Below are 144,179 nucleotides of genomic sequence, written 5' to 3'. Positions count from 1 at the left end.
AGTTCCCTTTGGGCCTCTGGATTCAAAAGGAGCCATGGAGCATGTTGAAAGGATAATGGATCTCTTACAATTGGAACCTTGGGGGCAATGATAAAGTGCTAAATACAGCAAACATGAAAAAACTGGGTTTAGCATTATGACCTCTAGAAACCCATAGAAACTACTCAATATCTAGCCAAGTTTGTACTCTATGATTAGATATGGTTACTACCTACAAAATACACACAATTGGCCTAAGAAACTAGCAATATTGAGAAAGTTATACTTGCTACTCTAAAATGAATCGTATTCTTCAGCAATCAAAAAACTCAACCATCATCATATACTATGCTATATAGCATATTAGGTCCCCCAAAACTCAAGGAAGATTAGATTTATGTTATACATTACACTTACACAATTAAAATTGAATTTGGATATCAAGAAAGCCACCAAAAAAATCATAAAAGTGCTAATTTTGGCCAAAAAACAGGATTATGCAATTCTTCTAAATTGGTCATAGCTTTCAATTTAACACTTAGCTCTCCCTACAAGCATCAAAACATGTTGAGAACTATGAAGGCCTAGCCTCTAGCCATCTAAACCTCACAAACATGAAGTTTAGAGTGGTATAGTTGCCAAAAATTGAAAAAAAAAAAGCCAAAAACAGGACCTGTTTTTTCACACAGTTTAGGTTCAAAAATGTTGTGCAAGAGTAAGGTTAATGGTGAGATCGATACTCAAAAAAAAATGCTAAGTTTTTTTCAGCTCATAAGACAACTTTGTGGATATATAGCACCTAGAAATTCATTTTCATACTCTTCAAATAATTCAAGCAAAATGGTCACTTAACATGACACAAAAGTGTCCAAGGACATAAAAGTGTCCTGTTACCATTCTAGTGTTAAAGAATATGTTCATTGTGCTATGGGCAACCGGACACTGACTATACTATGTTGTAAATATACTTTGGATAATAGTTCAATGAGAAGAAGAAGAGAAGAGCAGCTCGTTGAATGGTTGCTGCAGGGTAACGATTGTGTGTGTGTGTCTCAATGTGTGTTGATGTGTGTGTGTAGTCTTATTTCCTACCTTCTGCATCATCTGCGCACTCTACAATTTCCACCCTCTCAAAATCTTCTTATGCTTCTTCATCCCATTCAAAACCATGAACTTGTTGAGCCCTCTTTTGAAGAAGATATACATATTGTGATAGCATCCCAAAAAAATGTGACAAGTACTTCAACTTATGCACAAATGAAGCTAAACCTTATGCACAACTTATGTACTTCAACTTATGCACAAATGAAGCTAAACCTTGAATATTTAATGGAAGCTTCATCACACCAAGGATTTCACCTTCTTTAGATCATCTTCTATTCCATTTTTTGACACCACATGACCCAACAATTGCGCTTGAAGTTGTGCTAGATTACACTTTTTAGGATTCAACTCACGACCTCCCTCATCAGGAATCTAGAAATATATTTGCAGCTTTGATAGGTGCTCTGACCTAGAGCTATAGCACCCAATATCATCCATGAAAACCCTAATAAACCTACCCAAGTAGCAACCAAACACCCTGTTCATCCAATCCTGAAAGGTAGCATAGGCATTTACCAATCTGAATGGAATCCTATGGTAGGAAAAACAACCCCATGGAGAAATAAATGTAGTCTTTAGCTTGTCTTCAAGCACGGTTCCTACTTGAAATTACCCTATAAACCCATCTATAATTGATTACCTTTCATGGCCAACTACTTGGTTGAAGATCTCATCCTGAAATGGCAAAGGATACATGCCATGGCTCGTAAATAACACACACTCTCCATTTCCCATTCTTCTTTAGGGTTATAACCAACGATGAAATCTACTTTAACTCTTTCACACTGAGTATATAATGCTTGCATCCAATAGCTTGTTGATCTTTTGTCAAAGGTCTTCCTTTTGAATCTCTCCTAGCCTTCTCAGCTTTTATGCTTTTGGCTTGTAACCCTCCTTGAGTACAATCTTGTGCTCTACCCCTTTTTCTCTTCACAAATATTTGATCTCCATCACAACACATTTGGATAAAAGGCACACAATTGAACATAAATCTCCCTCTGTTGCTTGATCATATCTACACTCGACGTGCTAGCTACCTCTTCTATACCTAAACTATGAACTTGAGGCTACCTACCTTCTTTCTCATGAGAGTCATCTATAATGACTCCAAACAGATCAACATCTATCTTCAACATGTCATCCTTGCTCTCCTCTCCTCTATATCAATGTAGCCTTCATCACATAGGCCATCTTGGTCGTGTACACGTAGCTTGTCTTTGTGTCATCTTCATCTTTTGTCGCCATAGGGAAAAAACTGCTCTATTTAGTCTTCAAATCCAGCACTATCTTTCTTCCTTTCTCTTTGTCAAGCAAGATAAAAACCCTACTCTCCCAATCCTATGTTAGGCACCCAATGCAAGCATTCACGGCCTACCCAAGATAATAGGGCAAGCATTATCACCCACCTTCACTCTCGTATCTTGAGCCATGCCTAGACATTTGACTTGGCTACCGCGTTAATGCATGTCTCCCTCATGGCTGCTTCTGTCATAACACAGACTCTATTCCACCATCTATGTAAGCATTTACCTGCATCCTTTTCTTGATGACAACATCCAGAAGAGGAAGAACATCGGCCCGAACTCCCTACCTTTAAGGCCATGCTCTGCACCGTGTGCACATTGCCTTTAACTCTTTGTAGCTTTGAGATGACACTCGTAGACCAATATCTACTCAGCTTGGGATTCAAATCCATCAGCTGACCAAAAGTGATGTTAGCTTTTTGACTCTACACATCATATTCAGAGTAGCCACATCCCAATTCAAAGTCCATCTATTTGATCTTGTGACGTCTCCTCCTTTTGCTTGTCTCTAGGTGCCCTCTACTCTCGTACACTTTCTCTTTCCCCTTGAAAGCTTTTGCTTCCCGCTCTCTCTCTATTTACCTTTCCACTCTCCTCCTTTTATTGGTCAAAACTTCAACATCCTGCTTATCCACCCCGATGATATTCGCCCTTGCAACTTCACCACCATCCCATGGAGCTGGTTGCACTGGATTCTCAACTTCCTGCTCTCTCTGGTCATTGAGCTGCCCTTGATCTCTACTTCTACAAATTAGTGGATACACGCCACCTCTTTCGCTCAGCGGGTGGGAGAAATCTGGTGCATAATGACCCTCTTCTCCACAATTATAACACCTACCAACCAATGGCCTTGACCTACCTCTAGCTCCTCTTGTTTGTCCTCTATCCATCACACTTAGTTGCAACTCCCGTATCTACTCAAAAAAATCTTGGACAATACGCACCCAATTCTATGGCACAATTGCTACAACTCGGTTCCTATGGTTCTCCTCATGATGAGCCTCTCAAGGACTCTACGGTTGGGGAAGATCCACCACAGGTAGCCCAACATTCCCTACTCAATCTTTTTCTTTATCTTTATCCTCTTTGACCATGTGATTACTACTTTCCGGTTGTAATTCTCCGCACTTTCAAAATCGACTTTTTCCCTCACTTTAGGATGCAGACACGCCCTGAATTTATCTAGCTTGAAATAATCCTCATTAGCCAACTGCATGGCTATCGCTAACTCTGCCCAACATGCTTTGAAACAATCCAAAATCAGATTGAAATCTTTACTTACATCTTGTTTCAGCACCTTTAGCTTCATATCGATCTTGACTGGGGATGACTCCTTGAAAAAATTGTGGCCGTAGAGCCGATCAAGCATGCCTTAGGTCACTGTCGAAAGCCTCATACCATACTTTAGCCTTACCTCACATCATCAAAGGAAAATTTTGCATCTTGCTATCCTCATTTGGCATATGCAGTGATAGCATATACTCCTTGATTGTTCTTGTGGTTTATTTAGTCTATAAGAAACCAAATTACCTTTGACAAGGCCCAAATGGCCCATCATATAGTTCCCATGACTCTCATAAGGGATGGATTAGTGGAAGATGCCCTCTCCATAGCTGGCATGAACTTTAGAGACAAAGTTCTTTTTATTATGAGAAAGCTTCAAGTGTGACACACATTGGAGGATCTCATGCAATTTGTGTTTAAATGATCTCCCCAGCCAGAGAGAGAGAGAGAGAGAGAGAGAGAGAGAGAGAGAGAGAGAGAGAGATTTTAGCCACACATGTAAACCAGATCATACTGGTTTTTTGTGGATAAGCAAAGTTGTATTTTTTGAGCTCCCATGTAGTGTTCAAGAAAATTGTGTCTCAGCTTAATATGATGTTGTTCTGAAATTTAAAAATACCGATTGAGAGCAAGAGGAAAAGGAGAAATTCCACTTTAAAACAAAGAAAAATAGTGTAGAGATCTAGAAATATAACCAAATTTCAAAAAATTCATCTTGGCAAGTTGAAAGAAAGGGATTTTATATGTTTGGGAAAATGTTTTTTTTTTACGTTGCTCCCATGGCCTACACACACACACACAAGTGGCTACACAGGTAAATCTGGGCAGATTTTTTTTTTTTGAATGTATAAATCTGCATAGTTTGACCCCATGGCCTACGCACATGCACACACACTCACACACCGTCAACTCTAGGTTCTTGCAACTACCATGCATGCATGGAGAGTTGAGGTGGTTTTACACAATGATAACGCTCAGGTGCCGAAGTCGTAGGTGAAATGGGAGTGGCTACACTAGAATTGTGTGAGAAGCCACAAGGGATGAATAGGAGGAGGTCGAAGGTGGAGTTAAATCTGCAATGAAGAGAGGAGGATAACAATTGCTCTTAGGCTTAGCTAGGCACACAAAATACCACCATGAGCCACCTACAAATAATCAGGGGATGAGGGGAGACGTTTGTAGGGGGAAACCAAGAGGGAAAAGGGCCTTTGAAGAAGAAGAAATAAGGGCACTCAAGGGGTAGCCCACAAATTTGCGTAAAAACCCGAGTTTATCTGTGTAGCCATAGCAAGGAGGGAGTTGATGGAGGGTGCAAATGAATTCAAAAATGGAGTTCATATTTTTCTCTTCTTCCACCTTAGTTTGCCTCATTAATGGAGCAATGTACTTTAATCCACATGCCCCACATGTATGCATCATCATCAAACGTTCACGATGCCACATTGGCAACCATCAAGGTCTCTCCTTTTGCACGAGTTTACATTTGCTTTAAGCCCAACCACCCATCCACCTACATCGCATGGATGACGATGATTGTCTTGCAATACGTGCCCCAATTTCACGGTATTGATCCCATCACCTAGCTTCATTTAATGCCATGTGTATAGGTAGTCTTGAGGCTCTTGCTCACCCCAGTCTGATTGACATGGGATGGGTGAGATTCTCAAAAGTACTTACACATGGAATTAAATGAAGCCAAATGATAGGATTAAATCATAGCCTAGCTACATCCACATATATATTTCCAATATCACTTGCAATGTGAGTGAGGACAGAATGATCAAAGTCTCCCTTGTGTATTATGAGAGACCATATTATAAGACTCAATCACCAACCTCAATATAGCTGTATCATCTCTCTATCGCGTGATCGTGTGCACACACAGAGGTTCAAATGAGCTCTACAATAGAGAACACTTTTTTTGCTGCTTTCACTTGCATTGTTCACAAGAGACAAAATCCATGGAAACTAAACAAGCACTGCCAACCAATCAGAAACACTACAAGTTTTGGATCTTTGCACAAGTTGAGAAAAAGGCCCTTTTTTCCACCCATTTTCACAGTTCATCGAAGAATTTTGGGTGATGTATTAAAGTTTCATGATAATAAAAATAAGATTCCCACAGAAAAAATGATTTTTTTAACTTTTCCACTCAATTTTGGAACAGTCATGGCGCCGTGACTATTCCAAGAGTGAGAAAAAAAAATTCAATAGAAAACTAGCTTTTCAGCCTTAAATTTTTCACACTTGCGTGTATAAAAAAGTCATTTTCTCACAAGGTGGGTGTGAATCTCAATTTTTCACCTCGTTTTCGCAGCTGTGAAAAGATCCAAAAGTTGTAGTGAAAGAAGAAGCCTAAATATAATGAATCATACGCCTCTGTAAGCTATTGATTGAATCCGAGTTGCACAACCCGCTTTTTGTGCTACAGATCATAGGATAGTTGTTTGTTTCTAGGGCTGTCGCGCAAGTTCAAGGGGGGTCCGGAAGGCTTATTCCTCTCCTTTTTTTTTTCCATTACCATTGCTCTATCTAAACCTATCCTTCAATATAAATGTGGGTGAAGCAAAAGAACAGACCTTCCTAACTCCCCTAGATCTTGGGCAGTCAGCCCGATATTTAACCATAGAGCGAGAACAGCCAGTTTTGGGAGTCCGATTGGGTACCCTCTGCCATCTCTCTCTCAATTTCACCCAAGATCCTAGGGAAACCGTTATTGTGTGATTGTGCACGCACGTACGCGTGTGTGCGTGTAAGTGTGTGTAGCATGGCATCAACTATGTGCTTGATGTACTAGATGAACTACTCAAACTCAAACTCCTAGAACAACATCCTGAGCTGATTTGCAGCACAATAAGGGTTAGTGGAGTTGCATGCTCATGCTCTCTCTCTCTCTCTCTCTCTCTCTCTCTCTCTCTCTCTCTCTCTCTCTCTCTCTCTCTCTCTCTCTCTCTCTCTCTCTCTCTCTCTCTCTCTCTCTCTCTCTCTCTCTCTCTCTCTCTCTCTCTCTCTCTCTCTCTCTCTCTCTCTCTCACACACACACACACACACACACACACACACACACACACACACACACACACAAGCCATGGTTACTCACCAATGCAATATTTTTGTGATAAGGAGGAAGACTTACCTGAGAAGGGGGGGGAGGAAGGGATGAGAGAGACACGTAGAGGTGTGGTCAAGGAGCGATATGCAATGCCATGACGCTCGCAAGGCTATGTTGTATTCAATCCAGGGTGTGGCTATATACACGAGTGTGGGAAGCTTCACAAGGCATTACATGATTCATTTGATTCATGGGAGTGTGGGCCATTGTTCCTATTAGGATGATGACTCAATGTTGATGTGGATTATTATTCCCACACCTTGTAAGACGCATTGTCTATATTACAGAGGCATGCATGTATAAATCTACATGATTTGGATCGTACAATGATCATGCTTATGAAACCTTCCAGAATGAATTGATGACGAAGCTGGAAATCGGATAAGCTGGGGTCGATGGTTGCCTTCATGAGTAGTAATGTCTTTAGCCAGATCTTCACTCTGCACGAGCTAAAGCTTTATCTAGTCCGCGACATGTATGCTTTCAAGAGCTTGAATGCCACATATTCCCCCCCCAAGGAGTCCAGTATGTAAACAATTCATATAACACCTGCGAACAAGAGGTATTTAAATAATCCCTCATCTGTATATTTTCAAGTATTATATGTACCCCTTATGTATGCATTTTTGTAAAAAAACTAGTCCTTATGTATGAAAATTCTCACTTTCTCAATTAAAAAACCCTATATGTAAGTACATTTTTTTGTAAATGTACCTAATTATAGATTTCTTATTTTGTTCGAACGTGCTATCTTACATGTTTCCTATTGGGCACCCCAAGATTTTCCCCCACAAGAGAAATGAAAGCATTACTATATCTAAGAGATTTGGAGTTGATGTGGAGGTTGCATCTTCAAGTGTTGTGAAGAAGTTGGCCACCAAGTGGAGATTGATGTGCATTTGCCGATACAAACATGAGAGGATCGCGATGAGAAAGGTTGAGAGCTGACAAGGATGAGGAATTGGCTCATATGAGGTTGTTTCACATCACAACATCCACCAAGGTCAAAAGAAGTAGAAGGCCATGTTTCTAAGTAATGGTATGGCTGGTTGGATGTTTGGGAGAGTTGGTGCAAGACAAAAAGCATCTCGATGATTTTATCACATTGAGAAGTGTGAGCGGGAAATCCTAATGTCAGGTATCCACAAGAAGGGAGAAAGCAACTCCATGGCACATCCAAAATGGGATTGGAGTAATAGGAGGGATCTCCATTCCAATGATATTGAACTCCAAGGTTATGAGCTGACATTTTCTAGAGGTCCATTGATAAACATAAAAGGAATTGGAGAAAAGGATTATGGTGCAACAGCGTATTACCATACATATGTGGTAGTGATGTGTATGAACACACTTAGGACCGCCGGGGCATTTTTTCCCTCACTAAGAGGTTTTTTCCCTCGTGCATTGTATGTACATCCATCACCTATGGCTAACCTATCTTTCATTGTGCACTAAGCAATACTACTCTTTGTTGCATGCCTTGAGCTTTCCTCGTCTGCTCCAAGCTGTGTGTGTTTTCCTACAACCCTATTTTCAACAATGGGTATCAGAGCACGTTACATCTTCCTGAGCTTAGTCACCAATATCACCAATACATGCCTGATCACTTTCTCAGATTTCGATGAGATTGTGAGTGTCAATAGGTCGACAAATGATTCAGGATAGCTTGTAAAGCTTAGTATGCTCAGAATTTCCATTCGGGATCATTTTGACCTTCATTTTCACTACATGCAATACTGCACAAGTAATTTTGTCATTTTGTGCACAATTTCTATCAGTGCCATTTTTTGCATAACGCTCCCTTACAGTATTCTATGGGTTGTGCTATATAGCACGTGCTATTTTCGCTTTGTTTCTCCTCATTTTGGACAAATTTCATATCAAGTGTGCAGGCACTCACCATGGCTGACAATAACACAAATAAATTGTTCAAGATTTTTGTTGATGAGGATAAATTAGATGGGGACAATTACCCAATGTGGGCTCACATGATGCAAAATTTTCTTGTGCCAAAGGGTATTTGGAATGTTTTCCAAGGCATTGATGTACGTCTTGGTTCTGAGGATACAGGCAATGTTGAGGATGTTGTAGGTTTTGGTGGCAGGGTTACTACTACTAGAGTTGTTGTGCCTATAGCTATTTAGATTTTTTGGGATTTTAGAGATGTGCCTGCTCATGCATTGATTGTGTTATCTCTGAAGCGCACTATTACTCCTCACATTCGCTCAACTAATTTGCAAAACAAGCTTGGGATATTCCAGTCAAGGTCTTTATGCAAGTCGTAATGAGGCTAAAATTGCATTACCTGCGTAAAGAGCTGGAGTCGAAGATTATGCATGAGAAAGATGAAATGGACACTTTCCTTGTTGGTGTCGAGGATATGAATGAGAAACTTATTTTTGCAAGCAAAGTCATTTTTGACAGCTCCCTTGTGTAGACTGTTCTTGATGCTTTGTCAAACTCTTACCAGAATTTTGCACTTATGATCCTTCTGTCCATGATGCATGTATATTAGTTGTTGCAGATTCTCATGTGAGGTACTTTGACAATGGTGCAAAGCAAATTACCTCTCATCATTACTTGTTTACCTCTCTCTCGAGGATTTCCCTCATGGGAATACAGTCACTTGTGTCACAAATGCCTCTTAACCAGTCAAGGAAGTTGGAAAGATTTTGTTGACTACTACGAATGAATCTCTTTCACACTTGTTGATACAATTTATGTACCTGGGATCAAGAAGAATGTGTTGTTTGTATCTGCACTTGCTAGACTTAATCTTGTAGTCAAATTTGTGGATGACAAATATACAATACATAATCTCAATTTTGGTGATGAAATTGTTGCATCTAGCATTTTACGCCATGGGGTTGTAGAAACTCACTTTGCATGGCAAGTGTGGGAAAAATTTTGCAAATGCAGTTGTGTATCCAAAGGCCTTGTCAGATGAAAAAATTTGGCATGCACATTTTGGCTATCTGAATTTTGAAAGTTTGTTGCATTTGCAAAAATCTATTATGGTTGCTTTTGTATCGCCTCTTGAAGCACATGTGAAGCATGTTTGTGAAGGCTATATTTTGGGTAAGATGCAACGTTCAAAGTTACCAAAAGATGGTTCAATTAGGAGTACATGCAAATTGCAACTCATGCAATATAGTGATATTTGTGGGCCCATGCAAACTCCGTTATTGGGCAATTACCTTTACTTTGTGACTTTCATTGATGATTACTCTAGGCATGTATAGGTGTATCCGCTTAAACCTAAGTGTGAAGTGTTTATGTGCTTCAAGAAATTTCTGGCTATGGCTGAAAATGTCTTTAAATGTACCATGGACACCCTCCGTTCCGATCGAGGGAGGGAGGAGTATATGTCCGATGAATTTAATGCATTTCTGGCTAGTCTTGGTATAAAACACCAATGTACAGTGTCGCATACACCTCAACAAAATGATGTTGCTGAAAGAAAAAACAGGTCTCTTATGAAGATGTCATGATGCATGGTCAAGAGTCGAGCTTTGCCATGTTAGTTTTGGCTCATTAGGAAAATTTTGGACTCTCAAATGGGCCCTATAAGGACTTTGACTTTCTCCCACTTGTCCAAAACGGGTGCACGGTAATTTTTTTACAAATGAAATCAAAACTTGTCGGACCTTTTGGTTTCAGAATGTACTCATCGAGATATATCCATTGATATATAGCATGCCATCAGATTCCTTATATTCTAGAAGATTCTGTTTTTTGATGTGGCAACTCCGTCTTATAAATGGAATCTCTCCCCACATTTGAGCTTCAGTGGGGAGGCCATAACTTCTACAAATCAACTCCAAATTTTTTGAAGTTTGAGAATTTAGAACCTACTTTCTAAGATCTTTCCAATGATATGCTGGTTGATAGGGTTTTGACAAAGCGTTTGCGTAATTCACCGGGTTGCCCACTTTGGACAAGAGAGGCAAAGTCAAACCTCCTTATAGGGCCTCTTTAAGAGTCCAAATTTTCTCAATGTGAGGCTATCATGTGTGTTGCTTATGTACTCAACATTGTCCTACAAAAGCTTTGCAATCTATGACTCCATATGAAGCATGTCATGGAAGAAGCCATCTATTGATCATATGCGCGTTTTTGATTGTTTGGCTTATGCTTTGGTGCCACAAACGCAATGCAAAAAATTGGATGATAAGGCTATCAAATGTATTTTTGTTGGTTACAATACAGAAACAAAAGTCTAGAGGTTGCACTATCTAGAAACAAAATATATCTTGGTTTCATGAGATGTTGTGTTTGTGGAAGATCTTGTTTAGCTCTTGTTGTCATGTACTAGAGACATGTATTATGAGCTCACAGGACATTTATGATAGTTTGTTGCCTCTTTTCAGTGGGTGGTGAAAACTTGAATGTAAATTTAAATGAGATAAATGTATAGCCTATGGGGATTGAAAAAAAGTTATGGATCAACCAATTTTTGATGAAGATGTGCATGATATACTTGACGTAGAAAGAGCTGAGAATGAGCCCGGTACATAAAACCATCTCTATTAGTTCAATTCGATATATTCTTTTGAACAGACTTTTAATTAAATATAGAATTTCCACAGTTTTTTGTTAAATATAGAAGACGGCTTTGTACCTCTTAACTATGCACGTCAGCCAGCTCTTTGCACCATTACTATCTCTTTTTCAAATATAGAAGACGGCTCAGTAGCTCTTAACTATGCACGTCAGCCAGCTCTTTATCTTCCCGCTCTCTCGTTAGGATTGTCTCTCTCTAACTCTCTGTGTAGGAGCACAGATTGCTGTTTTACTTTGTAGGCCTATCACACATCTATTGCTGTCATATATTGCTCTTGCTCTCTGTAGGCCTATCACCTCGCTCAATCTCTCCCTCTCTAGCATGGAGCAAGAATCTCACACTGTATGTGATTGCTCTCAGCCTCACTGTGAACTGTGTGTTAGGTATGCTGTTGATGCGGTCAAGGAATATCATGCTAGGAGAAAGAGGGAGCAACGTGCTAAGAACAAGCTTGAGCAGGTAGCACATGAGGAAGATAATGATCAAAATGGTGCTGATGATGCAAAGCATCAAAGACTTTGCAATGACCTTGTTATGCTCTTCAATCGGCGTACAAAGGCCCTTGATGTTGCATCACGCTCAGATATTTTGTGCAAGTTTGTCAATCATCCTTCTCTTGGAGACCTTGAAATGCCCAGGGAACAAACAACCTTCGTTGAAGCCATACGCAACACAATAGATGCAATCAAATTACCCAAGAGCGGACAGGAGCTCTTTCTTAAAAGGTTCATCACCACAATTCTTATGAATGTTGAGTGTACATCTACCTCAAAAGTGAATGTTTCAGCTGCATCTAAGTTGCTAAATTTTCACAAGAGGAGCTTCATAGCTGCAAAGAATTGGTTGAGGGCAGCACGTGATGGCAATTTGCCAATCTCTTTGTGTGCTGGACAGCCCATGGATCGTGGCTTCATAACACCTGATGAGAAAGATTTGATCTTCTCTTTTTGGATGTCTAACACTCGTGTTTCACCCAATAAGAAGGATGTGTGCAAAAAGCGTATTGGAAGAAATTCATATGTCAAACATCCTGTGCATCTTCTTGAACAATCTCAGGTAATAACTTGCTTCACTATATCCATTTTTCTTTTCTAATATTTGCATTCATGACCTATATTCTCTATAAATGGGTTGATAAGAGTAGATATGAAATCAGATATGAAGGAAGTTATAAATGGAAATAAGGGGAATCTGTATTTGGTCCTAGACTAAGAGTAGATAAATATTGGATGTGAAGGAGAATATAAATGAAAACATAGTTTTTATCATACGCATATGTTTGTTGAAACATACGTTTGCAGACGCATACTTTCACACGCGTATGATATGAATAAACTGGTTAGGTAAAAAACTGGTTTACATAACCAGTAAAAATCTTTTAACACCTATTTCTCACTGGTATACATAGTGGTTAAGTGTTCACATGTACTCGTCAAGTGTTCACATGTACTGTTTGTCATGTCAGATAGGTAAAAAAACATATCTTTTTGAAAGGAAAATAGTGGTTTACATATCCAGTAAATTTTTTTGTACACTTATTTCTCACTGGTATACATCGTGATTAAGTCCTCACATGTACTGGTTAGGTAAATAACATACCGATTTTAAATGAAAAGACTGGTTTACATTAGCAGTCAGAACATTTGAACTGGTTGATACTTATATACCACTGGAACGTACCAAGGACATGTGTTCATTTTTTTAAACACATTTTTCTCACTGGTATACATCGTGGTTAAGTGCTTACATGTACTGGTTAGTAAATAACATAGCGGTTTTAAATGAAAAGACTGGTTTACATCAACAGTAAGAATATTTGAACAAGTTGACACTTATATACCACTGGTATGAACCAAGGACATGTGTTAATTTCTTTTAACACTAATTTATCACTGGTATACATTGTGGTTAGGTGCTCACTTGTACTGGTTAGGTAAATAACATACCGGTTTTAAATGAAAAGACTGGTTTACATCAGCACTAAGAACATTTGCACTGGTTGACACTTATATACCGCTGGAACGTACCAAGGACATGTGTTCATTTTTTTAACCCTTATTTTTCACTGGTACACATCATGAGTAAGTGCTCACATGTCCTGGTTAGGTAAATAACATACCAGTTTTAAATGAAAAGACTGGGTTACATCAGCAGTAAGAACATTTGCAATGGTTGACACTTATATACCACTGGTACGTACCAATGACATGTGTTCATTTTCTTTAACACTTATTTCTCACTGGTATACATCATGGTTAAGTGCTCACATGTACTGGTTAGGTAAATAACATACCGGTTATAAATGAAAAGAGTGGTTTACATCAGCAGTAAGAACATTTGCACTGGTTGACACTTTTATACCACTGGTACGTACCAAGGACATGTGTTCATATATACTGGTTTACCTAACCAATTAAGTGAAAAAACATAGTGGTTTAAAAATACAGGTTTATAGTAATGTAACAGTTTTCCTCAAAACCTGCAGTTTTCTTCAATGTTCTTTAACCATATATGTCTTTCATTGTAGGTAGAGCTCTTTCTCAACTTCAAAGAAAAATACCCTGAAATTGTAATAAGGCAGTGGGCGTTTGAGTACATGAAGCCATATTTTGTGCGGAAATTGAGAGACCAATATACTTGCTGCTACATTTCACATGTTCAAATGTCCTTCCTAAAGGATGCCATAAATCACATGCGAAGTTCTGTATTCGGTCTGCATGGAAAAGCTTGCCATTGTCAATGCAACATATGCAAAGACAATGGTGGATGCAAGCCACCAGAAACCCTATCAAGAGTGTAACAGCCTTATTGGACTCTATATTGTGTCCTAAATCAGATACGTCCACCTTCCATGCCCTTGCCTGCTTGAGTGGTCAATGTAAAAGGTGTGGCCCGGATAAGTTAGACTTTTGTGTTGCAGAGGCTGCATTTATTGCTAAAAAGATTGTGGTGAAGATTTTTGAGGACCTAGAAGTAGGAACTGCGCGTGACGGTCTGAAGAAGAAAAGGAAAGTCTTGTCGCATAAGGAAATATCATGCCAGGATCTCTCAGTCATGTTCAAAGACCATCTTAAGAAATACATAATGCATAATTTTGTGTATAGATGGCAAGCAGAACAATATAAGGAATGTATACAAAGCTTTCCAGAAGATGTTGTTGTGTCAGTTGTTGAATTTGCTGAAAATTATGTTTCAAAGAACAAAATGAGATTCAGTCCATGCACTGGTATTCAAATCAAGTAACTATTTTTGTGCACATAACATATTTCCGAATTGCAGGTAACGACATCACCCTAGATCAGATTATTTCTTTTGTATTAAGCCTTCAATAATTTTTGATTTTTATATTATGCAGGTGACATCCACAAGACAATTCACTTCTTCATTTCAGATGACAAGCAACATGACACACATTTTGTTCAACACTGTTTTCTGAAACATGCGGAATGACTAAAGCAATTTGGTCTAAATATAAAACGTCATTGGGTATGGTCTGATGGAGCAGCTTCACAATTCAAAGCAAGAAGACCATTCTATTTCCTTGTCGGGTATACTATGTTCTAACAAACATTATCCGAAGGTGGTTTTAATATAGAGACCTATCATAGTGGCATTAAAGTTGTAATAAAATGCTTGTCTAACATCAATAATATTATAATACGTGTTTTTTTTGGTAATTTTATCATGCCAAGAGTATATTAATCTTCTTCTATCCATTGAATAAATTGCAGATACAATGTTTTTACGGGATGGAAAATGTCTTGGAACTTTTTTGGATCCGGACATGGTAAGGGAGAACATGACGGTGTGGGAGCAATGATAAAAAGGTCTTTAACTCAATACCAATTGCAGCCAAACTGCCCAAAGATAGACTGTGCTACAGATTTTGTGGCATTATTGAGACGGACCTTGTCAGATGGTGCTACAGCCACCTATGCATCCCAGGCTTGTTATGTAAGCAAGATTTTTTGGGTGATTGAATTGGGAGATGTCGAAAGGGGAAAAAATTGGGATGTGAAGGCTGTAAAAAATACCCGCTCAATGCACTCTGTTTTTGCATATTCATAGCATGATACAACTGCTTTGAGAACACGTTCACTGTCTTGTTTCTGTAGTGCATGTAAACAGGAAAAGTGGAGGAGATGTGTGAGCAAGTCACACGTTCCTTTCTGGACATACCTTATTTTGGAGCCTACAGAAGAAGGGGAAGACGATGACGACGAAATAATGAGGATGCAGCATATGAAGGACACTATGACACCCTCAATCAAGCTCTTATTGTTGGTGATAATTTTGTTGTTCCCGCACCAAATGACAATGAAGAAAAAGTGGATTTCTATATAGTGAAATGCACTGCAGCTATTCAAGAGTTTCATTCAGACGCTGAAGATGACTGCGGCAATATCATTGGGCGAGGATCCTATGCTATCAAAGGGTTTTACTATCGTATGATAAATGAGCAGACCTACGAGCTTTTGGACAAAAAGCCAGAGGTGTTCATATATTCACATCTTGTTCGGGCAATCAAAATCCCCATGATACCCCATCCCAGCAACTCAAAACTATATACAATATCACTTGATGTCAGTGAGTCTATCTACAATAGTATGCCTTTTGAGTTGTAACCATCTTAAGAAATGCATAATGCATAATTTTGTGTATATCTGTCTATTACTGTAAACTGAACTGTCTCCCTCTCCCTCTCTCTCTCTCTCTCTCTCTCTCTCTCTCTCTCTCTCTCTCTCTCTCTCTCTCTCTCTCTCTCTCTCTCTCTCTCTCTCTCTCTCTCTCTCTCTCTCTCTCTCTCTCTGTGTCATTTCTAAACATCATACCAGTCATTTCTCAGTATCATACCGGTATGATACTGAGGAGTGACTGGTATGATACCGGTATTATACAAGTCTCTCTCTCTCTCTCTCTCTCTCTCTCTCTCTCTCTCTCTCTCTCTCTCTCTCTCTCTCTCTCTCTCTCTCTCTCTCTCTCTCTCTCTCTCTCATTTCTCAGTATCCTCTCTTTGTCATTTCTCAGTATCATACCGGTATCATACCAGTAACTCCTCGGTATCATACCGGTATCATACCAGTCCCTCTCTCTCTCTCTCTCTCTCTCTCTCTCTCTCTCTCTCTCTCTCTCTCTCTCTCTCTCTCTCTCTCTCTCTCTCTGTGTGTGTGTGTGTGTGTGTGTGTGTGTGTGTGTGTGTGTGTGTGTGTGTGTGTGTGTGTGTGTGTGTGTGTGTGTGTGTGTGTGTGTGTAATGTCTCAGTATCATACCGGTCACTCCACAGTATCATACCGGTATCATACCAGTCCCTCTCCCTCTCTCTGTCACTGCTAAGTATCATACCGGTCACTCCTCAGTATCATACCGGTATCATATTAGTCACTTCACAGTATCATACCGGTATCATACCAGTCACTTCACAATATAAGACTCTCTCTCTCTCTCTCTCTCTCTCTCTCTCTCTCTCTCTCTCTCTCTCTCTCTCTCTCTCTCTCTCTCTCTCTCTCTCTCTCTCTCTCTCTCTCTCTCTCTCTCTCTCTCTCGTGTCACTTCTCAATATCATGCACGTCACTTCTCAGTATCATACATGTATAATACCAGTCACTTGAAATAATCATACCAGTATCATACATGTCACTTCTTTGTATCCGACTCTCTCTCTTTCTCTCTCTCTCTCTCTCTCTCTCTCTCTCTCTCTCTCTCTCTCTCTCTCTCTCTCTCTCTCTCTCACTCACTTCTCAGTATCAGACCAGTCATGCCTAGTATAATACCGTTATCAGACACTCTCTCCTCTTATTTGCAATATACTTCAAATATAGAATACAACGTATTTCCGTGCAACTTGCTTGTAAATGTATTATACATGAATCTGTTACATTGATTGAGCCTTTTGGCTGAGTAATTCTCCATTTACATCCATCGACAAAAAAATACATCAACAAAAGTCGCCCACTTCACAGACTTTATGAAGCTTTCTTTTTATATAAAAAATATGTTCCTTTCTTCTTGAAAAAGTCAATCCGCCATTTCCAATAAAAACGACGCACATAGGTGTCGTCAGGTTGTCTGTCTGGACAAATTACAGTCCTCTTTGTATACTCAATTCTGTCCTTCGAGTACAACCAGTGTGCCAGCCAGTTTATGACAGTGGTTGACAAAAAACAGGGGTGCACTTCTTTAGACTGCTTTTCTAGCTTGGGAAAAACAAGAAATGACCCCAATGGATTAAACATTAGCTTATATCCAGAATCATCAAAGATAAGTGTGTCAGGTGGTAGGTTAGGAAAATTTTTGAGATTCTTGTGGAACACCGGTTTATCTGTCGCGCCCAATTTAAAAGGGGCCCTTGTGCACTGCGCCTGACTTACCACTCTATTGAATCTTTTGTGGTGGTCAGGGAACACTGTCGGTAGCGTGCGTTTGAGCTTCTCAAACTCGCAGCAGCTCCATATCCACACTTCGAACCATCTAAAACAAAAATTCAGAAACAATTCTGCATCGGGCCTTACCCAAAACTGTGTATCCCCTTCAACAACATACCGCATTTCTGGCCAGTGGGGAAATTCTTCACCATATTTTCCATCAAATTTCTTGAGCAGTAATCCATTAAGGTCCAAAATGAGAACCCTACGCTGGACGCTCAACGGAGGTGGTGGCCTTGGCCATATCAGTGGGATTCTTTTAATTAGTCTATACCATAGAGGAAACACGAGCACTGCAGGAGACAACACGCAATTCCATATTGCACGAATGTCAGCCCTGCCATTCTGCTTGTCAGCCCTGAACCTATCTGCAAGGCGCCATTCTTCAACTGAAAACATATCTACAGATGCAAAATTACACAAGACTCAAATTTAAATATGCAATTAGGACATATCTATAGATTGAAATCATACAATAAAAACACACAATGTTCAAAAATTAGGCACAAGATGAAAGAGACGTCGAATGGGAAAGAAAGTTATATTAATTTCAGAAGTGGTTACATAAAAAGAAACATGGGGGGGAAAACTATAATCTTTTGCAGGCTCTGGGTTTAGGGTCAGAACTTGTGCTGGTATTCTGCATCTCCTTAGTGTCTTCTATGTCCATCTCCTCTTCTGGCTGCCCCTGGGTCTCTTCCTCTTCCTTGCTTTTTCTCTCCATTTCAGGCTTCTCATCTCCAGTCTTCTCGATTTTTTTTCTTTTTGCCTTTCTTATATGCTGAGCAAGGGTCTCCTCGGGACTTCCCTCCAGCCTGACATCTACACGACCATCAGCTTTAGAAAGTTGTGCAACAAGAGATCACTTATTAGAGCCATAATCAATGAAAAAACTTACTCTTGCCACATTGGCCTCGTTTTCTTGGGGTCTTTGATCTTGTCACCCGCACGCTGTCTAGCAACACATCGTCTTCCTCATTCTGGGTTTTCTCTTCAGCACCAGTCGTACTCTGCTCCTTTACCTCAAAGTTTTGTTCTTCTTCTGTTGTTTCCGAAACAGGTTTCTCAGCATTACCAGGGACATTTTCATCAAGCAATACCTCCACAGGTGTCTTGTATGCAGGCGTCACTGCATCGTTCCCCGTGTCTTTACCAGCAGTAGTTCTGAAGCAGCTTGACTCTGAAAAAACATCAGAGAAGACAAAAATCAACCACCTGATTACCCATTGAAACAATTTTCTCACCTGTTTTTGGGCATGGTTCAACTGGCTTCTTCTTTAGAAGGGATTGGTCTTCTGCAGAAATAACTCCGAGGCAATCCTTAAGCATGCACTTTCCTTTCTCAGCCAAGTGAGCATAGCAGAATGCATGGTATGCATGTGAACAAGGCAATAGAACAACATGGCTTGAGTGATTGTGATCATGAATTCTTACACCACAAGCATTGCACACATCAATGAGAACAACACTATGTCCAGGAGTTGTTACTCGTGCAGGCAAGACTATGGTTTCAGGTAGCATTGGTTGACTAATCATTCGTGTCACAAATGTGACATAGAGACCAAAGGTTTCCTCACGGTCCAAGCATTTGGATAATTCTTCTTGTAGGCAAGAGACCTCTGTTATCAGACAATGTCAAAGAGGTATAAAATCGGTATGAATGCTTGAAAATCGGTATAATGATGTTATCATACTGATATGATTACATCCTGCTAGTATAATGTTATCCCACCGGTATAATGTTATTATACTGGATAGTATAACATCATACTGGCACGATAACATCCGGTAACATCATACCGGTAGGATAACAGTATATCAGAAGCATAACATCAAACCGGTTGGATTTTATCATACCGGTTGGATCTAACCATACCGGTCGGATGTAACCATACCAGTAGGATGTTATCATACTGGTAGGATTATCTCCTAAATCCTACCGGTAGGATATAATCATACCGGTAGGATGTAATCATACCGGTAGGGTATAATCCTACCGGTATGATAACATCCTACCGGTATTGTCATCTACCCTTACAGAATATGATATAATCCTACCGGTATGAAAAATCATACCGTATGGTACTTTGCATGTATTATACTACAATCAGATGGAGTTAAAAGCATACCTATGCCTGCTGTAGGGTGGCTTTTGCTTGGTCAAATTTTTCTTGGAGGCTGTCAAGCAAGCCTGTTGGTACATTGGCATCATCAGGGAAGTGCATTCGGATGGTGTCAAGGGCACCCTCGCAACGGTGCACATAAGCAACAGATTTGACCACTGAATCCTTAGCCTTCTGACACTCGGCTGATACATTGTCATGAGATTTTCTAACCTCAACAAGAAGTTCTTGCAAGGAAGCGGATACTTCAACACTAAAGGCAGACTGAGTGGTCGCAAAAAGTCCACTTCCGACTGGTGTACTTCCGGATGGGGTATTTACTAAGAAGATGGCAGAACCACTTGGGGTACCTATGGATACTTTGAAAGTCTCTAACTTCCATTGTTCTCTTTTCCTATCTAAGTGACCTTCATTGGTCACATTCTTCACCACCTCAGATGCAAACTCAACCCACTTTACCGGACCTGTGTATACGAAATAAACATATCCGCGTGAAAACTTGACTCCCAACAGATAGTTTGGTGGTTTGGATTGGTACACCTGCTTGTAGAGCTGGTAGAGTGCCTTGTAGTGATCCGGCCTTGCTGTTTTTATCGGCACTTTTTTCTCCTTCACTGGAAGACACGTGAAAACTTTCATCTAGTCGGATATGGGCACATCTGCATCTGTCAATTTCCTAACATCTTTCCCCTCAAGACTTAACCCATATTCCCTGTGAAAATCCTCCTTTGTCGTGCAGAATGCCTTTAATGGCACCTCCACATCCTTGGGGTGAACAAAGCGGCTGATTTTGGGAGGAGGCTGTAACTTCTATCTCTGAAAGGAATAAATTCATACTCATTACTCAATGTATCCACACCTCAATACTCTACTACACACAGGTCCGCTGTACACAACACAGAGAGAGACAGAGAGAGGTGACATGCCTTCGTGGGAGAATGTCGGGTCTTTGTGGGGGAGACCTATCGAGCTGCATTCCTTGGGCTCTTTCTTAGGTTGCTATCCATAGCGAAGGATAAGCAGCGTGCACAGGGGGCTGTAGAGCGAGCTGAGAAAGGCGAAGAAGGAGAAAGGCACAAAGATACAAAGAAGTCATGGTCATGAAAACATTCGACTGAACACTCGTTCTAACGTGGGCTCCACAGGTGTTTTTGAATCCTCCACATGATTTTTAAGATTTTGTATCCTCCACACGAATATTTAATTCAAACAATTCTTGCCCATAACACCAGTTTCATACCCCCTAAATTTTAAGCCTTCAAAAGAAACTTTCAATGGCCCGGTTAAAACCGGGCCACCTATTCATGCATCCACCCAGTTGTATAGCACTCTGACTATCACAATATAACACGGGCATCTCTTCTTTGATTCCCAAATCTGTTACTAGTCGATTAAGCCAAATTTATTCTTTGCATGCCTCTGATGCTGCAACATATTAAGCCTCTGTAGTAGACTGAGTAACACAATCTTGTAATCTAGAACGCCATGATACTGCTCCACCAACCAATGTAAAGACATACCTTGACGTAGACCTTCGGTTGTCTAAGCCACCTGCATAATCTGAGTCTGTAAAACCCTTTACACTTAGCTCCTGACTCCCATAGCATATACGCATACTCTTTGTAGCTTTCAGGTATCTCAATATTCCTTTCACTGCCTCCCAATGTTTCTTGCCTGGGTTTGACATGTATCGACTTACTACTCCCACTGCAAATGCAATGTCTGGGCGAGTAGCAATCATTTCATACATCAAACTAGCCACTGCAGAAGCATATGGAATCTTATCCATTTCAGCATGTTCTTCATCATACATAGGACAATCTTGTTTGCTAAGTTTCACATATGGTGGCAATGGAACATTGAATGCCTTTCCCTTCTCCATATTGAAACGTTGCAAAACCTTGTCAATATACTCTGTTTGAGATAACCAAATCAACTTCTTTGATCTGTCTCTCTCAATGCGCATACCAAGTATATGACTTGCCTCACCCATGTCTTTCATGTCAAACGATTTTGCCATCTTTGACTTCAAAGCTGAAATTTCTTCCAAGTGCGTGCCAGCAATCAACATGTCATCCACATACAAAATAAGGATCAGCCAACTACCATCCTTAGCCTTCTTTGTATATAGACAGTGATTGAACTCACTACGTTTGTAGCCTTGAGAAAGCATAAACTTGTGGAATTTATGGTACCATGCCCTCGGTGATTGTTTTAAGCCATAAAGACTCTTTAACAGCAACTGGCATACCAAATCTTCCTTGCCTTTCTCAACAAACCCTTCTGGCTGCTGCATGTAAATTTCCACATCTAAATCACCATGCAAGAACGCTGTCTTGACATCCATTTGGTGCAACACCAAATCTAATATGGCAACCAATGCAAGAAAGCATCTCAATGTAGTCATCTTGACCACCGTAGAGAAGACTTCATCAAAGTCAATGCCTTGTTCTTGCTTAAAGCCCTTGGCAACAAGCCTTGCTTTGTACTTTGGCTGACTATCATGAGCGGTGATCTTATACCTGTAAACCCATTTACAAGGTAGAGCCTTTTTGCCCTATGGTAATTTAACTAGCTTCCATGTCTGGTTTTTATGCAGAGCTGTCATCTCTGACTGCATGGCCAATTGCCAATTCCTGGAGTCCTTCATTTGCACTGCTTCCTTGTAACATGAAGGCTCATTGCAATCAGTCAACATGACATAGTTCATAGATGGAACAAACCGATCAAGAGGTCGCGTGATACGTCCAGATCTACGCAAAATAGGTGGCTCAGGCTCAACCACAACCTGTGGTTCCAATCTATCCTGTCCTTGCTCCTGTTGAGCCCTGACATTTTGTCTTGTACGTGCAGGTCCATCTTCTTGAAAGACAACTCTTCTAATCTCCTCAACCCTCTCTGGTTTAGAATGATATTTGGATTCATTAAAGTGAACATCATTGCTGCGGATAACCTTTCTAGATTCGGGATCCCAAAGTCTGTACCCCATCTCACCAAAATTACCATAGCCTATAAAGATGCACTTTCTACTCTTTGGCTCAAGTTTGTTCTTAAATTACTTTGGAACGTGAGTATATGCCTCACAGCCAAAGACGCTGAGATGCTTGTATGAGGGCATTTTGCCTGACCATACCATCTCTGGCACTGAATCCTTCTGAAAAACCTTGCTAGGAGATCTATTTATAAGATGAACAGTTGTTGATATAGCTTCAGCCCAAAACCCATTTGGCAGCTGTGCATTAGACAACATACTTCTGACCTTCTCTTGTATGGTCCTATTCATCCTCTCAGCAACACCATTTTGAGAAGGATTATAAGGAGCAGTAAGTTCACGTTTTATACCTTTTGACTCACAAAAGTCCTGAAAGGTCTTTGAAACATACTCTCCACCATTGTCAGTGCGTAAGCATTTAAGCTTCTTGCCACTCTGATTCTCCACAAGTGTCACAAACGTTTTGAAAACACTAAACGCTTCATCCTTGTGCTTGAGAAAGTAAACCCATACTTTCCTCGAGTAATCATCTATAAATTTCATAAAGTAAGAAGCTCCCCCTAGAGATAGGTTAGGCATAGGTCCACACAAATCACTATGAACAAGTGCAACTATGTATCTCTTCTACTGCTTCTATGCTTAGGTGGCTACTGTGTTTGCTTACCATATAGACAATGTTCACAGAATTCAAAATCATTAAATGAAAATCCAGGCAAATAACCAGAACGAGACAAGATTTCCATTCCCTTCTTGGACATATGTCTTAACCGGCTATGCCACAAAGAAACGTTCGGCTGCTCGGTTACATTGATTACATTTTTAGAGACATTTGATACATAAATCATGTAAAGTCCTCCAGACTTTGCTCCATGTGCTACTATCATCGAACCCTTGGATATCTTCCACATGTTTTGTCCAAAAGTGGTGTCGTAGCCAGCATCATCAAGTAAACCTATGCTGATCAAGCTCTTTGTAATTGCGGGAACATGTCTCACATTCTTCAGCGTGAAAGAAGAGCCATTCTAAAACTTCAATTGAACATCTCCAACACCTAAGATCTCACATGTCTGCCCATTGCCTAGCCGAACATGATCTTTAGTGGTCACATAAGAGGTAAACCACTCCTTGTTTGGAGACACGTGAAATGATGCCCCTGAGTCTATAATCGAGTCACTCAGTGCATTTCCATCAGATGTTGTAAGAAGAGCTGAGTCCATTGTATTCTTCAAGAAGTAGATGTCTCCTGACACTAGACTGTCATCCTCTGCAACAGTGTTTGTCACATTTATTTCTTGAATCTTCACTGAGGACTTGTTCTTCTCACCATGGTCTTCAGCTTTCTCTTTGCCTTTTTCTGCTTTCCATTCTCTGCAGTCTCTTTTCATGTGACCCTTCTTGCCACAATGGTAGCATTCTATGTCACTCTTGCCTTTAGCACTGGGGGACTTGCTATGAGACTGATTCCTCTTTCCACCTTTGTACTTTTCTTTGGTCCTTCCCTTGACAACTAAGGCTGTTCCTTTGCCTTTTTCCATTGTCTTTCTATTGGTTTCTTCAGTAAGCAGACTTCCTTCTACACCTGCTATGTTCAAACCATCTGGAGGTGCAGAATTACTCAAAGCTGTGAGAAAAGTGTCCCAACTTTCCGGCAATGTGATCAACAGGAACATAGCTCTAACAGGTTCATCAAACTTGACACCTTGAGCTGACAACTGACTGTAGATGGTGTTGAATTCATTCAGATGATTGGACATAGGTGTCCCTTCTTTCATCTTCAAGTCAACAAGCTTCTTAAGCCAGTATACCTGTGAAACTGCACTCTGCTTCTCATAAAGATCACTCAGCTTTGTCCATGCTTCATAAGCCGACATCTCGTCTGCTACATTGAAGTAAACGATTTCTGCCAAAGTCAGCATAATGGTAGAAAGTGCCAATTCATCCATTTCGCTCCATTCATCTTCGTCCTTATCTTGTGGTTTTATCCCCTTGAGCTTTATAGGTTTTATCTGCTTCTTTTGTACCAACACGTGTCAAATCTGCTTCTTCCACAATGGGAAATTGGTTCCATCCAACTTCTTGATATTGTAAAGAGCAGTGTCCTGTGATCCAGCAATAGCTACGCTTCACAGTAGTTTACTTTCCTGGGAAAAATTCGGCAGAGTTTCCCCTGTAAACTGACCTCTGAACCAATATCAACCTGTCAAATGAACCAAGAAAGCTTCAGATTCTGCAGAAATTTCGGCAGAGTCTCCTTTGTAAAATGGCTCTGGTGTACTCAAAAAACAGACCAAAAAACAGCTCAAAAAACACTGTCTCTCTGACACTGTAAGCTGCGGGTAAACCTGTCCTGCACCTGTACTGTCTCTCACTGTCCTGTCCACTGTCCTGTAAGCATAGAGTGCGACAATGCCTCAACGACAGTAAAGCAAAGATGAAATCCCAACTGTCTAACTCACAGTCAATACATCCTAGCTGCATATCTAAGGGTGCTCGAGGGATCGCTCCAAGACCTGTATCACCGAAAGGATCTCAACATTCGAGAATCCCCTAGCTTATTAAAACCTCACTCGACCCTCAACACTGAGACCACGTAGTCGAAAATGTCCTACGCAGAACTTTGTCAAAGCCGAACTGTGGTCGAGATGACCTCAGAATGAAATTCTGAGAACACCTGCAGCCCTTCGGGCTTTTTCACAAGATTTGGGGCCGTGTCTTCGCCTGTCGAATCTCACTCCAATCTGAGCAGGTGACTCTGGCTACCTGCAAATGCTGCCCCGAGCCTCGATCTGAGCTCTAATACCAGTTGAAGGAGTACGAGCGGAAGTGTGACGCGAGAGAGAGTGCGAGAAGAAGAGCACGACGATATGGTGAACTCGCTCTACTGTAATGTGTAGAGCATAGTGAGTTCTTATTAGGTTTTTACAAAAGAATATGTGTACATACCTGGCGGCCCGCCCACTTACCTGGGCGACCACATTGGGCTTTATACCCCAACATGTATAATTTTACCACTTAAAATAAAGTCATAATTTGAAACAGAGACAGCATGCTTCCTGGCCAGAAATACGCATTACTGTTGTGTGGGAGGTGAAGCAACACCCCATTTTACCAAAAAATATTCGCCAAAAAGTCATGAGTTTTTCCCATTTCATAGAGTAATACTTATGCACCAAGGCACCTGACGGCTTGTCTCCCTGTAGCCGAGATTAGTAGGCAAGAGAAAAGAATTATAATGCCCTTGCTTGTACCGGTTACCAGGGCAAAAAAACAACAACCCTAGCCAACCATAGTGATCAAACCATAGATCTATTTAAGTAGATATTTTCAAAAAAACCATGTTTGTTGTATTTGACAATAGGTTGTGAAAACATCAGTAAACATGCGACACAAAGCACCCGATGTTTAGGGGTTTTTATTTAAAAAACCATTATCAGAGGAAGCAACCATAGCTTCCTACCAATTTAGTGAAACAAATATCATCATCTTCTCAGAGTAGCAAGCCTTCGTAGAAAAAAACATATAGCCAAAAACCAACCGAAAAAGCCAGTACCCGACCTATGTAACTTGGGTTGAGAGCTCCATGTTTTGATGAAGTGGAGATTCAGATACGTAGTCACAAACTTAATGAAAATAAACCCAAAGCTAAGTGAGGGGCATAGATGCGCCCTCACCTTTTAAATAGAGGTGGGACGGAGGAGAGAGGTGGGAGGTTTCCATAACTGCATATCGTGCAATTACCCAAGCGCTCGGAGATCACCAGGAGAGATGGTGAGGCCACCTGCAAGGCACAGTGAAGAGGCAACCAAGAGTAATCACGACCGTGTTTCACCTGAGGTTAATGTACTTATGTACTGAGACGGGCTACGACTATGGTAGTGCCCATAGGTAGTGGGTTTTACCAAAGCTCCAAGAGCTAAGTAAGCTCGGGAGTACCCCCAAGTTACTTGATGTGTGACTTTCCAAAAAATATATATATATCACAAACTTAACAAGATCTTTAGTAGTTATGAGGGGTCAAGCCCCATAGTGGAGGCTAAAACACTTTAACATTAGAATGGTAACCTAACAGGACATAAAAGTGTCCTTTCAGGGTTTTGGAAAAATTTTCCAAAACCATAGTAGATCCACTCATTTTGAAAAATCCTTTCATGAGCTTATAGTTCAAGAACTACTACATATGGAAAAAATGAGAAACTTGTAAGTTTTCTCATCTCTTGTACTTCAATGGGTTGGTGATCAAAACATATCGTTGCTTTTACCTCACTAATTTTTTTTTGGGAAAAAAAAATAGGTACAAAAAAGTTGCATTTTTTCCATTCTGCGGACCTATCATCAAAGTTTCTATAGTCGCACTCAATATAGATACTATATACATGTTTTCTTAGTTCCCTTTGGGCCTTTGGATTCAAAAGGAGCCATGGAGCATGTGAAAAGGATAATGGATCTCTTACTAAGTGGAACCTTGGGGCAATGATAAAGTGCTAAATACAGCAAACATTAAAGAATTGGGTTTAGCATTATGACCTCTAGAAACCCATAGAAATTACTCAATATCTAGCCAAGTTTGTAGTCTATGATTAGATATGGTTACTACCTACAAATACACACAATTGGACTAAGAAACTAGCAATATTGAGAAAGTTATACTTGCTACTCTAAAATGTATCGTATTTTTTAGCAGTCAAAAAACTCAACCATCATCATATACTATGCTATATAGCATATTAGGTCCCCCAAAACTCAAGGAAGATTAGGTTAATGTTATACATTACACTTACACAGTCAAAATTGAATTTGGATATCAAGAAAGCCACCAAAAAATCATAAAAGTGCTAATCTTGCCCAAAAAAACAGGATTATGCAATCCTTGTAAGTTGGTCATAACTTTCATTTTTAACACTTAGCTCTCCCTACAAGCATCAAAACATGTTGATAACTATGAATTCCTAACCTTTAGCCATCTAAACCTCACAAACATGAAGTTTAGAGTGGTATAGTTGCCAAAAATTAAAAAAAAAAACCAAAAAACTGGACCCGTTTTTTCACACAGTTTAGGTTCAAAAATGTTGTGCAAGAGTAAGATTAATGGTGAGATCGATACCCCAAAAAAAATGTCAAGTTTTTTTCAGCTCAGAAGGCAAATTTGTGGATATATAGCACCTAGAAATTCATTTTCATACTTTTCAAATAATTCAAGCAAAATGGTCACTTAACAGGACATAAAAGTGTCCTGTTACCATTCTAGTGTTAAAGATTTTTTTAAAGAAAATTTAGGAATTCATTAAGTGATCACTGTGTGTGTGTGTGTGTGTGTGTGTGTGTGTGTGTGTGTGTGTGGTGGAATTTGTGTTGCGTGTGTGAGAATTGGTGGACTGTCGCATTCTACCTTTGCCTACAAACCCTAGCGGGTAGACCTCTATGTGCAAACGTTTAGGTCTGCTGTGCGATCAGTTGATGTGCACTCTGTCTTGCAAACCCTAGCACGTGTAAATCTTCGCATCAGCAGGAAGTGCAGCCCCTGCACGCTGCTGCTCCTGAGCACGTCCTTGTCCGTGCATGCGAGCTTGCAGTCCTGCGAGCTTCTTGCTGTTGTGCACCTCTGTGTTTTACACGACATGCATACCCTCAATGGCCAGTGACCTGCAGCGTTCAGTACGTAGCACAATTGGTACTCTCTGCGTAGGGTTTTGTTCAGTTTGTGCTTAGCTTCTATTAGGCGGAAAGTTTCAAGCAGTAGGGTCCTTGTATAGCTAGCCTGTGTGTGAGCAGATTTACAAAAAGAAAAGTGTGTTTATAGCAATCAAATATCAAAATCCCCCAAAAAAGAGTGTGTGTGTGTTAGCTTAGCATGGATTCGGCTGAGCAGTGTATACAAGCACCAGAAGGCCATGAATTCTTCGGATATGGATGCTATAAGCCTTATCAAAGAATGTTTATATGAGGACTTTGAGGATTCACTTCAAGCCTGGGAAGGATCCGCTCCCATCATGGAAGTGCGCATCCCTATACAAGAGCTTATGGATCATGTTGCTCAATATGCATTTAACACAGTGATTCTTTTTTCCCCGGGTAGAATGCCTACAACTTAGGATGTAGGCCAATGGGTTGATTTCCTACTCAAATGGCAAGCAGTCCGAGGGGTTTACTATGGAGCACACGGGTTGTATGAAGTATTGCTGGCCGACATGGATGCTCGAGATGCTCTACTTGAAATGTCTCCTCTTTTCTTCAATACGTAGATGACTCATGTACTACCCTGGGCTCTCACCAAGGACTATCAGAGTCTCATTCGTCACAAGTGCCCCGTCTGGGTTGAGGTGGTCGACATTCCTCGCACTTGGTGTCACTTTCTTCCTTTGTTAGCTGCTCAGCTGGGCAAAGTCATTTTCCCTCCTAAGCTGGATGCCAGTTTTTGTATCCTGTGGGACACAGATATCCCCACACCAACATGTATTTCAATCGATTCTGGGGATGCAGTGGCTGGAAAGTGCCCTTTTAAGATTAAATGGGACAAATTTGTAAATTATTGCTTCCGCTGTGGCAAATTTGGTCATATGCAGTCTTAATGTCTGAAACAAAATGTGCAACCAATGCCTTTAGCCGTTCCTACTCTTCAACCTCACTCACCTCTACATTCTTCTACTAAGGTTCAAACCAAATGTGCTTCAACCTCCTCCCCGACAGTTGGGGCAAATAAAGGCAAAGGGAAACAATTACAATTGTCTACACTTTCTGCTTCTCCAAATATTAAGGACGAAGGAAAATAACAAGTTTTAACCTCCCAAACCTGGACAGTGCCCAAGAAACCCGTATTCTGGCATCTTCTCATAATTATGTGCCCCCTTTGAAGAATGTTACTCATAAAAAACTCCCTTGTAATGACAACACTTCTTTGGCTGAAGCTTGGGACAAGGTGGTACGTTCTTCCAAGGAAGTTGTTACAGGAGAAGCCTCTTCATCGCTAGCTACCTTTATTTTCAATCATCCGGGCCCAGGTCTTGACCCACCTCCTTATGTACTTACAGTTGGGGAGGATGTCTCGATGGGAACTGGTCCTTGAGTTCTCTCCCCTTTTTCTCGTTTCCTTGCCCACTGTATATACCATCTCGGAATGCATAGCTCTTTGAATTACATCTCCTCAATGTGCGTGGGTTATGCAATCACGACAAGTGGTGGCTTACCTGGCACTATGTACATACATGTAAAGCAGACATTGTGGTTCTTCAAGAGCATAACCAACATCAATTTGCAGGACAGACCTCTTACTTTGTGGGACAATAAAAACTATTAGAGTCGTCACAAACCTGGCCAGCTTGTCCTCCAATGCTCTTCTCAGCACCATCATAGTAAGGTTTTCTTTGCTAAAGGCAATAATGCATGACATGTGTGACACAAAAATGTACTAGAGGGATCTACAATTAATGTCTTAGTACAAAAATGAGGAAACCAAACTTGCACCCTTCCTTCATAACGCACCGATGTCGACCACGTTGATGCTTTATCTTTAGTACACATATCTCATGAGATGGCTTTAAGTGTTGGTTAGTGTGTAAGGTCTCCACTTGCCCTAGAAGAGGGTTACCTATGTAAAATTTTAAGTCTAAATATCAATTTGGTAAAAGATGCTATTTTTAGCAGGTTTTAGTAATAAGATATCATTTCTGAGTTGTGATCCTTGTAGAACTTTTAATTCTGGTCAAATTCAATTTTTGTGAAAAAATTCCAAAAATAAAAAGTTTTTGACCCCCGCCATGGTCTAGGATCGACCAGCTCGTCAAACTGTGCACCGATCCAAATTTCCTTCAAAATAGGGTTCGAATGTCGAAAGATGCTATTTATGATAGGTAGTCGTATCTGTTACCTGCAGGTCTGTCTTGAGTTAGCAAGTTTCAGAATTGAATTTGGGTTAGTATAGATCAAGTTAGCCTAAGGTTAGCATTTTCTAAGGTATGTGTATGGCATGGATGTGCATATGGATGCATGTGTATGCATGGTCATGGGTATGCATGGACATGTGACCCCATCATGTATGGCCATGGGTTATGTGTATAGGTAGCCTTGTGCCAAGGGTTGGGTCAAGTGTGGGAGTGTGGATGGAGGCTAAGTATGGACTAGAGAGGTGTATCACTTAATTAGGTAAAAGGGGACACCTCTAGTGTTTAGTGAGGGTTGTGAAACCTCTACTTCTTCTTTTGGCAAGAGGGGGCAAGCAAGGGAGGTATGGGCATGCCTTGGCCATCAAGAAACCCCAGAAGCCTATATAAGGATCATTCCCACCCAATTTTATACACACAATTCCCAAGTCAATGCAAGGAAGTGATGCTGCCAGATCATTCTTTTGTGAATCCTTTCTACATCACATAACACACAAAGGAGGCCTTAATTGAGGGTAATTTAAGTATATTTATGTTAATCCTATTGCTCCATAGCTTCTTTTCTCTAGAGGATTCCTATGTCGAGCTTAATTATGCTAGCTGGCTACATCATTAAATAATATATCCTCTATTATATGTGGGGTATTGTCAATGGTTTCTATCCATTGATTGTATTTCCATTGTTGGGTTAAGGAGCACCTTGTTTCTTAAAGATAGTTAATTTTTCTTTAATTAAACATGAGTTTATGCATATAATCATTATTGCCAGTCAGTGCATGTCGTGCATAGTTATGTGTAAAGATCTTCACCTATGATTCTCTAAGATATGGTGAGACTTTTTGTGCATCCAAATTGAGGATTAATCAAGGAATTCAACCCTTGATTTGACCATGAAAGTAGGACATGATTTTGAGACTTCTTGCATACAAAAAAAAGATGTACTACTAGGGTATTGTGTTGCATTAGCAAATTGTGTATGAATCATCTATTATATTGGGTATTTTCATGGTTATAATCTATCATTGTATGTTATAATGATGCATTTAATTAGTACATTAATCTTGATCTCATGTCACATATGAGGGAATTTTTGGTTATTGAAAATCTTAGTATGAGGTATGAGTAATTAAGACATAATCATCTTGTGGCATCCTTGAGTTAGCTTGCATACTTGCAGTGTGAAGGCTTGTCATCTAATTTAGCATTATGTGTAAGAATAAGGTTATTCCTTGTCAATTTTTCTCATTGGTTGTTGTGGGAATTACGTCTAGTCTCTTGTTTCTCCGAAAGAACTAATCCTAGTAGTGAGATATGGCCCCCAAGAGGACACGTTTTGGTGGTGCTAATGACCATGAGGTGCGAACTAGCAACATGGTGAACAACGGTAAAGCACCAATGAGAGAAGAAAATCCGGCCATCTCACGAGGCATCAAGGAGGAAATTCATGAGGTTGGATGAATTTAATTTTTGTATTTTACATAAACATTGCATAATGATAACTTAGAAATGTTTAAATTCCCCAAACTATGTTGGAAATCCAACTGAGACAACGGCATTGGTATTTTAAAGATTTTACTTAAATTTAAGTTGAAGTAAATACGAAAGAATTGCTTTATGGAAAGACTGCTTGGAAGTAGGAAAGAATGGTTGATAGGAAAAACTATCTCAAACAAGTTTCATTCATTATTCCAATGTCGATTTAGTCTGAACCCCCTACTGATCACAGGGCGGTAGCTCATGAAGTTATCGCAGGAGCTAAATCAACGATTTGTTTTCTATGCGATGGATATGTCCATGGCTTGCTTTCTATGCGGTAGATACATAATTTGTACCCGAAAAGTTACTCCATGAATTGGGTGGAATCATGGACTGGTTGTATGGGCGGCCAGTTGACAATGGGTGGAGCTAACACCCGCTGGAGGTCCTCATGACTCCAGGACATTGAAATTTTTAATGAAGTATTGTTTGTTGAGTACTTTTTCCTAAGAAAGATATGTTTTGGTGCCGATTTGAAATGTTTGAAGGGCTGTCTTAATGAACTTGTGTCAAGGAAATATAAAAAAAGACCCCTAAGTGTTGAACAACAATGTGTTAGTAATTAGGTCACACAAAGACTCTGTGTGAGTGCGGGGTGGAAAGTGGAGGCTTGGCTCAAGTTGCCAAAGCCTATGAGATGGGTGGTTCTGATCAGTCAGGAACTCTCTGCCCTGTGCAATAGAGTACCTCATTAGATAGCTCATTACGCCAGAGCGGAAGGAACTCGGTGTACGTGCCTCTGAAAATTATGGGGAAAAAGGCACTGAGGTTACTTCTCCTCTTGGAAGATGAAAATAGGATCGATAGTACAAAATTACGCTTCCCCTATGGGGCGGAGCTAGACTCCTTTTCAGTTGTGGCTTGGACGCAACTCACTAAGTGACGAGAGACCATCCACTGGTCTTCTTTTCTTTCTTAGCCTTTTTTTTTTTTGCTTCCGCATAGGATCTATCGACCAAGGAAACTCACATGAAAAACGTGATGAACTTTAAGGTTTGAGGGTAACTGCAACCTGTAAGCTTGGTCACTTACGACCTTTACAATCTCATAAGGTCCATAGTATCTTGGGCTAAGATTATTGAATTTTCCCAAGGACAAATTACTCCTCTTGGGTCTAACCCTGAGAAATACTCTATCCCCTAACTTAAAAGTTCTTTCAGATCTTTTCTTGTCTACATAATGCTTCTGTCTGTCCTGAGCTGCTTAAATATCCTTGTTAATTGCTCTAGTCTATGCTTCCATGTCTTCTAACATTTGCTTTGAGGCCTCCACTTTAATAGTTGGATCAGAAAAGTTCAGTGGAGCTATACACTCTTGTCCATAGAGTGCCTTGCAAGGTGACATTCCTATGCTTCTATGATCAAAAGAATTATAAGCATCTTCTACTAAAGGAAGATATTGAATCCATTTCCTTGTCTCTTGTGAACAATAAGCTCTAAGAATATCTTCAATTACTTGGTTCACCGTTTTAGTCTGGCCGTCGGTCTGAGGATGATATGTTGTACCGAAGCATAGATGAGTTCCAATTGCTTGAAAAAGAGAAGTCCAAAATTTTGAAGTAAACTTCGCATCTCTATCACTGATGATTCTTCTCGGTAAACCATGAACTCTAAATATTTCCTTGATGAAAACCCTACTGATGTCAGAAGCACTGTAGGTCGTCTTGATAGGTAGCCACCTTAGTGAGCATATCGACAACCATAAATACAGAATCGTAGCTTCCGACGGAAGGTAATCCGGTGAAAAAATCCATACTAATACACTCCCATTTCATTTGAGGTATATCAAGAGGTTTGTGTTCCCTGGGAAGCTTGATTCATTCGGCTTTAATTCGCTGACAAGATAAACAATGCTTTACGTAACGAAGAACATCACCTTTCATTGCTGGCCAAAAATAACTTCTTCAGACTGCATGCAAGGCTTTTGCATACCTTGGGTGTCCAGAAGTTGGGCTATCATGAGCCTCAAATAAAATTGCTTTCTTTAGTGCTGGATCCTTAGGTATATAAAGTCTTTGACCCAGATAAAGAAATTCCCCTTGAAGAGAATAGTCTTTAGCCGGTCTAGAAGTTACTTTAGTTCCTTCACCTTTGTTGAATCTGTGTTAACAGTTGCTAATATTCTGGGTCATTTGAAGAAGATTCTCCAATACTTTCTAGAATAGGATTATTGGGTATAGAGATAGAATTGAGGAAAGAGTAGGACTAAGTCCATATGCAACTACATTGTCCTTCCCAGGTTGGTACTTGATATCAAAATCATACTCTTGAAGAAGTTCAATCCACCTCCTCTGTGTCATGTTGACGTTGGGTTGCGTAAAGATCCACTTTAAGCTCTTGTGGTTGGTAACTAGCTGAAATTTGCGACTCAAAAGATAATGTCTCCATAGCTTCAATGCATGGATGACAGAGAGAAGTTATAGATCATGAGTCGGATAGTTCTTCTCATGATCTCTGAGCTTGCGAGAGGTAAAAGCTACTGGTCTCCCTTCTTCAGTAAGAACTCCTCCTAAGGAAAGACTGCTGGCGTCGGTCACAACTTCAAAATCCTTATTGAAATCTTGAAGCTTTAGAATAGGAGAGGACACCAAATATCTCTTTAACACAGCAAAACTAGCTTCGTGCTCTGCGTTTTAATTGATTTGCATTCCTTTCTTCAGAAGTCATGTCAAAGGTGCTGCAATAAGAGCGTAATCTTGACAAAAATCCTGTACCACCTCGTAATTCCAAGAAATCCTCTGACTTCACTTACAGAAGAAGGTTGAGACCAATCCACTATATCCTTGATCTTCTCAGCATCTACTGAAATTCCATCGGCGGATATAATGAAACCTAAATAATTAAGTTGGGGAGTACAAAAAGTAAACTTGCTTTCCTTAGCATAAAGCTGATGCTGACGTAGAATTTCCAACACTTTCCTGACATGTCCTTCATGCTCTGCTTCGTCTTTAGAGTAAACCAAAATATCATAAAAAAAGACTAGGACAAATTCATCCAAGTAAGGTCTAAAGATATCCTGCATTAGTGGATTGAAGCTTGCAGGTGCATTAGTAAGACCAAAGGACATAACTGAGAATTCATAATGCCCATGCCTAGTATTAAAAGTTGTCTTTGGTATGTCTGATTCTTTGATTATGATCTAATAATATCATGACCGAAGATCAATCTTTGAAAAGATCCTGGATCCATGGAGTCTATCCAACAATTTGTCAATTCTCGGAATTGGATACTTGTTCTTGACAGTCACTTGGTTAAGTCCACGATAATCTATGCATAGCCGCAAAGATCCATCCTTCTTCTTTTGAAAAAGAACTGGTGCACCCCAAGGAGAAGTACTAGGTCTAATGAACCCTTACTCAATCAGTTGCCTAAGCTGATCTTTAAATTCTATAGCTTTGGGTAATGACATTTTGTATGGTCTCTTAGAAACAGGTTCACATCCTGGTATAGTTTCTATCTCATGGTCTACTTCACGATACGGTGGCAGATTGGTCAAGTCTTTTGGAAAAACATCAACATATTCCTTCAACCATTCTGGGTGAAAGTTTGAATCTAATTAACCCACCTTGTTAATCTTCACAACGTAAATTGGTTGTCCCTTCTTAAGTCCCTTTAGAAGTCTACTGGCTTTAACTAAATGAGCCTTGGGTATCCCATTTTTCCCTTGAACTAGATTTTCATTCCCAAGGTTATCTGTGAACGTAAAGTGTCCCTGAGCACAATGAATGTGGGCTTGGTTCTTTTTCAACCACTCCATTCCTAAAATCCTATCATAAATTCCTAAATGTAAAGTACGGAACTACGCAGAAGTAGCATAACCCCCTAATTCAAAATCTATCAAGCCAGCAGAATGTTGAGATAACACTTCCTTCCCATTGGCTAGTTCTACCACTAGTCTATTTGCAGGATACTGGTTTAGCTTTAACTTTCTCATGCATCTAGGAGATAGAAATGAATGCGTACTTCCACAGTCTATGAGGAGTTCAACTTTATCACCTTGGCGCATTCTAGGAGCTTGAATTATGGTGAACTGCTGGTGAGCACCAGGATTATCTACGACAGCATGCACTACTGCCCTTTCATCTGCTTCATCACCTACAGTCGGTTGTCCGACTGCAGCATTAGCCCTAGCAACTACACCACGTCCTCGTCCTCTGCCTCCTCTTCCTCGTCCTCCATGATTGTTCGATTGATCTCTTCCGTTGGCATTGAGAGATATTGCATTTGCACCGAATGCACGAGTCTTCTTGGGACATCTGTTCCTGTAATGGCCGTACTCTTGGCAGTCATAACATCGCACATTGGAAAATTTGATAGCGGTTGAAGTAGCTACCACAAGACGATCGTGATAAGCAAGGTTTGCCACTCTGTTATCCCAGTTATTCGGTCTAGCCCTCTTCGCTAAGTAATTTCTTCTGCCCTGAGCAACTTTCATGATTTTCGCAGCTAACGGCTTGGCCTTAACAAAGCATCTTACAATGTTGTTGGTCTAAGCGCTTCCAATCTACCGTTCAATGGTTCAATGAGGCCTTGACAGAACCTAGCCACTTGTTGTTCCAAGGTCATCTTTGGTGCATATCTCTTCAGAGTCACAAACTTCGAGTAATATCCCTCTACCGTCAAGGATAGCTGCTTGAGTGAGAAAAACTTGTTCATTTTGATGTCCCTATGAGTTGGCAATAAGTAGCATTTGGTCACTACAATCTTAATCTCTTTCCATGACTGAGAAGATCCAACAATGTTGGAGTCTCGGCAATGTTGTTTCCACCATATTTTGGCATCTCCGGTAAGTCGGAACATGGTAAGTATAGTTTGATTATGCGGATGAGTTCCCGCAACTTCAAAATAATCCTCCATGGCTTTGATCCACACCTCTGCACCTCGTTCGACGTTAACCCCTTCACCTTTGAAGTTGGGGGGTTGCGCTTTCTTGAGAAGAAGTTTTTTCTCCTGAACCACGGTATAAAGAGGAGAAGCAGGTACCTACATGATTTCATAAGATCGATAGACTGAAAAATTTAAAGACTTATCACACAGCTAAGATTCAACTTCAGAATAGACACAAGATCAAGATACTCGATTCAAAAGATTGGATTCTTTATTCATAAAGTGAATATTTACAAGGATAGCCTTACAAAAGAGGCTTAGGGTATCTCATCCTAACTTATTGTAAATTTTTGCGGCATTTAAAGAATCCGCATAGCTGGCTGACTTGGAATATGGTGATACAAATGATGGATGTTTGTAGTCACATTTCTACAATCTTCTAACTCATTGGTATAATAGTTCCTATACTCATTTGGAATCGGATGTAAATTACAAGATCCATATTCTTAGGGGTATTCTTAGGGATAGAAAAAGTTATGATCCTTCGATATGGAATTATCTCCACCACTTTATCCCATACCCATTCATTCAGGGGTTTCCCCGTGCCTCCTGGATAAGTGGGAATAATAATACTCGAGTTTGTACCCAAGAAATAGTACAAGTGAACCACTCTCAGTTCCTCAACCCAGCGTAGTTTCTTTAAATTCGTGGTAAAACATCCTAGCTTCCAAGCATTGATGTAATAAGTCCCACCTTCATTGCTCCATTTGAGCTCCCAACATTTATCTATCCAAGTAGAATGAGGAGTGTGAGCCTTCATCAGTAGCTCCATCACGCTCCGTCGGAAAAGATAGTTTGGAGAACGACAAGCTCTCTCATAAATAAGCTCAAAGACTTGGAACTTGCGATATTTAACCACAGGATCTTCCTGAAATATCGACTCATAAGCCTTGGATTAGCTAACCAATTTTTCTTGTTTTTAAAATTTTCAGATAGTACAAAAATTTTCCAACCAACCTAGGCTCTACACCCTAGCCTCTGATACCAGTTGTGAGGCGTCCTCCAGTTCCTTGGTTGTTTCACGATGACCATGACATAAACGAGTTTGGGTCACATGTTCTTGAATTTGACGCACACTGCCACGAGTTGGCATGTCAATTTGAGGGACACCAATGATCTCAAGGCATCTCTTGCCATCGTCAATTAGTGCATGATTATTTCTTTCTGTTTGCTACACTTTAATGGTAGTCCGTCTTGTATGGCTAAAAGGGCTGCTTGGAATTCTTTGAAGGTCGTGAGCACCTCTACCTCTTGCAATTCTTCACCAACATCAATGTGGTTGGAGTCAGCACGCATCACTGTTGTGGGAATTCTCCACTATGGGGAAAATTGTATTCAAGTGGGGAAGGTATGGCATGGTATTAGAAGAATGCCATATAAGTGTTTACATTCTAAACCCCAATTTGGGCGGTCACAATAGTTACTTTGTAAGCTCACATAGTACCATAGATTTGGAGTAGTCATACTCCTATTGGAAATTGCAACAACAACTCATCCACAACTTGCAAAGCTTGTTGGGTCTTCTTCGTATCTTTGCAAAGCTTCTCCCCTTCTTTAAACCGATGGGCGTCCCTTTTAGATGATCTACTTTACCCAAATCTCTTTGAATTGGCTATCACCAATACACATTTCATGGATATTAGGATAATTTCCAAGTGACAAGCAAGAGAACTTTACATAACCATACCTATTTTTGGATTTTTTTTAAAGAATCTCAAAAAAATTCCCCCCATTCGATCGCCAGTCTTAGATTCTCTCACAAGGGCATGCAATAACTCTACGATTGATCGATTGACACTATAAGAAGAGTTGTCTATAACCTCTAACATTGCCGCAGAAAAACAAAGGAAAAAGGAGAGGAAAATTTGCGGGAGCGGAAATAACCGCGGCTCTGCACGCGGTAGTGGTTTGTCAACAATATGCGAGGTAATAGCGCGGTAATATATCTGTCTCTATTACCGCACCAGTTGCCACATATATTACCACGGTTATTGCCGCTAAACGCCAATTCAAAAATAATGGTGCTCATTTAAACCACCCAATTTTGGGTGGCCCAAATGAGCCCCTTTATTTTTGACCTGCATAAAACAATGAAACATCAATTGTTTCTTGGAAGAGTGTAAAAAATACCAAAGAATTGAAATTGAATTTACTTTACCTTGACAATTTAAAATACAGAAGATCAACTATTTAAAAAAGTTACAATAAAAAGTAAATCGTTGTATATACATTGTGCCACATTGGGACTTTATGAAAGTTTGGACAATTTTTTTTTCTATCTAATCCTCCTCTATCTTGTCGTCGTTCAGAGGCACGTATGTTTGATCACTTTGACTCTACATAAATCCAAACCAAATAAAACAATTATCAACAACTCAAAACAATTGATACAAAATTACTTGTTTAAACTTACCGATTGTAGTGATCCAACCGCCGCATTGAATTGCTTGCGAGAGATGTGGTTGTTTTCGAACAACCATCGCCAAGTATCAATTATGTATTTCTCTGCCGATACTTGACCATCTCTCTGGTTGGTCGAGAGAGAGTGATATTTCCCTAATTTAGCAATAACAATACCAAATCATCAACTACACTCTTTATAATCACCGATCGATGTTATAAATTAATCAATCTTACATATTTATCTTTCCAAGCTCCCTTGCCTCCTGAGCCATAGTACGTGGGAGTTTTCCTTGCGTGAGCATCGTGTTGTTGTCTATATGATAAGCCCGTCGCAACTTGATCACTCTTCTCTTCAATTTCCCACTCCCACCATGCGTCTCCCATGTTGCCACCATGGTAACTCTTGTCTGGATCTCTGACCTGGTTGGCTGTTGCGCGATGCACACTCAACAGCTTTTTTTTCAAAAATGTCTTTATGTAGCCCTCCAACCACTGTTGTGAAAAAAGTTGATCAGGGAAATTTGGAAATCTAGCTAACAGAGCGTCCGCAATGTACCACGCATGATCAGGCACTTGGTCTCTAAAATTTATAAAACACTTCTAATACGTTGAATGTATAGAAATTTGTAGATGGCGTCAAAATGCCCTGCCCTGTGCTGTGCCGAAGTCCACCTCCCCGCCATATTTAATCCTATAGCAGCGCCCATGCGTGTCTAGCACGGGTGCGTCATTATCCTCGTCCTCTGCATTAGGGGCGTCACGCTCTGAAAGTGGGGACTCCATTCATCCGCCACTACCAACAAAGGCGAAACCACAAGATGTGTCGCTGCTTCATCTCTCACGGTGCTCATTGCCCTGTGACGAGCGTCAATGCGTGATTCTAGAGGGAGTTCGTCAACGGTGTTCTGGTGAAGCAAGAGTGGAATGGAGTGGCGTAGGACCCTGTGATGCGATGGGAGTGGGACCCTGTGTTGGAAGGGGAGTAGGACCCTGCGATGGAAAGGGAGTAGGATGATAAGAAGGGGCCGTACACTGAGGTGCCGTCAGTGCGAGGCTCTGTAGTTAAGGAGTCCCTCCCTGACTCCCCCATGGTGTAGTCTATGGAGAAATACTATAGGTCGCAAGCTGCTGTGGAGTGTAGAGACCAAAAAAATTCTCTGTCTCTCGGAGGTACTGATCTCGTAAAGAGAGAGCCCGATGTAGGTCTGGACCTGCGACCGGTGGAGGAACCTGAGAAGGGTAGGTGTAGGATGGCCATGCCTACAAATAACAAAAATAAACCTATGAAACTCATGGTTTAGGGTTAACTAGCCTAAAATATTATTTATTTCTTTGCTTGTTCTCACCGACTCAAGACTCGGGTCCGTTGGAGGCAATGTCCACCCCGGGTGGGAGCCCACCTCGGATGTGAACCAACCAAAAGAAGAACTAGCTGGCTGCTCCTCACCAGTCGGTCTCTCGTCAGACATCTACATTACAAAGAGCAATATAAGATTAAGCTTTCCACCCTACTCACTCATCTATAAATACATACACAAGCATATTAGCACACAAACACGTAGATACATATACATACTAGTATACCTTAGTAGAGGCTAGTAGTGACAAAGGTCAAGTGCACCTCTTTAGATATCATCACAGTCTCAACCATGGTAAAACCAAAGGTACATTGCAGTAATCCATGTGACCGTAATGCCACGATTAAAAAATGACTATACCCAAGAGGAAGCGTTTAACCTTCAGGTACTATGCTCCCGTACTTAGTGCCTACATACATGCATAAACAAATATATATGTACACACAAATATATATATTAGCACACAAACACGTAGATACATATACATACTAGTAGACCTGAGTAGAGGCTAGTAGTGCTAAAGGTCAACTGCACCTCTTTAGATATCATCACAGTCTCAACCGTGTAAAACCAAAGGTACATTGCGGTAATCCATGCATGAGTGATCAATGACCGCAACGCCACGATTAAAAAAAGAACTATACTCAAGAGGAAGTGTCTACCTTCGGGTGCTATGCTCTCGTACTTAGTGCCTACATACATGCATAAACAAATATATATGTACACACAAATATATATATACATATACGTAATGTAGCCATTGTTTTGAGTAGAGATAAAGAGTTATGGTCTAAGTGATCAACATCTAAATGATCAACTGATGACCGTAACATTACAATTCTAATGTAATGCAATAAAGAGTTATTGTTTTGAGTAGAGATAAAGACTTATGGTCTGAGTGATCAACATCTAAATGATCAACTGACCGTAACATTACAATTCTAATGTAATGCAATAAGTAAGTCCATTTCTCTCACTGAGTCTCTCTCTCTCTCTCTCTCTCTCTCTCTCTCTCTCTCTCTCTCTCTCTCTCTCTCTCTCTCTCTCTCTCTCTCTCGGTCGTGCAGTTGAACTACAAAGCGGAAGCTCCATCCCAAAGTCATGCATGCACCTCCATGTAAAGCAAGCACTCTCAGAGATGAGAAGCCAAACATGGACAACATCTTCTACCGAGGCATGGAGATCTTCGTGTACGTCCACAAGAGCCACCCTAGGGACATCCACCATGTCCTGGATTTTCCCTCACAAACTGAGGTAGCCATTTCATCCCGTTATTACAAAACAAGACCAGTATGTTTTACAAGTGGAACCCCTTGCCCAATTTTCATCTCCTTAACTTCTTTCTATCCCTCTCTATCTCTCCCTCTTTCCCTATCTCTCTCTCTTTCCCTCTCCCTCCCTCTCTCTCTCTCTCTCTCTCTCCCCCCCCCTTCTCTATCTATATTCTCTCTCTTTCCCTATTTCTCTCCCTTTCTATCTTTCCCTCTCTCTCCCTCTCTCTCTCTCTCTCTCTATCTATCTATCTATCTTTCCCTCTTTCTCTTTCTATCCCTCTTTCCCTATCTCCCTCCCTCTCCCTCTCTCTCTCTCTCTTCCTCTCCACCTATCTATCTACCTCTCTATCCCTATCCCTCTTTCCTCTTTCTTTCTCTCCCTCTCTCTTCTCTCTCTCTCTCTCTCTCTCTCTCTCTCTCTCTCTCCTCTTTCCCCCCCCTCTCTCTCTCTCTATCCCTATCTCTCTCTTCTTCTACGTCTCTCTCTCTCTCTCTCTCTCTCTCTCTCTCTCTCTCTCTCTCTCTCTCTCTCTCTTCCCTCTTTCCCTATCTTTCCCTCTTTCTCTTTCTATCCCTATCTTTCTCTCTCTATCTCCCTCTCTCTCTCTCTCTCTCTCTCTCTCTCTCTCCATTTATTCCCATCTCTCTCTCTCTTTAGTCCCCTTTCCCTCTCATTATCCCTCTTTTTCTCTATTTATTCCTCTCCATTTATTTATTTATCTCCCTCTCCATTTGTCTACTCTCTCTCTCTCTCTCTCTCTCTCTCTCTCTCTCTCTCTCTCTATCTAACAAACTTTCTTACATTCTCTCCAAACAAGCATAGCAAAGCAATCATTTCCAAACAAGCCTAGCAAAGCAACCATTTCCAAACAAGCCGAGCAAAGCTATCATTTTCAAACAAGCCTATCAAAGGAACCATTTCCAAACAAGCGGAGCAAAGAAACCATTTCCAAATGAACGAGGTATGTTATGGATTCACTATTTTTTTAATTCTTTTTTTATTTTATGTGTTTGTGTGTGTGTGTGTGTGTGTGTGTGTGTGTTGTAGTAGTAGTAGTAGTAGTAGAAAACAAGAGGGAAAGAGGGGGGAGGTACTTTTTTTGTGTTTACCTCTTTCTTTGTAGCGCGGTTGAGCTTCAGCAAGATTGAGCTTCCAAAGAAGATGGCAGAAAACCCCCTTCAACGAAACCTCCATCGATGTTGTGCTTCCAAAGACGATGACGAAAACTTGGACGAAACCCCCTTCGACGAAACTTGGGAAGCTTGGAGAAGGAGAAAGAGGGAAGGGAGAGAGGGGGGGGGGGGGGAGAGGTGGAATCTTGGGATCTTGGGAGCGATGGCAGAGAGCAAGCACAGAGTATGATGCAGAGAACGCGGCATACTCTGCGTTCTGCCTTTTTTAGGCGCCAATTATTACCGTGACTATTACCGATCATTTCAAACGGATACATGCAAATCCAAAGTTGCGGGGGGGGGGGGGGGGGGGGGGGTACAAACCACCCCCTCTACCCTTAGCTATCCATTATTTCTTTTTTTATCCTATTGAGTTTTTTTATGAAGATTTTTAATTTTTTATGGACACTTTATTTTGTGGTACTTTTAAAGTTTATTAATTACATTTTTTAAGCTCTCTTTTAATGAAAAATAACTTTAGCACTCATTGTCATTTATTCCCTTTGACCTTAACTTTATGTAATGTTTTTGATGAAATTTAGGGCTTTTCTAATTATTTATTTTTTAGGAGACATGACTAACTAAGCAACATTTTACGTGTGCAGGATACGGACTGAAATGATCGTGGTCTCCATGGAGGCCCTGAACACGATCGTTGGCTCAAGGAAAAACTCCCTTGTTCTTGCACCAAGTGCAAAAGGGCAATCCCTTGCTTGAGACGCATTGCCTTGGAGCACGTGGAGAACAAAGGGCTTTGGCATCCTCAAAAAAGCGCTCGTAGAGATGAGAGCGTGACTCACACGTCGCTTAGGGAGGTTCCCCATTGGTCTGTGTTCGGTGGTGGTGCACCGACGTGCAATGCCGAACGACAGAGGAAAGATCGACTAGGTGATTTGGGTGCATCGTATGGTGATCCTCCCGTTGCCTCTACTTTGGCAGCTCCTATGGAGTCTCCGTCACACTTTGAGGCAAACGATGAGCACATGTTCGACATGTGTGATGAGTTACTAGCTCATGAGCGTGACATGTGCGAGGAGGATTGTCAACCCTACACTCAACGGACTGCCAAAATGGAGGATAGATTCATAACGAGTGTCTGAACACCTCTTTACGATGGTGCACGGTACTCAGTGCTTTGAGCATTGTTGGAAGTCCTCAACTTGCAAGAAAAATTCAGTTGGAGTAATGCAAGGGTCGATGCACTACTTCTGTAAGTATGGAATGTGGCTTTTATATACTCTCCACTCTCTTTATAGTGTCGTCTTTTAGCAATTATACTAATATGCATGTTTGTTGTAGTTTGATGGAAAAAATGTTGCTCAGAAGATCACCACATGCTCCAAATCGTCGACGAGCTAGATCATATGTCACTGCACTTGGAATGGACTATGAGCACATCCATGCATGCTTCAACGGTGGCATGATATACCGCAATGAGCACGCACATGCTACCTCATGTCCCGTGTGTGGGGAGGCACGATACAAGACAGGAGTGAGTGGGGTGCACCTACCCCTCAAGGTATTGAGACGTTTTCCATTAATTCCTTGCATCCAATACATGTTTAGAAGCAGGTGTACCATGGAGCTTCTCGCGTGGCATGCGAACCATCTCTCAAATGATGGAATGATTCGTGTCCCTATCGATTCACCTACATGGAGGCACATCGAAACTCAATGGTCAGTGTTTGGGTTGGAGCTTCGACACTTGAGGCTTGGGTTAGCAAGTGATGGTGTCAACCCCTTCGGCACTAAGTCTACTTCATGGAGCACTTGGCCTGTGGTAATCGTCAACGACAATATTCCACCATGGGAGACAACCAAGAAGGGGGCAATATACTTCTTTCCTTGCTTGTGCCAGGGAAGTACAAAGTGTCAATTATTGATGTCTACCTCGAGCCCCTCATCGAGGAGTTGGAGGAGTTATGGAGAGGCATTCCTGTTGTTGATGTCTCACTTGCAAAGGGGGGAAGAGAGGCCATTGTAAAGGGAATCTTTATGTGGACTATGCATGACTATCCTAGGCTTGGAGAGATTTTTGGTAACCCCCTTTACTCTATCTCTCTATCCCTCTTTCCCTCTCTCCCTTTATTTCACTTTAGTCCACTCATCTCTCTAACCATATGATATGTATGCAGGGTTGTCGACATCGGGGCACAATGCATGTCCTACTTGCTGGCCATCGTTGGTGATGGAGAGGCCCGATTCCTTGTGCAAGTTAATCTATCCAAAGAACCATTGTTTCTTACCCCAAGGGCATAACAAGCACAAGGCTCCAACAAATGGGAAGAACCCTCTAAAGCTCACGATGGCAGATTGGGCAACCATTTGGGAAGAACACCACAACAATCCGACTCTGTATCCTCCACCAAAAGGTATGTCAAGGTATTCCATATTTTTAAGGATTCCATATTGGAAGGACTTAAAAATACAACATCTCTTGGATCCCATGCACATATTCAAGAATGTAGCCTAAACACTATGGGACCACATTATTGGCAAGAAGGACTCTTTGGATGCAAGGAAGTATTTGAGGCTTTCTAAACGTCTCCCCGCCTCTGCTACTCCACGTCGTGTCCCAAATGGAAACATTGTGATTTCTAAAACACCATGAATGCTAGGCAAAGAAGAATTAGACAAGGTGAAAGATACCATTGCCTCTATTCGCACACCAACATGATACATGAGGTTGCTAAAGGGAGCTTTCACAAAAGAAAAGAAGGGTGGAAGCGTTCAATTTTATGGGTTGAAATCCCATGATTGGCACAAGATGCTTCAAGTAATCTTCATACTCCCTATTCTATCTATAGTTTGTGTGTATGACTATCACTCACTTTCCCTTCACCCGATTTCAATTGTAGTTCATTCTGTCCGGTGAGTATGTGTATATGTCGGGACAAGAAAGTCAGGGACTAGGAGAGTTAGTAAGGTACACCACAAGACTCCACTCAACTACACATTTTTTATGTACAAAATAATTTCAACTAGCACTTAGTGTATCCTTGTGTGTTTTCTTGCAGATTTGTGAGCTCCAAGGAAATCGAAATAGATTCTATCCCTACTGCTTAAACACTTGCAACTGAAGTTGTGTGTGCCATTGAAGATGCATTTCCTCGATCGGTCCTTCTTCGTCAAATTCACTTCTTGGTTCACGTGGTGGAGGAGATCGCTATATGTGGAGTAGTGCACGCACGATGGATGTTCTTCTTAGAGATTTTTTTAAAGACTCTCAAAGATTTTGTGCGGCTACAGTTTCAACTAGAGGCATGTATGGCCGAAGGGTGGATCGTTCAAGAGGCATTTGTTTACATATCAAAGTATTGGTGCAAGTTGATCCTTCAATGCTTCGCATGTGGTCAGACGAGGAAAATTCAAGGATGACTTCACACTTGCCAAGTGGACAAGGGAAACTACTTAACATAAATATGAATCTATCCTGAGTGGTCAATAACTTTTGTATTCTCAATGCAAAGATTATGACCAAGTGGGTGGACTTGTGGACAGTGGCAAAGGCAAGGCGTTTGCAAGAAAGGGAAGCATGGAAACAAGCACATGAAGGAAGGAGGGCACCCCCAGTGCCTAGACACCTTGCATGTTTCCCATATCTCATTAGTGCAGAGTGGATTCATGAGAGAATGATCGAGGCAAAAGTGTGCAGAGAAGACATCACCTGCAAAGAATGGGAGTATGCACGAGGTTGCGTATCAAAGGTAGAGTACTCATATACCTAAACCATATTGTAATGCTATTTCTTGAAATTATCTTTAATATGTATTTGATAAATTAATATATTTTTCTATTTTGTAGTGACTTTCCTTTAACTATGTGGTCAAAGGCTCGTCACTTTCGTACGTGCCACATTGACGAGCGTAGAACCACCATGGATTGTGCCATCATGGGCAACTTTGACACAGACGGTGATGAAGCCAGGTACTGTGAAACTACTGAAAGGATACTAAAGATTAATTTTAGAGCCTTTCATACCTTCATCTTCGAGTGCAAGTGGTTTGCAAATGTGTCTAGGTGACATGAGAATGGCCTCTACATGGTGGACTCTAGTGTGCATCACACAGGGAGGTATGACAATTTAGTTTTACCGCGCAATTGTGAGCAGGTGAGTGACATGTACCCTTTTTATTCTTATTTGCTTGTAGCGTTTGTTATACCAATGTTACTCACTTTGAGCTTCTATTATAAAGGTCATCTATATCCCAACAATCCACCAACCAAAACTTTGGTTTGTAATCCCCGTAACACCTTGGGGGAGAACCATTTTTTCCACTAATGAAGTGGAGAATATCTTTGACCTTCTTTCACCTCCAACTTTGGATGAGATGGAAATAGAGGAGAGGGAGGTCAATGAATTAAGTGTGGTGGCAACAAGTCTTAGCAAGGATGATTGTCATGTTGATGAAGATGAGGAGATGGAGGATGACGAACACAAAGAGGATGAAGGCAATTCATCCACAAATGACAATTCCGTTTCTCTCTTTATTGATTTAGGATCCATGGGCTTAGAATTGGATGATGCCTCATGTAGAGATCTTTTGGAAGATGATTCATAAACATTTTGCAGTTATGAAGTTTTTTGGTTGTGTAATCCATTCATCTCTCTCTCCCCCCTCTTCCTCTCTTTAGATTTGAGAATATGCTCAACTATGTTAATCAATTGATAGTGATTATTTTAGTTGTAGCCAAATGTAATCTTATATCTTCCCCCTCCTCCTCCCCCCCCCCCCCCCCCACCCCCCATCTCTCTCTCTCTCTCTCTCTCTCTCTCTCTCTCTCTCTCTCTCTCTCTCTTTTTCTTTCTTTCTCTTCTTTTTTAATTTTGAAAATATTATAGAATATTATTTAATTTTTATTGAGAGGAGGGAAACACCAAAATTTGAAGGGGGAGTTTAATCCAGAATTTGAAAGTTTAGGCGCTAAATTTGGTTGTCGGATATAACAACAGTAATAAATGCGGTAATAACAGTGGTAGTATAGAGGTAATAATAGTGGATACAGTCGCGGTAATATTTTAAACACAGAAAACCCCCCCACCCTCCTCTCTCTTGTTTCTCTACTTGAATTTGCACCTTCTCTCTACAAAACGCGGTAAAACAGCGCGGGAAACACTTGGAGATTTTCATAGTGTGATACGTGCTTCCAAAAGGGTATACTTTATATACTGCCACAATCGCTTTACTAAATTTGTAGTGTCCATGTTGCCGAGGTTGAAAAGCCTTCCAAAATTTGGCCATCGTTTTCTCCACATGCAAGAATTCCCACACAAACCATTTGTGATGTATCGAACTATATTATGATAGGATGCATATCTTTGAAGCAAGAGTTGGTATCTTCCCACAAAGTCTTCTTCTGTTACACTATGCATGAGATTTGACATCTCCATGTGTACATATCCGTGCATCTCCATGGGAACCTTCCACATGAGGAATGTACTATCACAAAAATTTCCCATTATTCACAAAACATGATACTAAAAAAGAAATACCCGTGGAAGAAGATTTTCAACCCAAGCCTTCTTGGTGTGAAACCAACACAATAACACATGAAAAGAAATTTGGGATAGATTCCCATTTTCCTCATGCATCCAGCAATGTGGGTCTTCCTCCACTACATCGAGTAAGGCTTCAAGTTCTTGTGATTTGTCAATAACAAGAGAACTAGGATGGATGTGTCCCGTTTTAAAGAACACTTGGCGAAGTGTAGCTCTAAATCTATAACCTCACGGGAGCCACGGCCCACCAAAATCTGTGGTGCACACCATGAACCATATTGGAATACCCACACCAAGTTTCTTGGGAAGCACATTCGCAAATAATGGTAGACCAAATCCATTTGTTTTGAAGGTACTATCAATTGCCCACGAGTCACTTGGATTATATGGTTGGGCATACAACACCTACATGTAATAATTTATCAAGATATAGTAGTTGTGGTTATGATCCTCTCATTGGTTTGGATCTCACCTTATTTTGTTTTTGCAAGGATAAAGCTTCCATATACATTGTTTCCCAATCATCATTACTTACTCTATTTGTAAAAACAATCCACACAAGTCATAAATTTTCACATTCTACTACATTCTCTAAAGATATTAATCACATGTAGTTGTTTAGAAGTACCTTGAATGCGAGCTCAATATGAAAACATTTGGATCTCCCTTGGGATCATAAAGAATCTGTAGATTGTGCGCTCTAGCATGGAAGCCCTTTTTCTTCAAAAACTTACGGGGTTTTCTCTAAAGTCAATTAAGAACCCCTTAGATGTTAATATAATCATGTGAATAAACTTTTGGCAATTAAAAAACCCATTCATTTAAACTCATGTGGTAACTTACATGTCTAAGAGTTGAACCCCCTGAGGTGCATCCACACTTCTCTGATGTTCACAGTCGCTTTATCAATCCACCCCGCTTGGCAGTTCACTTTGACTTTGGAAGGTGTATGCTTCTTTCACGATCGGGAAATCGCTAGTTTGACCTTGTGCTCTATCATTATATGTATGAGATTCTTGTCCACATGATCTCTATTTGTGTTGATTATGGACATTACTGTCTTATTGAGATCAAAATCACTGCATCGATTATTTGACATGTGAGGATTCTTTTTAACAATGCATCTACATGAGTTTACAAATGCCTTGATGTAAGCTATAGGTATTCCACAATGATGGATATCAATAAACCATTATACCTTGAGAGCTTCGAGCGTTGAAGTGACTCCTCTATGTTGTTCTCCACCTTCATTGCAATGAGCACCCAATCCTCAACGCAAGCAATCCGTATCTTGGGTGCCACTTTCAAGCAAAGTCCAAGCAAACCATCTTCAACTTGTAGCAAACAAAAGCTCTCTTGTATTCTTTGCCACTTCTTAAGATCTAGCATCCCCCTAGTGTCGTATTTCTTCAAAGTATCCAAGGGTATGTACATTCCTTCATGTAGACCCATTATCATCATTGAGTTGTAAGTTCCTCTATGAAAAGAGAAATATGTTGGTGACAAATATTGGAGAGGATCAACGACAACCGCATCTATTGGTTTAGTGTCTAAAGTACTGCATGACTGATCCTTGCTTGTACTATCATAGGAGTGATTTTCAAGGTCATCAGTTGTGAAAAGAAAATCCATGGTAAGTAGAAGTACCAAATATGCTTACTACACATGGAAAAGTGTGAGTAGTAGAGCGGTGGAGGTTATGGAAGCAACAATGCTTGAAAAATGAGAGGAGTGGTGTATGTGTGCAAGCTTGAAGGAGAGAAAGCAATGGCATGTGCTTGCAAATAGTACTTCACTTTCACAATCCCCCTTCCCGAATTCTGCAAAAAAGTAAACTTGTGTACCTGAGTTTAGTTTACAAACTGACAAAAGTATGCTTCGATTATAGCACTATCATCATAATATGCAAAGGGTACGGTCATGGAAGCTAGAGAAAGTCTTTATAATTATCCACCATTAAAGCACCTTACATGCTTCGTATCCAAGTTTAAAAGTAATCCGAAATCCCCTCCATGGTCCCCACCAGTACCCAAGTTTACTTTTTTTGCGTCGACAAAATTGACGGATCTCCTTTGTAGATGTGAGTCTTAACCCATTTCCACCCTTGATATCATTTCCCATGCTAGTGTAAGATATAGCTAAGCCTCCCCCCCGGCCCCCTGCCCCCAAGTAGTAATTGACACCTCCTTTTGGGAGGTGGGATCAATGGCTCATGATCATCGGGTGATTGTGACAGTTGGATTGCTTAGGGAATGCAAAAGATTCCCACTTTTCCGGATCCGGATCTGGAGCTTGAACCCACTACCCATTCCCCCATGGAATTGGCTCTAACCACTAGGCTATGGCGCGTTCGTTGAAAGGTATGTGTGTGGTAAGTTTATAGATCACGGTGTTGAGGACAAGTTTACATCTAGTTCACACTTGTACCTTGAATGTGCAACCCTTGGGGGGTGCACCTTTAAGAAACTATTCATATAACATGTGCGCTCAAAGGGCACCCTAAACACCCCTCTACTTACATGCTTAAGGTAATAAAATGACCCTTTTTCTTCAAAAAATACGGAGTTTTCTCTAAAGTCGATTAAAAACCCCTTATGTTAATATAATCATGTCATTAAATTTTTGGCAATTAAAAAACACATTCATTTGAACTCACGTGGTAACTTACATGTCTAAAGACGAACCCCCCGAGGTGCAACCACATTTTTTTTGATATTCGTAGTAGCTTTATGGATCCACTCCACTTGGGTGTTCCTCCTCTATGGCATATGCGGTTCACTTGGAAGGTGTATGCTTCTTTGACGATCGGGCAATCACTAGTTTGACCTTGTGCTCTATCATTATATGTGTGTGATGCTTGTCCACATTATCTCTATTTGTGTTGATTATGGACATTACTGTTTTATTGAGATCAAAATCATTGCATCGAGCATTTGACGTGTGAGGATTCTTTTTAACAATGTATCCACATGAGTTTACAAATGCCTTGATGTAAGCTATAGGTATTCCACGATGATGGATATCAATAGACCATTTTACCTTGAGAGCTTCGAGCAATGAAGTGACTCCTCTATGTTGTTCTCCACCTCCATTGCAATGAACACCCAATCCTCAATGCAAGCAATCCGTAGCTTGGGTTCCACTTTCAAGCAAAGTCCAAGAAAATCATCTTCTCAACCTCTAGCAAACAAAGGCTCTCTTGTATTCTTCTGCTAAGATCTAGCATTCCTCTAGTGTCGTATTTCTTCGAAGTATCGAAGGGTATGTACATTCCTTCATGTAGACCCATTATCATTGAGTTGTAAGTTCCTCTATCAAAAGAGAAATATGTTGGTGACAAATATTGGAGAGGATCAACGACAACCGCATCTATTGGTTTAGTGTCTAAAGTACTGCATGACTGATCCTTGTTTGTACTATCATAGGAGTGATTTTCAAGGTCATCAGTTGTGAAAAGCAAATCCATGGTAAGTAGAAGTACCAAATATGCTTACTACACATGGAAAAGTGTGAGTAGTAGAGCGGTGGAGGTTATGGAAGCAACAATGCTTGAAAAATGAGAGGAGTGGTGTATGTGTGCAAGCTTGAAGGAGAGAAAGCAATGACATGTGCTTGCAAATAGTACTTCACTTTCACAATCCCCCTTCCCGGATTCCGCAAAAAAGTAAACTCGTGTACCCAAGTTTATTAAAATCCCCGAGTTTACAAACTGACAAAAGTATGCTTCGATTATAACACTATCATCATAATATGCAAAGGGTACAATCATGGAAGCTAGATAATATCTTTATAATTCTCCACCATTAAAGCACCTTACATGCTTCGTATCCAAGTTTAAAAGTAATCCGAAATCCCCTCCATGGTCCCCACCAAAAGTAAACTTGGGCACCTGAGTTTACTTTTCTTGCGCCGACAAAATCGAGGATCTCCTTTGTAGATGTGAGTCTTACCCCATTTTTGCCCTTGATCCCATCTCCCATGCTCGTGCTAGATATAGATAAGCCCCCTCCCCCCCTTTCCTTCGTTATTACTTGACACCTCCTTTTGGGAGATGGGATCAATGGCTCACGATCATCGGTTGATTGTGGCTGTTGAATTTCATAGGGAATGAAAAAGATTCTCACTTTTTCGAATCCGAGGCTTGAACCCACTACCCACTCCCCCATGGGATTGACTCTAACCACTAGGCTATCACACATTCGTTGAAAGGTATGTATGTGGTAAGTTTATAGATCACGGCGTTGCGGACAAGTTTATATCTATTTTACACCTACTTCACTCCGAGTTCACATTGAGTTCACACCAAATTTGGTGTGGTGTACTGACCCTCCCAATTTCACACCAAGCTCACACTTTGTTAAGGTCGAGCTCACACCAAATTCGATGTGGTGCACATACCTCTTGAGTTCACTTTTAGTTCACACCTAGTTCAAACGAGAATCGGATGGTTTGGATTGCACCCGTCTCACGACGTCTAATGTGGGCCATTAAAACCCCCCGTGTCCATATCCGGCTTCCATAGCGTCCATATCCGGCTTCGATAGACCTTGGGCTAACGCAAAATGCCGTTAAAAGGGTTTGCCAGCTGAAACTAAGAGTACCAACTGTCGACGAGCTCGACCGTCTCCCCTTTTCCCCCTCGCAACACCCAAACGTCCCCACAGTCCTCTTGCTGACCAGCAAGCTAGTGACTCGTCATAGAAAAACCTCCAATCGCCTGCTAACCGCCGCTTATGATATCACGGAAGCTTAGCACAGGCAGATCAATATGTTACCAGCATGCAGATGTGGCCGGAAGAGAACAGAGTTTTCCGTATGCCGGCATAGCATAGGCCATGCGACAACAGAAAGTCTTCATCGCGTCAGGCTTGCATAACGATGAGAAAGAGCCTTCACTGTGCCTCACCTTGGTGAGATTTTGATTGCTTCCTTGCCTACTTGCTAGGCAGGAGCAGGGTATACATGCTTCAAAATGATGGCGGCAGGATCTCGCCTGCAAGCTTGTAGCATGAGTATGTGAAGGTTTGCACATGTTGGTCCGTTTTATCTTTTGCCAAGATGAAGTCTGCGCGAGAAATGGTATGGCAGACCTCCAACATGGAATATGGAAGGTTCTACTCTCTCACATCCGAGGTGAATCACTCTTGCCTCCACTTCTATTTAATGCTTTGATTCCTCGCACCAATCATGTTTGATCTAATTCAATGGCTTCCTTTTCCTTCCTTTCCTTTTGTCAGGAAGAGCAAAGGAGACTAGCTGGAGAGAGGGAAGGGAGATGTGAGGTGCTAACAAAAACATTAATCCAGTGTCAAAAGCAATTGGGTCTTATGCGTCTCCGTGATACAAGTTTAGACACTGAGTTTAGTGATGGTAATTTTAGAAGAGTAACTGACTAATTATTCTTTTATATTTTCCTTTGCATGTATGCATGTGCAGAGAAGGGGCTCTAGGTAGACAGAAAATTTCATATGCATGTATTGTACAGATGTGTGTATGCATCTCGCAGTACCCGGGTCCCCGCAAAGGGAGACTTGGTCCACTGCCCCGCCCTATCTGTGCATAGCGTATGGGTCTTTCAAGGAGACGCCCTAAGGAAGTGGAATAAGCCTATCTGCTAAGAGCGTTATTGGACTGAGTGGGTGAAGCTAGTGGCAAAAGACTCCGCCTAGGTGTCATAGCTCTGACCGAATGAGGATAAATGAAAAGTGTAAAAAGAATCTCACCCTCCTTTTACCCTGCCACCTAAGGAAAGATGTATGTGACTGTGTGTATGCTTACCATTTGTGCACTTGATTCTCAATCTACTGACAAATGGACGAACTTCTTTGCAGGATTAGATCTGCCTACGGAGTCATACTTCCAAGCACACCTTCAAAAGATGAAGAAGACCAATAGGCCTTCTCCGGAGAAGGTTCGGACGATGACATATTCTGGGGCTCAACCTGAAGAGGCTAGTAGTGTACTGAAGAGCACAAGCCACAGTACTATGCTGCCATCATCAACAGAACCTTCATCAAGACTAATGCCCAGCAACCCAGCCTCCTCAGAAGAGGTCTTAGAAGAGATAAGAAGACCTGGCAACTACGCAGGTCGGGTAGACCCCACTGGCATTGAAGAGGACACCAAACAGCTTGAATGGATCCTCAACAGGCTTGCAGACAAGCTTCAGCCTTTAACCAATGGAGGCTTACCAGTCCTCAAGTATGATCTCACACACACATGGAACACGAATAGACACACGTGCCCTCCATTTTCTTACTGTTTTAGCTAAAAACTAGCAAAACTCAAGCTATACAAAACACTATCATTCACATATTTACACGCACGTACACACAGACACACACAAAGAAACATGCATTTTGTTTTTTGTATTTGTATGTATGATGCATGTGCCCTTCATGTGAGTATGTAATGTGTGTAACGCGTGCCGAAGTGTGTACTTGCATGGTATATGTGAGCACAGAGGAACCATTGGTCCATTGCTCTGTTACATGCTGACAATGTCTTTGTATTTCGAGCCTAGTGGGTAATATATAATGCACATAACTCTTATCAAGTATATTTTCTGAAGGCTCAAATCAAAGTTGACTGAAATTTTAGGTTTACTCCTACCAACCCGAAGCCTGCCCCGCGTTTAAAGGAAAGGCGGATGCTACGACCGAAACCCAACAGGATGGTGCAACCCAAGCTTCCTAAGTGTCCACCAAGGAGTGATCAAACACCAGGAGGTTTAAGACTACCTCCTTATTGCAGATATGGATTTTACAGGTACTATGGTATGTATAGAAAGAGCCCCTCCCACTCTTTTAGATTTGTCTCCTAAAAATGAAGATGTGTCATACATCGGGTCTAAATGCATGCGTACATGTGTATGCGTGTATGTATAAGGTTGTGCGCACATATGTGTGTGTGAGAAATAAAATGAAATGTTATATTAACGTCTTCAAAAGGCCAGAATGACCTATGAGACCAAACTGATACAAAAGTGGTGAATCTGTTACAAGGTCTGGGTACCTTAGTACTAAAGTACTAAGTGTGAAAAGTGTGAAAGTGTGAAAATAAATGTGAAAAACTAAATACAAAGTATTAAATAAACTTCTTAGGAGCATTCTGGGTGTCTGGCTAGAATGCTTCTAATCCTTTGTTGTAGTCTCCTCCGGTGAAGTGTGCTTCTGCTTCTCGGTCGTGGTCGTCTCGATTTCCTAAGCTCAATCGCCCCCTCAACGAGGGTGCCTTTGGTATGAATGTGGGTACTCCTTTGTGCTGGCTGCTGGCCTCTTGCTTCTCCTTCCACTCCTGCTTCTCTCGATCCGAAGAAATCTGTGATCTTCCTCTGAGGCTGTAGTGCTCTTTGTCTTCTCATTAGATTATCCCTGTGCCGATGTAGTTCCAGTAGGTACAAGCCTAAGCATCTTTGATCTTGGTATTGCATGACTCTATCAAGAGGTCCAAAGCCTTCTTTAAATAGGCAATGGAAGCGCCCACGTATCTCATAGTATACAGTGCAGTGGCATATGTAGTGTAATTCTGTCTCTGGCTCCATTCCGCATGACTTGCAAATTCTGCTCTCAGGTGGGATTCCCCTAAATCTGCCAAATTCAATTTCCAACTGGTGTGAGGATGTACGAATCTGACCAATAGCACATCTCAAACCATGAGACAGGTGGGTATCCATGTAGCTCGGGCGAATCACAAATCCATCTTCAGATAGCTTTAGGAAGTTTTCTTTGTAGTCGGCCATCTTCGTGCCCAATTCTTGTGTAGGGTCTACCCATGTTCTCTTAGTATCCAACTGTATAAGATCCTGACGAATGATTTTCTTAATCTCCGTTCGTGTAATTGCCAGTGATGGAGCCTCAAGAGAGTATTGGAAGGGGGGTAATCTTTCCATACTGAACCCGTGTCTCTGAAACCACGAGGACAGTTGCGCATACCAGCATGATGTATCCCCTTTCATTGCTAATTGTCGAGAGGATTCGAGGGCCAGTCTAGTATATCGGCAATTATTTGTATCCCACAAACCATGTATAAAGGACACTGATCTGGTAAGAGCTTCAATTTCTATCGGAGGGGCAACTAGTTCCGCTCGGGTAATTGCGTGTGGTACGGAGGCCTTGGCTCTAATCATTCGGGAAATCATAGATACCAAAGGTCTCTCCATTGACTTCCAATTATCCTGATCCACAGATGGTCCCCAAATCTGGACCCCATAAAGCATAGCCGAAGCCGCCACAGTATCAAAGAGCCAAAGTTTTGTTCGTGGTTCCTAAAACTGCACTTGTGAACACATCCTCTCCAACCCTCCCAAGGCCGCAGAGGCTCTAGACAATCTAGCATCCGCTGCTTTCTTAAGAGTAAACTTCGGTCCTGCAAATACCACCCCAAGGTATGTGTATGCATCTGTGTACTCTACTGTATCCTGGCCATATGCAAATGTAGGTGCCGATCTCCTAACCCATTGCGGTGTGGTGTTAAACACCATAACTTTGGTTTTACCCAAGTTTACTGACAGTCCACTGTCCTCCGCGAATTTATGTAATGCATCTAGCTGCCTCTGCATTCCATTTGGTGATTCTGCTATCAATACAATATCATCTGCATACAACAACAAAGGGATCCATGACCTTGCAAGTTGAGCACCTCTGTCACCCTCTCCATCAATGTAATCTGATACCTCATCTATGTACATACCAAATAAAGTAGGGGACAGTGGGCATCCCTGCTTTACTCCAATGGTGGAATGAACAATGTCGGAATCCCCTTCTGGAGTACGTACATACCCAGTTATTGACCCGTATAAGGCCATGATCCCCCAAATAATCTCTTTGGGGACCCTAACTCTTGCATCCTGCGCATCAATCTGGCCCTTGGTACTGTATCAAAAGCTTTCCGAAAATCCACAAAGCAACAATACATCCTTCTCCCGTTTGCTCTTCCTTCCTCAATAATGGCTCTGAGCGTAAGAATATGATCTAAAGTAGAATAACCCCTTCTGAATCCAGCTTGTCCTGTTGCCCTTATGCCCTCATTCTCTACCCATCTACTCAATTTTTGTTCAAGAATGAATGTGTACAGTCGGGTCAATGTGTGACCTACCATAATGGTATGGTAGTTCCCGGGTATCATAGGATCCCCTGACTTGAAAATAGGTACGATAGTAGATAATTTCCAAGATTCAGGTAATCCTTCACACATGACCCGATTAAACAGACAAGCAAGGACTTCTGAAAGTAGATCCCTGGCATGGATCAGATGTTCTGCTACTAAACCATCATGATCATATGCTCTTCTTGTCTTCATCTTATCAATGGCTTTTTTCACCATTTCCATAGTAACGAAAGTACTAGTAGCAAGGCATGGCTCTAGCGGATCTGGTAGTGGAGGCTGTCCAGATACCATATATAATGATGTTACATATTGACCCCAAATCTCAGGAGAAGTAATCGTCGGAGGCGGTGAGTGCATATAAGCGCCAGGCCTCATGTGCGTCTTGACTCAAGAAGAGCTAATATAAATCCTTCTCCAGATTGGCTAATAATGCCCTTTTCTTGCGACGTACTATACGCCGAAGAGCAATCCGAGACTGCTTATATGTGATGATCCCAAGTGTAAGCTCTTTCTGGACCTAAGTTCTCGTCTCTCTGCATTCCTCGTCATACCAACTGTTTTGAGGCATGTTCCCAGATCCTCTCTTCTGATCAGGTTGAGTATGTGGGTATGCCTCTTGTGCTGCTCCATGTAGTATCTCTGTTAACTGAGAAGTAATCTCCTCTACAGTATATACTGGCTCGGCTGCCCACATCCTATTATAGATCTTTTCCACATAGACTGAATCAGTCTCTGGCGTGAAAGTATATCTTGTGTGTGTCTTCTTCCTTTGTACTTGAGAGGCATTGTATTGGAAGGAGATTGATAAGGTCAAGAGAGCATGATCCACTGCAATCCCCACCGGTCTGGGTCCCACCTTAAAGTCCTCGATACTAGAAATAAAGCTTGGTGAAGTCATGACATAATCCACTGTACTGGCCCCATGCCTGTGCGAGAAGCATGTGCACCAGATAACGGGAAATTCTCTAGACCATTAAGTATGGCCAAACCATATATAGTTGCCATCTCCATGAGATGTCTCCCATATTCAGTGTGTTCTTTATCCTGTGAGTTTCTAGTAAGCCCCCTCTGTGATAAATCCACTTCTCTGATCATTTCCTCAGAAGTATCATAGAATATTGCTTGAGAGTTGGCCGTTTTGGCATTAAAGTCTCCTAAGAGAACGATGTCTCCATCTCTAGAGAACTCCCATATGTCATTATTCAATATGGAGAAAGGGGAATGTCCTTTAGGTGAGGAGTAGACTGAGGTACTTGGAGGGAAGTAGCATATAGCGATATATAGAAATCTACCTGTCTCGGCTCTCATTCTCACCCACATATACCTTGCTTGCTCATCTTTCCTGATAATCTGTAGTAGTGGTTTCAGCTCCTCTTTAAATAAGACTGCTACTCCTCCTGAGAGAGAGAGAGAAATGAAAGGCTATATTACTGTATTCAAAAGGCCAAAATGACCTATGAAACCAAAAGGTTACCTCCTTATCTGACTCTAATACAGTGTCACGGGAACATAAAGATAAAAATAAACGCGGGTACCTAAAGTGGGCAGGTATGTAAGCCTAACCTACATCCTCATCATCACAATGTCCTCATCTCATAATACATTACTCAACATATGGGGAGTGGTACAATCACATGAGGGCTAATGAGGTGCACAATGGAGAAAGTAGACAATGTTGATCATCCTTGTAGCGTGGATAACGCGTCATGCTCTCTACAGTGGGTGGTCCTCAGTGCAATGTGCGTGACAATCTCACTCAAACAGACTGAATATCCCTCAAATAGATGAACAAAAAGGAAACAATAGACGTCAACAGAGATCTCAAAGACACAACAGCAGACCAGAACATATACTCGACTATCTCAAAGACTGATATAGACTCTGGCTTGGCAGCACACTCAGCTCCAGCCCAGGACTCTCAGGTACAATGGGGTGTCGAGGCTCAGATGTGCCGGGATGGTGCAGACGAGCTCTGTGTAAGACCCACTCTAGACGACTACTACGTACAAAGATAATGCCACTGGCCCAAAACGACTACTCATATGCCCAATCATCAAGAGCCACCAACGGCTCATAAAGAACATCATCTAAGTCTATTCCCACTGGGTGGCGGTGGTGACCTGGCCACGATGTCCACTAGACCACCCTGCCACGTGTCTCTGCCCAAGTGTGAACCGACCAGACTAAAGACCAACTGACCAAAGCCCAAAAAAAACTATTGTCATATGAAAGTGAAAGTGACACTGTAGCAGGCTACAGGTTGCCCGCCACAAGACTGCTGCCCGTCCTGGAGAGCGGAACTGAAGAACTGAAATATCGACGATCTACTGTTGGTGGTCGGATGATGGAGGAGGAGGTGGAGGAGGCTGATAGTAAGGTGGGTAAGGAGATGGAGGCCAAGTGTATGGTGAGGGGTAGTGGCCATGAGGAGGGTACATCGGGTATGGAGTAGCCACCCCATGAGCAGCAGGCTGCGTTATGTGAGACGGTTGACTGTGAGTAGGTGGAGCTGGTGGAAACCCAGGTGAAGACTGCACAGGCTGTGAGGGTGGAACAGGTTGTTGGAATCCCGGGAAGCCATAGAAGTGCTGAGGAAAGGATGGAGACTAGGAGGGGGAGGCCATAGAGGGACCCTGAAAGTGTGATGAGATCGATCCTGTTGGTTTAGACTCCATTTTGGTAGGATTTGCTTTCTCTGCTGTTTGAGAATCCCCTGAATGTGCTTTGGCAACGTCCGTCTGTGTCGGTACCTGTGTTGCCATAGCAGGAACTTGCTGAGAAACCGGGGTTGTAGTTGTAGCTGTAGCTGGAACTGCCTGTGAAATGGCTACAGCTTGGTATTTTGCGCAAGAAGGACATAGTGTATGTATCACCGGAGAGAGGTCCTGAACTGCTGCGGTCATATCATTTGCCTCTTTTAACTGTTTTTGCTGAGTGTGGACAATATGTTTGAGGTCCACTACCTGTTGAGTTAAGATTCTTATGCGATCTTGAGTTGTAGCAATGAAATTGTCCCTATCCATCGCTTGTTGAAGATGTGTTTGCACTTCCCTTGTCATACCGTCATAGCAAGCGCGATGCATACCGTTGGTACCTTGCAATGAGAGGGTTGCATTGATAATCGTCGAAATGGCTCTTCTGTCTGCCTCTAAAAGTTTGTCGGCCTGAGGCGCAAAAGTATCATACATGTCATGCTTGTCAGATGTAGGCGCCCCAGAGCTAGATGCCCCTGCAGTATCCTTCGGTGCCCCAGCAGTAAGAGTAGTACGTGGTGCTTGCAACACAACTGGAGGTTGTGTTTTAGTGACTGCAACACTACTCACAAGAGGTGGTGTGAAAGTGGTGGCGGCCACAGAAGTAGACATACGCACTGCTGGTGTTGTAGTATGGACGTCCGAGATTTTGACCTGTGATTTTGAGAAAGGTAGTGTTGCCAGCTGCTCAGATGAATCTTTTTGCACCTTTGCACTCTTGCGCAAGATGCCTCTTCCTTTGGCCATTTTGGAACGTTCTTACTCTTTTGGATCATCTTGAAGGGTGAGAACTGCTTTTGCATCTGTCTTTTGTTGCATAATCTGTACTACCCAATACATAATAGGCGCTGCATAGCAATTGAACCTTTTCTCTTTGCCTTTACGCTGAGTCCGAAAACGCTTTTCCCTGTCCTGTAGCGCTTTAAACAGAAAATTGTGAAATGGGTATGGTAGGCAATGATAGAGACAAAAAAGAGCATCGCATATTGCTGGAGAACCTGGAGAAGATGGAACCCCTGTTCTTTCAGGTGCTCGCAGTAAAAAATAATACTGTAACACTGAATAGACTTGCTGACTCCTGTGATAGTCTGGATGTGAGTCCAGCAAAAGTTCCTGACAAGCATTCACATTTTCTTCTGGTGAGAGATTCGAGAAGGTTTTTGTTGCGGGCAGAGGTGCCAGCACAGTGAATATTCCCATAGCCTGTCCTATATCCTCCACTGTAAGTGCAATATCATTCAGCTTTGGAAAAGTTAGCAAGAGGGAACATAGCTTGGCAGTAGAGATATTGGCAGACAAGTCGGTCTGAGCCAAATTTTGAAGACCCAAGTGTATCAGTTGCTGCTGAGAGAACACATTCTTGAGTGCTGGATTCGGAGCCTGTAAATGATATATCATTACTAGAGGTACCTTGGAGAGGGCACCAGACGGGCGAGGCACTTGGAGAGTGGTGACCCTGTCAGCAGTGACTGACTGGGGTGACTCTTCCTCTGAAGATTCCTCTAAAAGCTGCTCTGAACTAGGAGTGTAATCTGATTTACTGTCAGAGCTATCCCCAAAGGCCGAGGACTCTTCCTCAGATTGGAGATGCTTTTCTTTATTGCGAGTTCTAACCATCTTTATCAAGTGTGCCTGAGAATCTATACTGATTGATGAGTCCCAGTGTAGCAGGAGCAAAAGGGCGAGACCCACTTCGGTACTGGATGAAGACTGAACAAAGTACCAAGGCTATAAAGGCTCTCTGCGTTTGGGGTTGGCTTTTTGCAGGTAAAATATGCCCTTGGTGAGAAGCGAGAAACCGCCCAAATTGCGTTTCGCAGATCCGCGGCTCTTGCTTTTTTTAAAAAAAAAATAAAAATAAATAAATTAAAAAAAAATATATATATATTTTGGCGAAGGGCGAGGGGCGAGGGCGAGGGGAGGAAGGGCTAGGTCTAGGACCAAGGCTAGAGGCTAGAGGCAAGAGGGTGAAGGGGAGGGCTAGGGCTAGGGCTAGGGACGAGGGGATGGACAAGGCGAGAGGGTGAGGGGGTCTAGGGCGAGAGGCGAGGGGCGAGGGAGAGGGTGAAGGGGAGGGCTAGGGCTAGGGCTAGGGACGAGGGGATGGACAAGGCGAGAGGGTGAGGGGGTCTAGGGCGAGAGGCGAGAGGCTAGGGGCGAGGGAGTGGTTGAGGATGAGGGGCTAGGGGGCGAGGGCCAGGGCGAGAGGGTGAGGGTCTAGGGGCGAGGGCGAGGGCGAGGGCTAGGGGGCGAGGGCGAGAGGATGAGGGTCTAGGGGCGAGGGCGAGGGGCTAGGGGCGGGCTAGGGCGAGAGAAGAGGGGCTAGGGGGCGAGGGCGAGAGGGTGCGGGTCTAGGGCGAGGAATAGGGGGTGAGGGGCTAGGGGCGAGCAAATAGGGGGTGAGGACGAGGGGCTAGGGATAAGTTAGGTCAAGGGCGAAGCAGGCCAAGGCTAGGGCGAGGGCGGGAGTAAGGTCAAGGCTAGGGCCTAGGGCCTAGGGCGGGGAAAGCACTAGGGCTAGGATTAGGGCTGGGGGTTGAGAGGATAGACAAAGTCGAGGGTAGAAAAATATAAAACACGTAGGAACTATCCCAGAGATCTTAAAGATTTAGCTACAACCAATACACAGACTTGATTAATAGAAAGCATGGATAATTTCGAGGTACTGAGAAAGAATGAGCAGTGGATAGAACGCGAAGTAGTTTCATAAACACCCCACTCAATGATACAAAGGCATTGATCCATATCAAAGAACTATGATTCACTTGAGAGGCAAAAGATGAGAAAAGGTACTGAGTTGAGATTGAGGGCTGAGGGGATTTGATTATGCCCAAGACCGAGAGGGATTGAAGACAAAGAGAGTGAAGGATAGAGTTGATCCAAGTCCAGAATCAAACCTATGAGCTTAACAGAGTCTACAGAAGGAGAGTTGTCTAAGGAGAGGGTCTAAGAGATAAGATAAAACGGAACAGCAAGATGCGGAAGATAGTGATTCCGAGGATAGTGATTCTGAGGCTATTTAAAGGTTCAGAGTCGGCGAAGCTCAACACTTGATTGTCGCGCGGTTAGACCCTTGAGCGGCTTCTTAAGCATGATAGCATTTGATCCGAGATCCATTGACTAAAGGCAGAGAAACTCCTTCAAGAGTGGCTAATTGTACAGCGCCGTGGGGTAGAATCTCCATCACCTTATATGGTCCTTGCCATGCTGGGACCAACTTCTTTGCTTTTTTCAGAAACTTGGCTTGATAAAGTAGCACCAGTGCTCCTTGCGTTATTTGCGGCTTCCTGAGATGGCGATCATGCCAGGCTTTACGACGAAGCTGCTCTGCTTCTAGAGCCAGTGAAGCCAAACCTCGGCTTTCCTCCAAAAGGAAAAGATGAGAGACTGATGCAGACCCCAAATTTCCATTGGCACGAAGACTCCCCACTCGCGGGGATCCTGAGTTGAATTCAAAAGGTGCTATCGCTTCCAACCCGAAAGCCAATTGAAATGGGGTGTGATTGGTTGTGGCTTTGAAAGAAGTTCGATAAGCCCAAAGTGTACCGTGGATAGCTTGAGCCCAAGTCGAGGGATGAAGATGACATGCTTTCCGCAGGAGTGCTATCAGAACCTTATTAGTGCTCTCTGCCTGCCCGTTTGCTCTAGGGTAATAGGAACAAGATTTTCTGTGAAAAATCTTGTAGTTGGCCAGCAAGGTAGAAATTGTTTCATTCACAAAGTGACTACCCCTGTCACTGGTGATTTCCAAGGGACATCCAAACCTGCACAAAATATTTTCGTAGAGAAACTTGGCTACCGTAGTGCCAGTGCAGTCCGTTGTTGCAAGTACCTCTGCCCACTTTGTTGCGTAGTCGGTAGCCACCAAGAGATACTTCCGATTGCCTGGTTGGGCAGAGGGAGTAATTGGGCCTACAAAATCTATGCCCCATCTCTCAAAGGGTTGCCATTCCATAGAGACCTGTAGAGGACGGTTTGACTGTTTGCTTGGTTTAGGGCCACAGCATTGACATACATCACATACCTTTACATAGGCAATTGCATCGTGGAAAATATAGGGCCACCATAAGCCACACTAGAGAATCTTTTGTGCAGTAATATGGCCACCAGTGGGACCACTATGGGCATCCTCTAAAATATACTCGACTTCATGAGGGGAGACACACCGCCGCAGAACACCATCCTGCCCTGATTTGTATAGCTGGCCCCCAATGAGAGTGAAAGGCCTAGACTTCAGCAACAGGCGTCTCTTCTGCAGGGGAGAAGCATTCTCTGGGTAGAGGCCGCTAGAAAGTAGATGCAAAACATCGCCGTACCATTCCGGTGTGGTATCCACCTTAAAGAGATTGCTATCAGGAAAGTCGTCAGCAACCCCTGTTGCTTCTTCACCAGTGTGAACGCGAGAAAGGTGGTCGGCAAGGACATGATGTTTGCCGGGCCTGAGTACCACTTCGAAATCGAACTCTTGAAATAAGAGTAGCCATCGCCATACTCTACCTACAACCTACGGCTTGTTGAGCAGATATCGTAGGGCATGGTGCTAACTCTCATGATTGGTCTCTGTGTATCACTTCAAATCGAGCTGTGGGAGTCAAAATTTGACTTTCAGAAGTGTGCCTTCAGTAACCAAAAAATGACATTTGTTAGGATTTAGCTTTAGGCGTGCCTCTCTGCACCTGAGAACGACAGCAGAGAGCTGAGCGAGGTGTTCCTCTAGGTTTTCCACTGGGGTTGAACATTGAGCACCTGAGAAGGTCGAAAAATTGTCCATGAAGATGCGAAGATGATCCGTAAGAAGAGGACAAAAGATGAGATATACCGCCCTATTGAAAGAAGGTGGGGCATTTTTCAACCCAAAAGACATTCGAGTGTATATAAAAATACCCCAGGGAGTCACAAATGCCGTTTTCAGTTGATCACCTGGATGGATGCCCAACTGATTGTATCCACTAAACCCATCCATGAAACTGTACAATACATGCCTTGCTACCTCTTCGATGCCCAGCTGTTGGAATCCCCTCTAAATCCTTGTAGGACCAAGCAAAAACATCTTTAAAAGAGTGGATGAAAGAGACTACCTGATTGAGTAATGCGGGATGCTCCCATAACCAAGCCGCTAACAGTACGTGCTGAGGGTTGTCAGGATCTCCCAGGTTGACTTCTCCGACCGGGTCTGGGGATGTAGCTGGAGAGGGTGCTTCTGAAGATGAGAGGTGAGCTGCCTCTTGGAGCTTCAAGACATCATGTGCAGGTGTTTGATCGATTGGAAACTCTGCATACTCTTCTTGTAACCATCCCTGTGGGAGCTCCTCGAAGGGTAACTCTTCAGATGCAGACGACATGACAGAGTGCTTTTGAAGGGGGTCCAACTTGGGAGATGCTCCAGGAAGGGGGAAATCTTTGGTGAGTGCATGCAGAGGAGATTTTTTCCCCCTTCGGTGATGTGTTATAGGTTCCCCAAGACCGAGGGCTTTCATCGGCGGGTCATTCGACGCATGAGAATTTAGGGCTGACACACTTACTTCTTCGACTGTTGTACTGTCTGCTGTAGGACTTTGGACATCAGTGTCCTCTTGAGGATTTTGAAGAGAGAGTGTTACTGGCGGCACATGTAAGTTTTGAGTAGAGACCATGTAGCATGGCATCGAAGTGGTAGCTTCCAACCACTGTAGCAAGTCCTCGTCAGACCCATCAGGTGGGATGGGCTGCTCAGGGTCGGGGTTGGACTGTACTGTCAATGAGCTGTGCTGAGCCACTGGATCCATCCCTCCTTTAAGCCGGATTGGTTGCATTTGGGAGCCGGGAGTGTGTATCCACATGGCGTCGTTTCCCCAATCATGAAGTGCCTTAGTATGCCGCAACCACGGTCTACCAATCAGCAAGGGAAATCCTCCCTCTACCTGAGGAAGACTGACCACCACAAAATCCAAGCTAAATGTGAAGTCTTGTACCTTCAAAGGCACCTTTTCTACTATGCCCACAGGATAGACTGTCCTTTGGTTCGCAAATGTAACAGTGAATGGAGTAGGACAAGTAGGCTGCAGACCTAAGGCTGACATGGTAAATTCAGGCATCAGATTGATTCCAGACCCACCATCCACTATGACGCCTGAGAATGACTGCCCAAGAATAGATACAGTAAGACGTGGACTTTTATAGTCGGTGAGAGGAGCAGCTGGATATGAAATCATGTAGGACTCCAGGGGCTGCACAGGTAGGTGCCCGCCACTAGGCCCTGTACCAGGGTACAAAGATTGAATTATTGAGAGGGTGTCACTTCTAAGAGTTGTATCTAGCCGAAGCATCTCATAAAGAGATACTTGCTGAAAGGTGTTCTTCAAGATTGCTTCCGCAATGGGCCTAGCTTCTACAACCTGGGCCTCCTCGAAAACTTTGACCTGTTGCAAGTCAGCTACTGCTGCCAGGAAGGCTCCATCAATGTCCGAAAGCATAGAGATTGGCCTATTCTTTGCACCATTTACGGGTGCGACATTTTGAACAGGTTGCTGAAGTGTTGGACCTGATGGTCCAGTTGGCAAACTTAAACCCAGGGCTGCTCTTTGTGCTCGAGTGAGCACCCCAGTAGGCTCTGCTGCTTGTTGTGGCTGAACTGTATGTGTAGCAGGTGCTGGCCGAGGGGTGGTGTTCACTATGATTAGATTGATTTTCGGAAATGTAAACTCTTGTTGATTTTGATTTGGGCCTGAAGATGAGGATGCCCTTTGTTTGGGACAATCTTTACTGTAGTGGTCCTTAGACTCCGGACAATGTCTGCAAGGAGGAGACCCTTCATGTAAAGGACACTTACTTTGGTAATGCCCATATTCACCGCATCTGTAGCATAGGATTGGCCGATTTGACAGACGAAACGGGGGACGAGGTGGTCGCTGCTCTTGTTGTTGCATGGTGCTGGAGGCTGAGGTGTAGAAACTTTGGGGAACTGAGGGAGTACTGGCATGATAAAAACTGTGGGGTGCAAAGTTGTTGTGCATACCTTGCTGTATAGGGGGTGTTGTCAGCAGAGGAGGCAACGGGTTTTGATGGCCGTAGGGTGAGACCATGTTGGATGCAGGTGTTAGCCCTTGTTGGAGAGGACCTAGATTTTGTTGTATTTGCCGCAATCCTTTGATATAGTAACAATCCTTATCTTCGTGCCCAGATTTTTCGCAGAAGTGGCAATAAGCCCGAAGGGGACAGTCCTGTGGAGGATGTCCAGGAGAGCGACAAGAGCTGCACCATACCATAGCTTTGGTCTCCTGCTGAGACCGAAGCTCTTCTAGTTCTCTTTTGATTTGATCGAAAGCCTCCAGGTGCGATGGTTTCTCTTGTCTCAGAGAGATTGATTTCTCTTCTTGGAGGGCTCGTTGTAGTTTGAGGGCTTCGAGTTCCTTGCGCAAGGAAGTCAAAGGATCAGCAGGACTTCCTTCGGAGAACACAGAGGGAGTATCTATGTGAGGAGAGTTGTTCAACAGCTTCCTAGCCCCCTCTACTCTAGTAGCAGTTGCGATGAATTCCTCCAGAGTGGCGTCAGGTCGAAGGCTCTCCCGGAGTTTTTGCTGAGAGGTTTTTGGAAGCGCCTTCTCCACCCACTTCTTAACCATGAATTCACCGGGTTGTTGGGGAAGCTTGGCAACCAGAGACTTGGTTTTGGTCCTAAGCTCCGCAAAAGTCTCCTCTGGCTGGAGCACCATGTTGGCCAACTCATCCAACACTTTCTCTTGGTAGTCGCCCGGCCTGAAAGCTGCACAGAACTGTTGTCTTAAGTCTGCCCAAGTTGCAAAATGATTCTCTGCAAACTGGCTGTACCATTTGTCTGCTAAGCCGTCCAAGGTGGAAGGAAAAAGTACCAGATAAACATCTTCCTTGTTAAGACCACGTCCTCTACAAAGAGATACGAACCTTCGTGCATGGTCGTCCGCATCTTCCGAGGAGAGTCCTTTGAAGGTGGGGAACTTGATGTTTACCTTGGCCAACACGCTAGCCAACGCCTCCATGGCCCCTTGTTGCAGCAGAATAGGGGAGAGCTTTACTGGAGAAGGTGATCTGGAAGATGTGGAACCTGATGAAGGAATGGGAGATGAAGGAATGGGGGATGGAGTATGTGGAGGTAAGGTTGATGAGGTTAATGGACTTCTACTAGATACCACCGGGCGTCTTTTGTTATAGTGCTTCAGAGGGCTCAGTAGTGCGCTTTGACGCTCAACTGACCGCCTTGTATGTGTCATGCAGTGAACAGTGAAGAGTGCTAGAACAGGTGAGGATATGACTAGGCCACCTGGCCCAGGACCAGTACTAGACCACCTAGCTGGGCAGGACGAGGAGGGCCGGACCAGGGCGAGGACTAGACCAGGATCCAAGACCAAGGACCAGGGGCGAGGACTAGGACGAGGACCAGGACTTGGACCAGGGCGAGAGAGGAATAGACCAGACTTGCAGACGATCTTCATAGTGTGAGCAAGTGTGCAAAGCCAGGTAACAACCGATTAGCTTCACGATTCTATCCCCACAAGAGTGAGACTTCCTTTGAGGTCCCAACATGATCGCCAAAATGAGAGCACCTATAGCGTGGATAACGCGTCGTGCTCTCTACAGTGGGTGGTCCTCAGTGCAATGTGCTTGACAATCTCACTCAAACAGACTGAATATCCCTCAAATAGATGAACAGAAAGGAAACAATAGACGTCAACAGAGCTTTCAAAGACACAACAGCAGACCAGAACATATACTCGACTATCTCAAAGACTGATATAGACTCTGGCTTGGCAGCATACTCAGCTCCAGCCCAGGACTCTCAGGTACAATGGGGTGTCGAGGCTCAGATGTGCCGGGATGGTGCAGACGTGCTCTGTGTAAGACCCACTCTAGAAGACTACTACGTACAAAGATAATGCAACTGGCCCAAAACGACTACTCATATGCCCAATCATCAAGAGCCACCAACGGCTCATAAAGAACATCATCTAAGTCTATCCCCATTGGGTGGCGGTGGTGACCTGGCCACGATGTCCACTAGACCACCCTGCCACGTGTCTCTGCCCAAGTGTGAACCGACCAGACTAAAGACCAACTGACCAAAGCCCAACTGTAAACTACTGTCATATGAAAGTGAAAGTGACACTGTAGCAGGCTACAATCCCATGAACTCTCTCATGGGTCTTCGGAGTATGGCCTCAACGTCCTCCATGGTCAACTCCGGGGCAAGGGAAGGGGGGGGGGGGCTCAAGGATGCTCCGTAACCTCCGATGTAAATCACTTCTACGGGGTGAATATCCTCGCATCTTCGGGCATTGCAAGTTGCCATGCTAGGTGGCTCCATCAAGAACGATGCCCGGATGAGGGTGTGACTTGGTAACCTGTGGCGGGCCATCTTGAGTAGTCCCTCTGGAAAAAATGGTGATGCACCTTTATATGGATCCTCTATGTGTAGGTATTTTTCTCCTAAGGGTAGTCTCTCCGAGTCTAGAGAGAGAGAGAGAGATATGATATGATATGATATATTAACGTCTTCAAAAGGCCAAAATGACCTATGAGACCAGCTGATACAAAGTGGTGAAACTAGTACAATGTTTGAATACAAAAGTACAAAGGTATTGAATGCAAAATAAAAATAAAAATGAGAAGTGTGTAGTGACAGTGAAAATGAAGTGTAGAGTAAGTTCTCAATGACACTCCGGATGTCGTGCTAGGATGTCCCTGATCCTCTGCTGAAGTTTCTGTCGATGGAGTGTGCTTCTTTGTCTCTGTCGTGGTCGCCTCGATCTCCCAAGCTCAATCGCCCTGTCAATGAGGGTGCCTCTGGTATGCACGCGGGCACAACTCTACGCTGGTGGATGCTCTCCTGGCTTTCCCGATCCAAAGAAATCTGTGATCGGTCTCTGTGACTGTCGTGTCCCATGTTTCCTCAACAGACTATCCCTATGCCGCTGTAGCTCAAGTAGATATAAGCCAAGGCATCTCTGATCCTCATACTTCATGACTCTATCTAGGGGTCCAAAGCCCTCTCTGAATAAGCAATGGAAGCGCCCTCGTATCTCATAATACACAGTGCAGTGGCATATGTAATGTAATTCGGTCTCTTGCTCCGTACCGCATAATTTACATATCCTGCTCTCCGATGGTATCCCTCTGAATCTGCCCGTCTCAATCTCCAAATGGTGCGAGGATGTGCGGATCTGACCTATAGCGCATCGCAAACTATGAGACAGATGAGTGTCCATGTAGCTCGGACGAATCACAAACCCATCTCCCAAGAGTTGGAGAAGATGCTCCTTGTAGAAAGCCATCTTCGTGCCCAACTCTTGCACTGGCTCTACCCATGTCCTCCTGGTGTCCAACTGTATAAGATCCCGATGAATAAGTCTAGTGATCTCCGTCCGTGAGACTGGTAGTGAAGGTGCATCCAGGGAATACTGAAACGGAGGCAGTCTATCTAGGTTGAAACCATGCCTCTGAAACCAAGAGGTCATTTGCGCATACCAACATGATGTGTCTCCCTGCGTCGCTAACTGTCTAGAAGACTCCAGAGCCAATCTAGCGTATCTGCCTCCACGTGTATCCCATAGGCTGTGCAAAAAGGACACTGATCTGGTAATAGCCTCAATCTCTATAGGAGGGGCTGCTAGCTCCGCTCGAATAATCGCATGTGGTACGGAGGACTTGGCTCTAATCATCCGAGAGATCATAGATACCAAGGGCCTCTCCATGTTCCTCCACCTGTCATGATCCACAGATGGTCCCCACACCTGTACCCCATAAAGCATAGCTGAAGTAACCAAAGTATCAAAAACCCATAGCTTTGTTCGTGGTTCCTGAAACTGAACCTGCGAACACATCCTCTCTAGCCCTCCCAGTGCTGCATATGCTCTAGACAGTCTAGTCTCTGCTGCTCTCCTCAGAGCAAACCTCGGTCCCGAGAATACCACCCCAAGATATGTATATGCATCTGTGTATTCCATAGTGTTCTGACCATATACGAGTGTAGGCGCCGATCGCCTGACCCACTGCGGAGTAGTGTTAAACACCATAACCTTGGTTTTACCAAGGTTCATAGACAATCTACTATCCTCCGCAAAGCTGTGTAATGCATCCAATTGTCTCTGCATGCCCTCTGGTGACTGATATCAACACAATATCATCAGCATAGAGTAACAAAGGGATCCATGTCCCTGCTAGCTGAGCACCTCTGTCGCCTTCTCTGTCAATGTAGTCAGAAACCTCATCTACATACATACCAAATAGTGTAGGGGACAGAGGACACCCCTACTTCACACCAATAGTGGAATGCACAATGTCAGAAATCCCCTCAGGAGTGCGTACGTGGCCAATCAGTGAGCCGTATAAAGCCATGATCCCCCAAATGATCTCTGTGGGCACTCTCAACTCCTGTAACCTGCGCATCAATCTGGCTCTCGGTACTGTGTCGAATGCTTTGCGGAAATCCACAAAGCAACAATACATCCGTCTCCCATGTGCCCTACCCTCCTCAATAATGGCTCTGAGTGTAAGAATATGGTCCAAGGTGGAGAAACCCCTCCTGAATCCAGCCTGTCCTGCTACTCGTATGCCCTCATTTTCTGCCCATTTACTCAGTTGCTGCTCCAGGATGGACGCATACAACCGTGCTAATGTGTGCCCTACCATAATAGTACGGTAAATCCCCAGTACCTTGGGGTCCCCTGCTTTAAAGAGAGGTACAATAGTAGATAAACTCCAAGACCTGGGCAGTCCCTCACACATGACCCGGTTAAACAACCGCGCAAGAACCTCTGACAATAAATCTCTAGCATGTATCAAGTGCTCTGCCACCAAACCATCATGATCATAAGCTCTCCTAGTCTTCATCCTGTCAATGGCCTTCTTCACCATCTCAGTGGTAAAGAAGGTACTGGTGTCTGGGCATGGCTCTGGGGGGTCTGGTAGAGGCGGTTGCCCGGTATTGTATATAATGATGCTGCATACTGACCCCAAATTTCGGGAGAAGCAATCACTGGAGGGGGGGAGTGCTCATGGAAGAAACGCCAAGCCTCCCCTGAATCTCGACTCAAAAAGAGCTGATACAAATCATGTTCCAACTGGGCTAAAAAGTCCCGCTTCTTCCGTCGTACTAGACGCCGAAGAGAAATCCGAGACTGTTTATATGTGATCACCCCAAGTACAAGCTTGCGCTGAATCTGAGCTCTCATCTCTCTGCACTCATCATCATACCAACTATTTTGAGGTATGCTCCCAGAAGGTCTTCTTTGATCTGGTCGAGTATGTGGGTATGCCTCTGTTGCTGCCCCATGTAAGATCTCAGTCAATAGAGTAGTAATCTCCTCCACAGTATAAACTGGCTCGGCTGCCCACATCCGTCTGTAAATATCCTCTACATACACCGAGTCGGTCTCTGGTGTAAAAGCATATCGTGTGTGTGCAATCCTTTGTGGTGTCTGAGAAGCACTGTACTGGAAGGAGACTGAAAAGGTCAAAAGAGCATGGTCCACTGCTATTCCAACAGGTCTAGATCCCACACTAAGATCCTGAATACTAGAAATGAAGCTCGGTGAAGTCATGACATAATCCACTGTACTAGCCTCATGTCTGTGCGGAAAGCATGTAAATCCCCCAGAAGAAGGAAAAATCTCTATTCCATTAAGTATGGCCAAACCATGCATAGCCGTCATCTCCATGAGATATCTCTCATATTCTGTATGCTCCCTATCTGTTGAGTGTCTGTCAAGCCCCATCTCCGAAATATCCACTTCTCTGAGTATCTCCTCCGAGGTATCATAGAATACCGTTTGGGAGTTGCCCGTCCTGGCATTAAAGTCTCCCAGGAGAATGATATCTCCACCTCTAGAAAACTCTCATATGTCATCATCAAGTATAGAGAAAGGAGATTGTCCTCTGGGTGAGGCATAGACTGAAGTACTAGGGGGAAAGTAACATATAGCAATATATAAGAATCTGCCCGTCTCAGCTCTTAGTCTCACCCACATGTATCTCGCCTAGTCATCTCTCCGAACTATCTGTAATAGCGGCTGCAATTCCTCCTTGAATAAGACAGCTACACCTCCTGAACCCCGGCTCCAGTGCTGGGATCTAGCATTTGGTCTACAAGCTGTTTCCCATAAATAACCAGTCACACGCGGCACTAAATTCTGCATCTCCCCTTTCAAGGATGCGTACATCTCATCATGTTTACCAAGCATCGCTTCATCCAATTCTTTCCTCATATCTGCATACATAGAATTCTTATAGTTATCCGCATTTGCATACATCTCTTTCCTAATATCATCTCTCATAAAGATGATCTCTGATTCAATCATTACTTGAATTCTTTCCATTAATACATCATCCTTGACTCTGATGGTTTTCCCTGCCCGTAAAGAACCTGGCGAGAGTATACTTTCTCTGTTCCTCTGCTTGAAAGTCGCCTGCATTTTTTGTGGGGTGACGAAGCTACTTGTATCATCCAACTCATCTGGTTGGTCCATCCTCAGAGAGAAAACTCCCTTACTGCGTATCTATTGCTCAGCACGTGGCCGTCACTTGCTCTCTGCTCCTTGTGCGTGTTACTCAGGCCAACACACAGTCGACACTGCTCAATCCAGCATGCGGCTTGCTGAACCTCAAAGCTTGCACACGCTTTGCCTGCAGTAGACTGCATGCGACCTAAGGTACTCTGTGCACGCGCGCTATCTACTGTGTGCACGCGACCTCAGAGAGAGAGAGTTGCCATGTCATCAAAGGTTCTGATGTTCTCGTAATTAAACTGCTGACCCGCACGCTGTTTGCTGCTCGCTGATTATGGTCGCACGCACATCTGTCTAAGAACCCACGCTCTGCTGCCCTGCTGCCATGAGACCTACGTGGGCTGCTGCTGTTGCGTGCTGGTGCTGAGGCTCAGGATTACGCGAGCAGGCCTACATGCTGTGTGCACGCGACCTGGCAGGCGAAGCAGAGTAGCTGAGCTGCAGAGGGACCTCAGAGGTGGATCATGACCTCAGAGCCATAGTACTGAGAGAGAGAGAGAGAGAGAGAGAGAGAGAGAGAGAGAGAGAGAGAGAGAGAGAGAGAGAGAGAGAGAGAGAGAGAGATGTGAAATGAAATGTTATCTGAAACGTCTTCAAAAGGTCAAATGACCTATGAGACCAAACTGATACAATCCTTGTGGATCTAATCCAATGTCTGGGTACAAAATAAAATGAACTGAAGCGAAAGACTCAAACTAAAAGATTCAAATCGTCAGCCTGAAATTCATCATCATCATCATCATCCATGCCCAAGGATGCCCAGCATTGGGCGTTGTCCGAGAAAGTATTGCATCGGTCGCTGAAGAGCTTCGTCAATATCCGCCTCTGTAAATAATCGTATTGGGTGTCACAAACTGCTGATGTGTCAAGTCGTAAAGAGCAGAGCCAACCTTATGATCACGGCCAAGGGACGTAAACTCTAAGAAGAACAAGTAACAAAAGAAGAAGTAGTCCTATCAACTTATGGGACCCCGTCCGATGGGGGCCAAGTGACATAAAGGATTAAAATAAAGCAGAACCCACACACAGAGAAAGACTTGCGTAGCAGTTGATGACGTGGTAGCTGTATGGAAAGCCGAAAGGAGAAGCCAACTCCATGATCAAAAGAGTTGAAAGGAGAAGCCAACTCCTTAACAAGAAAAATAGCAAACTGACTGTCCCTCAGAATGACCGTCGGAAATTTTTTTAAGCTAACTTGAGTTGTTTTGTAGATATGTTGTAATTGCGGACGATTACTCTCTGTCAAGAAGGGGAGATGTCACAAGTTGCTGACGTATCAAGTCAGTAAAGAGCAGAGCCAACCTTATGATCACGGCCAAGGGACCTAAACCCTAAGAAGAACAAGCAATAGCAGAAGAAGAAGTCCTAACAACTTATGGGACCCCGTCCGATGGGGCCCAAGTGACATAAAGAATTAAAATAAAGCAGGACCGAGGCATACAGAGAAAGACTTGCGTAGCAGTTCTACGGAAAATCCGGAAATTGCGCTGACATGATGACGTGGCATACTGTAGAGATTTCCACGTTTTGCACTGACTGCTGACGTGGCAGTTGTACGTATTTCCGTGATTTATGTTTGCAGCTTTTGGCATTGCTTTTTGGACCAAAAGCTTTTGAGTTTGAAGGCTTTTCAATAAAACTACTTTTGGGGCCTAGGGCCTTTAAATATGAGGCCATGGGCTCACTCTCTGGCATGCTTCCTGGAGAAGGTACAGAGTTTGGAGTACCGGCTTGTACTGTGTTGATGCAATCTAAAGAAATACCGAAAGGGGAGCCAAGGTTTGGGGCCAATACTCTTTGGGGTGAAATTCCGCCACTCCGTGTCGCGTGTCGTCTCTCTCTCTCTCTCTCTCTCTCTCTCTCTCTCTCTCTCTCTCTCTCAGTTCAATTGTTATTGAAGTGCTAAAAGTCAGTTCAGCCTGTTCTTTTCTATTGGCACGTGGTGCCCGTCTTGTGACAATGGGCGTCTCCCATGTCGTGCTAGAATAGTCCTGATTCTTTGGTGAAGCCTCCGTCGATGTCGTGGTCGCCGCCGTAGACGTGGGCATCTAGCTCTCGTGATCTCAGTGGCTCTTTCCACTAGTATACCTTTGGTAGAAGTGGGCTCTGAAGTTTTCTGCGAAGCATGCTCATCCGGCTACTGAGTATCTATTTTAAAGAAGTCAATGATCTCCCTCTGTGAATGTCTCCCACTACTTAGAGACTTTCCCTGTGTTTGCGCAGCTCTAGCAAAAACAACCCGAGGCATCTCTGATCCTGATATCTCATGACTTTAGGCGACGGTCCAAAGCCCTCTCTGAATGGATAGTGAAAGTGGCCTGGTATCTCGTAGTATACCGAACAATGAAAATGTGATGTAACTCTGTCTCTGGCTCTATATGACATAACTGGCATATCCTGGCTTCTGCTGGTACTCTTCTAAATCTGCCAGTCTCAAAGGTTCTTGGAACTGAACCTGCGAACAAATCCTCTCTAAACCGCCTAGGGCTGCATAGGCACGAGTCAATCTAGTGTCTGCTGCTACTTTCAGTGTGAACCTCGGTCCACTAAAGACCACCCCAAGATATGTGTATGCATTAGTGTACTCCATACTTTCCTGACTATATGTGAATGTAGGTGCTGATCTCCTGACCCAGTGTGGCGTGGTATTAAATACCATGACCTTGGTTTTACCAAGGTTGGCAGACAATCCACTATCCCCTGCAAAACTATGCAATGCGTCCAAATGTCTCTGCATACCCTCTGGTGAGTCTCATATCAACACTATATCGTCAACATACAATAAAAGAGGGATCCATGTCCCTGTAAGCTGAGCACCTCTATCTCCTCTTGTGTCAATATAATCAGAGACCTCATCAACATACATACCAAATAAAGTAGAGGACAATGGGCATCCCTGTTTCACTCTGATAGTGGAGTGAACTATGTCAGATATCCCCTCTGGTGTGCGTACATGACCCATCACTGAACTGTACAATGCCATAATCCCCCATATCAGTTCTGTGGGTACCCCCAATTCCATAAGTCGGCACATCAATCTGGCCCTCGGTAATGTGTCAAAAGCTTTGCGGAAGTCCACAAAGATGTTTTTTATTTCCGTTTACCATGTGCTCGACCCTTCTCAATGATAGCTCTGAGTGTAAAGACATGATCTAGTGTTAAGAAACCCCTCCTGAAACCAGCCTGTCCAGCTGCCCGTATGCCCATAATCTCTGCCCAACTGCTCAGCCTATGCTCAAGGATGGATGCATACAACTGTGCCAATGTGTGTCCTACCATGATAGTACGGTAATTCTCCTGCACTGTGGGGTCTCCTGTCTTGAAGATAGGTACAATAGTAGACAATCTCCAAGACTCAGGAAAGCCCTCGCACATGACACGGTTGAATAACCAACCATGCATCTCTGCCAACAAGTCCCCAGCATGTATAATGTGCTCCGCTACCAAACCCTCATGATCATGTGCTTGTCTGGTCTTCATCCTCCTTTACCATCTCAGTGGTAAAGAAGGTGCTCATAGCCGGACAGGGATGTTGTGGATGTGGTAGTGGTGGTTGTCCGGGTACAGTGTATAATGATGCTGCATACTGCCCCATATCTCCGTAGAAGTAATCATTGGTGGGGGAGACTGCTCATGGAATAGACGCCAAGCCTCTCCTAAATCTCTACTAAGGAAGAGCTGATATAAATCTTGCTCCATCTGGACCAAGAAAGCTCGCTTCTTCCCTCGTACTAGTCGTCGTGTAGCAATACGAGACTGTCTATAGGTGATCACTCCCAATGCAAGCGGGATGCAAGCTCCCGCTGGATCCGAGCTCTTCTCTGTCGACACTCCTCATCATACCAGCTGTTCTAAGGCATGTGCCCAGAATGACATCTTTGACCAGGCTGAGTGTGTGGATATGCCTCTATCGTTGCCCCATGTAATGTCACTGTCAGCATAGATGTGATCTCCTCCACTGTGTATACTGGCTCTGATGTACATAAAAGTCTACGTATCTCCTCTACATAGACCGAGTCAGTCTCTGGTGTAAAAGTATAGCGTGAATGTCTACCACTCCGTGAGGCCTGAGATGTATTGTACTCAAAGGAGACTGATAATGTCAAAAGTGTATGATCTACTGCTATCCCAACGGGCCTCGGCCCCACTGTAAAATCCTGAATGTGAGAGATAAAGCTTAGATGTGTCAGAACATAGTCTACAGTACTGGCCCCATGTCTGTGTGGAAAACAAGTAAAACCTGTAGATGATGGGAATGTCGGTAAGCCATTTAGTATGGCTAAACTGTGAGTAGTCGTCATCTGCCTGAGGTATCTCCCATACTCTGTATGCTCTCTGTCATGTGAGCATCTCTCAAGCCCCATCTCCTCTGGTTCTAGCTCTCTGAGCATCTCCTCTGAGGTGTCATAGAAAACCGTCTGTGCACTGCCTGTACGGGCATTGAAATCCCCCAATAGTATGATGTCTCCATCCCTAGAGAACTCCCAAATATCATCGTCAAGTACAGAGTAAGGAGACTGTCCTCTGGGTGAAGCATATACTGAAGTTCTGGGAGGAAAATAGCATATGGCGATGTACAAGAAACGTCCAGTCTCTGCCCTCAGTCTCACCCACATGTATCTGGCTTGACCATCTCTCCGAACTATGTGCAGTAGTGGCTGGAGCTACTCCCTGAAAAGAACTGCTACACCTCCTGATCCTCTAGTCCCATGCTCAGGTCTGGTGCATGTCCGGCAAGCTATCTCCCATCTGTATCCTGATATATGTGGCATCAATTGTCCTGGAGCCTGATGAGTCTCTGAGTAGAAAACAATGTCTCTATCTTTGAAGCTGTCCTCAAAGGCCCCCACATCATGTCTATATGTACCATTACAGTTCCAAACCGCCATCCTGAGTGTGGTTCCATAGGTCTCGCACCGTCATGTAGGGCGTCTCTCCATAATGACCACTCTTCCTTCTCTGTAAAAAGATGTCTTCCCTTTTTCTATCTCCCATCTGTATCCTGATATATGCGGCATCAATTGTCCTGGAGCCTGATGAGTCTCTGAGTAGAAAACAATGTCTCTATCTTTGAAGCTGTCCTCAAAGGCCCCCACATCATGTCTATATGTACCATTACAGTTCCAAACCGCCATCCTGAGTGTGGTCCCATAGGTCTCACACCGTCATGTAGGGCCTCTCTCCATAATGACCACTCTTCCTTCTTTGTAAAAAGATGTCTTCCCTTTTTCTCTTGCGGCCCTAATCTCTAGCATGACTTCGTGCATGTGGGCAAGCTGTGAGAGGGTGAGATCGTCACCAAGGAAGATACCAGTCTTTTTGAGAGTGGGCCTCCTTCTCAAAAAGTCCTTCTCCTTAATAGAGAGGAAGCGCAGTATGAGAGCTCTTCCTCTCGATGTTTCCCCCGTGCCTCCACTTTTCTTACCAACTCTCCATGCTCTCGTGTGTGTCGCTCTTTGCATCCCCATTAGTACCATGAGCTCCTGTACCTCCTCATCAATTTTGTCCCGATCGTTGAGGCCAGTAATCCTCACATGCAAGGCCCTCATACATCTTCGTTGTTCCTCCTCAAGTGTCATGTTGATGATGGGGGGAGTGAGGAGTGATACCTCCTTGCCTTTGCCCTTCTTTGCGACTGAAATTTACTTCTCCGCTTCCTCCACTTTCTTATGGGTTTTGGTAATCATATCTGTCCATGAAGACGTTTTTGCTTCCTGTTGTTTCTCCTCTTCTTTAATGGCTTGCATTTGCTCTTTGATTACCTTAAGTTCTTCTATCATTGAGGGTTGGATTTCTCCCTCTTCTAGTCCACCATTGGCTCTTGCCTCGGCTAGGTCTCTTTTGAGGGCTGAAATTTGATTCTTGAGGTCTTCAATTTCGGCCCGATGCTCCATTTTCTTCACAGTTCGAAGCTCGGCCTCGCTGATTTCCCACTGAAGAGAGACCACCTTCTCCATCTTCCACTCTTCCATCTCTGTCTTGTACGCCTTCATCTCTTTTTCCATGTTTGCTAACCTCTTGCTGGTAGTCATAAAAGTTGATTTCTTCATTGCTGGTGATGCCATTGCATGCGAACCACTCAAGTGGGAGGGGCTAGAGCTCTCGAGAAGTGCTTGGTTTGCGCTCATGACCTCCATCACAAGACGGTCACACTAAACACACAGCTGAGAGACCAGGCGGCAATGGAACACCCACAACCCGGTGCGGTTAAATACACAACCACAACCCATTGAGGGCGCTCTACCAGACCAGCCAAAGATCTAGAGGCTCAGCCCCTTGCTGTTATGCTCACGTAACCTGCACCTGTCAATAATACCAAATGGCAAGCTGCCTCCGCAGATGGAAAGTCTCGCTGCCTGTGCTACAGTGACAGCACGTGCCCCCCTGCTCGATCAGCCCGCGGTGAGCAGTATACAGTCTGCCCGAGCTTCTTGGAGCTTCCTGTGAATATCTGATCTGCTGCCCCCTTTCTGTGTTCACGTAGAGGTACTGAACCACAGCCCAATACGGGGTGCCAATGAAAACAGGGGACAGTTTGACGCGCGGCCCCTAGTGTGGGATAGCCCGCGGCCTGTGCAGCTGCCTGCTACGCCTGAAGGAACAACCCCCTCGAGACGACCTGTATTTCCCCGCACGGGGAGAGAGAGAGAGAGAGAGAGAGAGAGAGAGAGAGAGAGAGAGAGAGAGAGAGAGAGAGAGAGAGAGAGAGAGAGAGAGAGAGAGAGAGAGGGAGGGAGAGAGAGAGAGATAGATAGATTTTATTATCGTCCTCGGAGGTCAAATATGACCTATGGGACCAAAGTTACATGTGATGTAGTATGTGTATGGCTGATGAGTGACTCTCGATGCTCCAAAATTGTAGTGATGAGAGTCGCAATGGAGAGCCCACACTTTGGCTGGGAGAGGAAAGTGTGTAGGTCTAAGTTATGGCTGAAAATGTGAGAGAAGCAAGTTCGGATGTGATCAAAAGCTGAGCACTCTAGTAGTGTGTGGTACTCAGACTCTCGAACTTGCAGTGAGCATAATGTGCACAATCGATTTGACTCTTCTCCATTGCCCCAACGCCCTATCTCGCATCGAAGGAAATGGGAGCTAAGCCGAATTGCTGCGATAGTGCGTATCGCGGACAAGGGAATAGGCTCAAGCATGTAAGTGTGAGTACGGTTTCCTCTCTCAGCGAAGAACATGGTTTTGTAGTTGGGGGCAATATAGGTGGTGTAATGTATGAAGCGTGACCCACCGGATTTCTCCCAAGCCGTAATACATTGGCGTTGTAGAAAAGCTTCATTCACTTGAGAGTCAATTGAAGCATCATGTAGCAAGTGTAATGCATCCCATCTCCCAAACCACTTCTTTATGTCTTGCATCCATCCCGTGCTCAAGATCTTACTTTTATGCGTCTTTTGAACTTTTTTGCTTGCTTCCCATGCAATTGTAGGAAGTCGATGTGAGGGGTTTTGACGCATCTTTATCATGTACTCCACAACCCTTTCCATGCCCATAACCTCAATTGGAAGAGATCCCGACTCAAGAAGTAAGAGCATATATGGTGTTTGTGTCTTAACTTGGAGAAAGTTTGTAAGAAAACGCTTTTGGACATTCTCAAACTCTTTCCAAGTAGACTTTGAGATGCTCCCGCCCCACACTTCAACTCCATAAAGAAGAACCGGTGTCACCAATGCATCAAAAAGATACTTCTTGAGAGCCCAACAGTTGATGTTTCCCGCATTACACATGTTCTCAAATGCATAATATGCTCTCTTTCCCGCTTCCAAACGACGCATAGCACATTCATGCTACTTGTGATTGGATGGAACCTCAAGGCCAAGGTACTTAAAGCTCTCAACAACTTCAAGTGTCTCGTTGTTGTACATAATGCATGGCTTCTCCTTATGGTTGGTTTTCACAAGCATAACCTTTGTTTTGGATTCATTTACAATCAGCCCACTATGCAAGCAAAAGTTCTCAAGGACAACCATAAGCTTTTGTGCATCTGCTAAAGTGTGTGCTAGAAGCACTACATCATCCGCATACAACAAAAGCATGATTACCGCATTGCAAATAGTGACCTCTTCAATGCCTTCTTCTTGCATAAAGTAAGTACCATTTGTTCCAATTGATCGATGCATAGACCAAAGAGAGTTGGTGACAATGGACATCCTTGTTTAACCCCAATAGTGCTTACAAAAATTTCTGAAATTTCTCTTCCCATGCGCAATTGACAAATCACCTTCTCATAGATTCGAGAAACCGCAAGCATAAACTCACTTGGCACTTGGAGTTCTTCCATTCTTCTCCACAAATTGTTACGTGGAATCATATCAAAGGCTTTCTTAAAGTCCACAAAACAACAATACAATCGCTTGCCTTTCAACCGACTTTCCTCCATGAGAACACGAAGAGTGACAAGATGATCAATGGTGCTATGGCATCGACGAAAACCCGCTTGTCCCTTTGCACGCTTGTCATTCTCTTCAGCCCAATCACTCAATTTCATCTCCATTATGCACCCAAACAACTTTTCCATAAGAGACCCAATCATTATAGTCCGGTAGTTGCTTACATTCTTTATATCCCCTCCTTTATGCAAAGGCTTAACCCAATTAGTACTCCAATCATAAGGCATACCATGTTGAAGTGCAAGGTTGAACATATCACACATCCACTCATGGGTAAAATCTCCCGTCCATTTGATCATCTCCGGCTTGATACCTTGAAGATCTCCCGCTTTGCGAGTGGCCAACTTTTCAAGCCCACCGCATACATCCTCAATAGTAAAAAAAGACGGCATACATGGGAGTGAACCATAAAATGGCATTTTTTCAGTATTTTCTTGCTCATATAATTGCCTACAATGTGTGTACATATCCACTAGACTCAAGTTACCAAAATTCTCAACCCGCTTGCCTCTCAAGTTTCTCCAAAATCTTCCACATGCATGTGCCTTTTCTTGGACTTGAAATTCTTGTTGCTTTACTTCCCATCTTCTTCTCTTCTTTTGAATCAATGCCTTGTATGTACGCAAATGACTTTGATAGTTGTCTTTGTCCATAGTTGCATCAAGCTTTATCAAGGACTTTCGAGCATCTTGACATTCTTTATCAAACCACCTTTTGCGTGATCTATCTTTGTGGATACCATGGAGATGCTTTATGGCAAAGCATTCTTCCGCACAAGAACAAATAGCTTTCTTGAAAGCTTCCCATTTAGTTTCCAATGGTGTATCACATTGAAGCTTTGTCATCCATAATTTTTGCTCAACCATTTCAATGTACATTGGTGCCCGTTTGAAATCCATACATAGTGATAACTTCTCTTTCCTTTGGCTGAGATTATCATGCTTAGTTGCTTCTTCACATGAAAGGTCAATACATAAGGTGCGATGGTCGGATTCCGGGGTCCATTGACCAAACATAAAACTCTTTATGCGATACATAATGGCTTCAGAGAGTAGCATATAGTCAATCACACTATCCCCATTATGTCTTCTACATGTAAATCCATTGGTTCCACTCCACAAAGATACACCATTGGCAATGAGCATACCCGTGCTATTACACATGTGTAAAAGTAACTTTCCATAGTGATCCGACTCTTTCTCATCCATTGAAGTACGATCATACAAGTGAACTTCCTCCAACTCCCTTGAAATGTATGGCATATCAAATTGTTGAGTATCATGTTGCAATGTTTTTGTGCGAGCATTCATATCCCCAAATACAATAACATCACCTTCACCTTTGAAATAAGCAATGTCCTCTTCCAAATCAGAAAATGGTTGATCTCTATCCATGCAAGCATAAAAGGGAGAATCATGATGAGGAATGTAGCAACCGGCTACAAAAATGGGTGCTCTTTTTGGTGTCATAATTTTCAACCATACATAACGTTGGTACTTGTCATCTTTCACAATTGATACAAAATCTTCCAATCCTTTCTTAACCATACATGCTAACCCTCCTTGTCCTCTTCGTTGCTTGAGATTCTTTGACCACATCAATGAATGTACATTGTAATCCTCCAAGCCGTTAATCCTTTGTGTATCATGCTCCCAAGTTTCAACAAGAAGTACAACATCGGCTTTGCTTGTTAGTTCATCAATGCCAACCCCCGCATTCCATGGGTATCCATTACAATTCCAAAAGCATATTTTCAATTGTAACTCGGTCTCATAGGTCACGCATCCCTATTTGCTTGAGAGACTTGCCTCCTCCTTGGGCACATTTTCTTCATGAGAGATCTCCTTGTTTTTATTATTCTTTTCCTCATATGCCTTGCGACGCATATTTTGTTGCTTAATAGTGTGATCTTCACATACAAAACATTTTGTATCCCTCAAATAGATCCAACTATTATCAAGGATAATCTTTCGCTTGGTCTCATCCGGCATGGTGCATACAATTGGCCGTTCTCCTGAGCGAGGAGCTCCTTGCTTCCCCACTCTATGTGCTCCATAGACCATAACTCCGGACATGCCAAAGTGGGTTTTGAAGAAATCTTCAATAACAATGGCAAGAGAAGGAGGTGTCTCTAACTTCTCTTCGGGAATTCCACGAATAACAATGTTCTTGGAACGTCGCTCCCGTTCCTTCAACTCCTCCACATCCACATTCTCAACATTCTTTGTTTGAACCATAGCTTGCATGAGTGAGGAATTAGAAACCACATTGCTACCACATACATCAGCCCAAGACTTGTTTGTGCATACATTTTTCATGTCGCATACATCCCGGCTCATAGTGTCAAATTTCTCCTCTTTCAATACATGGTCATGCTCTACTTTGCTCATCCGCTCCTTCAAAGCATTCAAGTCCACAAGAGAGCGTTTACATTCCTTGACTTCCTCTTCAAGTTGCATCAAACGTGTCGTTTGCATCTCAAGTGTCCTCTTGAGATTCTCATTCTCAACCACAAGTACCCTTAGTGTGCCATTCTCCATTGCAAGTGCTCGTAAGTCTTCGCCTTGTTTGTTTACGGTCTCTTGCAATGATACCAAGTACGCCATGATCATGGTTTCCGATGTCGTTGGTTGGGTGGTTGTGTTGCTATCTCCATACTTAGGAGATTTTGGATCATTTTCCACAATGGTTGTGGACCTTGTTGAAGAAGAAGAACCCTTGCGAGTGCCGGAAGACATTGTATGTAAAATAGGAGATGAGAATCAATTTTGTTGAACCTGTTCACTTCGGAAATGCTGCTACAGAAACTCCTTCCATAACTCTGAAAATTTCTGTCTTTACATCAATGCGTAGAGGACTTCGTGCTCTTCGATTGAGGCTATAGATCACCCAAATCGGAGTTCGGATGAAGAAGTTATGATCAAAAGAGTGGACTGCTGTCTACTAGGTCAAAAAACGGCTGCACTGAGAGAGAGAGAGAGAGAGAGAGAGAGAGAGAGAGAGAGAGAGAGAGCAACCTAATATGCTGCGTGTTGTCTGCTGCGTCTGTTGCAATTGGTAGGACCACCTACGCGCAGCACGAGTACAAGGCAGCAGCATGAGAGAGAGAGAGACCTGTCATCCTCGTCGCAGAGAGACCCTCGCGCTCAGACAGCAGCTCGCCAGACCTGCTCGCGCTCAGACAGTAGCCCGCCGCCAGACCTGCTTGTTGTCCTGCTCGCCCGCCACAAAAAGAGAGAGAGAGAGAGAGAGAGAGAGAGAGAGAGAGAGAGAGAGAGAGAGAGAGATAGAGATATTAACGTCTTCAAAAGGCCAAAATGACCTATGAGACCAAACTGATGCAATCCTGGTGGATCTAAGATATTGTCTGGGTACAAAATAAAATGAAGTAAATTAAAAGCTTAAATGAACACCAGTGTTTGAGAATATCCAGCATCGGGCGCTATCGAGGATGTACTACATCGGTTGCTGAAGAGTATCATGAATGTCTGCCCTAGAAAGTAGTCAAACGGGACGTCTCTCATGTCGTGCTAGAATAGTCTTGACCCCCTTATGGATCCTCTATCGATGTCGTGGTGGCCCTCGTAGACGTGGGCGTCTAGCTCTCCCAAGCTGAATGGCTCTATCAGTCAATAGCCCTTTGGTATTGGTCTCATAGTCTGCTGTGAAGCTTGCTCATTTGATTGCCAAGTCTCTGATCTAAAGAAGTCAGTGATTTCTCTCTGTGAATGTCTCCCACTATCTCATCTCCTCAAGAGACTCTCCCTATGTTTGCACAACTCTAGCAAAAGCAACCCAAGGCATCTCTGCTCTTGATATCTCATGACTCTAGCTAGTGGTCCAAAGCCCCCTCTGAATAGATAATAAAAGCAACCTCGTATCTCGTAGTATGTCAGCATGTCAGCACAATTTCCTGGAGTCCGTACAATACGCGCCATGTCATCAATTTGTACGCTGTGTCTTTAGCGTGTGGGTCTTTTAGTTTTAGGCCCATCAGTTGGGGTCCCATAAGTTGGGGTTGGGTTATGATTTAATAACCCTAACCCCTTGTACTTTTAGGCCACTCACCAAGAATCTGTGAGTTGGAAACTCCTTTTTCTTTTTACTTCTACTAGGGTTTAGGCCCCTTGGTCAAGATCTCTAGGTTGGCTAGGGTTAGGCTCCGGGAGGCCAAACCCTTTGGGTCTTCAATGGCTTGACACATTAGTAGTTTTTGACATCTTGCCTTCTTGAAAGAAGAGTAATCGTCCGCCATTACATCTGCAAAACAACTCAAGTTAGCTCAAAAATATCTCCCATGTGAGAGGGAGAGAGAGAGCTCTAACTTTGCCAAGAACTAATGAGAGAAAGAATGAATAAGAACCTTCAAGAGCCCTTCCTTTTTCTTGTTTCTATACTTGACAAAACTCTCTAAGGGTAAGTGAGTTACATAGAAAAATGAGAAATAAACATTCAAAAATGCAACTAAGTACATATGCTAACACTTGTACACACCTCACATTACTATCCTTGTGTAACTCGTCCCCTCTTCCTTTTGACTTGAATTTGGCAAGGGTATGTTAGTATATCTGCAATGCCCACCTATTATGTTTGCCCACCATAATATATGTCGTACATTTTGTAAGGCCCCCATGAGGAGAAGCGAAAAGTGCACCGGTGGATTCTAGCTTACACGCTGATGAGGTCGTTATTTGTGATCATGGATGGTACTTAGTAAATTGTCCTGCCATCGTGCATAGGAAAAATCCCTCGCCAGAATATTCCTTTTCATAGGAATATCTTGGCCAGACGACGGCTAGAAAGTGATCGAAAAATCGACGGCTGGTGGCTAGTAGTCAATGTCCTGTGGCTGGCGGGCAGCATTCAATGGCCGGTAGCCAACTTCTAGGTGGACTTGGATACACATGGACAGCTACACATGGGCGCATGGGATGGCTCTCTCTCATGAGAAAGGCCAGTCCATAGAGGCTCCTTATGTCTATATAAGGAGGCCATCTCCATGAACCATTGTACATTCCACATTGAAAGGAATCCATATTGAAGGATAATAAGCCCCTTATATTCCCACCTACTTCCTCTAGTTGTCTGTGTCACCATCTAAGCTCTACCTTGAGAGTGCATGGGTGGATGACGCCATCACTTTGTAATAGTGCTAATCTAAATTTTTTATTTGCCACTAATCCACTTTGCATCGTATCTCTCTCTATTTTCCTTGCTACAAGATCTTATTTTGTCCTACATTTCTTAGAGGTAACACACACACACACACCAACTTCCACTAAGCAAATGTGAGCTACTTTTGACATGTGGCCTAGCCAAACTTGGTAAAGAGGGACTAGAGTTAACTTACCAAATAACCATCAACTTACCTTTGAATTAACTTGCTTGAGTGCAAGAACTTTGCACTATCCTTTGGAGCCTTTATGAAAAAGATCCAGGCTAGAGCCTACCTGCTAATTTAGAGCTTGCTAAATTAAGACAAATTTTAGTAAAGGTTAAACTTACCATTGGGCTTTAGAACTTCACCTCCTGTGCAAAACCTTAGCACAATGTTTTGAAGGTACCACGAAGCTAGTCCCAAAACCTGCTAAATTTAGACTGTATTTTGTAAGTTTTCTCTTTATCCTAAGGATTCCCAGACTTCATACGTGGAATCTAATGAAAAATTTTAATAACTAAAAGTTAATACAGCTAGTTTCTATTTTTAGACTCCTAAGTTCGACAAGCCTCGCATATTTTTTTGCATTTGTGAAATTCTGAATTGTTGCAAACTTGAGCCAAATTCTTTACTCCGCATCCATTTGAGCCTTGACACATTTGCATGGAAAACATATTTATGCCAGTTCTCTAAATTTGCAACAATGCCTAAACCCTTCGAAAACATGGCAGGATTCATTTCGGGTATGTTCACATTGAGAGTGAACATCTTTTCTGTCTTCTTTCCCTGCACAACAAGTTTTCCATTTTTCTCTACATACAAACCGTCAACATTAAATCTGACTTGTGATTCGTGCTCAACCATTTGTCCAATAGATACCAAATTGTTTGTTATGTTCGGGACATAGAGTACATTATACGTGTATTTAACTTTGAGATTCTCCATAGATAATGGCACATCACTTGTATGCACAATAGGATACACTGTGTCTATTGTAATCACCAAGAGGGGGTGGAAGAGATGAAGAAGTACGAGCAGAATGGTACTCGGTAGAGATTCACATGACCAATGAAGAAGAGAGATTTTCTAAATCATAAGAGCCATACATTTATAAAAAAGCTTACCACAAGAGTTACCTAAATTTTAGTAAGAGGAGGTCTTATCTCAAATAACCCCTGCTTAAGACCGGTTGGAGTAGATATTTGACATCTGACAAAACAACCACCTGATACAAGAGTAGAAGTACCCCCGCTTAAGACCGGCTGGAGTAGCTATCTGACATCTGACAAAGCAACCACCTGGTACAAGAGTAGCCTCTGGACAACAGCGTAGGGTGTGTGTACTTCTCTCTGCAGACAGAGTGGGACACCATTGGGTGCACAACATAAGGATGAGCCAACAAACAACAAGCTCTTCTAACAACAAGTTCCCCATAGACAATAGACATAGACAGGCTGGCGGGGTGGTGTTTCATCATGCATATGCATGCGCAGTGTCTAGAACCTATACAACATATAGACATAAGATTTTTGATCTTATCATGAAGTTTGACAGACATGATGAGTAACAGGTTGTGGTCCACCGATTCTCTTACCTTTTCATGTAGAGTCTGGAACAGTGACTTCATGTAGGTTGCCATTAATGCACAACCTTCACTTTATGCTTGAACATATGTTTGTGGTTGAAAATAAATTTCATCTTCTTTAAGGAATACTCACCATCATAAGGTTTAAAAAGCATCTTAAGCTTGATAAAATCTCCATATGCATTCATGGCCATTGGAATTTCTTTGTAGCATGATGATGTTAAAGTGTGTTGAGCGTCTTTATAGTTGAAGGCAAGGTTGAAGTCCCATTTTAAATTTGATATTGAGAACTCGAGAGTCATGGTTTCAAGAAGTTAAGACTTCAAACCAAATGTAAAGACTGGAAGAAGGCATTATAGGTAAACCTTTTAACCAAGACTTGTCGATGATGTCAAGATGAATCTGACTTTGGTGCCGCAAATACAACTGTAATGGAAAATTTGAAATCTTGTCCAAATGGATGATACAAGGTTTGAAAACCAAAATTGAAAGATTTCAAAGGCTTAAAAAACCTTTCTTAAATAAACCACAATTGACATAGGTATGTTTTCCGTCACAAACAGCATCACATAGATTGTGATGGAGATGACGTTCTAGTTCACAACAGCGTGTAGAGGCAAAATATGAAGTCTTTGTAGTGTCAAAGAATTAAGAGCAGACCTCGGTCACCCGTATGATGCCAGTTTTGAGTGGTTTTGAGGACGTAACCTCTATCTCTTCCTCCACACATGAAATCATTCGCATGACCTTGTGAAGTCAAAGATTCGGATATGGAGGCCTCAAATACCAAGTCTCTGATACCATTGTTGGAATCACTGAGGGGGATGGAGGAGATGAAGAAACACGTGCAGAACGATACTCTGCAGAGATTTGGCACAACCAAAAGGCAGAAGAGATATTTTTTTATTCTTAAGAGCCGTACATTTATAAAAAAATTACCGTGAGAGTTTGCATGCATGAAAATCTACCTAAATCTTTGGTAAGAGGAGGTCTTATCTCTAACGATGTCATCCCCAGTCTCTACATAACTAGCATGTTGCAAATCATGCATGTTCTTGAACTATTCAGGATGACAGGTAATATGGTTCGATGGTCGATAAACGAGAATCCCCATACCAGCAGACATATGTTTGGCATATGTTGCATGACAAACAAAATTTCTACATATGTTGTATTCTTGTTGGTAGACGCATAATTGTTTTTCTGCCTTTTGCTATGGCCTCTGTTCCATGTACAGTCATGTTCATAGTGACATATTCTACCACATCTCAAACATAAACCTTTGCTAACATTTTCTGCAGGGTTTCTTTGAAAACTCTCACGGCCTCCTTGAGGCCTCCCCCTGCGTCTAAAATGTACTGTACCACCATAGGCCTCTGCCCTCCAAAATGCTACTGCTGGATTTTCCGCTGCTGTTGGCCTTGGCCTTGATGCCACGACCATGTCTATGTGCCACATGGCCTCTACCTCTTCCTGTACTTTTGTTAAAATCCAGCTCGGAGTTATTTCTGCCTGAATGGATAACTCCATCCTCAATGAGAGGCTTTCCCTCAACAAACAGTAATGATGACAGCTCTAAGAAATTCAGAATGTTCTTCCGAGTTTGAATAATAGTTTTGAACTGTTTGTGAGAATTTTAAAGACCACACAGACATACCTCCACCTTGTCATCATCATCCTTTGTGACACCAATGGATGTAAGGGTCTTACATGAACCAACGTGCAACCCCTACAATGTGCATGTTCTTGCGCTCAGCAACACCATTGCTGCGGTGTGTATCTACATTGAAATTGGCTCTGAATTCCAATATTTTTCAGAGAGTTGTTGAATTCATGGGAGAATTGATACGAACCTTAGCAAGACCACAATTGAGAGTTCGTTGTTGCTGCTATAGAACCCTTGTGTTTGCTGCCGACCCTCCTCCTCCACTCGGCTGCATTCTCCCCTATGCCCGTGCTGCCCCCCCAATCTGCTGGCGTTGCCCCGCCACCCGTGTTGCCACCTCTCATCCTTCCTCTCCTCGGCCCGCTGCTCGTGCTGCCCCTCCCTTGGCCGCCGGCTGCTTTTCTCTCTTTTTGACTTCTTGCTGTGGTGACTAGTGGCATCCGGTTTGGTTAGTAAGGTACCCCCTTCGTCATCTTCGTTTCGTCTCGACTTCCAGTCGACCTTAGGATTTCTTTACAGCAGCACACAGATGGAGGATTTTGTTCCACCTCAGAGGGTATCAGATGAAGCCCTCTCGCCTGACCCAACAGAACCCACCATCCGTCTCTTGCAGATGGAGCAAGCAAGCCTTGCAGCAGGTGGAGCGCATGCAGGACACCTCTGTTATATTGCGATTATTGGCACCCAACCTAGCAGAGGTGAGGTGTGTGATCTTCTTGAGGCCCACCTCTCGGAGATGGGAAATCTCATCAATGTATAGTTTCTTAGATGTGGCTACTACCAGAACGAGTTTTAGACTTCCGAGATTGCGACCGGGGTCATTTCGATGAGCCCCCTGGCCATCCATGCAGTCAAGGCTCTTTTTTGACAGTGGCGCCATGGGTTTGACCTTGCTGCTAACGTTCTTGTTAAGAAATCAAATATGTCCATCTCTGTCTGCTTCCCTGGCCTGAAGAGAGAGTACTTCCCACTTTTATCTGGGATAGGTTTTGAGATGGGGACTATCTTGGAGGCACCGTGCACGGAAGCAGGTATTCACACAATATACATTCTGGTTTAAGACACTCATACTCTTCCGAAGGTAGTCTTATTGCCCAGGGTGAGTGGTGGATGGTTCCACAAGAGCATGGTGTATTCTAGACTCTCGAACCAGTGCTTCATACGCAAACAGGTAGGCCATCTAGCGAAGGCCTATCCTCGCAGTAGGACCTGACTTGCACTTTAGACTCGGCCTACCAAGGCTAGCCAGACACAACAGATAGAGACTCGGGGTGCGTAGGATGGCACCTCTTCAGAGGTAGGTGCCCAGCCAGCTGATGGTTGGCAGCAAGTATGTCACATGCACATCTAACCCTTTGTGCATGTGGACAAGCTACTTCAGGTCTAGGGTTCAGGTCAGCTTAGAAAGTGTTCTGACACCTTTGTGAGTCTATTCGCAGGCCCCGTGCATGTCCAGGCACTTAGAGTAGTTGCATATCCTCTGGTTGCACACAGCATGATCATCAACATTACAGTTAGAACCCATCATGAGCATTTTACAGTGCACATAACCCATTTTCCCTATTTTATCCATTTTTCACTTATTATTATTAAGTGACTTTGTTGGGAAACTAGGTAGGGCATTTTTTATAAGTTGATATAATGAAAGCTAGCGCTAGCACTTTCTGACAGAAGAGGCAGCAGAAGTTCTTACACTTGCAGTGCACCTTCTCAGCAAGACCGACAGATTTCCTTAGCGTTTTGAGCCATCAAGACCAGCCAGCATTTTTCTACAGCAGATCAGCCTTGGCGTTTCTGCAGTAGAGGAGCTAACGTTTTTGCAGATCCCATACCAGCCTGGCATTTTTGCAACTTGCAGATAGCATCAGCGTTTTTGCAGTTTCTCGGTGTCAGATCTGCCATGGCATCAACGTTTTCTGTTTTCAGCACTTAGACTCCGTAAGTACAGCCCCAAACCTCGCAGATCTCACCTTCCCGCAACAGATCCTCGCCGCACAGTCAGACCAGCCAGCGTTTTCATTTTCAGCCCGCTATTCGCAGATTTCATTATCTGCGTTTTCAGTGCATCCTCATCGCACCGTCACCATCGCCGTCCTCGGCGACACAGTGTCAGAATTCAGCAAATTTACAGATTTCAGCCCTAGCGTTTCAGTTTTCAGCCCGTCTCGTCGCCGCCATCATTGTCGTCGACATCGTTGGCAAGTCCATTGCATCTAGACCATTGTACCAAATTTGTGGCAATCAATAGCATAGAGCTCTCTTGCAATGAGAGTGGGGCCCTTACAGGAGGGTTTGACACCATTCTGGTGTCGTATTCTTCTCTCTCTCTCTCTCTCAGTCTCATCACCTTCATTCATAGTGTTTTTCAACTTTGTTTTGTGCTCATTTGCACTCTCTCACAAAGGAACGGAAGGCTCTCCCTTCCGTAAGTAAAAGGAACCCTTGAGCATAGTTCGGAGCACTCATCTTGAGCAAAGTTCAACATTCACATCCGTTGCACCTTAATTGGTATCAGAGCTTTGGCACTTAGCGGCCGGCCAATCGACGTGAGGTGGGAAAAAGCAACCTTGGTGTGAGCGCAAGGCCGCCAAGGGGTGCGCCCGCGGGGAAGAATCGAGCTCGGGTAAGAGAAAAGCCTTCTCTAACACAAATTGCAAGCTAAAGAAGAACCTCAAGAACTCAAGAACCTCAAGGACTCGAGAACCAAGAACCACAAGAGCCCCAGTTCCTCGTGGACGTAAGTACCCAAGATCTCAATGTATGGTCATCATCCGAAGCGGAATGGATAATTTGCGTGAAGGTGATGAGCATGGAGGTGGCGAAGAAGAATATTCCCCACCAAGAGGTTTTTCCGACCCTTCTTCTTCCCCATCTACGCCACGGTTTGCACCAAATTCTATGGAGGCTTTGGTCAAGTCGATGATGGACATGATGCTACAACAAGAGGCACAATGCGCCACCTTTGATCGCGAGCGCGAGCAAGCACGCTTGGCGGCCGAAGAAAGACGGTTAGCCTTTATCTTGCAGATAACAGAGGTGGCCTGAAGGCGCACCACCTCTGTCTCTAAGATCACTTGTTCTGTCTCGGCGAAAGGGCAAGTCGAATGGAGAAGAAGGGAGAGCAGCACAGGGTGGGGTACGCGGGAAGGGGGGGGGGGGGGGTCACAAAGTGATGACGTGGCTACCGACAGCAGAAACCCTAATTTCCTGCAAACCCTAATTCTTGGAAACCCTAACCCTAACTGCTGGCTGGAAACCCTAATCTCGCGGCAGTGCCACGTGGCAGCAGTTTCGGGATTTGCGGCGTGAATCACAGAGGTAGGGAAAAGCACTAGCGACGCAATTTTTGATTGCTTTTTGGCTAAGCAAGGAAATTGGAGAGAGAGAAAGAGTTGTTATGATTTAATTTACTTGCTCTCATTGAGAGAGAGAGAGAGAGAGAGAGAGAGAGAGAGAGAGAGAGAGAGAGAGAGAGAGAGAAAATGAAATGTTATATTAACGTCTTCAAAAGGCCAAAGTGACCTATGAGACCAGAAAGTTACAATGCGGTGTATCTGATACAAAGTCAGATTAACAAAATGAATGAAACTAGGATAACAAAATATAAATACTGCGGGATCCTAAACTAAGCAGTACAATGTGAAGACAATATGGGAGGAGTAGAGATCCATCTTCATCTTCACTCTGGACGACGAAAGAGTATGGCTTGAATCCTTTGCCGTAGCCTCCTTCGAAATTGTGTAGCTCCTCTCCTCCCTCGGGGTCATCTAGATCTCCCTAGCTCCAATGCTCGGTCTATGAGAATGCCAGTAGTGCGGGTAGACCTCTCCACCGTCGCTGGTTGCTCCTCTGTCTGTTCTTCTGGGTGTACATTATCTAGTGTAAAGAAATCTGTGATCTGTCTCTGGGGATGTCTCTCTTCACCTCTGCTCAATAAGGTTCCTTTATGCTTGTGTAACTCAAATAGATAAAGCCCAAGACATCTTTGATCCTCATAACTCATGACCCTAGATAGAGGCCCAAAACCTTCTCTGAATAGACAGTGAAAACGACCTCGTATCTCATAGTACACTGTGCAATGACATATGTAATGTACTTCAGTCTCTGGCTCTAGATGGCATAAGCGGCATATTCTGTTATCTACCGGTGTCCCTCTGAATCTGCCAATCTCAATCTCGAGCTGATGTGAGGACGTGCGTATCTGGCCAATGGCACAACGCAAACCATGCGAAAGATGCGTGTCCATATAGCTAGGTCGAATCACAAACCCATCCCCCGTGAGGTGGAGAAGATGCTCTCTATAGAAAGCCATCTTTGTGCCCAACTCTTGTAACGGCTCTATCCATGTCCTTCTCGTGTCCAGCTGGATCAAATCCTGACGGATGAGTCTATTAATCTCTACCCGTGCCAGAGACGTCAAGGGTGCCTGAAGAGAGTATTGAAAAGGAGGCAACCTATCCATGGTGAAACCATGTGTCTGAAACCATGATGTCATCTGAGCATACCAGCATGATGTATCCCCATTAAAAGCTAATTGTCTGGAGGACTCTAGAGCCACCCTGGCATATCTGTCTCTGGTAGTATCCCATAGACTGTGTACAAAGGAGACTGATCTTGTGAGCGCCTCAATCTCCATAGGGGGGGCAGCTAATTCTGCTCGAATGATATCATGCGGTACAGAAACCTGGCTCTAATCAGCCGAGAGATCATAGATACCAGGGGCTTCTCCATACGCCTCCACCCATCCTGGCCTATAGAAGGTCCCCAAACCTGCACCCCATATAACATAGTAGAGGCTACCAAAGTATCAAAGAGCCATAATTTTGTCCTAGGTTCCTGGAACTGAACTTGTGAACACATCCTCTCCATTCCTCCCAGAGCCGCACCGGCTCTAGTTAGTCTAGTCTCTGCTGCTCTTCTCAAAGAAAATCTCGGCCCCGTGAAGACTACCCCCAGGTAAGTGTATGCATCTGTATACTCCACAATCTCCTAACCATATTTGAAAGTAGGTACTGATCTCCTGACCCATTGCGGTGTGGTGTTAAACACCATAACCTTTGTTTTACCTAGGTTTACACCCAGGCCACTATCCTCTGCAAAACTGCGTAGTGCGTCCAGATGTCGTTGCATACCTTCTGGTGAGTCAGATATCAGTACAATATCATCAGCATAAAGCAACAATGGGATCCACGTCCCTGCCAGCTGGGCACCCCTGTCACCCTTTCTGTCAATGTAATCAGACACCTCATCCACATACATACCGAATAGAGTAGGAGACAATGGGCAACCTTGTTTCACTCCAATAGTAGAGTGAACTAAATCAGATACCCCTTCTGGAGTGCGTACATGTCCCACCACTGATTTGTACAAAGCCATTATCCCCCAAATTACCTCTATGGGCACCCCCATCTCTTGCAGTCTGCGCATCAATCGAGCCCTTGGTACCATGTCAAAAGCTTTGCGAAAATCCACAAAGCTACAATAGATTCGTCTCCCATGTGCTCTGCCCTCCTCAATGATGGCCCTGAGTGTCAGAATATGAACAAGAGTGGAGAAACCCCTTCTGAAGCCGGCCTGACCCTTTGCTCGTACACCCTCGCCCTCTGCCCAGCTACTCAGGTGTTGCTCCAGAATAGATGCATACAATCGTGCCAATGTGTGTCCAACCATAATAGTGTGGTAATTCCCAGGCTCTGTAGGGTCACCAGCCTTGAAGATGGGCACAATATTAGACAACCTCCAGGTCTTAGGTAATCCCTCACACATGGCATGATTGAACAACACTGCGAGAACCTCCATCAGCATATCCTTGGCATGTATAAAGTGCTCCGCTACTAGACCGTCATGATCATATGCCTTCCCGGTCCTCATCATGTCGATGGCCCTTCGTACCATCTCAGGCGTAAAGAAAGTGCTCGTAGTTGGGCAAGGCATGGTAGGGTCTGGAGGGGTTCCTGTCCCGGAACCGTATATAATGATGTCGCATATTGGCCCCACACATCAGGTGAAGTAATCACTGGGGGAGGAGAGTGCTCATGGAAGAGTCGTCGTGCCTCTCCAGAGTCCCTACTCAAGAACATATGATATAAGTCTCGCTCCATCTGAGCTAGGTAAGCTCGCTTCTTCCGTCGCACAAGGCGTCGGAAAGCAATCCGAGACTGTTTGTAAGTGATGACTCCTAATAGAAGATCCCTCTGAAGCTGTGCCCTCATCTCTCTGCATTCCTCATCATACCAACTATTCTGGGGCATGCTCCCAGCATGTCGTCTCTTACCCGGCTGAGTGTGTGGATATGCCACTGATGCAGCCCCATGCAGTGTCTCAGTCAGTATATTGGTGCACTCCTCCACTGAGAGGCCTGTACCATTTCTACCAGCTGTGCCTTCCAATAGACGGTCCCAGATCTCCTCTGTATAAACGAAATCAGTCTCTGGTGTAAATGTATAGCGGGTGTGTGGCCTGCCTCCCGGTGTCTGGGTTGTACTATATTGAAATTTAACGGACAGTGTCAATAGAGCATGATCTACTGCTATGCCCACTGGCCTGGCTCCCACTGTGAAATCCTGAATGCAGGGGATAAAGCTCGGTTGTGTCATAACATAATCTACTGTACTGGCCCCATGTCTATGTGGAAAGCATGTGAAACCGGCTGCTCCAGGAAATCGCTGTAAGCCATTAAGTATGGCTAATCCATGTGTGGTCGTCATTTCCATGAGGTATCTCCCATACTCCGTTTTCTCTCTGTCATCTGAGCATCTGTCAAGCCCCAACTCACCCGCATCCAGCTCTCGAACACCTCATCTGAGGTGTCGTAGAAGACTGTCTGCGAGTTGCCCGTTCGGGCATTGAAGTCCCCTAGGAGAATGATATCACCATCCCTTGAAAACTCCCAAATGTCATCATCTAGGATAGAGAAAGGCGACTGCCCTCTGGATGCGGCATACATTGATGTACTGGGAGGAAAGTAACATATGGCAATATATAGGAATCGACCTGTGTCAGGTCTCAGTCTCGCCCACATATATCTAGCATGATCATCTCTTCGTACAATATGCAGTAATGGTTGTAGTTCCTCTCTGAATAGCACTGCTACTCCTCCTGAACCTCTACTCCCGTGCTCAGATCTCGCATTTGTCCTGTGAGCTGTTTCCCATCTGTATCCCACCACATGTGGCATTACCTGTCCAGGGGCCTGATGAGTCTTTGAGAAGAACACAATATCCTTGTCTTTGAAACTCTCCTCAAATGCACCCACGTCCAACCTCATAGACCCATTACAGTTCCAGGTAGCCATCTTCAGTGTGGTCCCATAGGTCTCGCACCGTCGTGTAGTACGCCGCTCTAAAATCACCACCTGTCCATCTCTGTAGAAGGCTATCTTTCCTTTCTCCCTTGCCGCTGTAATCTCTGGCATTACCTCTCTCATATGTGCGAGCTGTGAGAGGGTCAGGTCATCACCGAGGAAAATACCTGTCTTTTTGAGAGTAGGCCTCTTCCTCAAGAATTCCTTCTTCTCTTCCGACGAGGAGAAACGTAGTATGAGAGCTCTCCCCTTTGAAGACTCTCCCGGGCCATCACTTTTCTTACCTACCCTCCATGCCTTCGTGTGCAAAGGCTTTTCCATCCCCATCATGGATGTAAGGCTTGTGACCTCTTTCTCCACGTTGTTTATGTCCTTGAGACCGGTCACTCTCACATGCAGTGCTCGCATCCGCCTTCTTTGTTCCTCTTTGAGAGTCATGTTAATAAGCGTCGGTGTACAAGGAGTTTCTTGACCTTTCCCTTTCTTGGCGACCTCGATCCATTTTTCAGCCTCGTCCGCCTTTTTGTGTGTCCTTGTTATCATCTCCGCCCATGAAGATGTCTTTGCCACACTCAGCTTCTCTTCCTCTGTGATCATCCTTACCTGTTCCTTAATTTCCTTGATTTCATCAATTACCGAGGGTTGAAATTCGCCTTCCTCTAGTCCATTGCTTACTCTATCAGCAAGCTCCTGTTTAAGGGCTGAGACTTCTTTTTTGAGTACTCGTATCTCGGCGTTTGGGTTCTCTTGTTTGAGGGCTGATACTTCTCCTTTGAGTGTTTGGATTTCTGCGTTAAGGCTCTCTTTCTCCTTCTTCCACTATGCGCCTTCATTGAAGACCATCTGAAGGAGGTTTGCCTTCTCCTTCCACCATCCTTCCATCTCTGTTTTCCATTCCTTCATTTCCCTCTCCATCTGCTCCATCCGCTTATTCGTGAGCATGAAGGTTGCCTTTGCTCGCGGCTTGCAAATAGGTGAGACATTGGCGGCTTCTGTGTCATGTGCAGGGTCTTCTTCAAGTGGATCCATTCCGGTGAGGCCCAAAGAATCACAGAGAGAGAGAGAGAGAGAGAGAGAGAGAGAGAGAGAGAGAGAGAGAGAGAGAGAGAGAGAGAGAGAGAAGCGATAGATGGGCTGAGGAGAGGGGACTCCCGGGACACTCAAGATGAACACCTTCACCAAGAGGACAAGGGCCCGCAACTTAGAGCTGGGATAGACAGAGGAGGGGGGGAGAGAGAGAGAGAGAGAGAGAGAGAGAGAGAGAGAGAGAGAGAGAGAGAGAGAGAGAGGAGCGATAGATGGGTTGAGGAGAGGAGACTCCCGGGACACTCAAGATGAACAGCTTCACCAAGTGTTACGGGGACTCCCGGGACACTCAAGATGAACACCTTCACCAAGACGCCAAGGGCCCGCAACTTAGAGCTCACATGCTGGGAGGCTCGCATCCACTGACTTGAGTCCCTTTGGTGGCTCGTTGATGGGCTCGTCCAGAAAACGGCCCGAGATCACGTCTTGCTTGACGCGCGCGGGAGCCTTGGTGGCACCGCGCGGAGTTGAAGTTTAGTTGAGTGCGGAAGCGTCTTTATGTTCAAGTTGAGTGAACGAGGCTATTCGTGCCTTGAGCGCGTATCTAAGAGGTCCCTCTGGAACTCTCTCAGGCCACTTTGGGCTATCTTGTAAAATTGCCGAAATTGGCCCCGGACTGCCTCGGGTCGGGGTGGGCTGAACCTGCCAGCAGCCTGTCGGTTGAGAACGAGAAGCGCCACGGGCGCGTGTTCGTGATTGTGCATGGCTGATCTCGAAGAGGAAGCCGAGGTCTCTGTGTGGAGTACCTAAACGTCCAAATCGGACATACCGTCCGCGCGTAGCGCCAAGCCGACGCTCGCCGAACAGAACCGACTACGAATCTGCCGCAGCCTTCGTCTGCGAATGAGTAGCGCCTCGGGCGCGCGTTCGTGAATGTGCATAGATGAGCTTGTAGAGGAAGTCAAGACCTCCGCGTGGAGTACTTGAACGTCCAAAACGGATCACCTGTCCGCATGAGGCGCCTTGCCGACGCTCGCCGAAGAGACCCGCCGACTACGAGCCGACGGCCCCCGAAACTGGGTCATGGAGTCCCCGTGCGCACCGGACTCCCCCGATTACCTCCACGTGATGAAGTGGAGGGGGACACTCCCGTTACCGGGCGCTCTCAAACCCCCATACGCGTCCGTAGTACCTAGACGGTGTGGTGAGGAGAAAACATAGGTCAGGACTATGTCCCATCGTCCGTCGTCCCCAACCGGGTCCATCGTGCGTCCCCGCGGCCCGTGCCACGGCTAGCCGAGATCGGGTGGTCACCGTCCGACCGTCACCCCGGGAGCTCCGAATCAACCGGAGCCCAACATACACCCCTCCCTTAGAGAACTCTCGTCCCGAGAGTAGCATTGTTAGGGCTGGAATTTCCCTGGTTAATGCTTTGGAGGGTGTAGAGCTACGTGCGTCTACGAAATCCATAATGGGCTGCATGAGCGGTCTTACCGATGAGGCAGTGTCTATCTCAAACAGCCGTGCTTGCTGAATGTAGAAAAAGCTGTGGGTACCAAGTCCGCTTGGCACTTTTGATGGGGCTTGAATGATAGATGTATGTACATAGGGGGCATAGACCAAGTGGCTGCATGATCCATGCCGAGGAACCTGTCTGTTCCGGATATTTTACCTGTAGCTGCAGTGACGATGCAGCTCTCGTCTTTTAGTGCGAGAACCAAGTCGCATTGATCCCCACTGCTTCTTGGAAGCTGATTTGTCTGACTTCGTGCTGATTCCTTCCTGGATGGCGACGAAGGTCCACTTCGCGTTAAGCTGAGTTGATTACATGGTGCAACTCCCAAGCACCGAAAAGATTTGCTCGCTTCGCGTTCCATGGAGAGTAAGGTACTCTGCTGAATTGAATCCTTAGGCTTGATTGCCGAGGCCAGCGGACCTCCTGAAGATTTGGCCTTTGGATTTTCCTTCTTGAAGCACTTACTGAGTGCTCATTGTAGACCTGGATGTCCTGATATGAGCTTACTTGCTCGTTGAAGTAAGGTACGTTGCAGAAGGTACCTTTTAGGCTTTTTGAGCACCGGTCCGTCCCTTGACCAAAAAGATGAGGCCTAGCTGATAACTTCCTTGGCATACAAACCAAGGTTTTCTTAAGACTGCCGGAGGGACAATCCCATTTATACCTTGAAGCTTTGGCATACTTCAGGACTCGCTTGAACCTGAAAGTTCGGATGTGAGTCTTGCAAACTTGAGGGCAAGACTTGAAGTAGGTAATTCGTAGAGAAGAAGATTGGCCGATCCGCTTCTGTTCCTTGTTATCTTCTTTCTGTTCCTTGTTATCTTCTTGAAGCTTGTTGCTGGATTGAGCCAGAGTGCTCACATATATCTGTGTAGTTCTGGAAGAACTTCGACTTGTTCTTAACAAACCTGCCTTCGTTGGCCGACGAAAACAAACCTGAGAATCACTCATCTTGGGTCTTCATGTTTTCCCTTGTTTAGATCCGCTGCGATCTTGATAAAGGGTTGAAGCTCGGTTGGAAGAAAGAGGGTTAATGGTGGGGCTCTTTCTCTTGAGCCCGATGTGGTCACACCACATTCCTTTTCTTGTGTGCCCGTTAAGGCTCCATCTTGAGCCGAATGTTGGGCTTGGTTGCTTGTTTTACCTGTTGAGGCTCCTGTCTGAGCCGAATGTAGGTGTACTCTTCGTGGTACCTGTATGGCTCCTTGTGAGCCTGATGTAGGCATATCTGCTTGTTCTACCTTGGAGGGGCTACTGTCCGAGCCCGACTGTAGGTGTCTTTGCTTGGGGGTCTATGTCACCGTCGGGGTGGACATAGCCTCAATTGCCTTCTTCTACTGAAGATGTACCCACTCTGATTGGGCTGATGTTGGCTTGCGTGTATGAGCAGTGCTATCTCGTAGACCGTCACTGCGGGAGGCATCACTCAACCTCCGGCCTTCTTGAGAGGGGGCCTTCCTCATGTGGCTCTTGCGTTGAGCCATCTTTGTGGGGGGCTATCCCCGAATCTGTGTGCTAAGGAAAAAGATGCATGGCCCGCCCGCTTGTAGGCCTCCAGCTTCGCTGTGGTGCTCGGTCCACCACTTCTGGGTCATCCGGCTTCAAGGGTTTGGTTGTGCTCGGTCCACCCAAGTCGAGTTGGGTTCCCGGCTTCGTTGTTTGGGTTGGTGCTCGGTCTGCCCATTGCGGGTACCCGGCTTCGCTGTTGTGGTTGGTGCTCGGTCTGCCCACTGCGGGTACCCGGCTTCGCTGGTTGGTTGGTGCACGGTCCACCCGAGTCGAAATCGGGTCCCCGGCTTTGCTGATGCTAACTGGCTCTTACTTAGCGTGATGGTCTGCAGACACATGTCCTGCTTGTGAAGATCCTGTCTTTGTGTGTTGTTGGGGCTTTTATCGTAGCCTGATATTTGGCAAGCACTTGTCCTGCTTTTGAAGTTCACTTCGCTGCTTTGAGGCTCTGGATGTAGCCTGATAGTCCGCAGGCACTCGGTCCTGCTTTTGATGCTCTGTTGGTTGGTTGGTTGCTGTTTGCGTCTGATTGAGTTGGGGGTTGTTGCCTTGCTTGGCTCACCCGCTGTTGATTGGGGCTAGGATCCGGTCTTCTTGCCTTCACCTGCAGATTGAGTTCTCCTCAAGAGGTACTCTCGACCTCACGCTGATATAGCGCGGCCTTTCCCTGCCGGCTTGTCTTGCCGACGATGAGGAGGGCCTTCCTTGGCTCCTACCTCGCTGCTGTTGTTGCTGCTGGTTGGAGGGGGCTATCTAGCTTGACCTCGAGAGAGTCCCACTGGACTACATGCTGGGGGTGACATCTCGTTGTCCCCGCACGGTGAAGAAGCCTTGGCTCTACTCCTCTGCTCTGTCTGCGTCGAAGCAGGCCTTGGTCATCTTAGGATAAACTCTGGCTGGTGGCTTGGCGCTACGCGTGGACGGTATGTCCGATTTGGACGTTTAGGTGCTCCACGCGGAGACCTCGGCTTCGTCTTCGAGATCAGCCATGCACACTCATGAACGCGCGCCCGTGGCGCTCCTCGTTCTCAACCGACGGGCTGCTGGCAGGTTCAGCCCACCCCGACCCGAGGCGGTCCGGGGCCCATTTCGGCAATTTAGCAAGATAGCCCAAAGTGGCCTGAGAGAGTTCCAGAGGACCTCTTAGATACGCGCTCAAGGCCCGAATAGCCTCGTTCGCTCAACTTGAACATAAAGACACTTCCGCACTCAACTAAACTTCAACTCCGCGCGGTGCCACCAAGGCTCCCGCGCGCGTCAAGCAAGACGTGATCTCGGGTCATTTTCTGGACGAGCCCATCAACGAGCCACCAAAGGGACTCAAGTCAGTGGATGCGAGCCTCCCAGCATGTGAGCTCTAAGTTGCGGGCCCTTGGCCTCTTGGTGAAAGTGTTCATCTTGAGTGTCCCCGGAGTCCCCGTAACACTTCGCGATAGACAGAGGAAGGGGGAAAAAGAGGAGAGAGAGAGAGAGAGAGAGAGAGAGAGAGAGAGAGAGAGAGAGAGAGAGAGAGAGAGAGAGAGAGAGAGAGAGAGAGAGAGAGAGAAACTGCTTTTGATTTCAAGCTTTTGGGGCTCTGCTTTTGGGCATCCCTTGTAACCTTTATATTAGTGGATTAGGGCCTCACTTCTCAGAGCATCTGGACACAGAGTCTGAGAGTGAAACCCTAACTGCTCTTTGTACTTTGACAATTGATTTAATACATAAAGAAATACCGAAAGGGGCGCCAGTCTTTGGGGCCAATATCTCTAGGCACCAAACTTCGTCAGGCCAGTGCAAATCTATTGTGATCTTTGAATTGTTTTGAAGTGGTTATTTGGTGTTGTCGCGATTGATTCTTGACTTGGAGTGTCCAAGTCTGTTACAGTGGTATCAGGGCACGGCCGATTTATCTTCTACGGAAAATTTGATCCCCAATTTTTTTTCCGCGGCACCTATGGCTTCACGCAAGGATCAGTGTACTCCCTCTGCATCTGGAGATGCGGGCAAGGATCACAACGAAGATTCCGGCAGAGAGTATGGCCTGCCTCGGCCTACTCAAGCGGAGCAAAGAGAGATGAAGCGTCGTCAATTGATCGGCGATGCAACAAAGATGATTCTCAGTTTTGCGAAGGATTGGAAATTGGCAAAATATATGAGCGAGACTTCTTTTCAGGAAGTGCATGCGCAGTGGCAGAAAACCACTACACCACCCCTGAAACCCGCTCTCAAGAAACCTTCTGATCACAAACAATATTCAGAGAAGGAATTACAAGAGGTGGTTGATGCACGGATTGCTCAGCTTTTTGACATGCAAAAGAAAGCCAAAAAGCACGGCAAAAAGAAGAAGAAAGGTACTTACTTCCCGGGATATTTGGGTCGTCAGTCGACATTTGACAAGGCAAAGAAACAGAAGAAGCGTGCTCGATTTGAAGGAGTACCCAGTTCTTCTTCTTCTTCTTCTTCTGACAGTTCTTCTAGCTCTTTAGATTCGAGCGAAGAAGACAGAAAAGGTAAAAAGCGAAGCAAGAAACAAAGCTTCGGAAAGGGCAAGAAAAAGGCAAAGAAAGCTAAATCTCGCCCAGAGACTGACAGTTCTACTGAGGACTCGTCTACAGACAGCTCAGATTCCGATGACGGAAACTTTTATGCGAACAAGAAGACTTTTTACAAAGCCAACCAGTATGACTTTCTCGAAGATAAAAGCAAGAAAGTCCGAGAGTTTAAGGAAGGTGGCCACTCGATCAAGTTTGATACTTTTAAAGGATACTCGAATACTTCGAAGGCTTTATCTTTTATACAGCAGTTTGACATCGCTTTCGCGGGAGGGCGCTATTCAGAGCAATCCAAGATTCGGAGAGCTGCCTCTTACTCTAAGGGGAATGCTCGTACTTGGTGGTCCACTCTTCTTTTAAACAAGACTAGGCTAGTTAAATGGTTGAAATTTAAGAAGCTTTTTATTTCTTCTTGGTTGACGCAAGAATATGAACGATATATACATACGAGCTGCTTGGAACCATCTTCGGATGACGAAGAAAGATACAGTCAATGCTTATTATGAAAGATTCTGGAGCTCGTTTCTACCCGCCTCTTCATTCAAGAAGATCTTGTTCAGAGAACAGATTGAGTAGTTCACCTTGGGTCTACCTACAGAGATCCGAGGTCACTGCTTGGAGCAGAAGTCAGCTTCTATTCAGGAGTTGATGAGTCATGCGAAGTGGGATTTTGCCATTCACTCTGACAGTCTGACCTACCCCACAGTTGAGAACATGACACAACGAGCCGAACAGACTTCTGGAAATGAAAGTAGAAAGAAAAAGAGCAACCCAGAGAAAAAGGATGCACGACCCAAGCTTACTCCTCAGGAGCGAGCTCGATTCATCAAGGAGAGGAAGTGCTTTGGATGCGGGGAACATGGACACATCTCCGTGAAGTGCCCTAAAAAGGCATAGAAAGAACGGAATGATAAGGACGACGACAAGCCTGAGAGTTCGAGAGCAGCTGAGGAACGTGGACGAAAAGGCAAGATGAAAATAGAACTGGTTCCAGATTGTGTGGGTACCGATCCCGACACCATGGACGAGAGTACAGAACTTTGCCGAGCTTGGGGCAAAGTGAAAGATCAAGAGGCCCTGATTTTCTTTGATGGAGGAGCCAAGGCCAACCTCATTTCACTGGAATTGGCGGTGCGGCTCGAGATTACTCCCGATTAGATGGGACCACTTGCGGAGGCAGTTCTAGCGGCACCCGGCACGGACGTAGCCATTACACCTGCCATTGGCAAACTTCGGTTGCATTGTCAGGGGTATTTGGGGCATGAGGACTTCTTCATAATGCCTTTGGAGGGTTGTGATGTGCTCTTAGGGATTCCCTGGTACCACAAGAACAACGCCGTGGTCGATTATCGGGCGAGAAAAGCGACTTTGACTACAGAAAAGGGCAGAACAATTGTACTTGATATTAAATTGATGGGCGAGTCTGTCCCTATTGTATCGGCTTCGGCCATTTTATAATTAATGAAATCCAGTCTGTTTGTTTACTCGATCTTTATGAAAGAATTGAGCGATAAGGATAGGACAAATATGTCTAAACTTGATAAAGAACGCCAAGATTTTCTGCACTCTCACGCCGATTTCTTCTTAGAGGGCCTACCAGGAGAGTTACCACATGCTCGTCCTGAAGATCATACCATTTATCTGATACCTGGAAGCACACCACCGAACCGGCCACCTTACCGTGTGAGCCGAGCACAGAATGAAGAGATTGTGAACCAAGTAAAAGACCTCTTGGAAAAGGGTCTTGTCGAGCCTAGTACTTCACCGTATTGCTCTCCAGTGATGTTGGTTTTGAAGAAAGACCGATCTTGGAGGATGTGCATCGATTATAGAGCTCTCAAAAAAATCACCATCAAGAACAGATTTCCAATTCCTAGGATTGATGATATACTCGACAGGTTGCAGGGATCCTCGTGCTTTAGCAGGATTGACTGAAGAGTGGATATCATCAGATCCGAATCGCGCTGGGAGACGTCTACAAGACAGCCTTTCGGATGACTTTTGGGTTATTTGAGTTTTTGGTGATGCCTTTTGTCTTAACCAATGCTCCTGCGACATTTAACCGGATGAGGGACAGGATTTTTCGAGAGTACAGACTATTTGTTGGCACTTTCTTTGACGACATCGTTGTTTTCTCCAAAAATGAGGCAGAACACAGAGATCATCTGCTTCAAGTTTTTCAGGCATTACGAGATCACAAGTTAGTGATTAATGCAAAGAAAAGTGAATTTTTCCTACCAGAGATACACTTTTTGGGACACATTGTCTCAGCAGCACGAGTGCAAATAGACCCGGCCAAGATAGAGACTATCCGTGATTGGCCCGATTTGAAGAATGTCCATAAAGTTAGAAGCTTCTTCGGACTATGTTCGTACTACAGGCGGTTCATACAAAAGTTTGCAGAGGTTGCTTCCCCTTTGCATGTCTTGACACAGAAAGGAGTCCCTTTCTCGTGGAGATCCACAGAGGTGACTGCCTTTCAAAAATTGAAAGAAAAATTGACTACGGGACTAGTTTTGACTTTGCCGGACTTGCAGAAGTCATTTGAAGTATATTGTGATGCTTGTGGTCGTAGTCTGGGTGCGGTCTTGATGCAAGAAGGCCATGTCATTGCTTACGAGAGCCGATTGTTCTCTAGGCCGGAGATGACAGCACAAATATATGAGAAAGAGCTTTTGGCGGTTATCCATGCTCTTACTCAGTGGCGGCATTACCTACTTGGAGCGGATTTTACTGTCTTTACAGACCATTAGATTTGTGCTACTTCTTGTCACAGAAGCAGCTTTCGGAAAAGTAGATGCGGTGGGCGAACATCTTGTCACAGTTTCACTTCCAGATTGTCCATGTGCAGGGACAGAAGAATGTGGTGGCAGATGCTTTGTCTCGGAAGCCGTTGGTTCTGGCTATTTCCGCGATACATCGTAGGAGCTTCGAGGATATGGTCGATCAGTATTCCATAGATACAGATTTTGTAGATATTTTCACACAGATACGGGATGGGGAGACAGTAGCTGGATACTCCCTTCGGGAAGGCTACTTGATGAGAAAGACTATGTTGTGCGTTACACAGCCGTTGAGGAAAAAGGTTATGACTGAATGCCACTATCCACCTTTTACGGGTCACCGCGGCATTGCTACCACCATGAAGGGGGTAGAGAGATACTTCTTTTGGCCGAGACTCAAAAAGGATGTGGAAGGGTTTGTGCGCAGTTGCTTAGTATGCTAGAGGGTCAAGTTTGACAGGCATAAGGCACAGGGATTGTTACAGGTTTTACCCATACCCACCCGCCCCTGGGAAAGTATTGCGATGGATTTCATTTTTGATCTCCCGAGAACACAGAGTGGTCACGATAGTATCTGGACTGTTATTGACAGATTTAGCAAACAGGCTCATTTCATCCCAATAAAGAAAACAATCAAGCCGGACCAGTTAGCGAGACTGTTTATGGCTCAGATCTTCAGATTACATGGCATGCTTGAGACGATTGTCTCTGACAGAGACCCCAGATTTACGAGTTTGTTTTGGAAGGCAATTTGGGAGAACATTGGCACGCGGTTGCAGTTCTCGTCATCGTTCCACCCACAGACTGATGCGCAATCTGAGATTGCAAATTCAATGGTTCTAGAATTATTGAAGTCTTATATCTCTGATCAAAAGACTCAATGGGAAAATACTCACCTTTGGTGGAATTTGCCTACAATAACACGATACGCTCTTGGACGGGGAAGGCGCCATTTGAGATTGTTGAAGGTGCTGCGAAGGTTCCACCCTTCCTAAGCACGAAAGATAAGATCTTTGAAGCAGATGAATATACGCGAGATTTGGATACGGCTTTTGCCAAGGTTCGCGAGACTTTGTAGAAGTCTCAAGAACGACAGAAAAAGGCAGCGGATCGCCATCGTCGCGACATGAAATTGAAGGAGGATGATTGGGTGCTCTTACGTTTTGAGAAGACACGCCTACGAAAGAAAAAGGGAAAGGAGAGGCTTTTTCCAAAGCGTAGTATGCGATACTACGGACCTTTCCAGATCACTGAAAAGATAAATGATGCCTCCTTTCGATTGAAACTGCCAGATACTTGGAGGATTCACAATGCATTCCATGTGAGTCTCTTGAAACCTTTTAAGGGTGATGTTCCTGATGATGGGGAGCCTGATGAGCAACCCGAAGTGGAAGAAAGCGAGGAGATCCTTGTTCCTGAACAGATTTTGGCACATAAGGATTCGAAGACTAAAGGTAAAGTTCGAAGGCGGTTCTTGGTTAAGTTCAAGAACTATCGTGCATTGGATGGGAAGTGGATGGAGGAGGAGGACCTAGCAGATACTCCTCAGATTGTGAAACTTTACCTCGATGCTTTTGGTTTAGCATAGTCTACTCCAAACGGAACCCAGAATTCAGCTTGGCCGGAGATCTGGTGCAGTGAGATGCACAAGAGGGGAGTCGCTCCGCTCCTTTCTCAACAGATGCCTTCATTTAGATACTAGAGTCATTGATGTCTCTTTGAGCTTTAGGGATACTGAAAGGTGATAGTATTCTGCTGTATGACTTTAATGAAATGGAATTCCTGATTATGATACTGATTTGTTCTTGACTTCTCTTAAGTGCAGGAACTGATAGATGAAATGACTGCAGCATTTTGGTCTGATTGATCTCGAATAGACATGGCTACAATATGGGTTAGTCAATCGGACATCGACGAGGTCCCGATTGGACCTAGATGCGATTGCTAGCTACATTGCCGATAAATCATGCTCTAAGATCCGAATGAATGTTGAATGTCATGTGATGTCCTGTGATGTCTAGTGATGTCCTGTGATGTCATGTGATTTAACTGTCGATTTGGTACATGTGCTAGATGTGTGTTCCTAGTACGTAGGTACTAACAGCCAGTTTCTGCTAAGACGGTTTATGGCTTCTGTCGATTATGCAGGCGTAATCGCGGTCGATTACAATGCTTTCAAGAGAGGGGTATGTCACAAAGTGATGACGTGGCTACCGACAGCAAAAACCCTAATTTCTACCAGAAACCCTAATTTCTTGCAAACCATAATTTCTGCCAGAAACCCTAATTTTCAAAAAACTCTAATTTTTGGAAACCCTAACCCTAACTGCTGGCTGAAAACCTTAATCTGGCGGCAATGCCACTTAGCAGCAGTTCCGGGATTTGCAGCGTGAATCATGGAGGTGGGGAAAAGCACTAGCGACGCAATATTTTATTGCTTTTTGGCTATGCAAGGAAATTAGAGAGAGAGAGAAAGAGTTGTTATGCTTTATTTTACTTGCTCTCATTGAGAGAGAGAGAGAGAGAGAGAGAGAGAGAGAGAGAGAGAGAGAGAGAAACCGCTTTTGATTTCAAGCTTTTGGGGCTCTGCTTTTGGGCATCCCTTGTAACCTTTATATTAGTGGATTAGGGCCTCACTTCTCAGAGCATCTAGACGTAGAGTCTGAGACTGAAACCCAAATGGCTCTTTGTACTTTGACAATTGATTTAATATATAAAGAAATACCGAAAGGGGCGCCAGTCTTTGGGGCCAATATCTCTAGGCACGGAACTCCGCCGGGCCAGTGCAAGTCTATTGTGATCTGTGAATTGTTTTAAAGTGGTTATTTGGTGCTATCGCGATTGATTCTTGACTTGGAGTGTCCAAGTCTGTTACAGGGGGCGGGGGATCCATAGTAGGGTAGTGAGGGGGCCGCGCGAGGGGAGGTGTGGGAAGTACAAGTAAAGGGGCGGAAACGCGGGGGCCGCGCGAGGGGAGGTGTGGGAAGCACAAGTAAAGGGGCGGAAACGAGGGGGTAGCGCGAGGGGAGGTGTGGGAAGCACAAGTAAAGGGTGTCAACGAGGGGGTAGCGCGAGGGGAACAGGGCGCGAGCAGCAGCGAGCTCACCTGTCCACTAGGCTGACAGTATTTTGCAGAATGACTTTATGAAACTATGTACATTGAATTGTAAATTACCTTAATTCAGTTGAGGACATGTGCTCTTTCATGTGTGTATTGTTAGAGACATGTAGAGAAAGATAAAATGTTTGCAACACTTTGTCTAATGAATGATTTGAATGTAGTGCATCTAGACATCTGTTAGAGATTAGCGAGAATTGGATGTGATGGCTAAGTGAATAACAATTGAATGAGATTCTACTGCCTCAAGATTTCTATCTGGATGAGATGATTGGATACTGTTGTGAGTGCATCAAGAGTTCCGGAAGGATAAGATGGTTGCACAGGGATCTAGGTGCATCAAGAGTTCTAGACGGTATGAGATGGCTAGATTGAATGATTCAAACTGTTTTTAGTGTGAACTAAGTGTGTGATTTGTGAACTACATGCTATGTGGATGTACTCTCTTGTGAGGATGGCCATGGGCATGGTTTGCTTGATTGAAATGTAAAAAGAAAGGATATGAGTTGGATAGTAATAAGATTTAGCAGATTAAGATATACGTGAAAAGATCAATGCGGTATTGATGGGAATACTAAATGGTTACAATGATCATGAATTGAGACCCAGATGGAAATGAGATTGATCAGTGACTGATGTCTTTGTAAAAGTGTTAGATTGGTGGAGTGTAGTGCATAGGTACATATAGTCCATGTCCATCGATGAAAGTTTCTGTCCTTTGGCTACTTTGTAGGCACAATTGAGGGCGATTACGATTCTTTCAACAGGAGGAAATGTCACAAACTGATGACGTGGTAGGCTGTACGTAATTCCATGATTTATATTGATAGTGCTGCTGTAGCAGTTGTATAGATAGTTGTACTCTACAAAGAGCAATAAGAAAGAAATACCGAAAGGGGCGCCAGTCTTTGGGGCGTGTGCGTCTTGGTTCGGAACTTTGCCAGTCATGACGACTCTCTCTCTCTCTCTTAGTTCAGTGAACTTGTGGTTTTTGTTCGTATGCTGCTATTGATTTCTCGCTTTGAGTTTCCAAGCTTGTAACATCTGGCCTCGTAGGCTTTTCAAGTTCAAATTCAAAACCCTCTTATTGTTTCATGTAGACATCTTCTTCTAGATTCCCGTGAAGGAAAAGCCGTCTTCACGTCCATCTGGACAAGTTCCATGTCCTCAGTGACTACTTGTCCAAGCACAAGGCGCAATGTACTCATCTTGATTATTGGAGAGAAAATCTCATCATCATAGTCGACGCCTTTCTTTTGCTTGAATCCCTTAGCAACCAATCTAGCCTTATACTTAGGCTCGAGATCTTCTGTTGTGTACTTCTTATACACCCATTTGCAAGGCAAGGCTTGTGGGCTCTCGCAACTTTATCAGTTCCCAAGTCTCATTTTCTGCTATCGAGTTATACTCCGATTGCATTGTCTGCTCCCACTTCAAGCTATCTTCAATTTGAATAGCCTCTTGGTAGCAGGGTTGCTCTCCGCAGTCAGTGACCAACAAATAGTCTAGCCCTAGTTGAAAATGCTCGTGAACACAAGAGACTCGAGTAGATCTTCTCACTGTTTGAGTACTGGACTCTACTCTCTCTTAAACGTTACCAGTGGTAGGAACGTCACTAGTAGACCGAGCTATTTGTTTGATTTCACTTAAAGCTACATCCGATACTTAACCTCTTTGACAGTCTATCTATGCATCTTTGACTCGTTGAAGACTACTGAGTTGTGAATGACTTTCGTACATTCCGGATGCTAGAGACGACAGCCTATCTCTCCATCTACGCCGTATCCAATGAAGATGCATTTGTGTGATCTGGTGTCTAGCTTCTTGTGTAGCTCTTAGAGACATGTGAGAATGCCTTACATCCAAATACACGTAATCTGTTGTAGTTTGACTTTCCAGTCCACATATCCTAGGTAATTTTGTAGTTTAATGGCGTACCAGGTGATCGATTGATAATGTAAATTGCTGTCATACCAGACTCTTCAAAACTCCGGAGGTAATTTTGCGAGAGACAACATGGATGTGATTCTCTTGGATTGTCCTATTTATACACTCAGCAATTCCATTTTGAGCAGGTGTGCATGGCGTAGTAAACTGTCCTCTAATGCCTCTTTTGCCACAAAAATTCTTAAACTTAGTGGAAACATACTCTCCCCGATTGCCAGTGTCAAAAGCCTTCAACTTCTTGCGTGATTGGTTTTCTATCATTCTAAGGAATTTTTTCAAGAGGTAGAGCCACACCTAAGTAGAGTCATCTATGAATGTTAGGAAATATAATGCCTACCCTAGAGATGTATGCATAGGCCTACATAGCGCATTGTATGCCAAGTCTAGAGGATTTCCAAACTCTCTATACAATGGTGAAGGGGTAACCCTAGTCCATTTGCCATGAATGCAATGCTCAAACAAGCTAAAATTAGAATTATCTCAAACACTGAAGTTTTTTCATTCCTTTTTGACTCATATGACCAAGCTGGCTATGCCATAGCTTAATAGAAGCTAGCTCGGCAACATAAATGGAATTCTCTTTCACACTAGAAACATACAAAGAGGACAATGAACTAGATCCTTTTCACGTTGTAAGATACGACAATCTTTCTTCAAATGGCCTTTCTTTTGGCAATGATAGCATTCCAAGTTGCACAGGTCACATCCATGACTCTTTCTTTTGGCAATGATAGCATTCCAAGTTGCACAGGTCACATCCATGACTCTTGCTACAAGCATTTTTTCCATCCTATGACCAACCGCGACTATGACTACGACCTCTTTGCCTGGGATGTCCATCACCAACCATATATGCATCACCATGCCCGTTGTGTCAAGAGATTGATGTCTAATCTCCTTCGTGAGAAAAACACTACATCACTCAAAACAAGCTTGCCCTTAGGGGCGGAGTTACTTATGGTAGTGTAAAATATATCTCACAATGAAGACAAAGAACATAGCAAGAAAATGTCTTTCATTTTATTATCAAAATTGAGTCCGTTAGATGAAAGCTTTGAAAACAGGGTGTTGAATCTCCTCCCATATCTTATTTTAGCCGTCATTGTATATATCTTATTTTTTCATTGGGAGAGTCTACCCACATTTCGATGTACCCCTCTTTTGTAGGGGCAGTTTTCTTAACTAATGGAAGGATCTTTTTCTTGCATCAAAAATTCATGGGGGAATTATTCTCCCCTCCATCTAACCTAAGACAGTAGTACATACTTTTGTGTTTTCTTTTCAAGGTTGGGCCTTAAAATTCTGAAAATGAATGAGCACTTCACTCTAAGTCTTACTCGTTCATCTGTGTTTTTATTCATTAGTTTCCTAGATTCCTCCTAGGAATGTTAGGAATCGCCTTGTCTAAGGTGGCAAGCTTTCCGCCTCAAAAAGGAGGTTTTGAACTTCTTCACTCTGTGTGAAGGAACAGATTTCAGCCCCCTTTACCAATCGTGCTAGGATATTTGTGCAGCATGCCAGACTCCCTTAACGTTCAAAAAACGTGCTCAACACAAGCAGTTGCTGCTCAATCGACGCTCGCCCACATCAAGCCACGTGGCATCGCTCCTTGCTATCACTCCCTGGCCAGCTGTCCCAAGCAATCAGCGACCTCCCGCTACGCGAGGCCAGGCCCCCACGCCGTGCGCACCACCTAATGGTCGGCATCTTCTATAGATTCGTATTAACAGGGAATTTTTTGAAATCGTTGGCACATACTCCTTCAGACAATAAACCCACACTTTACGTGAGCAATCATCAATGATTGCTACATAAAACCTGCATCCTTCCATTTATGCATTCTTTGCAAGACCCCATACATCGGAATGTACCAATTCCAGTGTTTTCTTCTTACACGTCTTTCTTGCGGAAAGGAATCCTTTGCTTGCTGCCAATGTCTGCCAAGACTCACATTTTTTCTGCATTTTTAATGCTCTGAATTGTTGACAAATTCTTTACAGTGCATCTATTTGAGCCTTGGCACTTGCATGGCCAACATGTTTATCCGAGATCTCTAAAACTTTTTGAAAACATGGCATCATTCATTTTAGGTATGTCGATATTGAGAGTCATTTCGGGTATGTTGACATTGAGAGTGAACATCTTTCCTATTTTCTTTCCATGCACAACAAGTTTTCCATTTTTCTTATAGTCCTCTACATACAAACCGTTAGCACTAATTCTGACCTTGAAATCCAAAAGTTCTTGACCGGTCTCTCTAGCTGGCTAATGCAAGAGCTCGAGAAGATCTAGCACGACGTGATGTACCACATAGTAGCCAAAAGCACCTGGTTGGCCACTACAACCCTGCCAGCCAAAGAGAGCCGTTCGGAGCTCCTATGTAGCAGTCTCCTCCTAATGAACAGGAGGAGAGGAGCAGTCTACTGCTCTGGAGACCGATCGAAACCAGCCTGACAACCCAAGTAGCGTATACGTGTCCCTGAGGATATCCACCTGAAGCCCTCTCCATGCGACCAATCGGGCATGAGAGCACTGTCAACCCAGAAAGCCACTCTCTTCCTCTAGTTGATCAATGCTACCGATGCACAACAAAACACCTCAAGAGCGTGCTCACACCTATGCATATTGGCCTCCTAGCCCTCCTAGTACATGGCTGAGTCATCAGCAAACTCAGTGTCCAGCAGCTCGTCTCCCCAGCTCTGAACCATGCAAACCAACCTCTTGTGAAGTAAAAAATCTGCTCATCGCCTCCGCATGGAAGAAAAAAAGGAAGGGGATGGGAGGGCAGCCCTGTCTAACCGAACGCATGAGCATGAAGCGTTCTTCTCTTCCCCCTGCCAACAGCACCTGACTGTGCGCCCATCTGTATATAGCTGACACTCCTCTGATCCATGTATTTGAAAACCCCATCGTGCGCGCAGAGTGCCCTCCAGGAAGCCCGAGTCAACTCTGTGGTACACTTTCTCAAAATCGAGGAGTATCAGAAGATCCTCTCCTCAGAGATGTACGAGGGCAGACGCCTCTCAAAAGGTAAAGATGTTATCAAGGATGTTGCGCTTCTTTACAAAACCTGTTTGGTTCTCATGTATGTTTGGGTCTCATGTATGATCCTCAAACTGAGAGCCTTTGCAAAGATTTTGTAGGCTGAATTGAGAATGGCGATGGGCCGCCACTGCCGAATCTCATCCAAGGAGCCTCCCTCCTTGGGGATAACCCCTCACTCATGCTGTTAGAGTGTAAAAAATGTGCTGATATACACTACAAAGATCACGACCAAGAAGCTCCTAATACTCCAAGAAGAAACCAGGAGTCAAACCATTCTCCCTTGGGCAGCTACCTCGGGAAAGTTTCCCGAGGGCCTCGTGGAGCTCCTCCAACTGGAGAGGCAGCTCTAGTCTTTGACGAATCTTCTTGATAACAAGGCAAGCCATTTGCGTCCAAACCTTCTTTTTGCATGCATCCCGACACACTGACTGTGGCTAAGCTGAAAGCAACTCATAGTAAAAGTCAGTAGCAACTACACGCATTTCCTCGGCCTTTGTAGCAATTGACCCATTAGGCCGCCTCAACTTACAAATACTAGTTCACACATGGCTCCTCAATGGTGATCAACGAGCCTGCTGCAAGTGCTTCTCCATCCAAGGACTACCAGGGTGGCGCTCCTGCATCCGTTGTAGGGAAGCAATGGCTGGTCAGAGCCACTTCTTCTCCTCCTTGGCTATAGCCAAAAGCTGCAGACTCCTGTAGGAAGAAACGACTAAGCTTAACAAGATGAGTGTGCACTCTACTGGTGGGGGTGCCCTGTATGCCAAAACTCTCTGTCCAAAGCACCACCACCCCCTCTCTGAGCTCTGTATCCACCATTGGAATCCTCTGGAGGATGCGCAGCATGGAACTTCCATTCCTCTATCTTCTGCCACTGTAAGAATCACTGGCACATGATCTAAAAAGGTAGTCCTTGCCAAAATGCATACAGATCCTCCCATGTCACAGATGTGGTCATTGGCGTAGAAGCGATCTATCCAAGATAGATTCACGCCCCGTACTTTGTGGTCAGATTGAGAGAAAGATAAGCTATCTGAGGGCCGCATGCTACCAAACATTTGAAATCCTCAAGGTCATACATAAGCGCTCCCCAGCTGCCAACTCAGCCCTGTGCACGGTAGCATGGCTGCCTTCAATCCTATCCAAGGGGTCCTCCAGCATGTTGAAGTCCCTTCAAACACACCAATGCTCTGCATGAGGCATGAGGGGTCCTCCAATATGTTCAAGTCCCCCCCAACACACCACTACTCCGCATGAGGCAAGGACTCCACAATGTGTGATCAAAACTCAACCCGTGCACTGGGCGAAGATGATGCTCCTGAAGCATAAGTATAGCAATCATACCTCCCACAAGGCATCTCTGAAGCAAAAGTAGATGATGTATAAAACCCAACAGCTACGGATATATACAACCATAAAGAGCCACCAATGGCTCACCAATTATCTAATCCAGCTAAGCCTATCTCTGGTGGTGCACTGGCCACGCTGTCGACTGGACCACCACCCATATCCCTGCCACGTGTCACCAACCTGGCAGGAGAGCTACCTTGTTCAGAGCGCAGTAATCTACGCACACACGGAGTTTATTGGACTGCTTCTTAGGCGCTATCACCATGGGTGATAACCAATGAGAGTGCTCCACAAGTACAATGATTCCTGCCTCTTGCATTTTTTCTAGCTGTGACCTGACAGCTTTTGCATACTTTGGGTTGAGCTTGTAAGCTCGGCCTCTGAAAAGCTTAGCCCCTTCAACCAAAGGGATAGTATGGACACCCAATTCTGGTGGGATCCCTTCCAAATCCTTGTAGGACCAAGCAAAAACATCTTTAAAAGAGTGTATGAAAGAGAGTACCTGATCGAGTAGCACGGGATGCTCCCATAACCAAGCTGCTAAGAGGATGTGCTGAGTGTCGTGAGGGTCACCCAGGTTGACTTCTTTGACGGGGTCAGGAGGTGTAGCTAGAGAGGGCGCCTCAGAAGATGAAGAGTGAGCTGCCTCTTGGAGCTTCGAGACATCATGGGCTAGCGTTTGATCGAATGGAAACTCCGCATACTCCTCTTGTAACCATCCTGGTGAAAGCTCCTCGAAGGGTAAGTCTTCAGACACAACAAAGTGCTTTTGAGTGGGCGGGGCATCAAACCCAGAGGATGTTAAAGGGAGAGGCGAAACTTTGGCGAACTCATGCAGAGGAGATTTCTTTCCCCTTCGGTGATGTGTGATAGGTTCAACAAGGCTGACGACTACCATAAGAGGAACACTTGAATCATGGTCATCAGGGACTAAGACACTTGCTTCTGGGACTGGCACACTTTCTTCTGTACAACTTGGATCATTGGTGTTAGCCTGAGGATCCGGGAGTGCGAGTGTATCCACGGGTGAGGCTTGAATAGAGACCACATAGCATGGCATCAATGTGGTAGCTTCCAACCACTGCAGCAAGTCTTCGTCAGACCTATCAGGTGGGGTAGGCTGCTCGAGGTCGGGGTTGGATTGTACTGACAACGAGCTGTGATGAACTACTGGATCCATACCTCCTTCGAGTCAAATTGGTTGCATGGGGGAGCTAGGAGTGTGTATCCACATGGCGTCGTTTCCCCAATCATGAAGTGCCTTAGTATGCCGCAACCATGGTCTACCAATAAGCAAAGGAAATCCTCCCTCCACATGGGGAAGACTGACCACCACAAAATCCAAGCTAAAGGTGAATTCTTGTACCTTTAGAGGCACCTTGTCTATTATGCCCACTGGATAGACTGTCCTCTGGTCAGCCAATGTAACACTGAATGGAGCAAGGCGGGTAGGCTCCAAACCTAAAGCCAACATAGTGAGCTCTGGCATCAGATTGATCCCAGAACCACTATCGACCATGACGCCGGAGAATTGATGCCCAAGAATAGATACAGTGAGAGGCGCTGCTAGATAGGAAATCATGTAAGACTCTGAGGGCTGTACGTTGAGGTGCCCAACACTAGGCCCTTCACTCGGGTACAGAGACTGAATGACTGAGAGGGTGTCACTTCTGAGGGATGCATCGAGCCGGAGCATATCGTAAGGGGATACTTGCTGAAAGGTGTTCTTCAAGATTGCTTCCACTGTGGGCTTAGCTTTTTCGATCTCGACTTCCTCTGGAACTTTGACTTGTTGCAATTCAGCCACTGCTTCCAAGAAGGCTCCATCAATGTCCGATAGCATAGAGATTGGCCTGCTCTTAGCACCGATGAAGGGCTCGTCAGTTGGGTCAGGTTGTGGAAGTGGAGATGGATGAGATGGACCTGTTGGAAAGTTGAGACCAAGAGCTGCTCTTTGTGTCCGAGTGAGGACGCTAGCGGGCTCTCCTACTTGTTGTGGCCTAACCGTATGAGTATCAGGTGATGGCTGAGGGATGGTGTTCACTGCGATCAGATTGATCTTCGGGAATGTGAATTCTTGTTGGTTCTGAGCTGGGCCTGAAGATGAGGATGCCCTTTGCTTGGGACAGTCCTTACTGTAGTGGTCTTTAGACTCCGGACAATGACGGCAAGGAGGAGACTCTTCAGGTAAAGGACACTTGCATTGGTAATGCCCATATTCTCCACATTTATAGCATAAGATGGGCCGATTTGATGGACGAAACGGGGGACGAGGTGGTCTCTGCTCTTGTTGCATGGAGTTGGAAGCTGAGGTGTAGAAGCTCTAAGGGGCCTGGATATATTTTAATGCTTTCTGAGTTTGGACGCTCGCTACTGCTGCTCGCCCCCCCCTTGCTGCGCCATCGCTGCCCTCTCCCCCCCCCCCCCCCCCCCCCACCCGCTACCCCTGCGCGCTGCCGCCCGCCCGCTGCCCCCCCTTGTTTTCGCCCTGCCCCATAGGCTGCCCGCTGCCCTCCTCTCGCGTTGCCATCCCCTCCCCACCCCCCCGCTCGCTGCCGCTTGTGCACCCGCACAATTCCCGGCTGCCCACTTCGCCCTCGCCGTCCCCCCATCCCCCCCCCCCCCGTCCTCTTTGCTCCCGAAGGTCTTCTGCACCTGGCTCGGCAACACTTTCTCTTCGGACAAGTGCTTGGCGTACTCGTTCGCAGATTTTCTTCATCGCCCGCTTCTTCGACTCAGCAGTAGACACAGATGGAGGCTCCAGCTCCACCTCAGAGGGACTCGCCTGAAGCCCCCTCGCCCGACCCCGCTGAGCCCACCATTCGACTTGCTCTTACGCCGGCAGAGCAAGCGAGCCTTGCCACAGAGGTAGAACGCTTGCAGGCGACTTCTGTCATCTGCAAGGTTCTCGGCACTCGTCCCAGCAGAGGAGAGCTGCGAGATCTTCTCCAGGCCCGCCTCCTCGCAGAGGTGGGCAAGATCTTGGATATCCAGATTCTCGGACGGGGGTACTACCAGATTGAGTTCGAGACTTCCGAGATGGCCTCCAAGGTCATAGCTATGAGTCCATTGGCCATCCGAGCAGCACGCACCCACTTTCAACAGTGGCGACATGGTTTTGACCCGTCTTCGGATGTGCTAGTAGAGGAGGCGGACATCCCCATATCAGTCTGCTTTCCGGGTTTACGGAGGGAGTACCTTCCACTTCTCTCCAGGATTGGCTCCGCCATCGGAACTGTCCTGGAGACACCTCGTACGGCAGCATCAGTAGCTGCCAAGGCGGCTGGCATCCCTTCAGTTCGAGTTTTGGTCAGAGATACCCACACGCTCCCGAAGGTCATCCTTCTGCCTCGGGTGAGTGGGGGTTGGTTTAGACAGAGTGTGGAGTACTCGGGTCTCCCGAACCAGTGTTTCATTTGCAGACAGATGGGCCACCTAGCGAAGGCCTATCCACGGAGGAGACCACGACCCGCACCGCAGCCTCAGCCCCAGCCTGCCAAGGCTGGGCCGTAGCCACAGCCAGCGACGCAGAGCACAGATCCAGCGCCACCCTCCGAGCCTGGGGCTCCAGCGGAGGAGGGGTGGCAGCAGGCCCGTGGCCGTCGACGCCAGGGGCCACAGCGACAGCCTGGCACTCAGAGTGGCCCCCAGGTGCCTACTCAGCAGCAGTGGGTTCCCACGGGGAACCGCTTTGGTCCTCTTGAGCAGGAGGAGCCCCCTACGCCAGCCTCCACCTCCGCTTCACCCTTGCCAGCCGCTCCGCCTTCCGATCTCCCCTCCTCCTCCTCATGCCCTCCCCCGCCCTCTGCTACCGCTCACTCCCCTCCTCGCCCCCCCCTTGTCCCTGCCTCCCCACCCCGCTTCTCCTCTCCCCCGCCCCCCCCAGCCCCTTCTCCCCCTCTTCCTGCTTCAGTACCACAGTCGGCTCTGGAGACTGGACCCTTGCCGGCGGCCAGGAGATCTCTTGGCAGCGCCTTCGCCACGAGTCGCCTAGCGAGAGAGGGTCAGCCCTTCATGCGGCCCCCACTGCAGATTCAGACATCTCCTCTTGCAGCTATCCCTCGTGGTTTGACGAGCTTTGACCTCCGACGCCGCTGGGATTTCTTCGATTACGGGTTTACTCGTTATCTTGGCGATTCCGCAGCAGACCACGAGGCAGCCTGCTTCAGAGTCCACGCTTTGTTCCTCGCCGCTAGGGGGACAGAGGCCTTGGACTCAGCAGTTGGTTTCTCCGTCCCCCTCTGTGGCAGGACTCAGACAGAGTGGTCCCTCGACTCAGTGGTGGGATGGTTGCATACACAGGTTCTCGAGTTCTCTCACCACATGGGAGAACTTGGCGTTACAGATCTGCTGCAGACTTTGTGGCCACTGGCCAAGTTTGCGGTGACACCCCCAGATTCAGCAGGATGTAGACACATTGTGGTGTACTTTTTTGCTGATACGCAGTGTTTGCCTTGCTATGTATTCATTCATGAGGACTCCTGGACAAAGGAGGTTGCTTTACGCACGGCTCGCTCTACTTGGGCTTGGACCAGGCACTCACTGCAGTCTCGCCTATCTAGAGGACGCTCGGATGCGGATTACTCCCCATCCAAGCCTGCTTCGAAGATAGCTCGTCTTGCTGCTGCGGCAGCATCTGTTCTCTCTCGCTCCCCATGAGGATCGTCTCGTGGAACGTGCAGGGACTCGGTGGGCCCCAGTTTCAGCGACAGCGGGGCCGATTGCGTCAGGAGCTTCAGCGATGCCTTGTGGGAGGAGAGATTGATCTCCTTATGCTTCAGGAGCACCATTTGTCTGAGAGCCGCATTCGGCGATGTGGTCAGATTTTGCGTGGACGCTATGATACCTTTTGGTCAGCTGCTTTTGGACCTGGAGGCATCCAGGGTGGGGTATGTATGACTATTGCGGACTCATTACAGCAGGCCATTGTGGGCAGAGGGATTATTGTACCAGGCAGGGCTCAGTGGATTACTATGCAGGTTCAGGGTAGCCTTGTGGGTTTCCTGAACATCTATGCGCCCAATGTGGCGAGTGCTCGTGCAGAGTTTTGGTCACAGATTGTTGAGTCTTTGCCACAGGTTGACCAGTGGTGTGTAGGAGGGGACTTCAACATGTTGGAGGACCCTTCTGACAAAATCGGAGGCAGCCATGCTACTGTGCATGGAGTCGAGTTAGCAGCTTGGGAGAGGTTTTGTATGACGTTGAGGGTCTCGGATACATGGCAGCATTCTGGCTTTGTGAGGCCTCCAGAGAGTCTTGCTTTCTCTAGATCGGACCGCCGAGTGGGAGGAGTGAATCTATCGCGCATAGATCGCTTCTACACTAGTGACCACTTCAGTGACTTGGGGGGATCAGTGGGCATCCTGGCAGGGACATCCTTCTCGGACCGTGCACCAGTGATCCTCACAGTGGCAGACAGGCAGAGGAGTGGGAGCACGATGCTTCGCATCCCAGAGCGGGTCTTGTTGGACTCAGCACTCAGAGAGAGGGTCGAGGCTCTATGGACAGAGGGCATGGACAGCCAGGCTCCACCTGCAGACAGAGTGGCCTCAGGCCTAGCTCAGCTCAGCCACTTCTTTCTCCAGGAGTCTTTGGCTCAACGGGCTGCAGCGAGGGAGGAGGAGCAGCGTCTCAGACGAGGCATTGCTTCACTACAGAGGATGCAGGAGCAGCATCCAGACAGTCCATGGTTGGAGGAGCAGCTTCAGCAGGCTCGACAGGAGCTTGCTTGCACAGAGGAGAGGCGCCATGAGTTTGCCTTCCACCGGCATGCATCTCAGTGGACTCAGGTGGGTGACAGAGTGACAGGTGTTTTTTTGGAGACAGTGGGACCTCGGCACTCGCATGCCAAGGTCAATTAGTTGAGGAGACCCGATGGGTCAGTTGTTTGCGAGCCGTAGGATATGCGTGCAGTTGCTACTGACTTTTACCGTGAGCTACTGTCGGCTGAGCCAGAGTCAGAGAGGCAGGATGCATGCAGGGAGCAGGTTTGGGCACAGATGCCTTGTCTTGTGTCTGAGGAGATGCGGCAGAGGCTTGAGTTACCTCTTCAGCTTGAGGAGCTACACACGGCTCTTAGGGCCCTCCCTCGTGGTAGCTGTCCAGGTGAGGATGGGCTGACTCCCAGCTTCTTCTTGGAGTACTGGGACCTGCTTGGCCCAGATCTCTGTAGTGCCTTTCAGTACATTCTGCACACAGGAGTGATGCCGGATAGCATGAGTGAGGGCCTGATTTACCTCATTCCTAAGGAGGGTGGCTCCATGGATGAGATTCGACAGTGGCGTCCCATCACCATTCTCAACTCAACCTACAAAATTCTTGCCAAGGCTCTGAGTTTGAGGATTCAGCCACTTCTGGAGAGCCTTATACATGGGACTCAGACAGGTTTTGTCAAGGAACGCAGTATCCTTGACAACATCTTCACTTTTTGGGAGGCTTCTGCCCTTGCACGGCTCCGTGGGGAGGACCTTGTGATTCTTCTTCTCGATTTTGAGAAGGCATACGACAGAGTTGACTGGGACTTTCTAGAGGGCACGCTACGTAGGATGGGCTTCTCAGAGGCTTGGATCAGAGGGGTGTCAGCTTTGTACAGACAGGCCCACAGTCAGGTGCTTTTGGCAGGTGGTAGAGGTGAGCGCTTCATGCTCACACGATCGGTCAGACAGGGTTGTCCTCTTGCCCCCTTTCTCTTTCTGTTCTATGCGGAGGCGATGAGCAGATTTTTGGTGTCACAGCAGGTTGGTTTGAGGGGCTTAGCACTCCCTATACGGGGAGATGAGCTTCTGGACGCTGAGTTTGCCGACGACTCAGCCTTGTACTTAGAGGGCCAGGAGGCCGATTTACACAGATGTGGGCAGGCTTTGGAGACCTTCTGCTGTGCATCGGGCGCACTGATCAACTGGAGAAAGACTGTGGCTTTCTCAGTTGGTAGTGCTCCTGTGCCAGATTGGATGCCAGGAGAGGGTTTCAGGTGGATTCCTCCAGGGACTGCAGTTCGGTACTTGGGTTGTCAGGTTGGTTTGGATTTGTCCCCCGAGCAGCAGATTGCTCCTCTTCTCCTGTCCATCAGGAGAAAGCTGTTACATTGGAGCTCAGCACGACTTTCGCTGGCTGGTAGAGTAGTAGTTGCCAACCAGGTGTTGTTGGCGACTATGTGGTACATCACTTCTTGCTGGATCTTCTCGAGTTCTTGTATCAGCCAGGTAGAGAGGCTGATCAGGAACTTCCTTTGGTCTGGTCGCGACACTCAGATTGCCCAAGCCAAGGTGGCTTGGTCGGTCATCACACTTCCTTGTTCTCAGGGAGGGCTTGGGATCATTGATCCAGCACAGCAGAGCAGAGCCCTTCTTGGGAAGTTCGTCGTCAGAGGACTTCTTCCAGGCGAGGAGCCCTGGAAGGAGTTCTTGTTGCAGAGGCTTCGTGCCAGGGTGCCTCAGGCAGGAGGCCCTTGGCAACCTTCGACCAGATGGATCTTTACAGAGTTGCGCCGAGTTGGTTTGAGCAGGAGACTAGAGGACCGATTCGCTGTGAGTGTGCTTCGGTCTTGGGAGCTACTGCGGCGTGGCCTAGAGCAGCGACAGCCGACGTGCACGGAGGAGCGCCTACGGTAGCCCCTCGTCTGAAACCCCATGGTTAGCACTCAGAGAGGCCACTTGGTTGGGAGTAGGCCTCATGTTTCTTGGGGTCCCATCGCAGCAGGTCCTGCGCGCTCTCTAGGTGATTGGCTAGAGTTCACAGGTTTGTCAGAGGAGGTGCAGGTTGTCCAGCTGCAGGGCATGAGAGGGGTTCAGAGCATGTGTCAGGACATCTCAGAGTCAGTTCCAGCTGATTGGCTCACGCCTCTCGAGCCAGTAGCACCCCGGTGGATGGGAGCCTTCACACGACTGGAGGTTCTCATTTCAGTCAAGGCTTGCTCAGAGACTGTCCCAGCCCTGTTATTCGAGCTTCAGGGTGGGGGACGATTACAGAGAGTTGTAGTAGAGGCCCCACAGGTAGCAGAGTGTTGTTTCCAGAGGATCCGAGTTGTGGGCATCTGTGGGAGGACTTGCGTCATAGACCCTGACCCAGCAGCTCTTGAGACAGGACACTGGAGGCTATGGGCTTGGGAGTGCTGTCCACTGGCACGAGTACAGTGGGATCCTGGTGAGTGGCTTTGGAGGGACCCATTCTCTTCTGCAGACCGCCCAGGAGTCCCTTTCTTTCAGTACACTGTTCGGCTTGGACGTCATATACTTGCAGCACAGAGAGAGGCCCGCCCCGCTGCAGCACGTCATTGGCAGGAGGAGGGTCTCACAGTTGAGTTCTTGGCAGCTTTTTGGCAGAGGCTGTGGGACTCCAGACAGCCAAGGCGCGTCACCTTGTTCCAGTGGTTGGTTGCACACAGAGCCACAGCAGTAGGGAGCTGGCTTGTACATTGTGGTCTCTCGGCCGCATGTACAGCCTGTGACCAGTTGGTGGAGAGTCAGCGACACTGTCTTTGGGACTGTCCCTCGGCCCAGCAGGTGTGGCTACGAGTTCTTCGGCTGATGCCTGCCCTCTCCACGGCTCGACAGTACACTTGGGGGGCGGCGGCTTGGTCCACCCTCACGGGCCCGGCACTTCAGTTTGAGCTATCTTCCACCAGCAGGATGATAGTGATACAGGGGGGTCAACCTACACTCCAGCCTGCTACAGACCTTACTCCACAGGAGTGGAGCAGTGAGAGAGCGGAGTGTTGGGAGCTCATCAGCGGCCTAGCTCTCTGGTTCATCTGGCGGGCCCGTTGTTTCCGCATCTTTGAGGCTCGCCTTGTACCACCAGCAGAGACTGTTCGTGACTTTTGGCTAGAGCTGATCCATACTCTCAGAGGACAGCTTGAGGGACTACAGGGCTGCTCCGACCGCATGCGGGAGCGCCGCGAGGCTTTCCTTCGTCTCTGGCGCCCTGGGCCGTTTTACTCCATGGTCCAGGGGGTGCTCAGATGGCACTACTGTCCACCTGTGTGGCTTTTCCCTCCTCCCATCTCTTGATTTAGCCCTATTGTATATATGCTGTTTTTTCATTGGGAGAGTCTCCCCATCATGTTTGTTGTAGCCCTCTCCTGTAGAGGTGGATGTAGCCCTATGGGCAGCTTTCATTAACTAATAAAGAAGGATCTTTTTCTCGGAAAAAAAAAAAAAAGCTCTAAGGGGCTGAGGGAGCATGAGTATGATAAAATTTTGAGACGGAAAAGTACCTTGACATACTTTGGATAGAAGGACCGAGGCTTTGTTGTATTTGTTGCAATCATTTGATATAGTAGCAATCCTTGTCTTCATGTCCAGATTTTTTGCAGAAGTGGCAATAAGCCCGAAGGGGACAGTCCTGTGGAGGGTGTCTTGGAAAGCGGCATGAGCTGCACCATATCATAGCCTTAGTCTCTTGCTGAGACCTAAGCTCTTCTAGCTCTCTCTTGATTTGATCCAAACCCTCGTGATGTGGGGGCTTCTTCTGTCTAAGAGAGATTGATTTCTCTTCTTGAAGAGCACGTTGTAGCTTCAAGTTCCCTACATAGAGAAGTCAAAGGGTCAGATGGACTCTATAAGAGTACAGAGGCAGTCTCTACCTGAGAAGAGTCGATAAACAGCTTCCTTGCCCCCTCTATCCTAGTAGTAGCTGCAACAAACTCCTCCAAGGTGGCATCATGACGGAGATTCTCTCTCAGTTTTTTCTAAGAAGTCTTTGGAAGAGCCTTCTCTACCCATTTCTTGACCATGAACTCACCTGGTGGTTGAGGAAGCTTGGCAACCAGAGACTTTGTTCGGGTCATGAGTTCTACAAAAGTCTCTTTGGGCTGAAGCATCAGGTTCACCATCTCATCCAGAACCCTTTCTTGGAAGTCCCGTGGTCTGAAAGCTTCACAAAACTGTTGTCTTAACGTGGCCCAAGTACTAAAGTGGTTCTCTGCAAACTGGCTATACCACTTGTCTGCTAAGCCATCCAAGGTAGATGGGAAGAGTACTAAGTAGGCATCTTCTCGGTTGAGCCCACGACCTCTGCAGAAGAAACAAACCTCCGGGCATGGTCGTCAACATCCTCTGTGGAGAGACCCTCGAAAGTCGGAAACTTACCTTAGCTAGAACGCTTGTGAGCTCCTCCATGGCTGTTTGTGCAGGAGCTTGCTGTAACACAGTGGATGAGAAGTTGATTGATGGGGGTGATTGGGGAGGTGTAGAATTGGTTGAGGGAGAAGGTAGGGGTAATGGGGCTGGTGGACTTCTGCTTGGCACGAAGGGTTGACGCTTCCTGTGGTAGTACTTCAAGGGGCTTAGTAGTGGGCTTTGTCGCTCTTTTGACTGCCTTGTATGTGTCATGCAGTAACCACAAGCCCACCCAAGCCTTGAGCACTAAGACCTTCACTTACTGCACCACCAGACTCCACTAGACCAAGGCGAGTGACTAGACCACCTCCTTGTTAGACCTCGATGAGAGAGGATTAGACCCAGCCTACTCTGGCTAGACCCAGCCTACTTTGGCTAGACCTGACGAGAGGGGACTAGACCAGGACGAGTGACTTGACTAGCTAGTCCAGTATTGAGCTCGACAGACCCAGCTGGACTAAGCTAGTCTAGACCAACATAGGCGAGAGCTTAAACGAGCTATCTGTAACAGACTTGGACACTCCAAGTCAAGAATCAATCATGACAGCACCAAATAACCACTTCAAAACCATTCACAGATCACAATAGATTTGCACTGGCCCGGCGGAGTTCCGTGCCTAGAGATATTGGCCCCAAAGACTGGCGCCCCTTTCGGTATTTCTTTATGTATTAAATCAATGTCAAAGTACAAAGAGCGGTTAGGGTTTCACTCTCAGACTCTGCGTCCAGATGCTCTGAGAAGTGAGCCCTAAACCACTAATTTAAAGGTTACAAGGGATGCCCAAAAGCAGAGCCCCAAAAGCTTTCAGTTCAAAAGCAATCTCTCTCTCTCTCAAGAGAGCAAGTAAAAATAAAGCAAGTTCTCTCTCTCTCTCTCTCTCTCTCTCTCTCTCTCTCTCTCTCTCTCTCTCTCTCTCCAATTCCTTGCGTAGCCAAAAATCAAGAGAAAGCGTTGCTGGTTGCTTTTTTTCCCATCTCCGTGATTTCCGGAAAAGTCCGTACACTGCTGCCACGTGACACTTGCGCCTGCTTTTAGGGTTTCCATCCACTTAGGGTTTGAGCCAGCAGTTTAGGGTTAGGGTTTCCAGAAATTAGGGTTTCTGCAAAATTAGGGTTTGCAGGAATTTTAGGGTTTCTGGCAGAAATTAGGGTTTCTGTTGTCGGTAGCCACGTCATCACTTTGTGACACTAGCTCCTCGACCTGTAGCACAGTGGAGTGAAACTTCAGTTGAGGTCCCAAAGGGCGTGCCAAAAATGAGAGCACTTGTAGCGGAGATAATGTGTCGTGCCCTCTTTAGTGGGTGCTCCTCAGTGCAATGTGCGTGATATCTCACTCCACAGAATGAAAACACAGAAGACAAAGAACAACAGAGCAACAACAGTACGACTCATCAGAGGAACAACACAAACATCGACAAACTCAAAGAAACCGATACTGACTTTGGCATGGCAGCACACTCAGCTCCAGCCCATATCTCATAGATACAGTGGGGGTGTCGAGGCTCAACTGTGTAGGGATGGTGCAGACGTGCTGTGTACAACTCTGATGACAGACTCTAGATGACTGACCACACAAAAGTAGATGATGTATAAAACCCAACAGCTATGGATATATACAACCATAAAGAGCCACCAACGGCTCACCAATTATCTAATCCAGCTAAGCCTATCTCTGGTGGTGCGCTGGCCACAGTGTCGACTGGACCACCACCAGTATCCCTGCCACGTGCACAAACCCGGCAAGAGTGTCCGTCCAGTATGGAACTCGACCAACTGTGACTATCTACCTGTCCATGCCAGTGACACTGTAGCCCTGCTACAGAAAGGTCTCCTGCATGGCAAGGCTATGATAGAGACACCATGGTAGCATATTGTAAATGCAAATCAGCCATTCAAAATGTGAACAATCGGCTTTGCTCACATGCTTGGTGCATGGATGGCAAGAGGTATTGATGTTTGTTGACTGGAGGCCACCCTCTTGCCAAGAGGCAACGAATTCTCTACAATCTACGGTGCTTGCCACCTCTAGATCTTTACCTGGCTTGGCAAAGAGCAGATTCATCAACAGTTTATGGCAAGGCATGCTATTGTTTGCCTCTTCAATCCTGTGTTGGCACAATGCAGCTAGCTGCTTTGTTTTCATAGAGTGCGGCATCAATATCATATCCCTCTTGGATGTCGAGGTATCTGGGAGCAAATTCATGGTCGTCTTTCTTCTTTTCCTGTGCTCCCTGCCTTGCTAGATGATCGGCCTTAGCGGGACTAGAAAGTCAAAGGCAAAAATTCCATTACTGGGAGTTCTGCAAATCATGACCATCACCTTCTTAGTCGGCAAAAGCATTGGTTGGCTGACAAGGCCAACAAGCCTTGGTGGCTAAAAAATTCTGCTGCTTGGTGGAGGAATGTATTGTTTGGAGGCTTGCATACTCAACTTCGTAATAAGGGAAAGGTGTTTCTTTGGCAGGCTATGGTGGGAGGGCTTGCATTTGGGACCGAGTTTTCCTTGTCGTCATCGTTCCTATAGCATGTGTTTCTTTTCACCACTACTTGCCCTCTTGCCAAGAAAATATTAGCATTTATTTCATCTGTCTGGTTGCATGTTGCTGGTGAATCTTTATTCCCTCATGACTGATTTTTGAGAAAGCGCTCTCATGCATGCCATCCTCAGCATTTTCAGCTGCTATTTGATATGCTTTGTTACTAGGGTTTTTGGCATAGTTGGACCATGACGAATGCCTTTATTTTCAATGATGCAACTGGTGTTCAACGCGTATACCACTGTTGTGGTCATATTGTGGCAAACGCACGAGTTTCGAAGGATGACATCTTGGCAACGACAGTCATCTAGCTTAGCTGCTTTGGCATCTTGGTTATGGGCTTTTCATGTTCATGGACTTCTAGCCTCATGTACATAGTTTTTCAGTGGTCTTTTGACCATGTACATCCTTCCGGTAATCAATGTGATAACTAATTTTGTGTGTGTGTGTGTGTGTGTGTGTGAGAGAGAGAGAGAGAGAGAGAGAGAGAGAGAGTGAGTGAGTTTCTTGTGTGTACAAACAGGGTACGCAGGACAAGGAGCGAAGACAAGTTGGGGCCACAATCTTCCTTTAGGCCAGAAGCCACCCTATGGCAGACGGACTAAAGGCCTCTTCAAGTATTAGTGGGTTTTTGGGTAAAAAGGAATGTGGTTTTTACAGTGGGTAGTCACTTGAGGTTCTACCTTGTTGCTCTAGGGTTTCTTTTTGTGGAATTGAAGTCCATTTTGAACACAATGTTGTGCATCCTAGCACCGATAGTCCAGATGTATGTTGCTCTCATATCCTAAATGTTTGCTGCAAAGGCGTAGTTATATAGCATTGGGGTCTAAGCTTAGGTGGTATAGCATTCACATTCCTGTGGTGCTACAACATTGACTGCTTCTGACAAGTGCATCTATTACTCTCGAGGACAAGATGGTATCTTATGCAGGGAGCTCTTGAGTGTTGATGGCTTGGCCTCTTGATAACACCCTAGCAGATAGCAAGCTCACAATGCTAGATGCATCAAATTGAATGCCTGTGTCCTTTTGAAATGAAGAGCCATGAAGACTTGATGTCATGACAAGTGCACACATGGCCTATAAATGACCAAACAAATGGAATAAGAATGCAATCTACAGCCCAGTTTTTGAACCATGATGCACAGAATCAAAGAGAGGTGCGCTCTATTAATGCGACACCCGTGCCAGACTTAAGTGAGCAATATCTCAAAAGTTTGCACTTATTTTTCCATCAAGGCTCAAAGTTTTTTTGTTTTCATAAACCTCTCGAACGATAAATAGTATGTTTCCAAACCATGAATGAAAGCCAACAGTCAAAACAATGCCGAAGGCTATGCTCTGACAATTGCACACAAAGTGTATAGCACACCTCTTGAACTAATGAGAGATAATAAGATCACCCACATTTCCTTCATCAACAAAATCACATGGAAAGACCAGCATTTGCGAAACCCCATGTCATGAGTGTATGCATGAATCCAATAAGTTCAGCCTCCACACAACTTTTAAAGTAACAAGAGCCATGTGCTCAACTTCAGAGTTTCACTGAGTTCCAATGGAAATTTACATGGTCTTCAATGGTAATTAGTAGCTCCATCAACAGCGTACGACTCAAAAAATTGAGCTTCATCTTCTCAACCAGGAAGAACGGCTGTAAGCTCAACTTATAAGAAAAGAAGCTCAAAACCCCTGACAAGAATTTTGTAGGTTGTCTGGTCCTAAGCCCAATGCAGGTTGCGTGGCTACGGGACTAACCCTACTGAGATGGCCGACAGCCTAACGTACCTAGGTCTGGTCCTGCTCGAGGCCAATTGAACTATCTTCCCCTTAACAATAGAACAACCAAGCCACCTCTGCCAAGCACTGGATTACTCTCCTGATTGCAAGTAGGGGAGCTTTTCAATCATGTTGCTCGCTGCATGCTCATTGCTCCTCTAGCGCTGACCTACCTCCTCCCTCGGGTTGAGATACATTTCCAGCTCTCTGCCAACATGGCAGGGAGCCCGTCTACCGGTAACCTGGGTCGCTCATGAAAGGAAGTGCCCAGGGATGGTGACTTGTTGCATCCGGCCCAGCAGGTCATCGTGCGTGGCACCCTTGACAGTCCGATATCTAGTGAGAGCCCTCCTCCCTCTGCTAGTACTGTCGCGCTCGCCCCCCCTCATGCTTGCCAGCTCCCTCACACCCCCCTTCATGCAGCCATCCCCCTTTTCCCTCTTGTTTTCCTCCCACTATGTTTGGTTTTGCAAGCCTTGGTTCAGTCGTGTCAACCCGTGGGAACATCCTCTTGAAGCACGTCACTTCTTTTAGAAGTTTGCATGGCAAATTCCACTCTTCATATATGCAAGATTTTTAAGATAAAATCAAAACAAAAATGAGTAAGTGGGAGTATGCTCTTCTCCCATTCCCAAGTCTGATAAAAGTGATGAATGCGTATATGATTCCTTACATTGCCTTCACTAGCCCGCTTCTCAAGATGGCTAAGTGTCATTGAAAAGAGTTCTTAAAACCAATAAAAAGGTTCTTATGGAAAAACAACACGAAATCGTCCAGGCCATGGCAATGGGCCCCTTGGGAATCAGTTCCTCGATCGGTGAATCAAGGAGGCCTCAGAATTATCAACCCTGTGGCCCATGCAGAAGCTTGTTGCGCCAAGTTTGTTGTTTCCTGGAGCAAGTTTGGGCTGTCATGGTCAGAGATATGATAGAAGCAGCTAAACTTGGCTCGAAGGGTGGAAAGTGGAGAGGGGTGGAGGTTTATGACAAACTGTTAGCCCCGGAGGGTTTTACCTTAGGACTGGGGGCCAGCTCAGGAGAATTGATAAGAAAATGCAATAGAGCAGCAGGAGTCTTAAAGTGGGGGAAAGAAACTAGGTACTTCAAGAATTCCATTTTGCATTGGTCCCCCTGGCTTTCCAAAGTTGTAGCTCCGCCACCACAAACTGCCTATTGGATTGAAACAGCCAGGAAACTGAATAATAAGGGTATGAGGCGACTTGGGCACTTTTGGGACAGTGGCAACAACCATTGACCTTCTGGTTACCCAGTACCAACTTAATAGCTTGGAGGTTTTGCTTGTCCACAAAGTGATGAAAGAGCTTTCGGAGTTTGACTGGAATGCCTGGAAATGGCCCAGAAGCAGTCTCTTTTTGAAACCGCATCCTAAAAGCATTTATCAGACAATGATGCATTAGAAGAATTGGTTTAGCCCCCTTAACAAGCTATGGAAAAAACAATGGCCGAAGGAAAGGTGGGAGCAAGCAATGGAGAACATATGGAAGCCAAAGGTTCCTCAACACATGAAGGTTTTTTTATGGAAATTTATTTGGGGTGCTCTTCCGACGGGGGTGAAGATTCAGGAGAGAGGGATTGGGTCAGATCGATGCTTGGAGTGTAGGATGGCTAGTGAAGATCTGGGCCACCTATTCATGGACTGCCCAACTATCAAAGGCCTCGCAGGGAAAATATGCAAGTGGGTCCAAAGAACATGGAAAATTAGTTTTCTCAAGACTGACCTATTCCTCGGAGGTAAGAATCTAGATAGTCCAGCCCTCCTTGTCAGCACTCAAATTGTCAGATACTTCTTCTTACATAATGTATGGCAAACAAGGAACCACCGTGTGTTTGAAGGAGGTTTTGAGGTGGCAAGCTTCGCAGAAATTAATCAAGAAAGCAAAGTGCTAATTTGGATGCTCGGGTGCAAGCAACACTCAGAGGATTGGTCTAGGACTACTTGTGCCTTGTTTTCAGCAGATGGAATGCCTAAGTCGGGGGAAAATCTTGGCCAGCGACGATAAATAAAAGTTCTCAGAGGGACAAGATTATGGACCTTGTGTATCAAGGAGGAGGGGGTGGGTTGGTAGGGGTGGCTGCCCTGATAGCCGATGTAATTATAGTACCTGGATAATGTCATGGCTCAACAAGAGCATGACGTCATGGCTCAACAAGAGCATGACAAGACCTTGTAATTTTTTCGGATGTTCAATATAATCTACTCACAATTGTGAGTTTTGCTATAAAATTTTTTTAAAAAAAGATTAATACATACAAAAAGCTCTCTCTCTCTCTCTCTCTCTCTCTCTCTCTCTCTCTCTGCACGCCATCTCCTCTCCCATGGAGAAGCTCCGTTACCATCCACCTTAGCCGACACCAACAAGTGGTATTAGAGCCCGGGCGGGCAAGGCATGGGCACGGCGTTTTGATAGGCGGGTCGTCATCCTACTACATCAACATATCAAAACGTTGTGGAGATTCCTAGGCGTGGTGGAAGTCATCCAAGGCAAGGCGAAGCTCCTAGGACAGTTTTGAGGAGTACCAAGACAGCATCTCAAAACGATCCCTCTGTCATCGCTAGGTGAGCAGGTGAACAGAGGGTGCCTCTCAAACGCTTCTAAAGCAGGTTACTTGGCTATTGTGCTTCTCAAAACCCTGCTCCCTTGGTCTAGACGACAGCCCTACACAATATAGTATCTCAAAAACAACAAGAAAAGGAGCATTTCTTTGGCAGTATCTGCAACATCTCAAAAAGTCGTCAATTCTCAAGAAGTGAAAGCATCTTGAAGCTGGTTCTAGTGCATTCCAAAACGCTACCTTAGGTAATTTTTGGCGCAGTTGGCACAACAAGGTTAGCGTCTTCAAATGCTTAAAGTTCTATTCCTTCACTTGCAACAGCATATCAAGATGCATGCAGTAACAAAAGGAAACTACTTGTTGATATCAAGCATTTCAAAACGCCATGTATGGAGCATGGGAACCAAGGTATGGACAAGGTTCGTATGCAAGAAAAGCAAGGTGCAAATGCACAAAAGCTTATGGAGAAGTGGTTACCAACTTTATTAAAGCTTAAAGAAGAGGTGCGTGGTTATGTGGGAGGATTGAATTGGCGAGACCATATGCGAATTGATCTGAGATATTTTCTACCAACTAAAGATGATAACTTGAAGGATCAGGATGCTTAAAATTACATGGGTATTTTGCATGTAAATTTAAATGTAGCCTCTCTCTCTTATGTGTCTGCCATATATATCAATTTAGTAGCTTTTCTTCTCAATCAAATACGTTTGGCAATACGGAAACAGATACAGAACATGAAGATTTGCTTCGAGCACTCAATACATCAACAACACAGCGTAAAAAAAACTATTTTTCCCTGTTAATTGTCATATATTTGTTATGTTTTGTCTCCTATCAACCCAACCATATAGTTTTCTTTCCAAAGCCTTGTTTTTCAGTTATTGCCATGTAGTCAAAATTTTGTAAAGGGTTATAGACATTGCCATGAACAAAAGTGGTATGACCGCCCATTTTTTTGTTTGGTCGAGTTCTTCTTGTCTCACTCTGATAGTTGTTAGAGGGAAGTGCACACACACCTATGTTTTTGTCAAGGGGAGGGGCTTCTACTCATAGTTTTAGGTGATTGAACTCTGACATGTGTGTCAACCCGTGGGAACATTCTCTTCGAGCATGCAGATGCAATCCACTTCTTTTAGAAGTTGAAGTATATGTAACATTTTTAAAATTAATACATACAAAAAGCGTTGTTTCATCCCTCTCTCTCTCTCTCTCTCTCTCTCTCTCTCTCTCTCTCTCTCTCTCTCTTCATCTCTGTACGCCATCTCTTCTGCCATGGAGAAGCTCCGTTACCATCCACCTTAGCCGACACCAACACACTACAGCTTCCTCAACCCCGCCATTGTCTCTCCTATTTGCGTACTCCTCACCAGCAGGTGCTCCTACGAGCTGTTACCCTACTTTTCGTTCTCCGTGCACCTTCGGAAGCTACAAAAACGAGATGGCGACTTCTGCCCTACCGCCGCAGAGGGAGTTGTCTAAAGCCCCCTCACTCGCTCCCGCAAAAACTCCTATCTGACTCAATCTCAGCCAAGGATTTGCACGTCGACGAGCTTGCTGATGCCAGTGAAGAGGTGGGGTGAGTGCCAACATGATGTAGTCTAAAGCTGATCTACATCAGAAACTCCCCCGCCTCCCACAAAAAATCCTCGCTCCCTCCCTCCTCTTTCTCGTTCTAATGGTTTTGAGCCTTCTACTCTCTCATCATTCTTATCAACCCCTTCATCGTCTATTTGCCCTTTTTTTTTCCCCAAAAATTAGGAATACCTTTTAATTGTGAGTGTAGTATATTAATTAATCAATAAATTTACAAAGACAGGCCATGCTCTGATCGAGGCACGGCACCATAAATAGTCCATCCACCATACATCGGCTAATCAAGAAGGCACCCTCGAACTTACCCTCATCATTAGGAAATGAAAAGACTTATGCAGGTGGAAAGTCAAAAAACATATGAATGTGGAAAATCAAAAGACCTTTTGTGTCCATATACAGAGGTGGTCAATTTCACATTGTATATTTGTGTTTATTTTCTCGTTTATTTTTTGTTTAACGTTTTCTTCCCTTTAAAGTCTCTCTCTCTCTCTCTCTCTCTCTCTCTCTCTCTCTCTCTCTCTCTCTCTCTCTCTCTCTCTCTCTCTCTCTCTCTCTCTCTCGTGCGTGCAAAGTTGTATCAATCCTTCTCACGTCCAGCTGATACTGTTGCAAACCTACGGTTGACAATGCTGCAAACCTATGTGCTTCGTCATTGCCCATTGCTAAGTGCTATAGACTAGTGTATCATTTTTTTTGTTATTGAGAGAATCTCTGAAATAGGAATATCTTTTAATTTTTTTGAAGCCATTAGGAATACCTTTTAATTGTGTGTAGTATATTAATTAATAATTCTTTTTACAAAGACACGCCATGCTCAGACCGAGCCATGGCACGACAAATAATCCATCCACCATACATCGGCTACTCAGGAAGCCACCCTCGAACTTACCCTCATCATTAGGGAGCCATAAAAAATTTGATACATCAGCTGAACCAGGAGCCACCCCTGACAATATACCACAGCATAAGGACAAAGAAGGCGTGGGGCCCATTGCTCCATCACCCACGAGGAGCTCCCGAGGTGCCACCACCACGTCACTGTTGCCACTAGTACCTCTGTGCCTCACGAGGACCAGGAACCAAAAAAGAGCCAGAGCATGAGACCAACACCCACTGGAACTAGAAGAGAACAAGCGACATATCTGGCCAGTACCATCATTTCTACAAAAAAGGACTAGGCCTTTAAGGAGAGCCAAACACCTTCGCAGAGATCACGCACCACCCAGGACACGCCAAACAGTACCACACAACACAAGTTGGATCTGTTGTGGATCCAGAGAGTACAAGAGCTCCAAAGAATCCACAACATAGTGAGTACACAACAGTGCTCGAAAAAAACTTTTTCTAAAAACTTGGCAAACCTACATAAGTGGAACAATAGAGGTAAACTGACAAAATTTGAAGGTTTTTACATCAAATTACACTAATTTTTTCAAAATTTTGTAGGTTTTCCCACCTTCAAATATAAAATTTAGAGGTAAATTTCAAAATTTGTAGGTGGGATTACACTAAACCTAGGTTTTTTTCGAGCACTGATACACAACATCCTCCTCCTTTACATGACAGAGTACGGCACATGTGGATAGATTCGCTCTTGAGGAGTCGCGTCGTCGTTCTGACCCGCAGCTCCATAAACAAGGTCACAACTTACCCTCAAAAGGAGAGTGAGATGAGGGAAGTTGGGCACCCCATACACAGGGGTTGTCCTTGTCCACCAATAGCAAGCCATGCTCTCATGCCCTCCCTGTGTCACGTGCAGGGCCGCAAGCACTCTTGTGCACGCCAAGAAGATTCCCTGAGACGCCTCGCCAACCCGCTCCCCATGCAATAGAGCTCTCCTACCCTTGCTCTTGGCGTTTAAAGCAGGCTACCCCCTTCATCGTCTATTTTCCTAAGCATTGATCCGCTTGAGCCCGCGCCTCCCCCTTCACTCTCCCCTATTGTTCAACAGTCTCCCCTAGCCTCTTCGACAGATGGGTATCCTCTTGCGCCTCGCTCATTGGGTGGGCCTCAGCACTAAAGACCAGACTACGGGGTCTTTAATGAACCTCAAGCCATGGGATTGATGATAAGCAAGCCGGACTCAAAAATAAAAAAACAACGTGCATTGTCGGATGTTGTCCAAGTTTAATTTTTTTTGCCGAGTTTACTTTTTCTCGTTTGTGTTCACCGTATAAGGTTATGTTTTGCCTCTTATATGCCAACAAAAGCTACGTGTCCATGTGGTTAGGGCAACCGCCTATCAATGGACATGTGGTGGATTCGAATCACCTTGCCTCGAGATTCCCCTACTCGACTTGCAGCCATCGTCGTCCCATCTCTCGAGCTTCATTGAATACCCCGTGGTACTTAGTGCGGTGGTTGGGTGGGACTCTCTCTCGGGCCTCCCTTCCACGGGATTCAACTTTTCAAGAGATGCAGATTCTGATTACTTTGTTAGGTTAGGTGTGCCACTAACGAGGCGTTCTTAAATAGTCAAGTGTGTTAGGACCATTAGTAAGCACTCCTTGCTCGAATAAAAGTACTAAATCCTAAAAGGTGAAAGAATGAGCTAAGTTGCATTATACAATATACGAGAAACATATAATACGTCATATACATGTGTATTTTACATGACCTCATATTATACCGACGTATTATACGATGCCACGTCAACAAAAATGGGCAATCGATTTTTTTTCCTAGTTTTTCGATCGAAAGAAACTTCTATTGAAAAAAGTATATATATTAGCAATGCGCCTTGTTGACACTAGTATTCATCACAAAAGGTATTAGAGTAAAAAAATAAAATTTTCTATAATTAAAAAATATTGAAATTTAAAATAGTTTTAAAATATTTGATTAAAATCAACTTAATGTTCTTTTTAAATTTGATTGATTCCTTTTTTTAGGTTCAAATTATGTAAGCTTTGTAGTTGCGTAGAGCTCAAACTCTCACTCATACAAAGTGTTTATTTTTTAGGAGTTACTTGCTACGTGCTCAGTTTACTAACATGGGAAAGTAAATTAGTGATATAATTTAGAGATTGCCGTTGTGTGCAAAGTGTACTCTCACATGAGGTTATCAGTCTGCAAAATATAATAGAATATAAGTCAATTTTATTTAGGTAGGTTCGATTTTGACATGCAGATACTTTCTCACCTCAAAGTGAACATAGATATATTTTTTTTGGTCCTATGTAGAGCCATCACACTATGCTCTCACTGGAATCAAAATTTTGGAATCTGATGTCCAAATATGTTTTGATATTACATTATCTTTATCTGGATTGTTACGTCTATTATATTGTGTGATCATATACATGCAACAACTACAGATAGATAAGCTTTCAAAGATCTACCATGGAGTGTGAGAACTACATGTTCGCACTTTAGATAGATATTACAATCGTCAAGGTTTGTAATTAATCCTCATGCTCCAATGAGAATCAATTGCAAAATTTGATCAGTGTAATCGATTATCCTAATGTGTGAAAGCCGTAAGCTTGCACTTTAGATAAATCGATATAGTGCAACGTGATGATGAGATTTGCTTGTATTGTTTCAAATAAGAAATCAAGATTATCGATTATCATAATGTGTGAAATCCAAAAGCTTGCACTTTAGATGAATCGATATAGTGCAATGTGAGCATTGTGATTGAAATGTTTTGTTTGAAGTGATTAGATTATATAGTGCATGAAAATATAATTTGATTGACATGAGTTTATTGAAAAATGATAAGACTATCATTGTTTATTGTTAATGATAATGTAGCATGAGACTAATTGATAATGTGGACAAATTTTGACCATTATATTGATCGATAGAGCATTGCTTGTGTAGTTTGTTGCTTTGAATTAATTTTGACCTTGAAGTTGACAAGTGGATTTGTTGAGATGGCAGTTTAAATTTATCTGTGAGCATGGTGAAAGGACATGAGTGGAGCTACGTCCAAGAGCTGCGTGCTGGAAAGAATACATCTCGATTGAAATGCAAGAACTGTGGCCATGAGTTCAGTGGTAATGCGACCAGAATCAAAGAGCATTGTTTAAAGTCCCTGGTAATGTGTCCTAGTGTACGGCTCCTCCAAGAGATATTCATGCTAGATTGCCAAAGTATGCTTGCATAGCAGAGAAAATTCTTGCAGCTAAAAAGAAAAGTACTAATGTCAAACAAGTTGCAACGGATGTTGAAATGTGTGTTGTCAATGAGATGACATAGCACGTACCTACGAAAGAAAATGATCACACTCCCCAGTCAACTCCTTTTCATGGACATGCTTCAATGTTAGCAGCAAATCCTAGCTCAACTAAAGTTACTAAAGCATCATCCAATGGCCAAACGTTGTATGAGACGATAAATAAGCAATGGTTTCTTGAGTTGTACTTGAAATGGATGCAAGATTTTGTGGCGTGCGGTATACCATTCAATGCTATGCACAAACCCATAATTCAAGATGCTTTAATGAGCCCAACCAAAAAAGGGTTTGTGCTTCCTGATTTTAATAAGATGCACATAGAGAATCTGATAAAGTGAAAGACAGTACTAAATCCATCCTCAAGCACGCGGTGGTGAAATTTGTTACTGCATATGGTTGCACCATAGCGTTTGGATGGATGGACCAACTGTTAGAAGAAGCCACTCATCAATTATCAACCCTAGAGGGTCTATGTTCATAGAAGCCATTGACACATTTTAAAAAGCGAAGACCAATGATTATCTAGCAAGGATATATGAGCGTTCCATAGTAAAGACAGGTGGGCCCAAGAATGTGATTGCAATTGTCACAGATAATGCATTCAATTACAAGGCTACAGGGAGGGCTATCCAAGCTAGGTACCCAGAGATTACTTGGGTGCCATGTGCCACGCATACTCTTAATTTTCTATTAAAAGACATTGGTAAAATGGCCATCATAAAAAAAATGCTACTGGATACAAATCATGTGGTGAAATTTATTAGAGAGCATCAATTTTCGTATTCTCTTTTTTGAATAAAATCACCTAGCAAAACTTTGCATATATTTTATGCGACAAGGTTTGCAACCACATACTATGTGCTTGCCACCTTGCAAGAAGTGAAGCTTGCTTTGATTGAAACGGTAGCCGATAGACAATGGGATGCTTGGCTCAGCAAGTATCCTAGCTACCAAGAGGCAGCTACAAGATATGCACAGCTTGTGAACTCGCAAGTTTTTTGGCGCAATGTAGAGAGAATTGTCACCTTGGTCAAACCATTTGTAGATCTTTTGTGAATATTCAACAAAGACTCTTTCGTCTTTGGTCAAGTTTATTGGTATATGTCAGAGGCATTATGCAAAGTAAGAGAGCATGCTGGCTTTGGTGCAAAGAAAAAAGCTTCCATAATCACAACTGCCAACAAGCGATGGGTGCAATTGCGTACAGCGTTACATGGTACTGCATTTGTATTGGATCCCAAATGTAAAATGCACCAACAGTAGGCCAATAAAGAATTTATGAGCGACTTCAAAACAATGTGCTCTCAACTACTAGGACAAGAGGATGGGAAAACTGCTTTTCATGAGCGAGTTGATTATGCTAATAGAACTGGCATGTTCCAGGATCCATGGCATATAGATGCCATTACACACACAAGTGTGCCTCTATGGTGGAAGGAGTATGGTGGGGAGAAAGTGGAGCTGCAACACATTGTTGTTAGGGTTCTATCTATTGCAGCATCAAATGGAAGCTGTGAGAGAAATTGGTCGGCTTTTGACTTTATGCATACCAAGAAATGAAACCGGCTTCACCCTAAACGTGCTGTTGATTTGGTTTATATTTTCTACAACATGAGACTTATCCATAAGCCAGTGAACATTGCCTCAAGAGCAGAACAAAAGCACTACGGTGTCTTTCAAACCCATGCAGCTATAGCTGCGGAAGTAGACGATGAAGATGATATGGAATGGGACATAGCTTCAGAATGCTTTGATATGGATGAAATAGATTATATGATTGGTGTGTTTGATGGCGATGAAGATATATGACCAAATGCCTATAAGTTTTGCTTGGTGTGAGTATGTGAAAATTATGACACATGCCCATGTTACACTACACAATGTTCACCTCTCTCTCTCTCTCTCTCCCTCTCTCTTTCTTTCTCTCTCTCTCTCTCTCTCTCTCTCTCTCTCTCTCTCTCTCTCTCTCTCTCTCTCTCTCTCAAGTTACTTTTGCAATAAGAGTCATATAATTACAGTTAGATACATTACAATACAATTTGTTTGATCGAGAATACAAAAATGGACAGCTAAGTGGATAAATAACGCAGCTATGATTACAAAAATTGTAGCCCTTTGCATTTTCTTCAAATCAAAATAGATAGGGGTAAAGTGAGCGAAGTGCTCAAGCCAAAGATTGAGTCAGCTCATTGAGTAGTTCATCTATGTTGAACTCAATACTTTTAGGCACAAGAAATGGGTCTGCAGGTTCTTGTTGCGAAGGACGAGCCTGACCTCGCAATGGTCCATAGAGTTATGCATATTGTTGCAGCTTGGCTTGGGCCTCTAATAGCTATATCTCAAGTTGAAGGATTTTTCCATGCAAAATATTAGGTGTCTCTCCTTGGCTTGCAAGATCTTGCCCTTGGCTTGCTAATGCAACGAGTACCTCTGATTCTTTGGGAAGTAGAACTATGGGACAGTTGCGTGCAGGCATTGGATTATTGACGTGACTTGCTACCACTTTCTCTGCAATCCGACCATGCCCAACGCCAGAATTCTTGGGGCGGTTTGACCAATCTACACGTCTCCCGAAGATATCGTAAATATAACATTGCTGTATAAAGTAGAGTGCCATTTGGTTATTGTTTGGCATAACTCTCTCTCGACGTATGAGTCTTTGTAGAAATACTCGTGCAAGTCCCTTGTGCTGCAAATCTAATAGCTTTACAGGAGTTGATTCCTTAGCATTGCCGCTGATTCAAAATAGTTGTTGGCTCACAAAGTGGCTTGGACATAGCTTCCTACACTTCTGAAGTTTGAGAGACTCGTCTTGCAACCCGGACTCGTCTTCTTCGATTCGTGCAATAGCTTTGAGGTCTTTCTCTTGGCCATAACGCTCTCTGTCTCTCTTCTTTGTAGATGGCATGTGCTTCAGTGTGGTTAAGTTCTTCTTTTGTATCTATCAATGAAGCAATTATTTCATCATTAGGAATACTTATCGTGAAGTTAACAAGTCATCACTGTCAAATCTTCAAAGAAAAAGACAGGATAACTTAATTATGCTGCAAGAAAGCGACATAATATTTTATCACCATGTCGCTGGAAAGAGATAAGATAACTTGAGCCTTTCGGACAAGCTTTGGTTTATACAAATTTTTGGTGATGCCTTTTGGACTTACCAATGCTCCAACAACTTTCAACCAAATGACGGATATGATTTTCCGAGAGCATTGATCTTATGTGGGAACTTTCTTTGATGATATTATAGTTTTCTCCAAGGATAAAGTAGAATATCGACACCATCTACTACAGGCCTTTTAGGCATTGCGAGCTCAGAGGTTGGTTATTTATTAATTCCATTCCAAAAAGAGCAAGTTTTTTTTGCCGAAGATACATTTCTTGGGACAGCAGCAAGAGTACAGATGGACCCAACCAAAATTGAGAGTATCAGCAATTGGCATGACTTGAAGAATGGTTATGAAGTTAGAAGCTTTTTGGGCTTTTATTATTACTATCGGAGGTTCATTCAGAAGTTTGCAGAGATAATTCCCCTTTGCAGTTATTGACTTAGAAAGGAGTCCCTTTCTTGTGGGGTCCAATAGAGGTGATTGCTTTTCAAATTTGACTACTGGACCAGTGTTGTCTTTGCCAGACTTGCAAAAATCATGTGAAGTTTATTATGATGCTTGCGATCGTAGTCTCGGAGCAGTCTTGTTTCAAGAAGTCCATGTGATTGCTTATGAAAGAAAAATTCTTTCAAGGACAGAATTGGTAGCACAGATTTATGAGAAAGAGCTATTGGCAGTGATCCATGCTCTTACAAAATGGTGACACTATTTACTCGGAGCCGATTTCACGGTCTTTACTAATCATTAGAGTCTACACTACATCTTGTCACAGAAGAAGCTTTCATAAAAGAAGCATGTCCATGATGAAGCCCTTTGTTTGAAACCATGATGTCATTTGTGCATACTAGCATGATGTGTCCCCCTGTAGAGCGAACTGTCTAGAAGACTCAAGGGCCAATCTAGCATATCTCTCTCTAGTAGTATCCCATAGGCTATGTTTGGAAAAGGCCGGCACAGGTGTTTACCTATGGGATCCAACAAGGGATGGAGCTTTTTGGATAGGATTGATAACCGTTGGTCTCTATTTTGACCTCAGGTTCATTCAAGGCCCTCGAGTTGGGTTTGGATGGGAGTGTGGATCGGGT

General features: G+C 44.5%; 1 protein-coding gene across 2 annotated transcripts; it reads left to right on the top strand.

The window, feature by feature from the left end:
* Nucleotides 1-53,461: 53,461 nt before the first annotated feature.
* Nucleotides 53,462-131,065, top strand: LOC147437223 (uncharacterized). 2 transcript variants are annotated; one of them, XM_086485883.1, is made up of 5 exons: nucleotides 53,462-54,021; nucleotides 54,126-54,258; nucleotides 54,720-55,089; nucleotides 55,489-55,656; nucleotides 130,381-131,065. In XM_086485883.1, the coding sequence occupies exons 1-5, from the start codon at nucleotides 53,947-53,949 to the stop codon at nucleotides 130,460-130,462; spliced, it is 828 nt and encodes a 275-aa protein (XP_086342009.1). In that variant the 5' UTR covers nucleotides 53,462-53,946; the 3' UTR covers nucleotides 130,463-131,065. The 2 variants fall into 2 exon arrangements, with proteins under 2 accessions (XP_086342009.1, XP_086342008.1); XM_086485882.1 differs by having other exon boundaries at nucleotides 55,489-55,664.
* Nucleotides 131,066-144,179: the final 13,114 nt, after the last annotated feature.

This window comes from Adiantum capillus-veneris, chromosome 17, assembly GCF_014529385.1.
Source record: "Adiantum capillus-veneris isolate H3 chromosome 17, ASM1452938v2, whole genome shotgun sequence".
Classification (NCBI taxonomy): domain Eukaryota; kingdom Viridiplantae; phylum Streptophyta; class Polypodiopsida; order Polypodiales; family Pteridaceae; genus Adiantum; species Adiantum capillus-veneris.
This window is presented reverse-complemented; position numbering and strand designations above follow the sequence as displayed.

Excerpts from the sequence above, each read along its gene's own strand:
- LOC147437223 (XM_086485882.1), top strand. The coding sequence starts at position 53,947 with ATGAAGTCTGCGCGAGAAATGGTATGGCAGACCTCCAACATGGAATAT. Across the intron at positions 54,022-54,125 it reads TCTACTCTCTCACATCCGAG|GAAGAGCAAAGGAGACTAGC; the intron begins GTGAATCACTCT and ends TCCTTTTGTCAG. Across the intron at positions 54,259-54,719 it reads AGACACTGAGTTTAGTGATG|GATTAGATCTGCCTACGGAG; the intron begins GTAATTTTAGAA and ends ACTTCTTTGCAG.